Source organism: Paramisgurnus dabryanus, chromosome 24, assembly GCF_030506205.2.
Source record: "Paramisgurnus dabryanus chromosome 24, PD_genome_1.1, whole genome shotgun sequence".
In the NCBI taxonomy this organism is placed as follows: domain Eukaryota; kingdom Metazoa; phylum Chordata; class Actinopteri; order Cypriniformes; family Cobitidae; genus Paramisgurnus; species Paramisgurnus dabryanus.
Genome location: NC_133360.1, coordinates 10,707,485 through 10,851,663, shown reverse-complemented (window position 1 = coordinate 10,851,663; position 144,179 = coordinate 10,707,485). Strand labels below are relative to the sequence as shown.

The 144,179-nt window shown below is 36.7% G+C and overlaps 7 protein-coding genes across 13 annotated transcripts in view; 4 read left to right on the top strand and 3 right to left on the bottom strand.

Annotated features, from left to right (window-relative positions):
* Positions 1–5,772, top strand: part of safb (scaffold attachment factor B) — a 10,467-nt gene extending 4,695 nt beyond the window's left edge. Inside the window, exons 7-21 of the mRNA XM_065244808.2 lie at positions 388–823; positions 1,172–1,218; positions 1,291–1,388; positions 1,465–1,614; positions 1,908–2,005; positions 3,333–3,376; positions 3,583–3,662; positions 3,744–3,889; positions 4,101–4,397; positions 4,479–4,595; positions 4,750–4,777; positions 4,856–4,956; positions 5,046–5,104; positions 5,185–5,236; positions 5,316–5,772. Coding sequence (XP_065100880.1) covers positions 388–823; positions 1,172–1,218; positions 1,291–1,388; positions 1,465–1,614; positions 1,908–2,005; positions 3,333–3,376; positions 3,583–3,662; positions 3,744–3,889; positions 4,101–4,397; positions 4,479–4,595; positions 4,750–4,777; positions 4,856–4,956; positions 5,046–5,104; positions 5,185–5,236; positions 5,316–5,436 — 1,874 coding nt within the window. The 3' untranslated portion in view covers positions 5,437–5,772. The remainder of the gene's footprint in view (positions 1–387; positions 824–1,171; positions 1,219–1,290; positions 1,389–1,464; positions 1,615–1,907; positions 2,006–3,332; positions 3,377–3,582; positions 3,663–3,743; positions 3,890–4,100; positions 4,398–4,478; positions 4,596–4,749; positions 4,778–4,855; positions 4,957–5,045; positions 5,105–5,184; positions 5,237–5,315) is intronic.
* A 476-nt stretch (positions 5,773–6,248) lies between these two features.
* LOC135727089 (disintegrin and metalloproteinase domain-containing protein 10) lies at positions 6,249–33,627 on the top strand. Of its 3 annotated transcripts, none has more exons than XM_065244796.1 (16): positions 6,249–6,317; positions 8,298–8,398; positions 8,614–8,761; positions 8,969–9,087; positions 10,443–10,598; positions 15,716–15,795; positions 16,183–16,302; positions 18,476–18,568; positions 18,771–18,939; positions 25,721–25,869; positions 27,867–28,038; positions 28,224–28,368; positions 30,524–30,707; positions 31,365–31,464; positions 31,655–31,875; positions 32,311–33,627. In XM_065244796.1, the coding sequence occupies exons 2-16, from the start codon at positions 8,326–8,328 to the stop codon at positions 32,440–32,442; spliced, it is 2,061 nt and encodes a 686-aa protein (XP_065100868.1). In that variant the 5' UTR covers positions 6,249–6,317; positions 8,298–8,325; the 3' UTR covers positions 32,443–33,627. The 3 variants fall into 3 exon arrangements, with proteins under 3 accessions (XP_065100868.1, XP_065100850.1, XP_065100860.1); XM_065244778.1 differs by having other exon boundaries at positions 16,180–16,302; XM_065244788.2 differs by lacking the exon at positions 6,249–6,317 and adding an exon at positions 8,195–8,213 and having other exon boundaries at positions 16,180–16,302.
* Positions 33,628–34,985: 1,358 nt separating this feature from the next.
* Positions 34,986–40,375, bottom strand: LOC135727088 (lipoprotein lipase). Of its 2 annotated transcripts, none has more exons than XM_065244762.2 (10): positions 39,985–40,372; positions 39,171–39,346; positions 38,909–39,088; positions 38,612–38,723; positions 38,290–38,523; positions 37,632–37,874; positions 37,429–37,549; positions 36,563–36,778; positions 36,368–36,463; positions 34,986–36,298 (listed from the first exon to the last, which is right to left on the bottom strand). In XM_065244762.2, the coding sequence occupies exons 1-10, from the start codon at positions 40,085–40,087 to the stop codon at positions 36,277–36,279; spliced, it is 1,503 nt and encodes a 500-aa protein (XP_065100834.1). In that variant the 5' UTR covers positions 40,088–40,372; the 3' UTR covers positions 34,986–36,276. The 2 variants fall into 2 exon arrangements, with proteins under 2 accessions (XP_065100834.1, XP_065100823.1); XM_065244751.2 differs by having other exon boundaries at positions 34,987–35,918; positions 39,985–40,375.
* Positions 40,376–43,602: 3,227 nt separating this feature from the next.
* On the bottom strand, positions 43,603–50,826 carry lpla (lipoprotein lipase a). The gene is made up of 10 exons (XM_065244735.2): positions 50,553–50,826; positions 49,548–49,735; positions 49,206–49,385; positions 48,969–49,080; positions 48,649–48,882; positions 48,284–48,526; positions 46,886–47,006; positions 46,594–46,773; positions 45,832–45,939; positions 43,603–45,720 (listed from the first exon to the last, which is right to left on the bottom strand). The coding sequence occupies exons 1-10, from the start codon at positions 50,671–50,673 to the stop codon at positions 45,669–45,671; spliced, it is 1,539 nt and encodes a 512-aa protein (XP_065100807.1). The 5' UTR covers positions 50,674–50,826; the 3' UTR covers positions 43,603–45,668.
* Positions 50,827–72,030: 21,204 nt separating this feature from the next.
* Positions 72,031–87,103, top strand: tpm4a (tropomyosin 4a). Of its 4 annotated transcripts, none has more exons than XM_065244715.2 (9): positions 72,031–72,338; positions 73,524–73,649; positions 82,981–83,114; positions 83,334–83,451; positions 83,535–83,605; positions 83,712–83,787; positions 83,942–84,004; positions 84,092–84,161; positions 84,856–85,153. In XM_065244715.2, exons 1-9 carry the CDS (start codon positions 72,225–72,227, stop codon positions 84,936–84,938), a joined length of 855 nt encoding a protein of 284 aa, XP_065100787.1. In that variant the 5' UTR covers positions 72,031–72,224; the 3' UTR covers positions 84,939–85,153. The 4 variants fall into 4 exon arrangements, with proteins under 4 accessions (XP_065100787.1, XP_065100773.1, XP_065100796.1 ...); XM_065244701.2 differs by lacking the exon at positions 84,856–85,153 and adding an exon at positions 86,824–87,103 and having other exon boundaries at positions 72,039–72,338; XM_065244724.2 differs by lacking the exons at positions 72,031–72,338; positions 73,524–73,649 and adding an exon at positions 75,814–76,234 and having other exon boundaries at positions 84,856–85,134.
* Positions 87,104–88,924: 1,821 nt separating this feature from the next.
* On the top strand, positions 88,925–94,737 carry hsh2d (hematopoietic SH2 domain containing). The gene is made up of 6 exons (XM_065244689.2): positions 88,925–89,112; positions 90,637–90,784; positions 90,958–91,047; positions 91,174–91,339; positions 93,611–93,847; positions 93,972–94,737. The coding sequence occupies exons 2-6, from the start codon at positions 90,660–90,662 to the stop codon at positions 94,470–94,472; spliced, it is 1,119 nt and encodes a 372-aa protein (XP_065100761.1). The 5' UTR covers positions 88,925–89,112; positions 90,637–90,659; the 3' UTR covers positions 94,473–94,737.
* An 8,267-nt stretch (positions 94,738–103,004) lies between these two features.
* Positions 103,005–141,341, bottom strand: gpc1a (glypican 1a). The gene is made up of 9 exons (XM_065244681.2): positions 140,787–141,341; positions 116,882–117,040; positions 113,472–113,869; positions 109,755–109,920; positions 109,493–109,623; positions 107,588–107,725; positions 107,375–107,496; positions 107,124–107,299; positions 103,005–105,858 (listed from the first exon to the last, which is right to left on the bottom strand). Exons 1-9 carry the CDS (start codon positions 140,941–140,943, stop codon positions 105,650–105,652), a joined length of 1,656 nt encoding a protein of 551 aa, XP_065100753.1. The 5' UTR covers positions 140,944–141,341; the 3' UTR covers positions 103,005–105,649.
* Between the last annotated feature and the right edge of the window lie 2,838 nt (positions 141,342–144,179).

The following is a 144,179-nucleotide window of genomic DNA, read 5'->3' as shown; positions in this document are numbered from 1 at the left end:
CGAAGCCAAATCACTGTAGGACTCAAAGTTTATTAATTGGAGATTTCACTAATGGACCATTTGCTATGATTCAAAAGAAACCATTTCCAGTAAAGCCAGCACGAACGGCTTCTCCCATATCATGGACGCTTCAAGTTTTGAACAAGCCAACGATGGACGCTGGGATTCGGTCAATTTTGCTTTGTGGGAAGGTGAAGTGTTGTCTGGAAGCTAGTTGCTTGTTCTCGCTTTGGTTTTTCCAGTCTCTTTATACGCTAGCTTGCCTTTCTTTGTGTATGAGAAGCAGAGGGTCACCTCCTAGTCCAGCCTTGCCAGTTCCACGATAACCATTGCAATGTCTCAGAAGTGATTAAACTCTGTGCCATTCTATTCCTGTTACATCCGTAGAAAGTGAGAAAGTAGCGGAGTCTTGTATATCAGAGCCGCTTAAGGAAGACTCCACTGAAGAGCCAACTGAAGACGAGAAATCTTCAGTCTGCGATATTCACAAAGAGGAAGACATTGTGCTTGCCAACGCCGAGGAGGCCGGCAAATCGGAAGCGGAACCAACGGCCTGCGAAGCGGACGTTGACGCGCCGAAACAAAGTGAAGATGAATCCTCGAGCAAAGACATTAAAAACATTGAGGACAATTTGGTGGACAATTTGGTGGACACTGAGAGCACTTCCGCTCAGGTCGCTAATGCTAGCGAAACAAGTTCGCGCGATATTGAAAGCGCGGTCGAAACGGAAAAGGCGGCAAACGAAGAGGTCGAGGAATGCACGAAGACTGAACCGGCTGAAGTGAAAGAGTCCTCTGTTCAGGGTGATGATCAGAAAATGAGGTTTGTTGCTTTCTGTCTACTAGAACAATGGCTTTCTCTGTTTCATTGGCTCCTTTGTTAACAAGTGTGGGTGCACTTGGGAGGTGTAATCGACTGCGCATTTTGTCTACCATTGTGTCATTTTCCCTCGTGTCATTTTTCAAAAAGTAACGTACCAAAAAATTTCAAAGTGTGAGGTTTTATTTTAACGTAATGTGACTTCCAAGTCGTAATTTTTAAACAAAGTAAGATTTTGTTCACCGTTTAAGGTTGTGTGTCCTCGCTAGGTGGGTATTTGTAATCAACACTGGTGTTCCCGTTCAAACCGCCCATTCAGTGTCTTATAATGTTGTTGTTTCTTTTCTCTAGTGGTGATGAGGATAAAGCGAGCAAATCTGAATCGAAAGACGATAAAGGTTGGTCTTCTACAATTAAAATGATGCGTCTTTAAAATTACTTCCTGCCTAACTTAACTTGTAACCCAATAGGTGGCGCTGCTGCTGGTGGACGAAACCTTTGGGTCAGTGGACTCTCTTCAACCACCAGAGCGACAGATCTGAAAAACCTGTTTAGCAAATATGGCAAGGTATTTTTGCTGACCACAGATTGAGACGTAGTTGTCATCCATCCTTATGTTGGACTAATTTGTAATGATCTTGCAGGTGGTTGGCGCTAAAGTCGTAACAAACGCCCGAAGCCCTGGAGCTCGCTGCTATGGATTTGTCACAATGTGTTCAACTGAAGAAGCCACCAAATGCATCAACCATCTGCACAGAACCGAACTGCACGGCAGAATGATTTCTGTTGAACGAGTGAGTCTTTTTTTAAACCAATGTTTAACATGCCCACATGCTACTGGGACTGGGCAATCTAAATTTATGATATCTCGATATCTTGCTGAATTTGCCTATGGTAGTTTTCATATTAATCTTAATTTTAAACTATATTCAATATTCTGAAATGAATATCTTAAGCAAAATTATCTCAATAATATCTTGTATTCAATATACCGTCCATGCTATAGTATGCAAAATTTGGAAAACTTGCAATACACACAACTATTGTGCCTATTAACTGATTCACATATATGTATATCTGCGTTAAGGCCAAAAATGAACCAGCTGGAAAGAAGCCCGCTGACAAAAGTGACACCAAGAAGTCTGGCAGTGACAGAAGACACTCCTCGGACTCTAAAACTGAGAAGTAAGTTATATTTTAACTTTGGTGTTGGTATATGAAGAGCTCGGATGCGAAAACCCACTACGTGTATCTGGCATGATTTAAATAAGCATTTTTATCAGACTCTTTTGGGATTAAAGGGATACTCCAGCCAAATATCAAAATTACCCCATTATTTACTCGCCCTACAGCAATCTGAGATACACATGTTCATCATCTTTCAGACGAGCATGTTTGGAGTTATTTTAGTAAATGTCCTTGCTTTCCAAAGCTTATAATTGTAGAAAACAAAGATCAGGATAACTGATAAAGATCAGGAGTTTTAGCGTAATGAGCATTTGTTGACATGGGTACGTTGCGCAGTGTGACTCCAAGATGATGTCATTATCAGAAGCTAGTAATTATAGTTAAATGAGTTTAAAATATGGGTTTTTTAAAATATGGATCTTATTTAAATATGGAATATTTTTTTAAAATAAGGATCTTTTTAAATATGTTTTTTTTTAAATAAGGATCTTTTTAAATATGGATCTTTTTTAAATATGGATCTTTTTTTAAAAAAAGGATCTTTTTTAAATATGGATCTTTTTTAAATGTGGATCTTTTTTTAAAATAAGGATCTTTTTTTAATATGGATCTTTTTATGGATCTTTTTTTTTAAATAAGGATCTTTTTTTAATATGGATCTTTTTTTAAATATAGATCTTTTTAAAATATGGATCTTTTTTAAATATGGATATGTATTTTTTAAAATATGGCTTTTTTAAACATGGATTTTTTTTTAAAAAGGATTTTTTTTTATATAGATTTTATAAACATGGCTAATATTTCTTTAATATGGATATATATATATTTTAAAAATATGGATATATTTTTAAAAAAATATGGATATTATTTTTAAATATGGATTTAATTTTTTAACATGGATATTTTTTTAACATGGATATTTTTTTTAAATATTGATATTTTTTAATATGAATCTTTTTTAAATATAGATTTTTTTAAATATGGATTTTTTAAAAATGTTTTTTAAATATGGATAATATTGTTAAATATGGATATTATTATTAAAATATGGATTGTTTTTTTTTTTAAATATGGATTATTTTCTAAATATGGATCTTTTTAAAACATGGATATATATATATATATTTTTTTAATATGGATATTTCAAACCAAATGGATATAATTGTAATTTTTTTTTATAAATTTAGATAGCAGATTTGACGCAAAAGTATTTGGTGAACGTATAATATGTGTCGAGAGCATTCAAATCAATTGAATCATTTTCTCATTTTTGACAGAGGTGGCGTGATTTGAACGGTCTCATTATATAGTTATGTTCTTACAGGTCAGAGAACAAAGATGAAAAGGCTGAAGGCTCTGATGGCAAAGGTAAAAAGATTTTTCTGCATCCGCTACTGGATTGTGCACTTATAATTGACATGAAATAAAAATGTGATTCTTTTTTTTAAATGGTACTTTTAACAATCCAGCGCCAGATTTTGTTGAATATTTTGTTTCCCTTTGAAAGTCACATTACGGAAATAAATATTTGCAAGTTATGTTGACATACACAAATCTTTATGATCGTCTTGCAGAAGGTGGAGAGAGGACCGTTGTCATGGACAAGTCAAAAGGAGAACCGGTCATCAGCGTGAAGACCAAAAGCAAAGAACGAGTACGTTTTGTGTCCTCGACAACAGTCTCGTGCTTTTAGTTAAGCACTGGTAAAATGACACCATTTTTGTTTTTGCCACAGAGCACCAAGAGTCGCGACCGTGCGTCCTCTAGCAAAGAAAGGAAGGACATTTTGTCTTTCGACCAGATCAAAGAGCAGAGAGAAAGAGAGCGGCAAAGGCAGAGGGAGCGAGAGATCAGAGAGGTGGAGAGACGCAGACACTCTGGGTAACTTTTTTTGTTAGTTTATTGTTGTACACTAGTAGCTGTGAAAAAATAGTTGATAAGTTTGTTACAAAAATGTGCTTTGATTACTAATTCACCTTTTAGTACAAATAGTTAACAAGATTTTATTTTGCATCTTTGTTTAATTAAATGGAAATATTCCAACACGATTGGTGCCATCTCAACCTATTGTTGTGCTATTCTAACCTCACAGTGACCGAGACCGCGACAGCCGTATGGAGCGCGAGCGCATCCGTATTTTCCGGGAACGGGAGGAGAAGGAAAGACTGCTGAGGAAGCGCAACTGGTTGGAAGTAGAAAAACAGCGGCTGGACGCCGACCGCATGGAGCGCGAGTTCCTGGAACGCGAGCGCCTCCGTGTGGAGTACGAGCGTCGGCGTGAGCAAGAGCGTATTCATCGCGAGAGGGAGGAGCTGCGACGACAGCAGGAACAGCTGCGCTTTGAACAGGACAGACGTCCCCTTAAGAGGCCTTACGATATGGATGGCAGGTGTGTAGAGATTGGGAATTTCTTAACTTTACGAGACAATATGTTTGGGTTTGTCATATTTTTATTTTTTTAAACCTGCAGAAAGGATGACTGGCAGGGGAAGAGAATGTCCATGGATGATCGCTTTGGACGGCAAGATCGCTATCAGGACTTTGATCACAGGGATCGCAGCCGCTATCAGGATGACATATTGGACAGGTAGTTTGAATTTCTTATCTCAACAACAATTGTTAGTTCTGCTTCCTTAAATTCAAATGAGATATTTATGAAATGAAGTTGGCATTTTCTCGCTAACTATTTTTGGTTTTGCGCTAATATGTACCATTATTGATTTTTGTCCTCTAACAAACAGGAGAGACAACAGGGGAGGAGACAACCAGGTAAAAAAGATTCGCACTGTATTTAAGTTTGATGCGCTGGTATCGGACAGCGTCTGATCTCTCTCTCTCGATCCACAGCACTTCTCAGATCGCGACAGACACGGCAGAGACAATCGTGATAACTGGGGTGGCGGATTCGACAAACGTGGAATAAATCCTACGAGGCCTGTATCTGGCAGGTAATTTGTTTCCCGGCTTGCAACCTTTTACGTCTGCTCACATTTACATCTTAAAACATAAATAAATGTTTACTGTTACACGTTTACAGTCGTGACAGCAGAGACTGGGACCCTGGGCGTAAGATGGACGGAGACCGAAACTGGCAAGGTTTGTCTGACAGATTAAAGCAAGTTTTATATCACATCACACATCATGCTTTCGTCTAACTCACTCGTTTACCTGGTTAGGTGGCGATCGAGGAACAGGACAGGGCCACATGGGACGGGGAGGAATAGCAAGGTATTGTATTCATTACTCTTTCTTCATCACTGTTTATTTTGAAAGATTTGGATTGCTTTAATATTTGTTTGCTCCTCAGTCGTGGTGGATACATCCCGGCAGGAACGTCCCAGTCGCTGTCCGGACCCTTAAACAGACCAAATCAGATGATGCAGGGGAGTGGATTGCAAGGGGGCGGGGCTTTCGGTCGACGCTACTAACTTATAACCTCATCAATTATGTCTGTCATCCGTGCGCGTTTACGTTGCAGCTTGTACATTGCCGATCAAGCTTTGTAATTGTATTTTTAAAGTCTGCCTTTTTTCATAGTGTAAAGACGAAGGGAAAATTAATTGCATTGTGTAAAGATTGAGATTTTATTTTGAACTTTTCCTCCCCTCCCTCTTTATTCCACAAGATTTTAGTCTCTCTTTCTTTTTGGTATTACACTCTGTTAATGCTCAGGAATGTGCAGCTAAAACGAAACCTTGCTGTTAAAACCAGACTTGATGTTCAGTTCTTTTCGATGTGTTTCAATAAAATTATTGTGGAGTTTTCTTTATGTAAAAGAGTACTCACTTTATACATCTCATATGTTGGTTTATTCTGTGAATAGAAATGAATTTTTTTAGCACTGTGTTGCCCCTAGATGGCTCACTTTAGTTAACAATACGCTACACATCTTAAAACAGTGGGTGTGTTCGGCTTAATGCTCACTGCAAGAAAAAATGGGAGAAAATAACCAAAATAACACAGCCACGTATTATGTAACTAGTATTAGTCAAATATTTCTATCAATGTTGTTCATTTTCAAACTCAAGAAATTAGTAAAAAACATGATTCATACTTACAGGCGGGAAAATAAACCTAGGTTTATACTGAGGGCGGAAAATGAGTGTTTTTTTTTTTACTTCATTCGCCGCAAGAACCGACAAATGATGACGTCAAAGTACCGCGAGAGCAATTCGAAGGATTCCCTGTATCTCCTCGAATCACTCTCGCGGTACTTCGACGTCATCACTTGTCGGTTGAAGCATGAAGTCAAACAAAACAAACACTTCTTTGCCGCCCTCAGTATAAACCTAGGTTTATTTTCCCGCCTGTAAGTATGAATCATATGTTTTGTTTTTTACTAATTTCTTGAGTTTGAAAATGAACAACATTGACAGAAATATTTGACTAATGCTAGTTAAAGAATACGTGGCTGTGTTGTCATGGTTATTTTCTAACTCCTTTAAAAAGTGACATTTGATGTATTATATGTTAAATTTAGCACACAAATGGTTTAGATTACTTCAGAATTGCTTAATATGCCTACATCTCGATTACTCGGTGTGTAGGAGGACTGACTTTTGTTCTTATAAACCGTTATAAAAAGATGAACTTTTGATTTCAAACGTCACATTTTAAAGATCAAATATTACTTTGCAAGTATTACCACAGGGTTATTAGATCACTAACATCTAATAATAACAACCACCAGTTTTCCATTTCATAAAATCTTTTCCATGAGATGAATAAAAAACTTTACTGAATGTTTCCTGTCATGACGCCTTTACGGAAATTAACCATGTTTTTGTGGTAAAAGTGTAGTAACCATCTTTTTTTGTTGTATTGATTGATTACTATTAGCAAAACCATGCATGGTTTTACTTCAGTAACCGTGTTTTTTTTGTTTGTTTTTTGTAGTAAAACCATGGTTAATTTTTGTAGAGGTATAAAATGTTGACGTGAATGCATAAATGTAGTAATGAAAAATAAATATATTATTTTTATGAAAAGTAAATAATTTCCATAAGCTTATTTCCATAGTTTCCATAAGCTTTTATTTGTATAATTTATGTATATTTGCATTTATTTCTGTATTTAACTACGTTTATTCCTACACTTATTATTTCTACAGTTAGGGGGCGCCATTAGCCTCTTTCACAGTCATTTACAAGACTCTGTATGTTATGTTTCAACTTCTGCATTTGTTTCTGTTATCATTTGTGTCACAGTCTAGAAAACAGCTACAGACATTTTTTGTGATTTACAGTTTTTTACATAAAACCATCCTACACAATATAAAAAATATTTTGTGAAAATTTAACCTTGATATCTGTATTACTGACCGATAAGGTCATGTCAAACGTAGTAATCTAAACTCAGAAAAAGTTAATGAGACTTTCACAGACATGGTCACATTTAGTTATTATGATGAGCTGTACAATATATATTGGGCGATAATTTATGGATATTTCATTACTTTTAACCAATGTGAACCAAATACTTTACATTCGTAAGAGTAAGCATAAAACACATTCAAGGTTTGAAAGTGGAAGTGCAAAAAAAAAAAATATTGATCTGAATATTGGTTTATATTGGACATGTTTATCAATAAAGATTCCTATATCAATGGATTCACTGTAAGAGTTGTTAAAGGATGAATACTTGCAGGGAGGGTGAAGCTGGTGTCTAATTTCAGTCTAGTAATGTCCTAAAGTAACCTCTGTCTTTAATGATGTCACAGACTTCAAGATCAGGTCGTGCATCACCGGCCAATCACATCCAGCCAGTAGATCTTGGAGGCGGGGTCAATCTCAGATCCACATGCCTAGAAAACCCCAGAGGCCATAAAAGTATTTTACCAAAAATACCAAAACGTCCCAAGCTTCCATCAGTTCATGCACTCTACAATTCAATCCAAACCAACTGGTGCTTCACTTTCACCGTCCATTGTTTCAGGTCCAAACATCATCTGGTTGTTTGAATTAGCACACATATACCTCTGCAAAAAATATACATGCATACATGGACCAAGCCATGGTGCAAATTCGAGAAAAGTCATGAAAATGTCTGGCCATCATCTATACAATGAGACTTTTAGGAGTTTCCCAAATAAAAAGTCACTTTCTGTCCGAACAATGTCATTGTACTCAACACACTGTCAATGCTCATCAGAAGTCTGTTCAAAACGTTTCTCCTATTACAGTTTTAAATTGTGACCCTCCTTCAAGTAGGTCTTTCCATATTAACAAGTCTGTATATGACTAGTAAGAACATGTAAATCTAAAGCATTCCTGTCTTTGTTGTCTCAAAGCACTTGTTGAAATAAGAAAGAGAGAGACATGCCAGTCACACTTTTGAGTCCTTCCAAGGTTTGCTTCCTGATTTACCTTTTATCTTCAGCACATTTTTCAGGTAAGACATTGACATTTTGACTTCTAATGGTGGAATTTTGTAGATGTATTCTGTGGAAGTAGTTTGCTTGCACATGGCTCAACTCACCCCATGTAAAATGTGGTTTTATGAATGCAGAAAGACCGATAAGAGTTGCTTGTTAAAGTTATACTTAACCCAAGCTACATTTTTCTTATGTATAAATAGCATTCTTTTTGTTGTTTTAAATATTTCAGAAGCTTTACAAGACATTAGCAAATACATAAAGCATTACGAAGGCCTTTCTTATGATCGAGAACTCGTACGGCAACAACACCAACGTATCAAACGGGAAACTCATCAAAGTGACCGAGAGCTTCATCTAGACTTCAAAGCCTTTCAAAGGTATGACATCTCAAGTCTTCAGATGTGTCCACCATGTGTGAGATTTGGAGCATCAAAGTTTGATTTTACTTTAATTGACATGACCTTACTCAATATTAAAGATATCAAGATGTTCTTTACATTATGTAAGATTATTTAATATAAATTTGTAAATTACTTTAGCTATGAGTTTTCACATATATTTGATTATGCACTGATTTATTGTAGGGTTTTCCGTTTGCGTCTAAAGCGAAATGTAAATGGTTTCACCGAAGACTTCAGTATCCGATCAGAAGATGAAATTCAGATTGGGGATCTCTCTCATGTATACTCAGGAACATTGCAAGGTAGGATTTCAATTGAAAGATAATTTTAGGGAATTTTCATAACAATACAGTGTTTCAATATAATCACATGTTCACAACAACCATGATTTCACCAGGTAGGATGTGTTTATCTCTTGTGGGTGGTTCAAATTCATTACCATTTCAGGTTGTTCGTGTACAAAAACGGCTGTAAAAATGTATCTGATTTTTTTTTTGCATAAATCTGTAAATCACCCTCAGTACTGATCAAACCTACAGAACTTTACAAAGATTTTAGCTCTTTAATTGCCAAGTTCATAGTAATGCCACTGATTTGGGAAAAACACACAAAATGACAGATTTTCAATATAAAAAGTGATTGTGGACTGGATTTCTTTAACCCTTCTCAACAGTCTTGGGCATGTCAAAGATTAGTAAAAACATTGGCTTTGATGCATTTTTAGTTTTTGTGCAGCATCAGATTTTATTTGTTTCTCCCTCATTTCTGTTCGTGGCTCTTTTTAGCCCATTGACTTACATTATAACGACATTTTTTGATTGCAAAGCCATGACATCAAATAATCATGCGTTTTTGATTGTTGACGGTTTTTCCTTTTGCTAAGAGGTAAAATTTGTCATTTTTACTGTTGATCACTATGTGACACCATTAACCCTTTAGTAGCCCTGTGCAACAAACAGCTTAATTTCTGGCTTGTACATTGAGTTATATGAAGCATAACAGAATATTAGAGAGAGAGAGCGAGAGAGAGCGAGTGTGTGTTAAAGCGTTAAAATCATGAACATTTTGTAAACATTTGGTAGTTTTGATCAGTACTGAGGTTGATTAACAGATTCATGGAAAAAAATGGGATTTTTTTTTATTTGATACATTTTTCCAGCCGTTTATTTAAGTGGCTTTTTTGTACACGAACAACCCGAAAGGGTAGTAAATTTGCCCACGGTATATTGTTGAGTTTTTGAAAAATTTATAAATATAAAATTTGTCACCATAAATCATTCCATTTGCTGAAACACAAAGAAAGTTGTGGCCAAATTAAGACAAAAAAAGGCCTCAATAAACCATAAGGTTTAAACATACTTGTCGGAACCGCATTTTTGTCAGCCTATCAGGTTGTAGAGTTTATCTAAGGGGTGTGTCTTATGAGATTAAGTTTGATTTCACATTGATTTCAATCTTTGCATGACCTTACTCAGCCATAATTAAAGATATCAAGGTTATATTTTCCACAAAATGTGTTTATATTATAGGATGAGAAAACAGTAAATCACAAAAAAATTTAGTTTTCACAAGCAAGGTCATTAAATATCACAGTACAGTACAATGCAACTCTGCTGTTCCTCTACTCTTGGAAATGTTTTTCGATTTGTCTTCCAAGATGAGAGTGATGGTTCCTGTCAAGGTTCGGTTCTTGACGGTCAATTTGAAGGCACCATCACAACAGCTAATGGCACGTTCTACGTGGAACCCATTGACAGATACAACACCAGCAAATCAGAACATCATTCCATCATTTATCACGAAAATGATGTGGGTAAGCAATGCATATCCTTATCAGATGTGTGAAATATGCACATTTGTGACCCGGTCTGTGAAATCCAGGTTAAGGTCTTTTAATCTAGTGATTATCAAAGTTTCAATCTTTTACATGATCGTACTCAGCCAATATTAAAGATATCAAGGTTATATTTTCACAAAATGTTCTTTACATCATCTTGGATGAGTTTTTGTAGAAAACAATTACTTTAGCTTGGTTTATACAGGCATGGTCACATATCTTGATGGCTTTTATTTACTTTACACACATTTATTCCTTTGATATGTGCATGAATGTTGTTGCAAGCAGCTTGAAAAGGAAACATCTGGTAAGAACATAAATGTTAGGAATATGTAAACATGCTCACAGTGAAACAGGATATATGAGAAAAGGTAGTAAAAACAGGATATACATGTATAGGTATAGAAAATGTGGGAAACAGGACACGTAAGATAAACTGCATAATGGGACTTGATTTTATGATTGGATTGGGAACAGTGGTCTCTACAGGTGGTACAGGTGCTTGGCGGGACTCTTGAGTGGTTGAAAAAGAGGACTTGGGGAGATCAGACGAAAAAACATTTCACATAGAATAGAGTTCAAGGAGCAAGAACATGAATGTAAATACAGTATACAGTATAAATTAAATGAGGTAAATTTTTATTGTAATTTTTATTAACCAAAATTAACTATTTTCTTTGAATTATCTTTTTTAGTTTTTAGTTAAACCATGTTTATACAGCTATTATAGTCAACCACTGGTTCAATAAGTAGAATATCTAAAAACTATCTCAGTATAGATCTATTTTTACCTACCTGCCATTGTGCATGCAAAATAAATAAATGGAGGTTATTAATAACGGTAAGTTATATCAAAGTCTCAAAAGTAAGTTATCTTAGGTACACTGAAAAAAATAATATGCTGGTTTTACTAAAAAAATATAGTGCATCATTTTTGCATCCACTTTTTTAAGTAAGTTTTACATGGAATTTTAATTTAAGAAATTGCTAATTTTTAAGTAAGTTATTCATGAACTTTTAAGCAATTTAAGCTTATTTTTTTAAAAGCAATTGCTTAAAATTCCATGTAAAACTTACTAAAAAAGGGATGCAAAAATGATGCACTATTTTTTTAAGTAAATCCAATTATTTTTAACAGTATACAAGTCCACTGCCTAGTTAGTAAAATAATTCAAGTAGTTTCAACACAAAAATATTAACTTAATTAAATTTTACATGATAAAATTTAGTTGAATTTACTTAATAATGTGTTCATTTAGAATTACTCACATTTTTTTGTGTTAAAATAGAATTTAAATAGACTTACTCATTTTATTTAGTTAAATTTACTACACCACGAAATCATTTTTACAGTGTAGCACGTCTGGAGAGCATAATGAGGATTACTGATACCTTACATTGTAAAAAATATATTTGTTGGTTCGACTTGACACAAAAAGGTTGATTTGAAAGAAAATTGTGTGTCAACTAATATTTTTAAGTTTAATTAATAAAAATTTTAAGGCAGCTAACAGACTTTTTTAAGTTGAACCAACTTTTTTACATCTCAGTTTTAAGAAACGTGCCTGTTTCATCTCATGTTTAGATTTGGTCTGTGTTTAGTCTGTGTTTACTGTGTTCTTTTTACCCTGGATTGATACAGAAAACCAAAAAGTGACCTTGTGTCTATGTAGCAGAAAGGTAAACATTAGCAGCGAGACGTGTGTCTGTATATTATGTGGATGTTGGTGGTCATGTGACCTTGTGGTTGAACTAACACCATATCATGAGACTCCAAGGTTACTCTACAGCATTTCCCATGATTTCAAAGGCCATGCTAGTTAGTCATCTACACTTAAAGCTTATGATACGGATGTGTTTTGTGAAGTTCACCGTGTTTCCTTTTATAGGTGATGCTTTTTATAGACCATACTAGTGTCCTGTGAACTTTACCTATACAATATGTCTGCAAACAGCATGGTCCTAAAGTTTAAGGGAATGTTAAAAAACAGGACTTTTGCAGGTTAACGCGAAAATTATTCAGTGGTTTCAATAAATGAAGAATATAGAAAGAGAGCATAACATAAAAAGATACTTATTTCCAGGTCACGGTATGTAAATGAGTCAATGACGTGACATTAATTATTTTTTTCCGTATGGTTCACGTGGTGTTAAAGTTTTTAATATCAATTTATTATGAATTTAAGCTGCTTTTGTGGTAACTGCCAAACAAATAAATATAATGCACTTTAATAAATTACAGACCATTTATATTTTTTAACTATGTGGCCTTTTCCCCAGATTTATCACGCAGTATTTGATTCCACAAGCTTGTTCCTGTATAAACATTCACTTTAATTTCCTTATTCCCCCGGTTTCCCGATCAATTCGGCCATAACAGTTTCTTGGATCTTTCTTATTCAGTCTCTGCGGGCGCAAGTACTTGAAAGAGAGGCACGCAGAATGGAGCCGATGTCTGGAAGTAATTCTGTCAATGGGTCAATGGCCGACATTTACCTTTTCCTTCTCACATGCTCCATCTGTCTACACACAGTTACAGATCCAGGAACAACTCTACTAGCCGTTGTGTTCATAGAAACCGATATGGTCATCATTCAAAGTGTGACCTGAGAACAGCTGTGGGCTCAGCTAGTTTGGCCGCCAGCTCATTTACATAGTACTCTTATTGGTTGATTCTTGCACACCACAATGGTGTGATCCAATCATGTTGCCCCCACAAACCCCCCAAGATATTTTACTGTGGGAGTAAAACTTATCCAAGTTGTTGTAAGCTGACTGTGCATGACATTTTTGTTATATTTTTTGGGGGACTGTACTGGTAGTTAAATACAAATGTATGATGTGCTCCAGTTGTTCAGTTGGTAGAGAATTGCGTTAGCCACACAAAGATTATGGGTTTAATCCCAGGAAACACGCTTACTTGAAAAAAAGTATAGACTGAAAGTCACTTTGCATTAAAGTTTTTCACTGCTTTCTTTGAGTCACCTTGAGCTTTAAGATCATACAATCTATATTATGTCTACAACAACGTCTTGATATTACTGTAGTATCTCATGAGAAAGTATTTGTTCAAATCAGTTAAAAGAGACGATTCAAATGATTCTTTCGCGATTTGGACGATCATGATTTTAAAAGAGTTGTATTCTGGAAACATTACGCAAATAGGTAATAGTGATGTCATTGCTTTGTACTACTGTATAGCTCAGTGGTAGAGCATTACGTTAGCAATGCAAAAGATCATGGGTTTGAACCCAGAGAACACAAATTGATAAAAATGTATATATTGTAATGCATTGTAAGTTGCTTTGGATAAAAGCATCTGTCAAATGCTTAAATGTTTGTCCAATTTAATTTGGCTTTTTAATGAAATAAACACTAGTAAGAGGACATGCTAAAATGTCCCACAAGACACTTTTCACATTTTCTAAAAAGAGATTACAGTAATGTTTTACATGAAGCAGAGGATTTGGTTTCTGCCTAAGGTTTCCAACAAAATCTCTCTTACAGTCTCAGCCTTGGCTAAACTGTAACATTTAATGTTACAATGAGGTTTTTCAACAGAGGTCAGAAAGATGAAATCCCTCAAGGAGCACTTGAGCAAGACCTTGGTTTTGCAATGAAGTACCAATTTTGAGATGGCATAAGAAAATTCAAGATATTTGCAATGTTTCTTTGTCAGATTTGACCGTGCGTTCATTTGTCATCTAGCTACACAGCACACTGAATAAAAAGCATTGGGTACGAATTAACTGAATAAATTACTTCTATAGCTTTTCCTGCAGCTGAAATGGTAGAGCATTTCTTAAACAGCTCTAAGGTTGTGGTTTTGATTCACAGGGAACACAAAAACTGATAAATAAATAGCTTGAATGTTCTTTAAGTTGCTAAATAAAAGCATCTATCAATTGCATGAATGTAAGTGAAAGACCTTAAGTTGTGTAACTCACTGACATATTTTCCACCGAATATCCATCTTCTGGCTCGTCTGGTTCTGCACTTTCCGACCTTGTGGATAATAGCGGAAATATGGATTGCCGGAAAAACTCGTCGTTGGCAGGAAAGCGTTTTTTCTTAATTGACGATCAGTCATGAAAATCAGTTAACTCGTCAATGGCGGGTAAAGAGTTAATTATGTTTAAATTGTTCTAAAATACCACTAGATAATATTGTAAGCCGTAAAATAATTTTATTTTGGATTTTTGTTTGCATCCGATGTAATTTCTGAGTCGCTAGTTACCAAATATTAGTGCATTGTGTAACATATTTCTTGCCGAATATCCAGCTTTTAACTCGTCTGCGGCTGCTTCTTCACTTTTCGACTCTTGAAACATCATCACAGTCTCAGCTGCATTGTTGTTCTCATCCGAAGATGTGCAACTGCTAATTTTACCTGACAAAACTTACCTTCGACATCAGTGTTATTCACACTCAGTCGGCACAAAAAAACTGTATAATTTGGGTAGTGTTTGTGTCGCGACTAACTTTTCCACCCTTTCTTTCCTCTTCACTTTTATGTTTGTTTTGTCAATTGTCTTATATTGTTAGCTAACCACTAATGTCTCGTCACACACAGTTTTTTTTATTTGGCGTGGCGCAGCGTTTGTATGTAATGCAGCATCATTTAAAATGATGATGGACGGTGCATAGTTTTACGGCAGTCACAGGGAGCAAAAATAACAAATGCACATAGTAAATGACAAAGAAATTACGGATAAACAACAATTTACTGCTCATGACATGCATACAAAAAAAATATTTATTGTACTCACAAATTAAAAATTAATTCCCTTAGTCCCGTGGGTGGGCCACCCATCACCCTGGGCCCATTTGCAACAATTATTGCATTTAATTCCATTAAATGGTTTATATGAGAATGATTAACACAGATTGATGTATATTTATTTACATTTATTTTTATATTAAAGTCTGCAAAATGTCATTTTTCTGAAAAAGTTTGTCATGCCCGTATTGCTATTTGACAAAACTCAATAACCAAAAACAATCTGTAACCCTCCCATTTCCTTACTTCCGCATTTTTATCCCTTGTGTATACTTTAATCTCATGCTGTAAACCTTCATGTACATTTTTCCAGACAACACTCCCTTGAGAGACAGCCATGTTGGATTCTGTGGTGCCGACCATCTGCAACGTCTCGTCCAGAACCTTCCTGAGGTCAGACATTACATCACATCTCCAACATCCTGTACTGTGTGTCCTCATATACCAAAATAATTTATTACAAGTCTGTAAATAATCCTAAAATCAGATGTCCTGGGCTTCCTAGAAGATCGTCCACGTTATTTATAGTTATATGCTTTTCTTTGGATTGTTTTCTTTAAACACCGTCTATAGTCTGCTAATTACAACCTATTCACAATCTTCTATTGTTTTAGAGTCAGGATCAACCTGGTCTGTTTACATCAGATAACATGTTGTGCTGTATTTTAAGCTACACATCATTCCCTTGTGTTCGGTTGGCGAAATTGAATTAACAGATGTGAAGCTGTTCATTTATCACTTTCTCAAGGTTGTAAGAATGTGTCTTGTGAATTACAGCAGATACCAACGTCTATGGCACAGCAAACGGTCGACCAGACCAAAACCAGCTGTCTCTTACATCTCTATGCCGACTATCGCTTTTACAAACGTTTCGGGAGTATTGAAGCAGTTGTTGCTCAGGTAAGTCTGACGTTTTAAAAGGATCATTCAACCCGATCAATCCTCATGACTGATGATGTAATGCTTGCCGGATGATTATCGTAATATTTTTCCAATCTGGGATGCACAGCATGTTCTTTCTTTGATCCCACTGGGAATTCTGGGAAATCGGGGGGTTTGTGTGTCAATCCTGGGCCGTTGCCAAACAACAAATTGCTTGCATGCAAACCATAGTATTATGTAAGAAATGTATGTTGAAGATTAAAGGCAATGTTTTCCGCCCATTAGGTAAATGTTTTGTGTTGTTTGATGAGTTTTCCAGCTGCTTTCCTGTGTCTGAGGTCACTGTACTATTACTTCGGAGGTAGTTCCTATTTTCTGGGTATTAGTTTTATAATAGTTGTGCAACTTTAATTCTTTTTCACAGATGGTGAATTGTTATTGTTTTACAAAATCACTTCCATGTAAAAGTTGTTTGTCTCTGCCACAAGAGTAGCCTTAATGAAAAACATCTTTTATTGCATCTTTTTTGTTGTTTACATGATCTTTAGCTGGAGAAAAAATCTGCTTGTGTTTTTCTTCCCTGTTTTGGTTATTAAGAATAACTAGTGTATGGGGCATAACACTAATAAACTAAAAGCTGCAATCTGTAACTTTTTTTTTAATAAACAAAAATCAGTTTATGTATTAAATACAGAAACAATCGGGGTCTCCTTATAATAATAATTTATGAATGGAGCTGTCTGGACAGAGTCAGCAGAAAATGTAATTACTTATTGTAATTATTTAATGCAGAGATGGCGATAGAGAGGCAAAAAGTTATGTATTGCAGCTTTAAAGGGACATGAAAATATGCTAATTTTCCATCTCCTCTAGAGTTAAACATTTGGTTCTTACCGTTTTGGAATCCATTCAGCGGATCTCCGGGTCTGGCGCTAGCACTTTTAGCATAGCTTAGCATAATCCATTGAATCTAATTAGACCATTAGCATCGCGTGGAGTGTCCCTTTAAAGAGCACCTATTGTCTGATTCATGTTTTTACATTTCCTTTGGTGTGTAAGTGTGTGTTAGTACATGTTAACGATATGCAAAAGGAACAAACCCCAAAGTAAACAATGACGCGAGTTATTGTCTCCAACGTAAATCTCTTTTCTTGACCTACAACAAACACACGGATTTTAGGCAATAGTTTACTTCCTAGGATTGGTGATGTAAACAAGACCGACATTATTATAATTTCTCCCGCTTTGGACTCACAACCTGTAAGTTAACTCTTGTTAGCAACCGAAACTTTCAAACATGGTAAGGAGCGTCACATTTCCTGCTGACGTCAAAGATATTCAGGCCAATCACAACGTACAGATTAGCTGGCCAATCAGGGACACAGAGCTTTTCAAATCTGTGCGTTTCAGGAAGAGAATGAAATCTGGAGCTACAAAAATGTACGATATGTGGAAAATAATGTGTTTTTAACCATAAACTACGCAAACACATTGTATTATACCAAATACACAAAATAACGTTGTTTTTAACAATGGAATAGGTGCTCTTTAATTATGTTTAAATTGTGCTAAAATACCACTAAATAGTATTGTAAGCCGTAAAATTATTTTATTTTGGAATTTTGTTTTCGCTAGTTACCGAATGTTAGCGCATAAAGAAGGATTTACAATAATCTAAATAGCTTTATTTTTTTGTCACTGCATTTAACGCTAAAATAAGTAGAATTGATTTTATCCCTAAAATGACACACTTTACACAACATTTCAGCGAAACGGGACTACGTACTCTTGCCATTCTTCATTACTCTGCCGCATTACATTAATCCTCCAGTATTCATACTGTAGCTGCCAGTCGCTATGTGCTAAGATGTTGGTTTTGGCAGGCTCATTGTACGGGACAGTGGCCAGATAGCCACTCTATTGCCTATCTACTGTGTTCAGCTGGTCCAAGAGTGGTTGCAGTCTCGCATTTGGGCTGTAGATGCAAATGTGCCACATTCCTTTGACCGTGACCGGTGCAAGAGACTCTCTGGACAATTGAGACCCACATGAGACTCTGTTGCAACTGATGCAAGATTTATTTAATAATCTGAAGATTGCTGAGACATGACCACTATCTATCAGCCTTTAAAAGTGTGTCCAAAAAGTGATTTTGCAGTTAATAATAACCTAAATGCATAATTTTTTACAGATCGCCTCTTACATGAAAGCAGTCAACGACATTTATGACCAAGCCGTCTTCGATGGCATACAGCTTATCAACTTCAAAGTCAAATATCTTACTGTAAGCCATCTGTTTATCGTTGTTTCTTACACTGTAAAAGTTTAAACAACTTAATAATAATAATTTCAATTTAACCTACTTTTTCAAGTTTTGACTTCTGATAAGTTGACATGACTTAAAAAAACAAGTTAAAATTGATTAACTTAATTTGTTTTGTAAACGTAACATAAAATATATGTTGATAAGATTATTCTGAATACAGGTGATGAAGGAGGAAGACCCCAGAAGTCCTTTAGACAAGCCTTACATCGGGCCCGAAAAGCTTTTGAGTCTCTTTTCTGAAAAAAATTGGAACGACTACTGCCTGTCTTACCTCCTGACAAACAGAGACTTCAGCGGGGTGCTTGGCTTGGCTTGGAGTGGTAAAATAGGTAACATTACAACCCCTTCACTCATGAGCCGCCTCATTGACGCCCACAACAAATATCACATCGAGCCTGCTGGTGGATTATTGTTATACGTGACGACGACCGACTGAGCTTTGTATTACATTAAGGGTTTTGGTATGTGACCCCTGTCCACGGTGGTCCTGAACTCGATTGAAGTGAAGCCTTCTGATAACATCGCTACAGTCCCAGACAACCTATTGAAAAATTTGTATTGGGTGGTCTTAGGGAAACTAAATGTAAAATCCAGAGAAACTGGCTTCCGGGAAGTGTTGTACTGTTTGAATAGGTTATTAGTCGCACATGCGGACAAAAATAAACTTTCAGGTTCATTGTTTGTTTACAATGACTGTAACTGTACAGTTAGTCAAGCGGTATTCCTGATAAAATGCAAGGACGCAGATAATTCTGAAGTATTTAGAAACCATTTACAGTTATGCAAATGGCAGACGCTTTTATCCAAAGCGACTTACAGTGCATTACACACTATACAATTTATCAGCACGTATGTTACCTTAAATATTCTGGGATCGCTTCCGTAAAGCAGACCTATTGTAAGGAATCGGATGAGAACCCGAGTGCAGACGATTAAGGGTTAAACAAAAGAGTTTTACAAACACAAGACAAAACAATAGCTCACGAGGGGACAAAACACATCAACAAGATATATACACAAAGAGAGACTAAACAAACTTGACTGACAGCTTGGCAGACTAGACTTCTAGACTGGAAAACACATGACAGTACAAAATGATCCTGCACAGAACTAAGGACATAATGACATTAAATAAGAAAATCTAAACAAGGTAACAATGGGAAAACAGGTGAAGGGAATGAACTAATGATTAACAATAAGCAGAACAATAGAACGAGCGGGCGGGAACAAGAGACGAGACACTGAAGGCACATCACCCGATACGCAAGGTCATGAACCTCCACAGAACATGAGGCTTTCAGAACCCAGACATGAAACAAGACTTTTGGCAGGATCCTGACACCTATACTGTTTTCACACAGAGATGCATCCGGGATTTGTCCGGGATCATTTGATTTTTTGTTCATTCACACTGCCAATGATTTTCCGTAATCTGCATGCTTTCACACACATACCGTAAAATCTCCTAAAGACACTTGACATATTTAAAGTCCTGCACTTGGTAGGTTTTTTCCACAGCGTCTAAAGTTTTCTAATTATCCCTGATTTCTCTTTCGAGATACCATGTGTGTGCATGTTTGTTTATGACAAGATCGTAAGGAGCACGCCATGCGCTGTTCTGTCATGCTGATGTATGATCTCAGCTTCAGTGTGGATAGTGAGATTTCCGTAATATACACGGGAAGCATTTTATGTGAACAAGCGTCAGAAATAATGCCATAAGGGGCGTGCCGTAGTGAGTCATCAGAAGTTATGATTCAGTTATGATTCAGAATCAGCTCTTTGACACAAGGATTTAAACGCAGATCAACATTCATGACGAGAAATGCCGGCAAACAGGACTAAAGCAGAGATCAGGGAGCTCGTCACTATCCGCGCTGAAGCTGAGATCATTCACCAGTTTGACAGAACAGTGCATCTCTACGGTATGTTTGTGAATGCATGTACAGATTCCAGAAAATCAATGGCAGTGTGAATGAACCAAAAATCAAACGATCCCGGACATATCCCCAACTCATTTTCTGTGTTTTTTCCGTAATCTCTATGTGAAAAGGGCTTATGAAAGTCTACTTCTTGGTGTGACATCTTGACCCCCCATGACCTAAAGATCTTTCAGGGGATAGTGCTTTGGAAATCTCTGCACTGGGTTGCTGGGTTGTTTCAAGCCATGGCTGGGTAAAATATGAACAAACCCAATGGTCGGGTGTGATAAATTAACCCATGCTGGGTTGTTTTAACCCATGGTTGGGTAAAATATGAACATTTTCTAAATTAATTTAACACAACAGTTGGGTTTGTCCCTATTTCACCCAAAAAGCATTGTTATAGAATGTGCTGACCTTATGTCAATGCTAGACCTCACAGACGGTTAACTCAACCAAGCAGTCATTGTTTTTTTGGTATTATTGTTGTATAATGAGAACCAGGCCACCAGCTGAGATCTTTGAATGTTGAAGTAACATTGACCACAACGTCGGCTGTGATTGGTTGAGAATGGGGGTGTGAGTCCACTGAAATGCTGACATGTGACTACAAAGCTATGTACCCCCCAATCCCTATCCATCACAAAAGTGGGACAACCGCATTCCTTTTTGAGGATTTGCCGCCATGGTGAAGAACTCACGTGAGGAGATTTTATTACACACATGCATTCCTGTATGCCAGTTAACAATCAAACATTAATGCAACATCAGGTGGATTTAGATGTGACTGGCAATGTGGAATTTTTATAATTTAGCCACTTAATTGTGTTGTTGACTTTCTAGTGCTCAAACATGTGATCACTCCTGGAATACACATACAGTACTTGTGATATTTTGAGGAATGCTGGTACAGTAGATGTTGTCACACATGGGTAGTTTGCACTCATTGGCCCCCAAGATGATATAACCAAGATGTCTTCTAGTTAAATAGCAGCTCCAAGTGTTTTGGCACTATTTTGACTCATGGGTCACTCATTTTAAGGGCGCTCTGGATTTTGCTGAGGGGGTTGGGCTTTGGTGTCAATCATGGTTATTTAGCAAAGACACAGTGCCTGCTATTCAGTCATGGAAAGAAGAGAAGTGAATGTTCATAATAGATCAGCAAGATATACCGAAACCAATGGGAATATTGCAAATTTGCATATCGCAATGGTTTGCAATTATTATAAAAAAAAATTAAGTATGTTGTATGTTGGTAATAAGCATTTATTTTATGATGTACACTGAAAAAAAATATTAATTCAATTTAAGCAACATTTAAACAACAAAAAAATTAGAAAAACAAAACAAAAATCTTTTGTTTAAATGTAGCTTAAATAAATTGATTGCGACCACTTACCTTAAAAAAATTGCGAAAATTGGATGAATAATTTTTTTCAGTATTTTATTCGAAGTTAAATTGATTTTATAAACATAAACATTATTATCGCTTCGCATGTCGTATATCCCATTGTTTAGTAAGTTATCGCAAACCGCTCTTCGATGTCCTGCAGCCCTTGTTTGTAAGAAAGGTGTGGTTTTAATGCATCATCAATTGGACCATACCTACCTTAATGTGGCCTGTTTCTATAACAATGTAATCTACTTCCTTGTATTGAGTTAGGCTTGCAAAAGGTCATGGGGTTTGTTCCCTGGGAACACACATATTGGTTAAATGTATACTTTATAATGGACTGTTATGGGTGTTCACGTGGTATGCGGCAACCGCGAGTGTCTAGTTCATTTGCAATAGGAGACGTGCAGAAATCGTCAAAACAGGGGCGGTTACACAGGTTAAGGGGAGTCGGAGTCATGCACCCAAAATCCTGCCCCTTCTGCAGACATGGCTTTTCAGGGCAGGTGCCCTTATAGTTGAACATTTTGCACTAAATGCTGCACAAATGCTTCAACAACATGAGAAAAGCTGTAGCCGCATAGCGATTTCGCCGCTCGCCGCATAGGCTACCGTGTGAAATGCCCGAAAATTTAAAAAAACAAAAAGCAAAAAACGAAACTCATGAAAACTTTATTCCAAAAATATTCCAAGAGTCCTGAGGTATCAACACGTTATGTTTATTTTTCCATGTTTCAAACAATGCGTTTTTATACTTTGGTGACTGCTATTGTTGTCAGTCTGGAATTTTCACCCAAATTTTAACCCTTTTGAAGTTATGTTATGCTTATGTGAATGTGTTACAGTGCCATTCAGAGTATGGTATGACAACTCACGTCCTAAACACCTCGTGTCAAAAACGGCCCATGCGTGACCAGTGGAAAAAGTGCCTGATATAGACCTGTGAACGTCTGTTGCCTCAGCGAAGGTGATATCAACCACCCAGAACCTCCCCAAAGATCCATCCTGGTCACCTTGCATGTTGATATATAAGCTTAACGTCCTGTAACGTTTTCCCTTGGTAAAATAATCTGAACCAGCCAAATGTCATGGCTTTTATTAATTAAGTCTTATATTATTTCTTCAAAGTTTTATACTCTTATATTCCACGTTGTTATAGAAGATATAATAAATGCATGACTCTGCATTTTCAAAAACTGATGAGAGCTGTAAATGAGAGTCAGATGAAGGTCATATACCCTTAGGAAACCCACGGTGCACACATGTTTTACGTAAGCCAGCTTGTCCAACATCGATGTATAGTTCTTGTAAATTTCCCCCGACAGATGCTGAAAAATGCTAATGAACTCGTCCCAGCGTTTTTGTGCGACTCTTATGCACAAATCACGCTACATCTGAGGAGCGGTAAGCTTGACCTTGTTTTTTTTTAGATGGAGAAAAACAATGCTTTGGATTTTGATGGACAAGCTGATCTCAACGTCCAACTCCCAAGTCAAGTAAAATTATGTAATTGCTTAGCGCTGTGTGAAAAGGACCAGCTGTTTGTGATCATTAGTACATTTCTCTGTTGGCATTATAGATTGAGGAGCTCATGAAAGAAAAGTGCTAGGGATTTCTGCTTGTGCTGTATGCAGATGGTGACAGATGTTATTTTATCCTAAGCCCTGTAGATGTTTTCATTTCTAGGAGATTGAAGGCCTTTACCCTGAACTTAGTCAAGGGAGCTAACTCCAGCTGTTTAACCCATTCCAGTATTAGTTGAACAATAAGCTGTTAAACTGCTACGCAACAATGTTTGATAGTAACTAAACATAAGTTTACTTTTGTAGTGTGATAGCTTAGGTGTTAAAAAAATAATTTAATAAATAGTTTTGAGTGTTGTATAACAAAAACCTGCATTGCTGTTTTGTATAACTTCACAAATGTTTACGTAAAAAAAAGTTCGGATTCATTTTACAACTTTTGCAAATTTTGTATAAATTTTTTTTTATTGTAATTATTACATTTAATTGAAAATTGAGTTTTAAAAAGATTAATCATTTCATTTTTATCCCTGCTCAATGTCCCTCCTTACAATCAGAGTATAAATTCTGCAATAAATAACATGTTGTCAACTAAGTTATCTAAACTAAGTTATTTTCTTTGGTTTTCTATATTTGTTTGCTGTTTCTCTAATTAAATTTTCGTTACAGCAAAATTAAAACATAGCATACATACATCCTAATGCTGGTTTCAGACCAGCCACGGTAGAAGAGTCAAGCGCAAGTGATTTCAATGTTAAGTCAATGTGAAGACACGTTGACGTGCGTCCGGAGGTCTCGTGGCGCGAATGAGGCGTTTAGCGTGGTGCGGTAGACGCGATTCTGATTCATTGGGACAAATTGAGCATTGCCGAGGGAAACACGCGAGGTGAAAATGTTGAACTTCGGCGGAAAAACGCGTTGCAGAAGCCCTGACCGTGGGTTCACACCAGCCGCGTTTGAGACATCAAAATTGCGTCTACCGTGCCTAGTTTGCCGCTTGAACAGGTTGAGTTTACTTGCATCATTCACATGAAATTCTAGTCATTGAGACATTCACTTGCACGTGGTCTTCTGCGAGTCCGCTCGCTTTCTGTAATCACTTCACTACTAGAGCAAGCTCCTGATTGGTTAATGCGGCGCGTTTTCCTGCCAAAGTTCAAATTTTTCAACTCGCGCGTTTGCTGCGATAAGGCTCAATTCGCGCCATTTGAGTGAACTAGACGCGCGAATGATGCGGAGTCGCGTCTACCACGCCGCACTAAATGCCTCATTCGCGGCGCGAGGCCTCCAGACGCACGTCAACTAGGGCTGGGTATAGGCAATGGCCTCACGATACTATACATATCACGATACATGGCCCGTTATGCAATGCATCGCGATACGATACGGTGCACTGTGTTGCCTGTTGCGATACATTGCAAGTCTTTTTTTTAATCAAAAATGTAATAGAAAAGTTTACTTTTTTTTCTTTTTTTTTAAAGCCATAAGAAAGGTTCTTATTTTAATGATCTAGTCTTGCGAAAGTGCACTTAAGGCATGTCCGAATCCACTTTTGCTAAAGGTACAAAGTGATCAATAAATCCGTTGGCTAGCTAAACAAATCTAAATAAATGCAATATTAGCACTTTTTAAAAGCAAAAAATAAATAAAAATCTGCTTACCAGGCTACAGGTAAGACAGCTATTCTGCAAGCTGATCTCAGCTTCACGCCTTTTAAAATCCTGTAATCTGTCCTCATTTATGTCAAATACATTTAATAATAATCTTTTAGATTTTAGTCCTTTAATTTTTATATTTAAAAACATTTGTGTGCTGTCTATGTGTGTAATAAGCAAACGCACATACTCGTCCCGTTTATAGGCACATATTACTAACACGCTTTTTTAATAAGAAAGACAAACATTGCGCCATTGACTTTAGTCCAGGTTGTAGTTGGTTGTCAATGGCGTTGTCTATTTTATCTGCCTCAAAATAGCAACGCACCAACAATGTACCTAAACACACCTTGTTTTTAAGCCAGCATGGGCGCACAAATGTGCGCAAATGCATTTGCTATTTAAACAATGCTGGACGTGAAAATGATAACTGCGCCGGGCTGGGTGTATGATAGCGCTGCATTGGGCTGGCTGTATTATTGGGCCCAAAAAAGCTTAATTGTGGGCGCTTATGTTTTCCTTGTAATTTCTACTGTAGATACTTTTCCTTCTCTTCCCCGATTTTTTTAATTTTGAATCTTTCTGATTTTCCATTTTTGTTCTCTGTCACTGTTTAGATGATAAGGGGGGAATCTGCTCTCAGATGGTCAGTAATTTGAGCCATAACACAGGCCTGATCACCCTGCAAACGTTCGGCTACTATCTCTCCCCCAGACACGTGCAGCTAACATTCGCCCATGAGCTTGGCCACAGTCTCGGAGCCCCGGTGAGTTTTATCCCGTTTGTCCTAGTTCAGTTGATATTACAGACCATCTTTAATTGTTATTTAAAATTAACTTTGTGTATGTCTTGTGTAAACAGCCAATCTGCCAATTACACATGCTCAGATGTTTTGCGTACTTCAAATATGTCCTGATGACGTCACTTGGTTTTACAATGCATGCTAAAAAGTAGCATGTGGCATGTCACATCAGTTATTGTCAATTCATTTCGTAGTCAGTTTACTACTTATCATAGTCTTTAATGAGTATTGATCTCGCATAAACCTTCTGTATGTCTTTCACCTATAGCTGTCATGTTTAGCATGTCTTCTTCCGTAAATAAGGTCAGCTTTGCTCTAGCAGTCTACGTCCTCTTTACGTTTTCGGTTGTAGACAGCTGACAAGCAGTTTTCAGACTGGGGCTATATCCAAAATCGCTACTGTGAAAGTAGGTACTGAATTAGATGAAGTACCCACTCATCAATCGTTTGAACAGTAGGTACTATATATTATGAATATGGATAGTATGAATGAATTCGGACATACTACACTCCCCATGTTGATACATCACGTGACAAACGTCATTATAACAAGCTTGTCGTTAACTGGAATGATTTTAAACTAGTGCAATAGGACAACCACAAGGGACATCTGTTAATATATATTTGCATTTGTATAGAGCTGCGTTACCGCTTTTAGACATTTTAGAATAAAACAACGCCCCTCCGTCTTTTTCTTTGTTGGATAACTTATATCCAAGGGGCTCACGGGAGAGTAAAAAGGGTCTCCATCGAATGAACACTTTGGGATCATGCCGGAAGTAGTAGGTCATCCGGGTACTTTTTGCCGTTTTTTGAATACTATGAATTGGGACATACTACTCGCCTTGCCTACTTCTTTTTTTGCCTACTATATATAGTATGGAAAGAGGCGGTTTGTGGACACAGCCTTTGGGATCTTGCCGGAAGTAGTAGGTCATCCGGGTATTTTTCACCTACTGTTTTTCGAATACTATGAATTGGGACATACTACTCGCCTCGCCTACTGCTTTTCGCTTACTATATAGTATGGAAGTAGGTGGTTTCTGACACAGCCTTTGGGATCTTGCCAGAAGTAGTAGGTCATCTGGGTACTTTTCGCCTTCTGTTTTTTCGAATACTATGAATTGGGACATACTACTCGCCTCGCTTACTGCTTTTGCCTACTATATAGTATGGAAGTAGGCGGATTTGGATGCAGCCTTCGGGATCTTGCCGGAAGTAGTAGATCATCTGGGTACTTTTCGCCTACTGTTTTTGAGTTCTATGAATTGGGACATACTACTCGTCTCGTCTACTGCTTTTTGCCGACTATATAGTATGGAAAAAGGCATTTTCTGACGCAGACTTCATGATCTTGCCGGAAGTAGTAGGTTATCCGGGTACTTTTCGCCTAGTATGGAAGCAGGTGGTTTCAGACGCAGCCTGAGTTTTAGATACAGGGCAGATAAGAGGATTTTCTTCACCTCGAGTTACAGGGAGGCCTGGGAAAGGAGCTGCTGGCCTTTGACACAGTTATCTCATTTCACTTCTGGCCCTCCATGTATTTCACAGCATTTATGAATGAAAAACAATCCAACGCTATATTGTTTACGTCATGTTTGGTCTATTTAAAGCTACTGTTTAAGTAAAGAGCAAGTGGTGACAGATCATTGATGCATTAAATGTTCATGCATGCATTCAGTTATCCATAATCCAATCGTCTAGAGTTATCCCTATAATAAATCTCTTTATAATGTACTTATCAAAATATTTTGCTGAATTTTTGTCCCTAAATGGCTCAAGTATTGATTAAGTATATTTATTTAGCAACAGTAATAGTGTACTGTGGCGGAGTGATACTCCAAAGTGCCAAACAAACCTGGCACTACTTTGTAAGCCAAAATATAATTCTGAATTGTTCTCAATTAAAAAATTTTTACTTTTCGCTGTATTTCGTTTAATTTAACTTTTGTCTGCGTTAGCACGATGAAGGCAATAACTGTGGAGACCTGAAGATAACCCAAGGCAAAGGATGGTTTTTGATGTACCCGCAAGCCGCCTCCAAGGTTGAGGAGAACACAGACAAGTTCTCCAGCTGTAGCCTGGAGGACATCAGTATAATTTTGAGAAGCAAAAAGGACAAATGCTTTGTAGGTAAGAAGCTAAATACATTTACATGGGCATGAACTCTTAAGGTGCATGTGAATTCATTTGTGAGACCGGATGGGATACAAAGCTCTTTACTGTCTTTTCATACAAAGGTGCCGCTTATCTTAGCGGCTGATCAGAGGTGAGGTTAAGCCAGCTGACTACAGATTGTGCCTGTTTTGTCTTGTCAGTTAGCGATCAGCCCATCTGTGGAAACCGCATTGTTGAAGACGGAGAGGAATGCGATGTTGGGAATGACGACGATGATCCATGCTGCTACAGCTCGAAAAAGCCTGCAGGGGTGGAGTGCCGAATGAAGCCTGACAAACAGTGCAGGTTCACATTGATCTATTAAAAAATTATGACTATCCTTAACCCTTTATTTCTTCAAAATCCACGTAATAACAATGGGTCTCATTCACTAAACTGCAAAAAATGACTTTCTTACTTAGTATTTTTGTCTTGTTTTCAGTAAAAATATCTAAAAATTCTTAAATCAAGATGTATTTTCTTGATGAGCAAATGACCTAAAAAAAATAAGTCTAGTTTTACGACAAAACTTATCAAATTTAAGTGAATTTGTGCTTAAAACAAGCAATAAAATCTGCCAATGGTTTAAATTCATTTATTTTTTTTCCAAGTAAATTCATTTTTTCCTGAATTTACTTACTGATTTTTTTTTGCTTATTTTTTTGCAGTGTAAGCATGCGTATGCACAAATTTGTTCGTAAAATGTGCGTAAGGGCGTTTTAAATTACAAATCATCATTCAACAAAAACTTTGAAATATAAAATAATCATGAACAAGGAAAAACGACTCTATAATATATATCTGTGTTATATATTTTATATATTTTTTCCTTGTTCATGATTATTGCGTACATGTGGTCTAAGTTGTTCTTTTTTTTGTATACATTTAAAATAAAATTTAGTTAAAGTTAAAATGTCCGTACGCACATTTTACGAACAAATTTGTGCGTACGCATGCTTAGTGAATGAGACCCATTGACTGTTCACTGTAAAATCTTAGCAAAAAATAATGCACTCTAAAATAATGCTTGTGATTGGGTTTCAATTCGTTGTTGGGTTAAATGGGTCAATGACGTGACGTTAATTATTTTGTGTCCGTATGGATAAATTAAATGTAAAAGGGTTAAAATTTCTAAATATATTTGCAGATTACTTGCATACATTCTCATTTTTGAGGACCAAGTCTAAAATTTCTGGTTTTATTTCATTTTGAAAGAATATTTGGGGGATAATTGCAAAAAATGTCAATGTGGTGTAACCGGTCTGTGTCAATTGATGTAACTAGTATTTTTTTAAATGAAAATATAAATATATTCATAAAAAAATGTGGAATCAAATATAATCATCTAGTTTAGTGTAATATGATTTTTTTTACATAAATTTTTACATAATTTGGCAAAGATTATTTAGAAGACAGCTGTTTTCTACCGAGCCCCTAAGGTGACATTGGAGGAAAAATCGAAAGTTTAGTTTCATGTGCTCACGTGAAACTTTCGCGTGCTCACTTAAAACTTTTGCGTGCTCACTTGAAACTTTCGCTTGCTCATGTGAAACTTTCGCGTGCTTACGTGAAACTTTTGCGTGCTTATGTCAAACTTTCGCTTCCTCACGTGAAACTTTCGCGTCCTCACGTGAAACTTTTGCTTGCTCACGCGAAACCTTCATGTGCAGACTTTTAAAAAAAGTTTAGCGATAGTTTCACGTGCGCGCGGAACACTTTCACGTGCGCGCGATAGTTTCACATGCATTCGCGAAACTGAACGCAATAGTTTCACATGCGCACGCGAAACTAAACGCAATAGATTCACGTGTGCATGTGATAGTTTCATCGTGCGCATGCAAAACTAAATTTTATTAAATTTTTTCTCCATGTCCCTTAGGGGCTCAATAGTTTTCAGCATATATCAGGACAAATATTACAAAAACGCATAAAAATTTACATTTATAAATAACTAATAAAATGATATTTTAAAATTATTTTTTTGACGATTACGCTTACATCCCATCAAGGTTGATAAAATATTTAATATTTCTCATTCTTTGGCACAATTGCCGGTTACACCATTTAACATTTTCAGGTCCATTCAGTCTTAACTTTCATAAAAATGGTGCAAATGTAATTTTTTATTGCATAAAATTTACATAAATACATTGTGCATTGAAATAAACCTGATGCGAGCTTTTAAAAAAAGTAAAAAAAAAAAAAATTTCTCATATTGCCACTGACCCAAATATGGACAAGACGTTGCGTTTAAAATAATACATGCTGGGTTGTTTCAAACCTTTATCTATATTTTGCCCATATTTTACCCAACCATGGGTTAAAAACAACCCAGTATTGGATCACTAATAGACAAATGTGATGCCCCATTACAGGGATATTTAATTTCCAAAATGTGTAGTCTAAAAATGTCTTTTGAGCAATGTGTATTAAAACATAATCTTTGTTGACTGTGTTTCAGTCCCAGTCAGGGTCTGTGCTGCAGTTCTCAGTGTGTCTTCAAGAACACCACACAGATATGCGGCCAACCCACCGAATGTCGGAAGCAGAGCATTTGCAACGGTTCCTCCGCTGTGTGCCCCGAACCTCCCGCCAAGCCAGACATGACATTGTGCAACAACGACACACGCGTCTGTTTCGCAGGGGTGCGTCTGGGTTTTCTTAAAGGGACGGTGCACTTAAATGACAAAAATGTCATCGTTTTCTCACTCCCATATGATTCCAAATTGTACACTTGGTAGAGCATCGAATAGGCAGCGCAAAATATCTTGGGTTCGATCCCCTGATAGAAAGTATGCATTGTTATGCACTGTAAATAACTTTGGATGTAAACAATGTGCAATGTAATGCAAACTGTATGACTTAATTTCATCTGTAAAACAGGAGTATTTTTAATTGGTCGATGGGGCTCTTGCTTTCTATACAATGGAAGTGAATGGGGACTTTTGGCTTATTGTAAAACCTTTTGTAAAGTTTTACTTCCTTTGTGTTCCTTGACAGTCATATGGGTTTCGGAACAACATATGAGTCAGTTAACGATGACAGGATTGTTTATTTTTAGATGAATTGCGTTAAACCCATTAACATGTGATGCCAATGTGTGCTTCCATAGACAGTCCTTTTTTCTCGAGCCAAATGTCATATAAAACATCATGCTGTCGTAAATATCCGCATGCATGAAGAGAAAGAGTTATGTGCAGGATATCTCTAGTTTTATGTACACCGTATTAAATCTTTTGTGCTAATACATTTGTAATTTTTATGGTGTCCTATTTCACAATGTGACGGCCTTGTTGGCACAGGACTGCAGCCTTTCTCTTTGTGCGTTGTACAACATGGTGCAATGTGACTGCCCCGGCGAGAATCGGACCGAAAAGTGCTACATGTGCTGCCAGCAGAGAGGTAACCTCAATTTTCCCTCGGAGGAAAACTTGTTTACTGTTTCACTGCTTGTTTTAAAGGACATTTACTGTGACATAACTACTCTATAAAGTCCTAAATGAAGCACATGTGTGTTTTCTTCGGAGCAGCTTTGTAGAAGCGAAATGTTACGAATATTGTACTTAAACTATATCGTTTGCTTTCTCTTTAGATAAACCTCACACTTGTGCAAGCACCACATCGTCCGTGCTTTCCGAGCACTTTAATGGCAAGCGTGTGGCGTTGATTCCCGGCTCCCCTTGCTCTGGAAACCAGGGATACTGCGACAGGTTCAGACTGTGCCGAATCCTGGATGCCGACGGTCCTATTGCCAGGCTTAAAAATTACTTCCTGAAATTGAATGAGTTCGAGGACTTGGGTGACTGGATAAAGGTTTGTTTTAATTCAAAAAGATCTCATACAAAATTGACTCTAAAGACATTTACGTGCTTTTCTATTGCATTGTGCTTTTTTATTTATTTTTAAAGTGCATTGCATTAGGTCATAAGTTTGATCCCCAGGGAACACACATACTCATAAAAATGTGTAGATTCAAGTCAAATTTGGATAAAAGTGTCTAGAAAGTGTGTAAATCTGATATTTCGATGCTTTATTATGACACTTCATACATATTTTACTATTCGTATTCATTCGTACCCCCATATTCGTACATTTTTCTACAATTTCTTGTGCCCTCATGACGGCAGGTTTTTTATGATAAACGTATGTATTCGTACAATACACTTTGTGAAATCAGGCTTGATATTTATGGTTAAGTATGTGAATCATATCTCTAACCACTCATAACTTCTCTATTCTTCTTTACAGTCTTATTGGTGGGCAATACTTCTAGCTATTCTCGCCATTTCAGCGATAATGGCTGCGACTATCTGGATTTTTGGACAGCCTTTGGAGATTGATGAAAGCCAGGAAACATCTGGCCGCTTGGAGCTTCGCTGACATCATTTCGAGACAGTTTATCAATGTAAAAACGTTCTGATTAAACATCGAAGGTTGTGCAGATGCTCAGCTGGGAGGGATCTAGAGTTGTGTTGCACCTGTCCAAACATGATTTAAAGGGATAGTTCACCCAAAAATTATGTTATCATTTAATCAACCTCAAGTTGTTCAATACCTGTATAAATTTCTTTGTTCTGCTGAACACAAATGAGATATTTTAAAAAGTGTTTGTAACCAAGCAGATCTGGGGCACCATTGGCTTCTATAGTAAGATAAAATAAATGGAAGTGAATGGTGCCCCAATTTAATTATTAACATTTCTCAAAAAAGCGTTATTTTTGTTCAGCAGAACAAATACGTTTATACAGGTTTGAAACAACATCATTTTCATTTTTCACTAAACTATCCCTTTAATTTTACTTTCACTTTTATTCATTTTTATTTTCAAGGTTATTTTAACTCGATTACTCATTTGTGGTTTGATTGTTCAGCAATGAGTCATTTTTCTCGATTACATCATAGGCAATGCCGCCTACAGTTTTTTTTTTTTTTCGAGAAAATTTGGCATTTAAATATTGAGAAATCAGTGCTTAGGTAATAAATAGGATTTGTTTAAACAACAGATGACTGTAATTTAAAACAATGGATAGGTTAAGTTTACACACACTACAGGTTTTTGGAGAAATTTTGTAGTATGTTTGACCACCAGTAGTGCAATTTACTCATTTAAGAAAGTATAAATGATAAATACTGAATGTATGTCTTGAATGCACTGTAAGTCACTTTGGATTAAAGTGTCTGCCAAATACATAAATGTAAATAAAAAAGGGAAAATTTGTAAAACCAAACACATTATTAATTTTTGAGGCCGGGAAGTAGCCACAGATATCAGTAAGGTCAAAATTTAGACCTTTTGTCTCCAATACTGACACCAGTTTGTTTGAACTGTTAGATTTGCTTTCACAATCTATTCATGTTGTCCTTGTTCGGGTTACCATGATAAGCACCGAGAACTAAGTGACATTTCAAATTGATCTCAGATGCGGTAAAAAAGGTTAAAAAGTAACTATAGGTAAAGAGGAATTAAGACTGATGCAATAGTATGATGTTGATGTAACTAATAGATTGTAAATGTATTATCACAAGAAAAATTATTATCACAAAATAAATGTCTAAAAAAAATGAGTTTTTGTTCAAAGATACATTTCATGCAAAGGTTTAAAGGTTTTCCCGGACAGGTTTAGATTAATCCAGGACTAGGCCTTACTTATTTTAGGCCCTTTAGGTAGTTTTACCAACATACCTTACATGGCACTAAGGTAAATATAATTATGTCAGGGAAAGATGTTTTAAAATTAAAGCAGCTCAAACATGCATTTTAGTCTGCACTGCAAAAAATTATTTTCAAGAAAAAATGTCTTAATTTTTTTGGTCTTGATATTTTTACTGAAAAAAAGAGACAAAAATACTAAGTGATTTTGTGCATAAAACAAGCAAAAAAATCTGCCAATGGGGAAGCAAAAAATCTTGAAAATTTTTCTTAAACACTAAATTCAAGAATAATTTGCTTACCCCATTGGCAGATTTTTTTGCTTGTTTTATGCACAAAATCACTTAAATTTTTTTATTTTGGTCTAAAACTAGTCTTATTTTTGGGTTGTTTTGCTCATCAAGAAAAAGCATCTTAATTTTGGATTTTTTTTATATTTTTACTGAAAACAAAACAAAAATACTAAGAAAATGTTATTTTGAAAATAATTTTTTTTGCAGTGTGGGTCTAGGATAAGACCTGTATGGGAAACCACCCCTTAAAGTTCATCCAAAAATGAAAATTCTGTGATAAAGAAAAGTGTTTTCAAACTTGTATAAATTTATTTCTTCTGCAGATCATGAATATATTTTAAACGTTTGTAACCAAGCAAATCTGGGGCACCATTAACCTCCATATTAGAAAAAAAAAATTATGGAAGTCAATGGTGCCCCAGCACTGTTTGGTTACAAACATGTTTTGCAATATCTTCCTATGCAGAACAAATACATTTTTATAGTTTTAAAACAACTTGAGACGGTGAGTAAAGACAGAATTTTCATTTTTGGTTCAACTATCGCTTAAAGGAAAACACCACCGTTTTTCAATATATTACTATGTTCTTACCTCAACATAGATGAATTAATACATACCTATCTTTTTTCAATCTGTGCACTTTTAATCTTTGTACAGCGTTTTGTGAATGTGTTCGCATTTAGCCTAGCCCCATTCATTCCTTAGGATCCAAACAAAAGTTTTGTTTTGTGCCACCATACTTACTCGTGTAACTACTCATGTAACAGTCTTTAAATAGGGAAAACATGGAAGTCTTTGGTGGCTTCTAAATTCATCTGTTTGGAGCCATAGGAATGACATTCATGACGCGCTGTACAAAGATTAAAAGTGCATGCATTAAAAAAGATAGGTATGTATTAATTCATCTAAGTTGAGGTAAGAACATAGTAAAATATTCAAAAATGGTGGTGTTTTCCTTTAAAGGTTTGATGCGTATTATTAAAGAAGAAAAGATGACATCCATTTAGCTCAAAGTTAAAGATAAATTTTATTGTATCTTTACAAATATACAGTTATGCACAGATTCAGTCTTCATTGTTGTATCACGTTATTATTTTAGTATTAACAGGTGTAGCCAAATGTACACTTATAAGGCCATAAATGGGATAAAGGACAATATGTTGATACAATATCTACTTAAAGTGACATTGTGACTTTAGTACCAATATTAAACACATTCAGCATACAGTAAATGTTTATATAAGACTGTGTTCCTGTAAAGCTCATTGGTAGGACACTATGGAAGCAGCGCAAAAGTTCATGGGGTTAAACCCAGAGAACTCACATACTGATAAAATGTATAACTTGTAATGCACTGTAAATCGCTTTGGATACAAGCGTTGGCCAAATATGTAGATGACAACACAAATGTATTAACAGGAATTGTTATATTAGTACACTATCAGAAAAATTGGCAAAATATGTACCCAGCTGTCACCATTGCATCTGAAGAGTTTATATTAGTTCCTTTAGGTACCTCAGATGCATATAAGTACTTATATTGGTACCAAATCTGTACCTAATGATAGTGCCCCAGTGACAGCCAGGGTACATATTTTGACTTTAGATTGATGTATTTGATGTAGAAATGTATTTGGACTTTAATAGTCTTTGAAAGGAACCATCCGTCTTGGTCTTCCTGGCTGCACAGCATGCTAAAATATGCACATGGACATGATTGATGATTTTATTACTGTAATCTCCCAGCGAAGAATTCCTGTCCAGAGGGGATTTGGTCAAAAGTAAATCAACGAACTTTGATTTAAAAGCAGTCTCTAACATTTCGGCTCATAAAATAACCAATAAAAGTGCCGGAGCCATTTGAACTCCTCAGGATTGTGGGCTTGTAGCTATCCCACCATACTGTACCCTACTGTAAATTAAATCACATCAAAGGAAGAACCGATTATTCATGTAAGAAAGTGTTTTTATAAACAGTTTAAGGAGATCTTGAAATATAGCAGTTTGCAGCCAAAAACATCAGTATTAGATTATATAACAGTACCACACCAACTATGTACCCAATGCAACTAAAATACATTGTTTAAAGGCTTTTAAGCCAATGCCAGTTTGCAACAACAATGGTAGTGCTTGAATTATGAATTACATTCATACCAATACATTTCATATACAGTCAGTGCATTTTTAATAAATAACAGCTGTATAAATATTATTTAAGTGCTTTTCTATATAAATTGAGATTCCCAATATATCACTTGTTGTAATTCATTTCACTGGTTCTTCAATTTGTGCCTGGGAAAAAAATGTAGTTATTAAAAATAGTTTTAATTATAAACAGCAAACTATTTTGAGTGACATCACCTTTTAGATGAAGATCGCCATGCCTCCTTGCATTTCACAAATATTACATCCCGAGCTGCACTTGCATTTTGGGCATCTTTTAAACAAAACACATTCCTATAAAACATAAATTTGATATCAAGGTTATATTTTCACACATTTGGGTGAGTTTATGAGTTTATTACATTAAATTTCACAGACAGGGAATGAACGTACTTCTTTTGTGTTTCTCCAGCTCTGACCCGGATTTTGTGGACCTGTACTCCTGAACTTCCCGAATCTCCATACCACCATGTGGACAGCTTATTGAGTAAGGAGGAAGACTGGCTTTTGATATCTTCCCATTTGAACTTCAGCATTAGGAGATCACCGATGTCCTTCTCGGTTACCAGAAGAAAGGACTGCGTCTTATTGGTGGTAATCTTCTCCTGTCTGTTAAGACAGAATGGGCTATGAAATCTATATTATTGTCTTTAGTAGATATATTTACATGTATGCTTTTCTCCAAAGTGATTTACAGTGCATTCAAAAGCTATACATTTACTTGGGATCGAACCTATCAGTGGCGGCTGGTGACTGCTCTTCCGAAGGGCGCAAATTCAAAATATGTGTTCGGAGTGTTATGTGTGTTGCTCGTGTTTTCAAAATATGTGTTCGTTGCGTCACGTAAACCATGTGCATTACGTGTTTTGTTGAAATAAGTGCATGCTGCACACGCGTCAAAACCGCGTCAAAAGAGACGCTCACGTTCACAAAATACACGCAAGACACTCCCTTAACAGTAAACTCTGATTACGCATGAGATCTGCCAAACGCGAGCGTCTGTTTTATCATAAACGGTTTTGACGCGTCTGCAGCAGGCACTTATTTTGACAAGACACGTGATGCACAAAGGTTTACTCGACGTACATAACACTTATTTTGAAATTACGAACCACACACACGACGGGCTACAAACATGTTGTGACGAACTTCGCATCGGGCAACCTCAAAAAAAGACGTCACTGGCCGTCACTGTAACCTATGACCCTGTTTGTGCCATTATACCTATATACATACTGTATATGTGGTACATTACTCACACATTCAATTGAACATCTTCTGCTTCGCCGTCGGTTCCATAAAGTGAAACCACCAGGGCAGGATCCATCTCAGACTGATTCGTCTTTGCATGAAAGTTGATCTTCAGCTGATAGTGAAAAACTAAAAAAAAAAAAAAATTTGCAAGTTTCACTACAGTATGAAGCAATGGTAAAGAAGGCCTTCTCTAAAACTTAACACTGACCTCTGAAAGGCATGGATGCTCGCGTCTTGGTGAACATTTTGATGCTTCGCGCCTTGCGGGCTTTGCTGACGTCGTAGCCCACCGTGCTACATCGGTTTTTGCGACAGTGCAAGCACACGCCCCGGTCGAACATCTCCTTGCTTCCACAACTGTAAGCTCTGCTGGGATCTTCCTCATTCAGCAAGGAGTCGATAAACAGGTGGACGGACCGCTCGTGCTCGCATTTAATGGCCTCGTTTATGGCTAAAGGTTTTAAATGAAGAAATGTTACAGGTTTGTGAGACTCACAGTAATCTTTCAGTGACTTCATGTACAGTTTAAAGGGACACTCCACTTTTTTGGAATCCATTCAGCCGATCTCCGGGTCTGGCGGTACCACTTTTAGCATAGCTTAGCATAATCCATTGATTGGCCAATATGGGGAGGAACTATACTCTCATTGCGGCGTAATAATCAAGGAACTTTGCGGCCGTACCATGGGTGCAGGAGGCGCAATGATATTATACAGTGCCCAAAAATAGTCCCTAGCTAGGTAACTTTAAATGTAACTTAATGCCGGTCACTATTTTCAAAAAAGTGAGTTGTTCCTTTAATTAAATATAAACAGAAACCCTATACTGTTACTGTTGGTAGTCATATTTCAGATTAGGGTCCTTACCGAGTATTCCAAAACTGGCAATCTTCTCAAGGGATCCTCTTAAGTTGCATCCAGGCTGGAAACTTCCTCCATTCGGGTAAATATCCACGTGGCCAACTGGCTGCTGGATACCAATACTGTGTCCCAGGGAACCACGGGTGAAAGTGTGGAGGACGTCCACAAAATGGGCATCATCCGGGGACAGACGACTGTGGGCGTGAACCCCTTCAAAGTCCGGCCCAGCTGGGTCTAAACCTGCAAACACCCAAATCGTACTTTGTAATACAATGCATTTAAGAGCTGTTGTAATGTTTCATCTCCAAAATAAAATTGGGAAGCTTGCCTGTGATTCTTCCAATTTTGTTTGTGGTTTGACTTCCAGCAAAACCTGCGACGTGGGCACCGAGACTGTAGCCGATAAGATGCAACTTCTTCAAGGAAATATTTGTCATCTCCTGTAAAAATAAACATGAGGAACAATAAATACGCAAACTGTAATGTTTTGCAATGTTTACATTTATGGATTTTTTTGCAACTACCAGTGCATTCAAGCTATACATTTTATAATCAGTCTGGAATTCAAACCCATGACCTTTCTATTGCCATGCATTCCCAGTTTAATCTGATTTCTAACACAAACCTCTAACCAGTCAATGAAGAGTCCGATCTCTTTTCCCACCATCTTTGTATTTTGTGCTGCCACAACATAATGGTCCTGCGCTGTATCCAACCAGTCCACGACGATGACGTTGGAGTCTTTCTCCCTCTCGTACAGCGCGCCAACCAGTTTCTCAACCCAGCTCTCGAACAATCCAATTACCTAAGGGGGAAAATACTTAATTATAATAAGGATTTGGGATCATTTGAAAAAAAAAATGATGTATGTAAAGGTAAGCATTTACCGTCCACCCATGAATGACCAAAAAGGTTTTTGAAGTGCTGTTAAATTGGCAGCTACCGATAGTTTCTGGTTTGCCACGAACAATATAACAAACATCATCGTCTGGTTGGGATGGGTTTCTCAGGGAAAACTTCACATTTGCTCTGTTGACATTTCGTAAATCCTCCAGGAAATTATCTTTTCGAAGAAAAAAGGAAAAAATGGTTAAAACTTTTTGATTTGCTTTTTATATAGCTGAGCCCTCATGAAAAAACTATAGAAGACCTATACTTACTATAGTATCCTAAATTGTACTATATTATCTTCTATTATGTACACTATACTATTCTGTAGTATTAACTATACCGCATACATTAATGTTTACTATGGTATGGTTCAAAAACACCAGTATGCTTTATTCTACATCTTGCTACCATTTACTATGGTAAATAATAAAGTATTTTAATCTTGGACTTTTTATTATAGGCTACTGTAAAATGTTTATTATACTGTAAAGTGTACTACTGTATTACACTGTAGTTCACGAGGCACCTTTAACCCAGACAATACAAGATTGCATTGCATACTCTGCCAGACTCGAATGACGTCAATGGTCAACTTCACGCGCGCATTTACGGAATCACTTTTCAAAAGTGAGGCAGACGTCAGGTCTTTTGAAGACCCCTCAGACACAAGCTGGATGTTGACGTTTTCCCATAATAAACGCGGGAAACATGTAAAAATGTGATTGCCGCGCCACATACAGGTAAAATAATGTATACGGCTGCCTCGCGCACGCATTTCTCACGAAGGCATCAGTTATTTTATTCACTCACCAAATATTGCCTCCGACGATGTTCCTTCCTCAAGTGAAGCAGCAGAAAGTATAGTAAAGCTTGACACGAGCCAGAAAACGCATTGGATTGACAAAACGTTCATGTCTTTTTGCGCGAGTTTTGGACACTTTGGTGATCTTCACCAATTCCTCGGGCGGGCGGGCGTTCGCGCGCGAGGCTGCAATAATAATAAACTGAGGGAAAAACTCGTGGTGTTGCTTAAGTGTTACCAGGCTAATGAAATCTGAGCTTCAGACTTCTGTTTAGTTCTTAAATAGCACTTCTGAGAGCTATTGGTCTCAGCCCACAGGCGGGGAAATATGGTCACGAGCATTTGTTTGACTGAGACGCGGCTCTTGTAATTCATTGATGGTAGTTATGATGTCTCTCGAGGTTATTCATTGCAATTAATCAAAATAAACGTAGGTGACATTTTTTTATGGGTTAGTATTTTCAAAAATGACCAATTCATGTCCTTTCATACCCATTTGAGATGTTAAGAAGAATGTCATGCTGCTCTTATCCGTCCAACCAAAGCATCTTGCTCTTCACTGTAATTCCCAAATCTCATTTGTCCTTTTTAATTTTTTAGGAGTAACCAAGGCATTTACCATCAGTTTAAATGTCAAAACAGCATCTATATGTGCAAGAGCAGTCAGTCTGGAGTCTGGACGAACGTGAAGGTGAGGAAATGATGATAAAAACAATTAGGAAAAACTATTTCTCTTGCGTTTGTTCTTACATTCCTTCACTTTTTTGAGCCGAGTCTAATGTGCCGTTTAGTGTAATGACCTGTGTCTCAAAAACTGGCAGGACTAACACACAGGTCTCTTGGTTTTACCTAAAGCTTTTTGTTAAGTGTGTAAAAATATAAGAGAGGTTTTTGACAGCTTTATATTGACCTTTTATGGTCATATAAACCTGTTATGTTGTTGACTCAAATATGGCAAAATATTGAAGAGTTTTCTGTTTATATCACTTAAATGCTGGGTTATATCAACCCACCCAGACAGCAGCCGACTACGGGCCGGATCTGCGCTGAAATCTGCAGGATCCGGCCCGAACTCGTTTGCTGTCTGGGCAGCGTTGGGTCAAAATAGACAAACCCAACTCGTTGGGTGAAATATAAACATTTTCTGGGTTTTTTTTACCAACTGGCTGGGTTTGCGCCTTTTTATCCCAACTCAGCATTTTTTGTGTCGTTATATTAAAGGGAAATAGGCTGATCAATATGTTTAAAGGGGCCATAGCATGAAAATCTGACTTTTTCCATGTTTAAGTGCTATTATTGGGTCCATAGTGCTGCTATCAACCTAGAAAATATAAAAAAGATCAACCCAGTAACTTAGTTTTGGTAAACCATTATCTACAAGCACTTGAAAAAATAGGTCGTTGAAAATTGCCTCTTCTTATGATGTCATAAGGAGCTCTTATTATAATAAAACCACCCCTTAATCCAACCACAGCACTGCTATTTAGTGCAGAGAGAAAATAATTCAAAGAACAATTGAGTTTCAATTTTAACAAACCACCATCATTGTGATCATTGTTTGAATTTCATCCGCTCATGTGCATTTTAAAGGACACACCCAAAACGGCACATTTTTGCACACACCTACAAAGTGGCAATTTTAACATGCTATAATAAATTATTTATATGGTATTTTGAGCTAAAACTTCACATATGTGCTCTGGGGACACCAAAGATTTATTTGACATCTTAAAAAAGTCTTGTGACATGGCCCCTTTAAAGAGCACCTATTACGTTACTAAAGACATTGGCTGTTTCTCAATATGCGTTTTCTTTAGCAATCTTGCGTCCTTGTGTTCTCGCTCTACGTCATCATTAACTGTCGAAGTTCAATTCCAATTCTCAAGAAAACAAGTACAGGGAACGCATGAAAATACCCGGATATGTTCTTGATATCGAGGATGCATCGAGTGCAGACTTGGGGAGGTCAGGTGACCAACAGGAAGATCGCACACATCTCAATTCTCATAAGTGCGTTCTGTGTTCTCGCGACTTTTGAGTTCGCTCTTCCAAGGTCGCCTGGCAAGACCAGTCTTCACGAGAACGCAAGTCCGTTCTTTGTATTCTTGGAATTGAGAAACAGCCATTGTGTATTTGGTGTAATACAATGTGATTGCATGGTTTATGGTTAAAAACCACATTATTTTCCACATACTGTGCATTATTTTTCTGAAAAGCGCAGGATTGATCGGTCAACTTGGACAGCGCGGCTTGAGCAGGACATAACAGATTGGTAAGGTAAGGATACTAAAACATAAAAACCATGTCTGCATTTGTGATCGTAGAAATGACAAACAACAAGCGCTACTCTGCACTGCTCAAATCTTGCATTTGAGTCATGGTTTAGTAAGTAGTAAATTCTTTAAATATGAAAACATAGACTACTTACAGGCTGTGAGTAATGCGTGAGTATTTATGATAATGTCAGTCTTGTCCACGTTAACAGGCCGAGGATGTAAACCGTTGCCTACAATTCGTGTGTTTGTTGTAGTCCAAGAAAAGAGATTTATATTGAAAACGATAACTCGCATCATCGTTTACTTTGGGGTTTGTACCTTTTTCATATTGTTAACATGTTCCAATACACACTTAAACACCAAAGGAAACGTAAAATCGTGAATAATAGAATAATAGTTGGTCTTTATTTCACTGTGTGCTAATATCCAAAATATTTTAATGACATTGAATAATGTTTTTTTTTTTGTTCGCCTTGATTTTTGTTCTACCCAGATTGTTCGTATCGTGTCATAATTTGTCACATCATAACATTCAGGTCCCGCCAAAACTCTCCGATGTCATCTGTCCTTTGCTAAGCCATTGGTTCTGTTTGTAATAACACAAGTCATAGGGACACAGGGAGCAGGTGGATACAACAACAATAATCCAAAGTACTCGATGGGAACATTTGTTGTTGTAACACCAGTTAAAAACACAGGCTCTTTATCAGAAACAAAAACACGGCGATCCTCCAAGAAATGATTGTCCGTGACAAAAATGACTCACAGGACAAGCACAGTTGCCCTGAAAAATTGCACAGCGTTGCAAAATAAATCTCAATCCAATCTAACGTTTTAATTTCTGCATATTTTATTGCCAAAAAGTTGCTTCCAAGATTCAACAACAGAACTTTCACACAATTGTCCTCGACAGAGGAATTATGATTAGCTGGAATGTCATAGTTCCATTCCAAGAATCTTTCCTTTCATGAAAAGGGGAGGGCATTTGGAAAAACAGGCTCCCTCTGTTTTGATTCGAGACTATTACACGTGAGTCTCTTTTCTATTAAACAATGCAAAGTGAGTTAATCACGAGACCAGATGCTTGTTTTGAATGGATGTGAAGTCATAATCAAATTCTGAACAAAACAAACATAGGCGCCCCATTGAAGTTTTAAGGACTTGTTGTTTAATTGAATACATATTTATCATATATTGATAAACTTTTTTGTGTAGCTTTACACTTCGGAGATATGCACTTTTTGACTTTAGCCAATTTCATAAGTTTAAAGTAGCTTTAAGGAGTGAAAGCATTGCAAACATGAAATATCTAAAGTGTGTTGGCACGATTAAAGCAAGTTGAGCCAAATATTCAGTGCAAATTTATTCTGTCTACAGACTTTTAGTAACATCTTCCAAGAATACTCTAATAAAAGCTAATACAGACACGGCAATTGAAATGTATTATAAGGCCTACGTTTTTTTGAGATAAACAGATTTGTTTTACATAAAACTTCTGCTTGAAAATGAGTTCAATTAAAAACCATTTTCAAGCCCTGACATACTGTAACATGATGTTTATTAAAATGACATTATAACCATCAAATAAATGATCACAGTTGTTCACCAAAACACTGAATTTCCTTCAATCGTTCGAAAGTTGCTTGCTTATATAAAAATAGAGAGGCTAGAACTCAAAAGCGAGGAGCAAATCAGAAATATGGTATACATATATTATGTGCTTAATATACAAATATATACATTCAATAAATAGAAAAATTGACAGTTTTGTGACTTACTGTACTGCATGTATACTTTTGGCTATCATATGGGGCAGTCTACCCCATCACGCCTTTTAGAAAACGTCTGTCTACGCTTTATTCTTTAGATCAAATCAAATTTTTATTTCCTGGCTGGTCCGTGTAAATATAATTTTTACTTTCCCTAAATTTAATGCAGAAAAAACAATAAACTGTAAAGCTTGAGTTGCTATAAAAAGGGCAATGAGAGACAAAACAGTAATTGCATCGGGAGACAAAATTGTTTGATGTCTTTTGCTGGTTTATCCAAACAAAACTGAATCAAAGGGAGGCAAATCCTTTAAAGTGACCCGTGCCAGACACAATAACCCAAGAAACAAAAGAAAGGTAGACGTTTGAAGAGCTGTATATATATATATATATATGACAATTACACATATTTACAGTAATTTTGATTCAGTAGAGAGAGAATTTGGTCCGACTTTTATGAAAGCTGATGGTGTTCAGTTGTAATACTGTGAGCAAACTGAGAAAACATTTGCTAGACTGAACCGTTGCCTTCAATAAGAGGATTAGCATTGCTAGCGAAACAGCTTTGGTACAAAAACCAACTTCACAGTGAAACCAAAAATGAAACGGCTAAATAACCTAGCGGTTTAGTCTCAAAGTTCAAATTTAATACTGTTATCACAGAGCTAAACCAAATAATCCTTAACATGTTTCGAGTCGAGATGCACCGATATATCGGCCAATATCGGTATTGGACGATAAAAAGCTATTTTTAATACTATTGGCCGATAGTTTAAAAACAGCTTTTAGTCATGGCCGATATATCCTGCGTATAAAACATTTAGAGAAACATCACTAGGTTAATGTTCAATATTAATAGTCATTATGTGAATGAAAAAACTAAATTTAATCTTTCGAATTTAGTTAATGCAAGTTAATATAACCACCAAACGATCGATGTCGGCATCGGGCGATATAAGAATGAATAATCGGTGTCTGTGAAAATATAATATCTGTGCATCTCTTGTTTCGAGTAACATCTTTCTCCAAAAGGGAAAAACTACTACAACAACAAGCTTTGTTTCTTTGATGGACAACTGCACACTCAGAAATAAAGGTACAAGAACGTGCTAAAGTTGTCGCTGGGGCGGCACCTTTTCAAAAAGTACACTTTTGAACCAAAAGGTGCATATTGGTACCGTAGAGGTACATACTGGTTCCTCAAAGGTACATATTTGGACCCTTTTAAAAGGTACCTACCATCCCAGTGATAACTTTGTACCTTTTTTCTGAGAGTGTGGTGAACGTTACACCTGCTTTACTTTTGTTTAACCAATGCAGACAAACAGACAACAGTAGTATACTTGCATGTTTGTATTGCATAAAGTCATGTGATTATCATTTTATGTACTAAAGATTGTCCAGCAGACTTTTCATAGTGGGCCAAGATGCAAAATCATTTAGGCGAAATACTTAAAAATTAAAAGTCCCCAATGTGACATTTTGTTTCCAAACTGCACAGCAGTAACGTTTTCAAGATGTGGTTTCTTGCAGGACGTGTTTCAGGATTAAGGTCAGGATATATAGAAGATGTTGGTTTTCACCGGCGTTCCAGTTTTCGGCAAAGTCTGTGCAGGTTCCAGCAGAGTTGGATTTTGAAGTGCGTTTCTACTCCGTGTTTTGTTTATATGAACTTCCTTCCATCTTCCGCTTGTGCAATCTGTCGGTGTAAAGTGCAGAAGGTTTAGACAAATAAAAGCCTACACAACAAATAAAACAAGGACAGCATGTACGTGCTGCATGGGAAGATTACTTTGACGGTTAATTTTACCTCTCGTTTTTGCGGCTTGACTGGGCTTCTTTGTCTTTTACAAAGACGGCGGCGTCGCCTCCGCGAGTAAGGTAGGAAAATTCACCTTCTTTGGCAGTGAAGATTACTCTGTGACAACAAATTATAAACAATAAATTTTGAATTTAGGCTCAAGAATAATTTTTACTTTATTTATTTATTTATTGTATTGTGATTAAAGGGCACATATTATGCAAATCCACTTTTACAAGGTTTCTGGACACAAATGTGTGTTGGCACTTATTTTTTAATCCCCATTTTAGCAAACCTGTTATTGTCCAAGACATTCAGTTTTGATTTTCTTGTCAATGTGATGTCACATTGAAAAGCCCCGCCCACTGACTGACTGGTTTTGACCCAGAAGCTTTGTTTGTTAGGATGTTGTGGCTAAAAATACTATTGTCTCAGATTGTATTTATAGGAATCAGATCTATTTGTATTTGTTTATTGGTAAGGGCGTGAGGGCTGTAGCTCATTTGCATTTAAAGGTACACAGATAAATAAGGACATTTTGGACATGCTATAATAAATGAACTGTGGGGTATTTTGAGCTTAAACTTCACAGACACATTCTAGGCACACCTGAGACTGATATTACATCTTGTAAAAATGGGAATAATATGTGCCCTTTAAGTGGCCTGACATCAAAAGTGTAAGTTTGGTTACCTGTTTGACCAAATAATGACAGACAAGATTGTTCAAAGTAAAATGTAGCATTTTTCTTAATGAATTTAGCATGCTTACTTAGATTGTTTCTCTCCTGATTTCACCCGTAGCTTGCGGACATGAAAGGTGTCGGGATTCCACCATGGCCAGCTGATGAGCGTGTCTTTCTCCCAGAAAAGTTTTACCATCAGAAGATCTCCGATGTCCACATCTGTGGTCAACAGGAAAGACACGGTGGCGTTCGAGTTCAAAGTAGGCCTGTGGAATCGAACAAAAACATACATCATCTCAAGTCTCATTACCGATTTTCTAGATTTATATAGCGGTAAACACAACACTGCTTATACATCTTGTGCACTGTTAAACTTACATAACATAAGGGATGTTTTCCTTCTCACCGTCGATGCCATACAGTGAGACCTTCATGGGTTGGTCGGTGTAGCTCAATTTTGTCTTGCCGAAGAAATGGACCTTCACTTGGTAATGGAAAACTATGGAAAGATGGTTATATTTAGAAAGGCATTATAGCAATCTGATGCATGGAAACACCTCAGACTTCAATTCAAGCACATTCTTTGGATAATTTTAGAGGAAGGAAGCTATTATCATGCTCCTCATCCTGGAAAGCATTTATCTACCACAGCAGCGTATATCATTGTCCTATCACAAGTCTAAGGTCTCATAATCTCTAAGATTAGAAGAATAAAAGTTTGATTTTACTCATTGATTACAATCTTTGACATGACCTTACTCAGTGAATATTAATGTTTCTTACATTGATCACCAAAATATATATAGTATAGTATAGTTATATAGTATAGTTCAGTTTTTAAACGGACATAAGTGTCAGCGTACAATGCGTGTGACGCAAATGTCTGTATCAGAATAGTATACATAGTGCTATGTGCTAGATTTTCGTAATTGCGCGTACTTTGTTGACGTGGTGACGCATGCGCATTCAGGAGTATGTAGTCTGTAGGCCAGGTGAGGTATTGCAATTGCATCTGTGTACACGTACAAGTCAAATGAACTAGGCTGCGCATTCGACTGTGCGCGAACGTTGTTTTATCCGTACGGGACAGAAGCGTTAACGCTTGACAGAAGGCTTGTCTGAATCGTGGCCAACAGCCAATCGCAGTGGCCGCAACACATGCTCCGGTCTTCCATAATCATAATTGCACAAACGTTTCCGCTTAAAAAGTTAAGAAATGTTCAACTTCTGCCGCGAGCAACGTCAGTGACGCGGCGCCGAAGGATCCACAATTCAGTTTGGCAACGCATTAAAAGTAAATGGGAAGCGTTAACTCTTACGCCATGTGTGAATTACCTCGTCAATTAAGAGAAAACGCTTCCCTGCCAATGACGAGTTTTTACGGTAATCTACAATTCTGCTATTTTCCACTAGGTGGCACTCTTACCCAACTTATAAAAAACGGAAGCGTCAACTAATTCAACAACAAGAAACTCTGTGTATGTTTGATCATCATTCTGAATCTGATCTCTAACAAAAGTCTTGCAATTATTTCAGCTTTTTGCTCAAAATTTGGTAATAAAAAGAAAACAAATAAAGATAGGGTGAAAGTTTTTTTGTTTCTTTGTTTGTTTAAAAGCAGAGGGTCTGTTTTTTCATTTGATATATTGTATGTTTATATATCTATAGAAAAATTTCCTGGAATGCATTTTGTGAAACTTTTGTTGAAATCACAATGTATTCGCACAAGCAGTCACATCCAAAAATGTTCAGATTTAGTCTCTTACTAAAACTCACCTTTAAACGGCATCATATCTCTGGTTTTCATGTACATCTTGCTGCTCCTGCGAGTGCGGATTTTGTTGATGCCATAGCCCACCTTGTTGCAGCGGTTCTTGCGGCAGCTGAGGCACATGCCCTTATTGAAGCTTTCTCGGGAGCTACAGCGAAAAGCCACACTTTGCTGTTTCGTATTCACGAGCGAATCGATGAACAGATGAATCGAGCGCTCGTGGGAACACTTCACGATCTGATCCATGTCTGCGGAGAACCGAGAAACATTGTTGAAGGTAAAATTTTGTGGTTCCTGTAGCTCAGTTGGTAGAGATGCTTTAGATAAAAGTGTCTACCAAATACATAAATGTAATCCAATGGTTACTCACTCCTTAAACCAGTAGTGGCCACCATCAATACAGTGTTTTGAAGGTTACAGCCAGGTTGGAAGGTGCCACCGTTGGGGTATACATCTATGTGGCCAACTGGCCTCTGAATCCCGATGCTGCGGTCTGGAGATCCTCGAGTGTTGGTGTGAAGGACGTCCACAAAAAGAGCATCATCAGGGGAAAGAGTGCTTTGGGAGTCGGCGTACTCAAAGCTAGGACCAGCCGGATCCAAACCTGGTAAGACGAGAAAAGCTTTTTAATACAGTCTAACACAACATTTCTGGGTTCCAACCAATAAACACCTTAACACCTCCATTTACCTGTGATTCGGTTAACTTTATTTTTGGTAAGAAAACCAGTGATTCCTGCCACGTGTGCACCAAGGCTGTAGCCCAGCAGGTGTAGTTTCTCCCAAGGATAGTCAATCTCGGCCTGGTTTAAGGAACAATACATGTAAGATAAAGTACTATAAAGAGACCTACTATTGTTTATCCGATAATAAACAAGTTTATGGATAAACACGTGACACAAACTGTCACTGAGCGTGTTTAACATACCTGTAACCAGTTGACAAATTTGGCCACATCTCTGCCCACTAGTTTGGTGTACGCTGCCGATGTAGGGTAGTGCTGCTGTGCGCGTGTCAACCAGTCCACCACAATGACATTGGCCGATGGCTCTCGTTCATACAAAGCTGTTACCAGTTTAGGAACCCAACTTTCAAACATACCAGTGACCTGAAACGAAATCATTCGTGTCATGGTTTGTAATGTTTTATGCACACATCATTTTATTGAGTTTAGCTTTACATGAACAGCAATTCAACTAAGCTGGTGTGTAGTTAAACTTTGTTCTTTCGTTTGTTTACACAGACGTACTACAAACATAACAGCACTTACCGTCCATCCGTGAATAACTATGAAGGTGTTGTTTTCTGGATTGAAGTTACATTCTTTAATAGTTTCGGGTTGACCAGGAACAATATAACACAAATCGTCCTCGGGTTCCTCGCTGGTTCTGAAAGAAAACTTGGACTCGATGTCGCTTAAGTCCGCCATCGATTCGGTGTAATTGTCCATGATGTAACCTGTTTAAAAACAGGTCAATATTGAGATATGCACCCAGCAACTAACTTTATAAGCAGCTTATAAATATTTGAAATATAAGCTTAGCTTGCATGTGCATGCACATTTCATTTTTTTTGCATTTTATGTAGATTTTTATATACATTTTATGAATATAAATTTTAGGAATATAAAGAGATAGAATTTTTTTTCTTATGTCTTAGATTTCTTAGAATATACTGTTAAGTACATATGATTTTTTTTTTTAACAAATAGGCTACACCTAAGTAAACAAAATCATCGCAATCTTTTTATCTTATAATCTAAAAATAAACTTTTTGACCTTAAACAAAGCATTATTTTGCTTTAACATTAAATTCGCCTATTTTAATTTTTAGACAACGTTGAAAAACCATCGATTTTATGACGTAATCCATTGGACACATTGACAAAAGATGCTAAACAAATCTCTTAAAGACTTCTATCATAGCAATAATGAATTGACAAAGGAAATGCATGGATTTAAAGATGAATTTAGTTGCATAAAAATATCTAAAGACTTAAAAATGCATTAAAAATAAAATAATGACATTATTACGTTTTTTTTTTATTAAGTAATGCATTGCATGCAAAAGATAAATTGTTATGCACTTAAAGTGCAAGTAATTTCTTTGTCAATAAGACGCGTTCCGTTATTTATCAACACTTATAATTATTATAAGACAAATTATAGCATTTGCACATCGGAAACGCGAAATTTGTAATACTTTCAAAAGCGCTTTACAACAATAGCATTCTATGAAATTATAAAACAATAATCCTTGTAAAGTTTATACTCACTAAAAGTTGTAGACTCGCTCGTCGGCTCGATTGTTGGCTCGATTGTAGTTGCAAATCCCAATGAAATGTACGCAAGAAAGTATATCCACGTTATAAAACACAATTTGCTTACTTTCCCCATATTCAAAGAGTTTTAAAACTGAAGTAGACTGAATACAAAGTAAAAGCGATTGAGTTCCGGGTATTTACGGTATAACGGCAGGTTTATATTCCGGTTGTTGGTAGCAGATGTAGTTTTGGCGAGCTTGTCTCAAACTTTTAAATCTGTTACCGCTACACGCTTGTCTTTATTCTCAGTGCGGGACCTCATGCAAATCACTCGCATTCTATTGGTCGAGGGAGGCGGGGTAAGGCGTGGACTGACCAATAAGAAGCCAGGAACCCCCACACTGACTCATCACTCACTACAAGTATTGAAGCCACTGATCTATATAAATGACTGGATTGCGCATGACGTCACACTTGTGAAGCCACCGCGCCGCCATGTTGGTATACCCAAACGTTCTATTAAATCAATGGACGTTATCGGATTTTAATGATAAAACATCACTTTACTCGTCTTCGTTTTTATATGTGAAGTTACCCTGTACATTATAACAACACAAACGTCCAAAGCATGTAAATAGTTATTTACTGAAAGTTGTAAATTTTGCGTTTTAAACAGTTATTATACATTCATCTTTATTACAGTATCAGATCAGCAGACAGACCGCAGCATATTTAGTATTAATGACAATAAACGTGCTCATTCTGAAATCTAAATAAATAATCATGCTTTGTACCGTATGTGCATGCAATAATTTGCTAGTTTTGTAATTATGTTATCTAAACTTACAAGTTACCTAAACTTATTTAGAGATATAACGCTGACCGTCACAGTGTAGCTGAATGTCAAAAAAAACTTTATTTATACCCATGTCATTAACAAATGCAACAGACACACTCACATTAACGGTTTTTTATAAATCCATTATCCTGCCCGATTAAAACATAAACATTGCAAATAACACCAGAATTAACAAATAATTTACGTACACATATCCTAAAAATTAACCTTGTGTAACTGATACGCTGTAAAGGGGGTAAATTTTGATCATGATTTTGAATGGAAGTCAATGGCGCTCTCTGCCGGTTGGGTATACCAAGATGGCGGCTCGAACTCTGCGCTGGCTTCAAATCACGCAGTTACGTCAAGCGTTCTATGCGCAATCCAGTCATTTATATAGATCAGTGATTGAAGCCCCTGAGAATCCATGAATGCGAACATAGGTTTCTCAATGTTTTCTTTCTTTCTTTCTTTCTTTCTTTCTTTCTTTCTTTCTTTCTTTTTCTCTTATAAATCTTTTATTTAAACAGTAATACATATAAATCATTTAATGTTGTGTTTAATGCTTAAAATAGTTGTATGCTTTTCTTTAAATGATGATTGCATTTAAAATTTATTTTAGTTGAGCAGCTCATTAAAACATTTTTTCTTGATAATTACAGCTTAGTAAAAAATTACTACCGTAACCCAAAACAAATGAAAACCTACAGTACTATAAACATATCGACTGTGGGTCTATTTGGCAACACAAAAACACACAAAACAATGTGTTCACAATGCACAATGTACTTTTTGGCAGCATGTGGAAAAGGGGCCACGGATTGGCTATCAATGTGATCTCCATTCAGGGAGACGGTCAATGGGTGTGTTCGGCCACCCTCCCTCTCATTGGCCAGACAGTGGTGAGCAGAGAGAAAGCCAAGCCTTTTTAAACCTCTTTCAAGACAAAAAGCCATATTTAGTGAATATGACAGTCTACAGTCTACAAAATAGGAATTAATTTTTTGTGTATAACGCATGATAGTACACATAAAAGTCCCTTTTGTTCGTATGACAAATCTAACAAAATGCTACATTTGAAAATTACCATATAAAACTAAAGCAACCATTTAATAAAAACCCAATGTGATTATCAACACCATTTTAAGCATTTGGGATCAATAAGGAAAAGAAGGAAATGCAACAATAGTTGGGTAAAATAAAGGCACTCGACCATTTGCTGCATAGTTTCAATTTAAAATAATCTCTTGTTTCAACTCATGGTTAGGTAAAATACTGTCATCTTCAAGATTTATGTAAACCAGCGGTCGGGTTGGTCCATATTTTACCCATCCATGGTTTGAAACAACACATCATTTTTAGAGTAAAGAGAAAAAACGTGCACGTGCACACTTACAAAGCGTAAACATTTACTCTTTCTGATCGTGAATTTACTTTTTCAACACAAGTAAACTTACTCAGAAAAAAAACTAAACTGGTCTGGCTAAAGTAGAGTTTGATGCAGACCACATGGTTGAATACATAAGCGATCTTGACATTTCAACATGAATGATACTATGCACAGAAATGTAAAAAAGTTGCACTGGTATTTTAGTGTTCAACTGGTTTAATATTGATGTTTAATATAATAATGTCATATTTACAGTTCTTTGTCATCCAGCGTTGTTTTTGTAAATGTTATGTTTTTGTATGATTGTTTTTGTAACCTGTGGAACATAAAACATTTCGTAACCCCATATAAGAAATTGCCCGGCTACCTCAATGTAAATATTTAGCTTTTAAAAGAATTGACCTATTTCTGAAAAACCTGCCGGTTCCTACAGGATATACACGCTTAAAAATAAAGGTGCTTCAAAGGCTCTTCACAACAAAGCATTTTTGGTTCCTCAGAGCACCATTAAATCAAAGATGCTTAGAAAACCCATTATTTTCTTACATTTTTATCATCTAAATAACTTTTTTATGGCATTGTGAAGCACCTGCGTGCTGGTCATGTTGTTTTAATCAAAGACCAGAAAATATTGGTTTGAAATAAACACTTTTTACAATATAAAACCCAGTTTATCAGAACATCAAATATGTTTACCAATACAAACCTCCATATACATATTTAAAGGTCCACTGTGTAGATTTTTAGCGGCATCTAGTGGTGAGATTGTGAAAAGCTACGGTAGCGGCCAGAGGACAAACATGTCATCGTCTGAGACTACGAAGTGAAACAACGCGCTCTGTATAGCAGTTTGTCCGTTTAGGGCTACTGTAGAAACATGGCGGCGCGAAATGGCGACTTCCATGTAAGGAGATCTGCAGTCTATAGGTAAAAATAACTTATTCTAAAGGAACATACTATTCACATTATAAGCGATTTTGTTCTAGTGTGTTACTCGTCTCTTTCAACAAGGTCGTTTCTTAATCTGGTTGTCATAAACAAATAAATAACGTCCACTCCAGTAACTGACGAAAGACGGATGATGTAAACTACACTGCTTCGCCCTCATTGGTAGTCGCTCCAGAAAGTCGCTCATCATTTGCATAAAGTTAAACTTTTCTCGACTTTGTCGCGCGACTGGACACGCCCCATCCGGTTGCCACGGGCATTGTCGCTTGTGTCGCCGGATGTCGAACGAGATTGCATTGCTCTGCTACTGCTAGTTGCTTCTAGTCTGAATGCAGCTTAAGGTAATAAAAACAATACAGTTCATTTTGTAAGGTCACCACTGAAAATAGTTATGTATATTTTATTTCATTTCTGTGTCAAGAGATCGTTCTGAAAATTACACAATGCACCTTTAAATACAATATTTAAATCACTAAGTATTATTTGATGTGTTTCATGATAAGATTGTTACATTGATTGATTGAAGTTTTTATTTATAGTTATATGTACAAAAGTATTTGGATATGTAAGCCTGGCTTGATCTCAAGGGAATTCATACGCATTTTCTGAGTTCGCTAATTCGCATGAATTCATACGAAGTGAATCATACAAATGCGTACGATTTTAATAAAAAAACAATAATGAAACCTAACCCCACGCCTTTCCATCACAGGGGCGAAAGCAATTCGTACAAAAACGTAAAATGCATACACATTGCCATAATATTGCACTATTAAGCCACATTTGCTTTAAATAAGTAAGAAATTATTGATGACGGGCCGTTGAATTATACGAAAATAATGCACACCTAAGGTGGTAATGCGGTACGACGCGAAACGCTTATATCACGGTTACCAATGCTTTGATAGTTATTTTAGACATTTGACAGGGTAGGTGTGCGTTTTACAGAAAAATAATCAGCACTCATTTCTCAGCCAATCAGAATAAAGCATTCAACAGGCCTGTGGTATAACAAAATACAAACTATCTAAGTGCTTGTTTTTACATTCCCTTCAAATTCACACAGGCGTTTGTAACTTTTGATAATCTATAGCACTCGTTGCAAAACTACTTTTAAAACGATCACATGTTTTTTTTAAACATTTACAGTGCGAGTTCTGTGAATCGTGATTACTAAATTTAACCCAAAAGCAATTCTGACCATAAACGACTCTATATACAACGATATAACCATAACCAAGTCTATTTACACAGGTGTTTAGAGAAACACACAGACGGCGATTCCAAATGTTTGCGAGTGGACCAAATAAAATGCATCTGGCCGAATCTGCGACTCATTAAACTTCGGCTTTGATCTCTTTAGTCTGACACGGCACGATTTATCCATCGCTTTCATCTTGACATTAGCAAACGTTTTTGATTACATAAATAAGCCAAGTGCACAAGTGGTGTCTTGTGGTAGATGCAGATATAACATTCAACACAGTCCATGTTGAAACATTCGGATTGCAGAGTTGGGTCCCGGTGGATATAAATCAGATATCACTTTCAGCTGCGAATGTTGTAACAGTGTCTGCTTCCAAAGCCTCAGTTGCTTCAGTCGCTGTGTTTAAGTGTATACACCACAGTCTCCCTACGGGATAGAGAATCAGTCGTTCTGTGTGGCAACCAGGGGTTCATGTGTTACAGTGGTTAACTAAACAGACTCCATAGGGTATTCAAAAAATTAAGATAAAGTGACCCAGTTTGTAAAACATAACGTGATGGGTTTTTCTGGACCTCGGTCTCCACCGTTGCGTCTTGAAATACGTGAGCACTTTACTTTCAAAAGATTTGATTGGATGTCAATGGTTTATTGTTTATAAGTTAACTCGTTTATTTTGATAATTATCTTTATCATTACAGTTGTGGCGTGAACTATTTTTTAAAAATAGTTTTATAGCTATTGTTATCGTACAGTGTGAGCAGCCCAATATAGTTACATAAGGAGTTTATAAATTATTAGTCATAGGCCTACTTCTCAAAACCATTGCAGTGTTGAAAGGTTTCTTTTTATATTCCTAGTCGTATATAGACAGTTTAATTTAGTCAACGCTCGGAAGTGTTGAAATGATGTCAAACAGCAATTTTAAATGTCACGCCGGGTCAAAAAGTGAGTGACGTAACGTTACAGTGAATATTATTCATCGTTGTTCATGCGGCCAGAAATTGATTTGGCCGTTTAATTTGATTTGTACAATTCGATTTGCACAGCGTACTACACATCCAATACACCCAAAAGTCAATTATAAAGTATTTGGAGATTTTCGCAATGCAAACAGGCCTTCCAATAAAATTGAGTCTTAATACTTGGTGTTAGTACAATTTCAGTACACTTCGATCTTACAGAAATTATATTATACCAAATATTGTACCCCAAGTGAAGTTTAAAGTTTAAGGACTTGACTTAAAGTACATTATCATCATGTAAACACGAAAATCCAAGTATTTAGTGAGAGCCCTTCCGATAAGATCCAGTCAAGTGCTTCCTAAAGTTTTCTCAATTGTTTTGCTTACATTTTACTGAAGCCTGTAAAACAGCGATTGCTGAACCTCAACAAATGCGTTGGATTGGGAATGCTTTTGGGCTTGTTTAGGGGAATGCGTCCAAGCTGCAGGGTAATCGCCAGCAACAGCTGGATGACTTTGAGAGCGACTCGCTTACTTTCCGAATCTTTCCTAGACAGCTGGCCCCTGATGAGGAACACCCGTGTGATTTTCTTGGCAAACCATTTTTTTTGTATCATGGTAATTGAAAGCAGTGTTGTGGCAGAGACTGAATGAAGAAATGGTTGACTTTTAATCCTTTTAATCCTTTAGTGACGTCTTTCGACATTATGACATTATGACTTATAATACACCAGCTTGAATAATAGGTTATAATTATATATAGATTTGTGTCCTGTGATGCATCTGATTATCCATCTGTTGTCAATCAAGATGAATATATGTACGCAACCAGTCAAAAAGTTTTCATCTTTTCACACTTTACATGTTAACTTTAGTTAATGCATTAGCTAACATGAACTAACAATGAAAAATACTTCTACAGCATTTATTAATCTTAATTTATGTTAATTTCAGCATTTACTAATACATTTATAAAATCAAATATTGTTAATGCACAGTGAACTAACATGAACAATTGTATTGGCATTAACTTAAATAAACAAAAATGTATAATAGTCTACCGAATAACTGTATTGTTCATTGTTAGCTAATGCATGCATTTACTAATGTTAACAAATACAACCTTACCATTTCTATTTTACACATTTGTGACAGTGGACCCCAAAATTATTTATAAGAGTAAATGTTTGGAAATTAAGATTTATACATCATCTAAAAGTTGAATAAGCTTTCCATTGATGTGTGATGTAGGACGATATTTGACTTAGATACAACTATTTGAAAATCTGGTGCAAAATAAATTCAAATATTAAGAAAATTGCCTTTAAATTGTCCAAATGAAGTCCTTAGAAACACATATTACTAATGATAAATACATTTTTTATATATTTACAGTAGGAAATGTACAAAATATCTTCATGGAACATGATCTACTTAATATCCTAATGATTTTTGATATAAAAATAAATCATTTTGGCCAATACCACCTCGTGTGACTATATTTTTATATAATAGAATCAAAACATCAAAACTATGAAATAAGACAAATAAAGGTATAGAAATGACATAGAAACTTAAAATATATATTAAAAGAAAAGCAGCCATGTCCTGGGAATTAAACAAAACAATTGCTGCGTCCGAAACCGCCTACTTCATACTATATAGTACGCGAAAAGCAGTAGGCGAGGCGAGTAGTATGTCCGAATACATAGTATTCGAAAAACAGTATGCGAAAAGTAACCGGATAACCTACTACTTCCGTTTATATTTTGTAGTGTGCATACGATGGACACTTCACTATCCCATGATGCCCCGGGAGAGGAGTTATCCAACGAAGAAGATGAGGCATGCGGCTGTTTTCGCGCTAAAATGACATGACGTGATGACGACGTATGTCACGTTCGGAGTACATCCGAATCTCATTCATACTACCAGGATTCATCTTCATCTTATTCAGTTCCTACTGTACAGTATGCGGTTTCGGACGCACAAATGTGTTGAAAGGTTTCCAATGTACGCTCGACACTTTCTGACTTTTTATATGTTAAAAACAAATAAACAAATATAAATTTGTAAATAAAGATATTTAAAAAAAACTAAAATATTGTAAATAAAGACACTGGCTGCATCCGAAACCACCTACTTCCAAACAATATAGGACGCGAGGCGAGTAGTATCTCCGAATTGATAGTATTCCAAAAACAGCAACCGAAAAGTACCCAGATGACCTCCTACTTTCGGCAATATCCCAAAGTGTTCATTCGATGGACTCTTTACTATCTCGTGAGCCCCATGGAGATGAGTTATCCAACAAAGAAGAAGAAGGATAGGCGTTGTGTTATACAAAAATGTCCAAAAGCGGTAATGCGCCTCTATACAAATGCAAATACTTATATTAACAGTAACAGTGACGCTAGTTTAACGTCATTCTAGCTAATGATTAACTTGTTGTTATGACGACGAAGGTAGAAGGTAATTCTAAACCTTTATAGACGGTTTCAGCAGTAACAACATAAACAAGCGGCTTTCGTGGTCTGCACGTAACTTCCGGTAAGCACCGCTAAGAATAAATAACAACAAAGTACTTTAAACGTAGTTTATTTATATAACAAGCAAAATAAACAACACGTAGATTACCTAGGAAACCAAAACATTTTTATTTTCAACGAGGTATTTTAAATTGAGCAACTAGTCAGAGCAAAACTGGAAGTAAAGTTCGAACGAGACTCGTAACGCTTCATTGCTCGTGTGCGTCCGATGAAATCGTCTATACAAGTTCTGACATCAAATTGTTTTGAAGAACAAAAAAACAACAACAGAAACTGTAAATCCAGTTAAAGCGGCTGTTTTCCGTGATCCCATTTTTTTCAAACTTTAATTGGAGTGTAAGGTTGCTGTTAGAGCAAAAATAATGCTTGCAAAATTATAAAGCTCAAAGTTAAATGCCAAGCGATTTATTTAACAGAATTCGCTTTTCAAGGACTACAGAGAACGGCCGGTTTGGACTACAGACCTCTACTTCCCGGTTGAATGACAACAATATTAGAGTTTTTGACTAAACTCCGCCCACAGGAATACGTCAGTCGCCAGCTAAGCTCAAACGGCTCTGCCAAGCTAAGCTGCTTTTGAATCACAACACACTAAACAAACTACACAAACAGAACTCATTACTTATTTCTGAAGGAGGGAAATCAGGAAGACATTAGACCATTTTGGGTTTCCAAAAGGGGGACCATGCTTTGCCATATATGGGAGTCACACGGTGATGTATTGGACATGGGCGTGGTTTCCGGCATCACACTTGGATGTGGGCGGGGTTGGATGTCCACTGCAAGCTGCAGTGAGTCATACTTGCGTTTTTAAGACAGTGAAAACAGAGATGAGTTAATTGTGTGAAAAATACTGCGTTGTTTACACATGAAACACGATCATGTTATATTGCGCACCGTTAACACAATCAAGGCTTCGAAAACAGTTTTCCGTTTCAGACGAACATGTCCTATAATCTACATCAACAACACGTGTTTTGTTCACATGAGGTCACGGAGGGCATAATGAGGCATATGAGTGCTTCATATGAAATAACACGCTTGTCTGCAGGGGTCTTTGAGTTATGTTCTTTGTCAGCGATATCCTCGGCGTGCCTCCCCCTCCAATGAAAGACCTCTGGTCGACATGCCACATCTGTTATGCCACATGTTCATGGCGAAAGCACAGAGATGCTTATAAAGGTTTTTTTTTGCCATAATTCTCAGTGGACCCGAGAAGATGGGCTGTGGATGTTCAATATGTTTTTTCACTGCCTTTGTAGTTGTAACATAAATGCAAAGCTTGCATATGGGCGTAAGGTCCCATACAGTTCTGTTATTGGCACGCAATTCTGTTTTGATACTTTATGGTAGTTTGCGCACCATTAATATTTGGCATATGGGAAAATGTGGAACAGTTTTATATTTACATAATATTTGTGACCCTGGATCACAAAACCAGACATTCAGTGAACTCCTTTGCCTGTCTCTGCAAGTCTATTTGGGTGTGTGGATCGCATGAGCAAGCGTGTGACGTTTAAACTCTATGATGCATCTTTATGGACCATGATGCATAAAACGCACGCATGCCACAAAACGCATGTACTTGGCACACACAGAACTGCATAAAAGGGCCTTACTGCATAAAAAAAGTTTCACAAGTCTTCAACCCCTACCACTGTCGCATTATAAACCTTGACTCAACCTCATTCACTTTCACAATCTGATTACAGCCCGCCGAGTTCACGTCCACTTGATTTGTTTTTACTGGTTTGTTGCCCGTTTTAAAATTGGTTTCGAGGGTGGGAACTCTGATTTCTGTATTATTTGAATATTCTGAAGCTGTACGTCTCTTGGCGGTGAACAAATCTTGCTGAAACACAATAAGGATGTTTTCACAGCTTTGTGTATTTTCACAACATCGCGCCCCGAAGAGGGACTTAGAGAGGGGGGCCCTGGATAGGTTAGCTGCTCTCTGATGTCGCACAGTGTGGGCGCTCACCGTCCTCAAAATATAGGGGGGGTGTTGGCCATGATAGTCTGATTTTCATTAAGCGTCTGATCCTGTCCTACTGTGTTATATAGCTCACTGTCCTGTATATAGGGCTCGAGGCGTGTATGGGTTTAGAGAGCGCAAATTTTTAGAGCATTGCACATTGGGTTAGCAGCGCAAAGGTCATTGGTTCGAGTCTCAGGAGACACACATATTGATGAAAAATTGTACAGATTGAATGCACTGTAAATCGCTTTGGATGAAAGCATCTGCCAAATGCAAAAATGTAAATGGACTAGTTTTATATGATCGCTTTAGTATTCATATCACTTTTTTATTCATATATTTATTTGTGGTTAACACTAAGTACTTAATTACCCTTGTAAACATTTTGTAAGCCAGTGAAGCATGCTTTGTGAAATCTGAGACAAAAGTGCATCAACAGGATGCCTTACAATTGTTCCTTTGTAAATTTAGAGTCAGTACTCCCCCTGCTGGTTATTATGAGAATTACAATTACAGCCAATGAGTTTCTGGGACCCTAAATAAATAAAAAACTAACAAAAAAACTTTACTGGTGTCAAAATGGACCACTAAGAAAGTCGGTTGGTTTAAGTAATGTTTAAAGGTCTTTTTTTTACAAACACTGACCCCTGGTTTTGCACATGTTTGAGCCGAAAATAACTTGCACTGACGTATCTTAAAATATGCTAGTGCCTTTGATTTGTCTCAAGATACACACATTTGTCTCAGGTAATGCTTCTAAGGCTTCTAAGATTTCTAAGGCATGTTTGTAAAAGATGCACATCTTAATTTTACTAAGGTCCAGGCTTTAGCTAAGCCTTGTCTGTGAAACGTAAGACTGTAAGTCACTAACATTTTGCCTAAAACCTCCTTTTGTGTTCCACATGAAAGAAAGTCAGTCAATGACAGAAAGAAAGTCAAACGGGTTCAGACCAGGATGATGTTGAGCAAATGTTGACAGTATTTCACCCGGTTTCACAGACAAAGCTTAGATTAAGCCAAGATTAGGCCTTAAATTGTGACATTCAAGTAGCTTTTATAAATGCAGCTTAGACAAAAACCTGACTAGTGTGAATCGTAAAAACAAAACAATGGCACTTACACAATATTCTTGGTGAAAAATTTGTACTTAAAGGCGGGGTGCATGATTAAAAAAAAAAAACACTTTGGAAAAGGGAGTTGAGCGGGTACCAAAACACACTTGTAGCCAATCAGCAGTAAGGGGTGTGTCTACTAACCAACATCATTACCTGGGTTGAGTATGGGTGGGGTGGGTCTATCAAAAGAAGGACTAGATTCTATTGGGGTAGGGGCGTGTTTGTTTAGGTGATTTCAAATATCAACATTGGCTTTCAGAGATCACACACCCTGCCTTTAAAGTGTTCTATGTTTACACACTTAATATACTAAAAATTCTTAGTATCTTAAGATTATCTATAAAGTGCACTTATTTGTGCTATTTTGAGACACCATGAATATAAACTAAAATGTGCTTTTAACATACTATCTCTGTATTAACCCAACTTTCATACAAAGATGTGTACAAAGTGGTACCTAAAGGGGATCGCACACCGGCCGCGCAGTTCAGCGTCGTGCCGCGTCGAGTCGCGTCTAGGACAACACGGAGGTATTGTAAACCGGAAGTGCACATTAAATAGCGCGAGTTTCGTCAGATAGCGTCTACTTCAAAATGCAAAATATACGTTAGCAGCCAATGTTAATCGTTAATGATTTGGGACAAATATGATGTTATTTAATGTTAAACTATGTGAGTGGCGCTGTGTGGCGCGACAGGGATTTGAGCAACTTCCTGAGTCACAGCTGGGCGGCGCGAACAGGCGCCACCTGGCGGCGCTGGTGTGCGTATACTCATAGAAAACAATGTGTTAAATTTTTTTTAGGTGTGCGATCCCCTTTATAGTGCTGCCTCATGATTAGTCACTACTAATCATTTGCAAAATAAAAGTTTTTGTTTACGTAATATATGTGGGTGTACTGTGTATAATAATTGTTAATAAATAACACGCACAAACACACACACACACACACACACACACACACACACACACACACACACACACACACACACACACACACACACACACACACACACACACACACACACACACACACACACACACACGTATATAATTAAGAAACATTTGAATGTGTATATACATGTTTTATAATTTATATTATATTTATTTTAAATATAAATATTTATTATATAAATATATTTTTTCTTAAAATTATACATGTATGTGTATGTATTTATATATACATAATTATTATACACAGTAGACACACATATATTATGTAAACAAAAACTTTTATTCTGCAAACGATTAGTCGTGACTAATCGTGAGGCAGCACTAGTACCTAAATACATTTTTAAATACATTTTTCAAATTAGCACAGATAAGTACACTTAGATGTTCTTAAGGTTATCTTAAGAAGTACTAAAGAAGTTTTTTTTGTATATTAAGTACAAAATTAGTGTGCGAAAATAGAGCACAATAAGTACACTATGGAAGTGTACTTCTTTTTTCAGTTATTTTCAGTTAGCACAGCTCAAACAAGCATTTTAATCTCGGACTATAGGCCTTTACACACTTTTATTATGATTTATTATGATTTGTATTATAGAATAAGATTCATCCTATTTAATTTACTTGATCATGTCAGTCTTCTTTCTGCAACATCTCTCTATACACCACAAGGGGGCGTCGTAGTGTTTGTCAGTGAAACATAGTTAAAAAACATTTTTAAGTATTTAATAAATCTGTATCTGAATAAATGAATGTGTGTTTTGCTAATATAAACTTGCATACTGAGTGTTTCCGTCAGACTGAACCTTTTTTAGTTTAATACTTTTGTACAAGTTTAAAGGGGACATCATGAAAATATGACTTTTTTCATGTTTATAATTGGTCAGTGCTTCTGTCAACCTAGAAAATGTGAAAAAGATCAACCCAGTAACTTAGTTTTGGTTAACCATTCTCTGCAAGCATGTGAAAAATAGGTCACTGAAATTTGTCTCTCATTGTGATGTCAGAAGGGGATAATACCGCCCCTTAATCTGCATTTTGAGCTAAAACTTCACATATGTACTCTGGGGACACCAAAGATTTATTTGACATCTTAAAAACGTCTTGTAAAATGTCCCCTTTTAGTACCCATATGAAAATATACATATACTGTAGTATACTAGTATTTTCTATAGTAAACTGTAGTAAAATCCCTAGATACTAGTGTTTTTGAACCTTACCATTCCTACCACAGTATTTACTATAGTTCACTATAGTTAATGCTACAGAATACCTTTGTATACATTAACAAAGTGCAGTAATCACTGTTTTTCTATATATATTGTGTTTTCTATAGTTTCTTTTTCTTTTTAGTTTCTTGTAGTTTACTATAGCACACGAGTATGCTACGGTAATTTATCATGTGTGATTGATTGTTTCTCTTTTCTACTTTTAAAGTAAAAAGTAGTGAGTGTATTTTCTGCGCTTCTGTTTCTTTAAATCTAGTTATATCTCATAACCGTTATTCCCAGAGCAGCTGGGCAGCGGTTTGGGGAATTTTTACCATATAAGGTCATGCTGAGTGTAGCCACAGTTTCCTGTGGGCGGGGCCTGTGTTTCTCTCTCACTCTCTTATCTTCAGGCGCGAGCCTGCACTCTCCACAGTACAGATCATTCTGCACTTCATGAAAGTATGTAGGTTACTCACTGATACACAGTGAGGGGGAGTTCAGATGTTTGTGTTTTGTGTGTTTAGTGTATGTTGTGGAATGTAGGCTACTAACACAGCAAACTATATTGAAGCCTTGGTGGCAAGGCAATGTAAAAATATAATGACATTTAAAATCTAGTCAGACTGGTAATTTAATGATAAAAATGAATCTTTTGAATGATGAATCTTAGGTGAGGACTGGAAATTTAATGGCAAAAATGAATCTTTTGAATGAATGAATCTCGGGTGAGGATTGGAAATGTAATGGTTAAAATTAATCTTTTGAATGAATGAATCTCAGGTGAGGGCTGTAATTAAATACCAAAAGTAAATCTTTTGAATGAATGAACCTCAGGTGAGGACTGTAATTAAATACAAAAAGTAAATCTTTTGAATGAATGAATCTCAGTTAAGGACTGGTAATTAAGTACTGGTAATTAAATGCCAAAAATGAATCTTTTGAATGAATGAATCTCAGGTGAGGACTGATAATTAAATACCAAAAGTAAATCTTTTGAATGAATGAATCTCAGGTGAGGACTGTAATTAAATACCAAAAATGAATCTTTTGAATGAATGAATCTCAGGTCAGGACTGATAGTTAAATACCAAAAGTGAATCTTTTGAACGAATAAATCTTAGGTGAGGACTGGTAATTTATTAGCAAAAATTAAACCTTTGAATAAATGAAACTTAGGTGAGGACTGTTAATTAAATACCAAACGTGAATCTTTTGAATAACTGAATCTCAGTTATAGACTGGTAATTTTATGCCAAAAATGAATCTTTTGAATGAATGAATCACAGGTGAGGACTGTAATTAAATACCAAAAGTAAATCTTTTGAATGAATGAACCTCAGGTGAGGACTGTAATTAAATACAAAAAGTAAATCTTTTGAATGAATGAATCTCAGTTAAGGATTGGTAATTAAATACCAAAGTGAATCTTTTGAATGAATGAACTTCAGGTGAGGACTGTAATTAAATACAAAAGTAAATCTTTTGAATTAATGAATCTCAGTTAAGGACTGGTAATTAAGTACCAAAGTGAATCTTTTGAAAAACTGAATCTCAGGTGAGGACTGATAATTAAATACAAAAAGTAAATCTTTTGAATTAATAAATCTCAGTTAAGGACTGGAAATGATGGTAAACATGATTCTTTTAAATGAATGAATCTCAGGTGAGAACTGATAATTAAATACCAAAAATGAATCTTTTGAATGAATGAATCTCAGTTAAGGACCGGAAACTCAATGGTAAAAATAAATATTTTGAATAAATGAATCTCTGGTGAGGACTGGTAATTTAATGGCAAAAATGAATCATCTGAATGAAATAATCTTAAAAAAATGAATCTTTTTGAATGAATGAATCTCGGGTTGGAACTGGTAATTTAAAGGCGGAGTCCATGATGTTTGAAAGCCAATGTTGATATTTGAAATCACCTAAACAAACACGCCCCTACCCCAATAGAATCTGGACCTTCTGTTGACAGACCCGCCCCACACATACGCAACCCGGCATTTGATTTGATTTGATTGGCTATAAGTGTGTTTTGGTAGTCGGCCCGTCTCCTTTTCCAAACCGTTTTTCAAACATCGTGGACTCCGCCTTTAATATAAAAAATGAATCTTTTGCATGAATAAATCTTAGAGAAGGACTGGAAATATAATGGTAAAAATTTATCTTTTGAAAAAATTAATCTCAGGTGAGGACTGGTAATTTAATGGCAAAATGAATCCTCTGAATGAAATAATCTTAAAAAAATGAATCTTTTGAATGAATGAAACTCGGGTTGGGACTGGTAATTTAATATCAAAAATGAATCTTTTGCATGAATAAATCTTTAGGACTGGAAATATAATGGTAAAAATTTATCTTTTGAAAAAATGAATCTCAGGAGAGGACTGGTAATTTAATAGCAAAAATGAATCTTCTAAATAAAAAAATCTTTAAAAAATGATTTTTTTGAATGAATGGATCTCAGGTAAAAAAATGGTAATTTAATAGCAAAATTAATCTTGAATAAATGTCTCTTAGGAAAGGACTGGTAATCAAACACCAAAAGTGAATCTTTTGAATGAATGAATGAATCTCAGGTAAGGATTGGAATTTTAATACCAAAATGAATCGTTTGCATGAATGAATCTCAGGTAAGGACTGATAATTTAATGGCAAAAATGAATCTTTTAAATGAACGAATCTCATGAAAGGACTGGTAATCAAATACCAAATGTGAATCTTTTGCATGAATGAATCTCAGGTAAGGACTGGAAATGAATGGTAAACGTGATTCTTTTAAATGAATGAATCTCAGGTGAGAACTGATAATTAAATACCAAAAATGAATCTTTTAAATGAATGAATCTCAGTTAAGGACTGGAAACTCAATGGTAAAAATAAATATTTTGAATAAATGAATCTCTGGTGAGGACTGGTAATTTAATGGCAAAAATGAATCCTCTGAATGAAATAATCTTAAAAAAATTAATCTTTTGAATGAATGAAACTCGGGTTGGGACTGGTAATTTAATATCAAAAATGAATCTTTTGCATGAATAAATCTTTAGGACTGGAAATATAATGGTAAAAATTTATCTTTTGAAAAAATGAATCTCAGGTGAGGACTGGTAATTTAATAGCAAAAATGAATCTTCTAAATAAAAAAATCTTTAAAAAATTATTTTTGTGAATGAATGGATCTCAGGTAAAAAATGGTAATTTAATAGCAAAAATTAATCTTGAATGAATATCTCTTAGGAAAGGACTGGTAATTAAACACCAAAAGTGAATCTTTTGAATGAATGAATGAATGAATCTCAGGTAAGGACTGGAATTTTAATACCAAAAATGAATAGTTTCCATGAATGAATCTCAGGTAAGGACTGGTAATCAATACCAAAAGTGAATATTTTGCATGAATGAATCTCAGGTAAGGATTGGAATTTTTATACCAAAAATGAATCTTTTGCCTGAATAAATCTCAGGTAAGGACTGGTAATTAAATGACAAATATTAATCTTTTAAATGAGTAAATATTGGGTAACAACTGGCAGTTTAATGACAACAAAAACTTGGTACATTTCCACCCAAAATGTTATTACTGAGCTGAAAAAAAATATTTACCAGAAATTACACAAAAATATTATCAGTCCTTACATGAGGAATTTCAAAAAGTCATTGTAACAGTCCTGATAGCTTTATGACAAATAATGCAAAGTGTGTGTGCAACATAATGGTTGCCACTTTATTTAAAAACAATTATGAACTAATGTCACATTACTGAATAATGTAGTTAAACTATTAGCTTTTACTAATTACTAACTGCTTACTCAACACAACTCATGTACTTACAAAACCAGACTCTTCTTGGGATGGTCATAATATTTCTCCTTTGTTTAGTTTGGTTGACTCCCTCTAGCATGTGTTTTGTCACCATGCTTTAGACCATCCTAGACCCTAACAAAATCAGATCTCATACATACAGTACATTCCATAAACAACAGCTTGGTTAGCTGAAAGGAATGTACTGGGTTCAAGGCACATTAAGCTTTACCAATAGCATCTGTGGCATGCTGTTTCGAAAATCATTGTCTTTTTGTTAATAAAAACAAACCTTAAATCAAAAGTAGACTACAGTTAAAATCTTACTATAGTACAGTAGTCTATATAGCATTGCTCCTGTATAAATGTTTAAATATGCAGATGTTTAAAAGTATAGCCAGAAAAGCTTAAAAAGCAAGTTTTTCCCATCAAGTTTTTCCAGTGGTCAGATGTACAAAGTACACATTGTGCTAAGTTTGCACGTTAAACTTCCATTACGGGACGTTGCCAAATAACATGACACACATTCATACTTCCTCTAGTCCCAAAAGCTATAAGCAGTCACAAGTAGTCTTGAACGACAGCCAAAGTGCATTACGTCTTTTCCTACAACCAGTGCCCGGGGGTAAACAGCAGAGGGGGAGTGTTTGATTGGGCTCGCAGGTGCCAAACATCTGTGTATGGCTGGAGGGTGTGGTGTGATGTCATCACCAGACGGTTGCTTGTCTGGAGCACAGGTGTTTTTATACACTGTTGTCAGAATGTTCGTCCAGCTGTTTTGAAGAGTGTGTCATCCATTTGACAGATTTGACAGCGAGAGCTGCACACTAAGCATGTCTCATAGTTTTGGCACCTTGGTGTCGAACTTAAAGTTCCAATAGTTGTCTTAGGATTTCAAGCAACTGTGTTCATAAAAACTGCGTAAAACGAGCCTTTGTGAAAGAATAAGGACTGAATTCTGACAATTCAAGTTTACTATGAATAGTTTGTTGTAGATCACCAAAAATATGGACACTTCCCATGAGGGCTTGGTTGTGTCCAGAAGCAGTTAGCAGAGCCAGTCGAAACATAGTGTTACATTCTGCATAGTTCTTCTAGCTGTCTGGGCCAAAACCCCCGGATGTGTCCAACGGTTTGTCTATTAGCAGTTAGGGTCCTTACATCTCTAAATTCTGCATGTGCAATTGCTTCACATTAGTTTTAAACAGAATTTTTCAGTGAATTGAATAAAAAGCAACAGTGTTTGCTTTTAAATATAGGCAGCATTATTACCTTTTAAAAAGCTTAAATTGTTACTTATGGTTATCAGCGAGAGTTATATATTTTTTGAAGAAAGTGGTGTTTGATTCTGCAAAATTTAGTATCACAATGCTAGGGGGTTGCTAGGGTGTTGCTATGCATTCCAGGTGGTTGATAAGTGGTTCTTTACAAAGAACTTATCAAGCTTTTAATTTGCTGGCTTTTACAGTAAGGTCCCTCCAGTATTTTACATTTTTTAAAGAATTTTAAATAATAATAATATTTAATGTCCTTTAAAGGCGCTCTAAGCGAATTGACGCGTTTTAGACCATAAAACATTTTTTGTTACATACAGCAAACATCTCCTCACTATCTGCTTGCTGCCTGTCCGCTGATCAAACTGTAAAAAAACGCGATCTCTGTAGACAGCCCAGGCTTCACAAACGGCAATAACAACATAGTGGCCAAACCTAGCATCAAAAAACAAAACAATGTGTTCCAGCCAATAAACGACAAAAAGGATTTTGGGGTGGGGGTTGGGCGCGTTCATGAAAGCACAGAAGGGAGGGGGAGGGGGAGGAGTTAGCTACGCCCTGTCTGTTTGAAAACAATTCAAACGTCAACAAAAACTAACGTCTCGCAGATTCGCTTAGAACGCCTTTAAGTAAGAAATAATTGATGACGGGCCAGGCCGTTGAATTATTAGAAAAATAATGCACACCTGAGGGGTGATGCGGCCTCTGTGCGTCTCTTAACAGCACTGTTATTGTCTCGGAAAATCGTCTGTCATGTTGTTTTTGTTAGTCTGTTAATACAGTTAACTATGCAAAGTGATATGGAACTGTAATGCGGTCAAGAGAGCTGCCTGGAACTACGTTCGCCATGCGTTTCCCAGAAAATAATTGCACACCTCAGAACGTTCATCACCCAATCAGATTCAAGCATTCAACGGACACGTAGTATAAATAATAATAATAATAATAATAATAATTATAATACATTTAATTTGATGTAACTTTATTTCAAAATATTAAAAGACCAATTGTTTTATTAATAATAATAATAATTTATTGATAATAATAAAATAAAAACTATTATTATTATTATTATTATTATTAATATAATAATAATAATAATAATACATTTTGATTTGTTAATTACATAGCCTACTAAAAGTGCTACAGCGTATTGCAAACATTTAAAATAAGTAAATGTTATACAACGACACCTTGGTAAATGACAACGATCAAAGCAACAATACCAATGATAAAGTCTTAATAAAGATTTATGAAGTGTTCACTGTTCAGATGCAAAACCCTCTAAGGGGCGGATCACACAGAATGTGTTTCTGGCAGTGGCAGGCGCCTTATTTTAATTGTTTTGTTTTTTGTATGGGCAGTGAGCGTTTCGTGCTGTTTATGCCCGCCGACTGTCTCATGTTTTTGCAGGAGTGCTCTGTGTGTCTGAAGTAAAAAAGTCAACTCTAAGCGGAAAAGCGCCCGATGTCATTAGCTTTTTTCCATTGCCCAATCGAATCAAATGCGGGGAGAGGCGGGCCTTCCGTTGTGGTGACAGAAGTTTACAGTGTCTTGGAATAACTGGAGACTGCACTCACTGGCTGCTTCCGAAACCGCATACTGTATAGTAGGTACTGAATTAGATGAAGTACCTACTTACTTGGCGTTAAAACAGTAGGTACTGTATAGTATGAATCCGGATAGTATGAATGAGATTCGGACGTACTACATCCGCCATGTTGCTACATCACGTGACATACGTCGTCATCACGTCATGTCATTTCAGCGCGAAAACAGCCGCGTGCCTCTTCTTCTTCATTGGATAACTCCTCGTCCGGGGCATCATGGGATAGTGAAGCGTCCATCGTATGCACACTGCAAAATCTAACCGGAAGTAGTAGGTCATCCGGGGTGCTTTTTGCATACTGTTTTTTGAATACAATGTATTCGGTCATACTACTCGCCTCGCCTACTGCTTTTCGCGTACTATATAGTACGTAGTAGGCGGTTTCGGACGCAGCAACTGTCTCCTGCGTGTTTGTGCACCTCTCACCCTCGATCAAGTGCCCTCTTTTTAAAGGGGACAGAGAATAAAAAAACATTTTTACCTTGTCTTTGTTGAATAATGGTAGTCTACCCACATTCACAAACATACAAAAAGTGCTAAACATGCTAAACATCTCAGTCTCATAGAAATTCCTCTTTTAGAAATGTCAGCCAGAAAACAACCCAATCTGAAAAACTGATGCTTATGACATCACAGGCATCTAACTGACCCTCCACTTTAAAATAATTGGCTACTTTTTTGAGTGGCAGCAAAGTCAGCCAATCAGTAATGAGATTGCAAGTTAAGCCGGTAGGGGGAGCCAAATAGGTGCAAAACCACTTGTTTAAAATCCCCCACCCTAATAGAGCTATCTGAGAGAGGTTTTTAGGAAGCTTCTAAGGCATTACAGACCCAAATAAAACATTTTTTTTCTACATGTCACATCACAGAACAAGGATAAATACCCCGTTCAATCATTCTATGTCACCTTTAAAGTTTCTGCTAATATGACAGTTAACAGCAAACCAAAGTTTCAAGAGCGCTCATGCTTTAATAATTTATTGACAGGACAGCTGCTTTAGCGGTAGCCTAGCAATACAAAAGAAAAAACCGCCTCGGTTACAGCGGGTTCTGTGTGATCGGCCCCTAACTGTGTCTGACATGTTTTCTCTTAAGTCTCTTATGTTTAGGTTCAGTAATTTCACTTTATATAAATGAAAAGGTTAAAAGTCAGTAATTAAAATGCCTTATTTTCACAAATGTCATTTCATTGGTTTTTGGTAGCAAAACCCTCTAAGTGCATGCAGGCTTTTTTGGTAAACAATGGCACTAAGATTACTACTTAGGGATTAAATATTATCCAAAGTAATAGCAATCACTAAAAATGACTTTGAATCATATTCATCTTTAGATGATTTTTAAGAACATAAGGAGCAGTAACAGTTCTTGATACATTCAAAGAAAAGAAGTTGTTTGAAACATCAATCAAACCATCATTAGTTGTTCCTAGAAATCAGTAAACCATACTCTTATGCTCAGTTATGGGGTTAAGAACCGTCTGTTCACCTCTTCATTCATTCTTTTTTAAACAAAACACACCACACCAAATAAGGAGAAGTGCTTCAGACTGAATTTGGACCAGGCCGTGCATTCTCACAAGTGGTTAGATATGAAGACGGGTGGGGGAGTGAAAGGGAATGTGTGTGTTTTGGGGAGGGAGTGACTTTGGTCGGGTTATGTAGAGCGGTCCAACATCGCTGGCAGCTATTGGTTTCAGGCAACATCAGCTTCATTGTTCTGCTCTCCTACATCTCCAGCTTCGCCTCCCATCCATCCATCCCTCTCACTCTGCTTTCAGCCCAAGGACCGAGAACCTAGTTTGTTTGTAGTCTCCTTAAATTTCAGATTTGACCTAGACCTGCAAACATGGAGGCCATCAAGAAGAAGATGCAGATGCTGAAGCTGGACAAGGAGAACGCCATCGACCGGGCGGAGCACGCCGAGACGGAGCAGAAAGCGGCGGAGGAAAAATGCAAGCAGGTTGGTGCCAAATCAGATTAAAATTCACATTTTAAAAACTTTCATGGGTACTTCCCTTTTAAAAAAGTATTCCCTATGCATCTAAAGAGTTTGTATTGGTACCGCATTGGTACCAAATATCTGGTAAACATATCTGTACCTAAATGGTACTAGGACTTTTTTAAAGGACATCTTGGGACCATTTTTCTGACAATGTAATCCATCAAGGATTCCAATAATGTTAACAGATTACCATAATTGATCTACTAATCTCTGTGTAAACATAAAGTAATGATTCTGCCATTATTTTAAAATCATTTCCCCCCTGTAATTTGGCTCCAAATGTGGTGAAAATTGACATTTTGACCCTATTTTCAAATGAGTGGATTATTTAGTATATATTTTTCTGTTGTATTTAATATTTTGGCTTTTTCGTCATTTAAGTATGACAGGGATGTTTCCAAATATCAAATACATTTTGGGGTCCTGTATACAACCCAAAGATTATTTTATGTCCAGATGACAATCATATAAATTCCTCATCGGGAAAAAAATGTGTGTGTTGCATTTACCTACGCCAGACAGCAGACGACTCCAGGCCGGATCTGCACCGAAGTCAGCAGCTCCGGTGCGGATCTGGCCCGGAGTCGCCTGCCGTCTGGGTCTAAAGAGAATCATAGAAAGTCAGTCTGGAAAACATTGAGCTGTTAGACTTAATGTTTGCTAACTGCCCACATACCTCAGTAAGTGAATATCACGACAAGTGAATCCATTAATATTTGTCCCACCATTTAAAAGGCACCAAAGGTTATAAATGGAAAAGATAAGTGGAGGTATCTGGAATACCAGCAGATAAACCCAGACCCCTTCTTGAAAATGAGAGCACAGCCAAACTGATAGCAACAGATTAGCAAAGTGTTTGTAAAGTCAACAGTCACCACCAACTAAAATTAAACCTACTTATCTCATGTACACATTAGAGAGTACGAAATAATACAACATTATAGCTATGCAATAAATCTGAATTTGATCAATATATTACGCTATAAGAAATATCAGTCACAATGCTAAAGTATAATGGGGGACATAAAGTACATCTTTGTACCTAAAGAAAGCATATTAGTACCTCAAAGGTATAACAAACGTATACATATCTATACCTATATGGTACACATCTTAAATGTAAGCATTCATTCTCTCACACAGCTGGAGGATGAGCTGATGAGCCTTCAGAAGAAACTCAAACAGACCGAAGATGAACTGGACAAATACTCCGAGGCCCTGAAAGACGCTCAGGAGAAACTGGAAATGTCTGAGAAAAAAGCCGCTGACGTAAGTGACGCATTCCTATAGTCTAGAGTTCAATAAAAGGGTCATCAGACCGAACCATGACAGATTCCTCTAGCCCAGGGTCCGAGGCCTTTGTTATGACGCTTGCACTTCCAACCGCTTCCTGTTGGTCTCACAGGCATTTAGGGCCCCACCCCAATGTTAGGACTCCCACCATAACGTTTGGAAATGAGTCGATTACCTCCCACCACCCTTCTTTTATGTACACATATTCTTCTTTTATGTGTATATGTGACCCTGTCTGTGAAATCCAGACTAAAGTCTCAAAGTCTCAGTCTTTGACGTGACCTTACACATTTGAATGTTTTATGTAGAAACATGCAGGCAGGATCACATATAATGTGTATACACATGCATATATTTATATACATATGCATGCTGGCCCCATACCAGGTTTATGACATCATTTTAAGTGTTGCGATGGGATTTATCTGGCAATAAATACATCAATAAAACATGTCAAGCCATAAATCAAACTTCATGACCTTTTTTTAAATTCTACAGTTCGGTTTTAAGGTGTACAATTGCAAATGACATCATTTTAAGCTGATATAAATCAAAGTCATCAGGTAGACTTAATGGCCACCACCTGTCGGAACGTGTTCGGCCTGGAGAATCTGTACTTCCGGATGTGAATTTGCTGTGATCACACCTGCACGGGTCTGAACTGGTACATCCTGTCCATCGCATTGATAAGCTCGGGTTTCTCCTATTGTGACCTCAAAGGAAATGAGCGCATAGTTCGAGAAGGAAGCTAAGGAGGGGCGAATAGGTTGTATGTAAATCCCAAATGATTCCAGATCCACTCGGGAAGGGTAAGGTTCCCTCTGATATTGCGAAACATAGTTTTGCGTCATGTTCGTTTAAGGATTTTCAATCATCCTTCTTTGTCATCCACTATAACAATGGTCAAATTGTGTACACCAGCTGTCTACCCTTTCGAAAAGTACAACTTTACAAAGTTCATATTAGTACCACAAATTGGTACCAAATGTATACATATCTTTACTTAATGGTTCTTATTAGGACCTTTTAAAAGGGAACTTCCTCAGTGAGGGGTACATGTTTTGAATACAAAACTTAATGTCACATCAGATCATATCCACAAACACAATTCTTCTGTATTTAAATAAATACTTGTAAAATGATTCAGTTTTCTCTGTGCTAAACTGAGAGGCATGAAACCGGGATCCAACTAGTTTGGGTTACTTGGAGCCTTTCCCTAAAAACTTTGCTTCGGACGAACCATATGTTATGCATTAGTGACTGTAAGCGAATTATTGATCTCAATTCAAAAAGAAGGGAAATAAATGGTGCACTTCAATGCGCGCGAGACTTTAAGATGAACGAGGGATTTCGAACGTCTGTTACTGATCAGTTGGAAGAACGGCAGGGGAGACCGGGGCTTCGGTTGCCATGTAGCAGCCCAGGAATTTCAAGAATGTAGGAAAAGAAAACAGAGAGGGCCATACTCCTGTGACTAATGAAATCAATGCTTCTAGATTCCTGCCTCGACAAAAGCAAACTTTGACGGAAATAAGCACATCAGAATTATTGTGCAACGTCAGGACTATTTAAATGTGGGGCTTGTACGTCACGGCGTCTCGCTAATAGAAATAAAAAAGCTGTAAAACTGAAATTTGGTCTAATTAGTTTGATTACTGACTATCTATGCTATTAAAAAATTAATGACAAAATAGAAAAAACAGCAAAAAAAAAAAAAACCGGTAATCTGTAATGTTAATACTTTACAGTAAGGTTGTATTAACATTAATAAATGCATCAGCTAATATGACCGCTAATGCTAATGTTAGTTATTGCCAATACAATTTTTCATGTTAGTTCATTGTGCATGAACTACTATTAACAACTTTAATAAAAAAATAATAATAATTTGTAAATGCTGAAATTAACATGTACTAAGATTAATAAATGCTGTAGAAGTATTGTTTATTGTTAGTTCATGCTAGCTAATGCTAATCTTATTAGTTTGATATATGGTAATAAATTAATATGGTCTTCAGACACGAAATGGATTTAGGACAAAAGGGGCCAAAAATGAAGAGGATTCCGGCGCGCCCCGCCCACTGTGACGTCACACTGAGCTCCTTTTTCCACGCTATTGGACGGTTGAGAGCGTAACTTTTCCTGCCTCCTTAAACTCTATCACACATCACATTCCAGATGACTCCGTTAGGCAGGAAAAACCTCCTGTGAAGACTTTTTAGGGACCAAACCTATTTAGTATTTATCCGAAACTCAAGTAAACAGAATCTGAAAGGTCTCGTTTAGTTTCTTTATTTTGCACTGGCCGTCCAGTTTTCGTTTTATTATATCGTATTTAACTTATTCTTGAAACTTTTTGCACAACTTTTTTGACTGAAGTCGCGGATTCTTGTTTGAAGTATTAAATAATATATAAAGTAGGTAACAAAATGACAGGTGTGACTTCTTTGGACGCGGTTAAGAGAAAAATCCAGACTTTGCAGCAGCAGGCGGATGACGCGGAGGACCGAGCCGTTGCTTTACAGCGCGAGCTGGACAATGAACGGGGACTCCGGGAGAAAGTAAGGAAAAAAAACTTGACTTCCTCTTGTAATTTATGTCTTCTGACTTCATTCGCGTCTGTTTCGCAAGCTCGTCTCTCCCATCCTGATCCTTCTGAGCAGACAAGCGTCTATAAAAAGCTGTCATGCTTCTTTGAAGAAGATAATTGTATGTTTAGGTGAACAGTTAGACCTGGATGTGAACGTGAGGATGTGGAAAGAAAGGCGTTGGTCCACAGATCTGATTGGTCCAACAACCGTTTTTACACACACACGTTTGACCTGCCAATAGCCCAAATGTTTGCCCAGAGCTGGTTTTACAGCCTTTTCTCAGATTATTTCGTTTCATAAACCGTTTAAAATGTTATAAATATTTTTAACTACTAAGCAAATGTTGTCTGTAAAGTAAAAAACGTTACTAGCAATAACTAGCCACAATAGAGTTGCATCCTGTCCGTCTGTATCATGTGTTTTTATCTATCTATCTGTCTGTCTGTCTATCTAGCATGTATGTGTCGGTCTGTCTTCCTATCTATCTATCTATCTATCTATCTATCTATCTATCTATCTATCTATCTATCTATCTATCTATCTATCTATCTATCTATCTATCTATCATGTATGTGACGTCTTATCTGTCTGTCTGTTTATCTATAATCTGTCTGTCTGTCTGTCTGTCTGTCTGTCTGTCTGTCTGTCTGTCTGTCTGTCTATCTATCTATCTATCTATCTATCTATCTATCTATCTATCTATCTGTTTATCTATCATGTATGTGTCCTGTCTATCTGTCTGTCTGTCTGATGTATGTGTTGTCTTGTCTGTCTATCTGTCTGTCTGTCTTGTATGTGTCCTGTCTGTCTATCTTTCTAACATGTATGTGTCATCTTGTCTGTCTGTCTGTCTATCTATCTATCTATAATCTGTCTGTCTGTTTATCTATCTATCTATCTATCTATCTATCTATCTATCTATCTATCTATCTATCTAGTATGTGTCGTCTTGTCTGTCTGTTTATCTATAATCTGTCTGTCTGTCTGTCTGTCTGTCTGTCTGTCTGTCTATCTATCTATCTATCTATCTATCTATCTATCTATCTATCTATCTATCTATCTATCTATCTATCTATCTATCTATCTGTTTATCTATCATGCCTGTCTGTCTGTCTGTCTATCTATCTATCTTCTATCTATCTATCATGTATGTGTCGTCTTGTCTGTTTGTTTATCTATAATCTGTCTGTCTGTCTGTCTATCTTTCTATCTATCTATCTATCTATCTATCTATCTATCTATCTATCTATCTATCTATCTATCTATCTATCTATCTATCTATCTATCTATCTATCATGTATGTGTCGTCTTTTCTGTCTGTTTATCTATAATCTGTCTGTCTGTATGTCTGTCTGTCTGTCTATCTATCTATCTATCTATATGTCAATCATGTATGTGTCGTCTTGTCTGTCTGTCTGTTTATCTTTTATCTGTCTGTCTGTCTATCTATCTATCATGTATGTGTCGTCTTGTCTGTCTGTCTGTTTATCTATAATCTGTCTGTCTATCATGTATGTGTCCTGTCTGTCTATCTATCTATCTATCTATCATGTATGTGTCCTGTCTGTCTGTCTGTCTTTTTCTTGTATGTGTCGTCTTGTCTGTCTGTCTGTCTGTCTATCTATCTATCTATCTATCTATCTATCTATCTATCTATCTATCTATCTATCTATCTATCTATCTATCTATCTATCATGTATTTTTCGTCTTGTCTGTCTGTCTGTTTATCTATAATCTGTCTGTCTGTCATGTATGTGTCCTGTCTGTCTATCTATCTATCTATCATGTATGTGTCGTCTTGTCTGTCTGTCTGTTTATCTGTATGTCTGTCTGTCTATCATGTATGTGTCGACTCCTGTCTGTCTGTCTGTCTTTTTCTTGTATGTGTCATCTTATCTGTCTACTTGTATGTGTCATGTCTGTCTGTCTGTCTATCATGTATGTGTAGTTGTCTGTCTGTCTGTCTGTCTATCTATCTATCATGTATGTTTCGTCTTGTCTGTCTGTCTGTTTATCTATCTATTATCTGTCTGTCTATCATGTATGTGTTTTTCTGTCTGTCTGTCTATCTATCTATCTATCATGTGTATCTTGTCTATCTGTCTGTGTGTAATTCTATCTATAATGTGTCTTTTCTGTCTGTCTATCTATCATGAATGTGTCTTGTCTATCTGTCTATCTATTTTGTCTGTCTGTCTATCTGTTTCTCTATCTGGGTTCCAACATACAACTTTTGTGTCATCTGAGACACATCATAAAACATCTAAAAAGTCTAGGAGCTTTTTAAATCTCATAAATTGCTTTTATTCCTATAATTAGTTGTCAATCTAATCATGATATTGATCCAACTACAGACTACTGAAGTCTTTCTTTGATGTCAAGATCAATTTGTAAGGATATTTTGTGATAGTCTCTCATTTAAAAAAACATGTTGGCATGGTTGAACTATAGAAAGATGCTCTCAATGATGATTTTACATCATGGTGCCACACAACTGTTTTATTTAGTCATCAGTGTTTCATACAGTAGTTTTAGAGTTCATCTTTTACATAGGAGACATAAAGGATATCACATCAGCCCCATCCCGAGCTCCCAGAGGAACTGGGTCAGGATGTTGGCTCTTGTTTCACATTTAAGTTTCCTGTGGACCCCCTTCTCATACTCAGATGACCACGCAGATATGCAGGAATCTGGCATTGCTAAAAAGCTGCTTTTCAGAAGGTGCCCCTCAAACCTTTAAAGATCAAAATCGTGTGATTTCAAATTTCAATAGTTTTTTATTACATTGCATTAAGTCAGTGGCCTCCATATATGTTACATTTTGAATACTTGGTCTTTCACAGTGACAGGACACTGTCTGACTTGCTTATGACAGGGCCAGACATGACCTTTGACCCTTCACAGTGGTGCTCGAAAACATGACACCATATGTAAAGAGTTTTGAATGTATGACTATGGAAGTCATTGTTTTGGTTACATACATTCCTCAAAATAGTGATTAAATTATGATAGAATTTGCATTTTTGGGTAAACTACACTTTTAAGGGCATCTTTACTACATTTGCTCTTTTTGCTTTTGTTTGATAAACCTTATTTTCACATGAGTCCATACAAAGGTCAATATATTGATAGTGTTTGCTGCCAAGTACTGCCAATCACAGGACATCAAGGCACCAAAAATTGGGCGATTCCACCAAATTTGAACACTAAATGGATAATTGGATGTCATTGTGGTTACAAATCTGTTCAGCGTTGATTTCTTTTGGGTTGGTCATTTGTCATCTCTGGTGGGAATTCGTTGTGTGGCGTGAATATAGCCGGCGTTTGGGTTTGTCACGTACGTGAGAAGCTGTCCAAGGCTGAAATCAGGCCCTGCATGTGACTATGTTTCTTAATAACATATGGCTTCATTTGCCTTTCAGTGATTTTAAATGTTTTTAGCATTTCATCACTAACATTCTCCTGGTCTTATTTGCCCTTATATGGCTTGCGTCTAAAGCAGCCGGAGAATGCAGTGACTGAGGAAAGGGCACGACGCATGGGGGAGTTTCCTGACCCCCGAACTGAATGAGTTTGTAGGGAGGGAAGAGGAAGTGGAGTGTGTCCATTTCCTCTGGATTTTCTTGCTCCTGGCCTCTCATTGTGGCTTTCCTTTTTTTAGAAAGGGTTAATACTACCTGACCTTTTGATATGTGACAAGTTAACAGCATTCTTCCTTTGAAATGCTGATTATATATGTGAATAAATGACCCCATTTTAATGTCAGTCAGACTGTCTGACTCAGTCATGAATCGCATATTCAAATGCTTTGTTGAATGATGTGTTGCGCTCTACAATTGAGTAATACATCATCTGTTTGTTCAGGCAGTTTTCAGTCACTGTATGACTGTCAGTACATAAAACTACTAGGCTGTGCATTATAGTGAGTTTTGTAGTACGTGGCCTGCATGCTTCGATTTACGATTTTGATTTATGTGTTTAATAAAGCTTAGACCGATTTATGCCATTCAGTATTAAACCAGATGTAAAAACGCCAGAATAAATATGTAGTATATTAAAGCCACAATATGTAAGATTTTTGTAAACCACTTGCACAGTGTGATATATTTAATGCAGTTGTGTACTTACATTATCCCAAAAGTTCCCAAGGATTTGTTAATCTAGAGAAATTTCTGTTTTAAATAATGGCACCCTTGTAATTGTCATCCTTTTAGTGACTTAAAGGGACAGTAAGTAGGGTTTTAAGTGTTTTATTAATCAAAATCAATGTCTTTATTCATAAATGTTCTCATTGGTGTCAAATGACCTCTGCCAGTGATCTGACTTTTCTTTGTAAGCTTAGAATTTCTTCTCTTTACTAACATTGAACGGGTAAGTCCAAGGAGGCTTCCATGTCGTTCAGCCGTATTGATAAACTGTAATAGCAGAGAGGGACAAAAAGCACTAGCCTACCAACGCGTTTCCACAAGCATTTTCATTCAGAACACGTGAAACAGCTGAAACGGACGAGGAGATCAGCGATTACATAAAGGCTACCGTAGTTGAAACACGCATTTGGAAAAGCGAGGCGCTAGAGAGCACTGTTCGTTTGAATGCAAAATACAATTTCACCACTCACCCTGCGTTCCAGTTCGTTTTTTTATGAACTTCCCTCGCTAACTTCCCTCAGTCTCGTTCACTCGGATGTACGTCATTGCTTACGTTGTACGAGTGCCCACTACTGCTGAAACACTTGAAGTGGGTTCAAATGGATCGCCCTAAGCCCTTAATCACATGGAAAGTGGAGACCACCCCCTCCATGAGCAAAGCGCGAGTTGCTGAAGTGACATCACAATCGTGTTGCATTGTGGGATATGAAGCTGCATGAAGTGTACATATGAAGCAGACTCGCTCCCTCGGTCAAAATCGAGGGAGCGAGGGTCTGTCCATACAAACTTCCCTCGTCTACTTGACGAAGTGGAACGCACTTCAAAATGGCGACAGGGATTCCCCCGAGGGGAAGTGCTTAGGGAAGTTCGCGAGTGTGTGTCTAAAACTGGAGTGGAACGCACCCTAGATGGGGGTAAATCCTACTTACTGTCACTTTAAAGTCGCAATGAAATTGAAATGAAAAATGGAATTTTGTTTTTTTTACAAATTACTTATCTGTGAGCTTCATTATTGAATATATCGATACGATCTCTCATTACTTCCGGTCATATGGTATGACAGATGGGCGGGGTCCGGGAAAGGATTGCAGCGATTAGCAAATAGCAACATGACCCAACCTTTTTACTTTCAGAAGCCATTATACATCACAACGGGGAAAATAAGATAATCGCTACTTACGTTTCATGCCAACTTTAATATCCGCGCTATCCTCCCTTTCCTGTTTTAGGAACTATGGCGACGAACGTGGACAAACGCGGAAGGTGCGATTATATAGCATCTAACACGTAGCTAATTCATTACGATAGCGCGTGAAATTCTAGTCATCGAGACATTCACACGGAAATTCACGTCATGGGAGGGGCTTCTGCGACTCCGCTAGCTTCCTGTAGTCATGTCACTACTAGAGCAAGCTCCTGATTGGTTAACACGGGGTGAACTAGGTGCGTGAATGAGGCAGAATCGCGTCTAAACACGTCGTTCGCACCGTGAGACCTCCAGCGCATCTTTACATTGACTTAACATTGAAATCACTCGCGCTTGACAGCTCTACAGCGGCTGATCTGAACACAGCATTAAACTTCCCATTTGTTATTGTGTAATAGCCACCTCTAGTGGTAAAAATCTACACATTGTGGCTTTAATACTACTTAGGGCTGGGTATTGTAACCAATGTAATTCTTATTAATATGGTTCTGATTCGATACCGCTAAGTTCTCAACCATGATCATCTGTCTTGTTTTGTTTCGAATGGAACAACTTAAAAGATGGCGACATCTTCAGGACGAGAGGTGAAGTTCAGATAATATCCACACATAAACAATCGATTAAGAGATTTTGGTTATCAAAATATCAAAAGCTCAGAGGTCTCTTTTTTCTTCCTAGAAACTCTAAGGGGCGGTTTCCCGGACAGGGATTAGCTTAAAACAGGACTAGGCCTTAGTTTAATTAGGACATATAACTAGTTTTAACAAACATGCCTTACTAAAAACATTTCTTGTGTGCATTTGGAGGAAAAACAAAGATTACTGATGTATTTAAGATATGTCAATGCATGTTATTTTCAGTTTGGACAGCTTTAAAAAAAAATGTGTAGTCTAGGACTAGTCTAATCCCTGTCCAGGGAAACCGCCCCTTAAAGTTTGAGAGTTTTTGGCTGCCAGATTTTCCAACTATTCTGACAGAATTGCATGCTTGCTCAATCCACACTGTTAGGAGCCGTGTTGATATTTGTCATAATTATACTGCAATTATCAATGCGGTAAGTGGGTAGTCGGGTCACAGAGTAAGTGCTACAGAGGCACCATTGTGCTAAATCTGAGGCCAGTCTTTGTTGGGTGGCGGTCGTAAAGGGTGAAAAAATGTTTTGCTTGAGCCTGATTGTACAAACAATGTTCAAGTTGTAGTATAACGACATCATAATTCCCACACCATTTAAAAATGTTTTAACATTATTTTATACCCCAAAGGCATACAGTGTTAACCTTATTTTAAAAGTCTATATATAATTGGTCCCAAAACATTAAGAAAATAGGTTGTATTAACCTTGGACCTTTCCTGGTCATTAGGCTGAGGGTGATGTGGCGGCCCTGAACCGCAGGATTCAGCTGGTGGAGGAGGAACTGGACCGGGCACAGGAGAGGCTGGGTACCGCACTTCAGAAACTGGAAGAGGCAGAGAAAGCAGCCGATGAGAGCGAGAGGTCAGTTGAAGTCTTATGCTTATGTCAATTCATTCATAAAATATTAGTGGAAGCAATAAACGGCCTTAAACGTTTTTGCATCATTAAAACCATATCTACAAGTGCTTCTAAAGTGAAGCATTGTATATAAAGTTTTACCACAACAACGTTTTAAGAGTTCTCCCGAGTGAAGACTTCACAATTGAATACACTCCATTGATTTAACCATTTCACATCCAGAGGTATAAAGGTCATTGAGAACCGTGCCATGAAGGACGAGGAGAGGATGGAGATCCAGGAGATGCAGCTAAAAGAAGCCAAGCACATTGCAGAGGAGGCTGACCGCAAATACGAAGAGGTGAGTCACAAACATCTGGAATAACTCCCAACGCTTGCAGATGTTCGAAGCCCATTATCTAAACGTATCCGTATCTTCTACAGGTCGCCCGTAAACTGGTGATCCTGGAGGGCGAGCTGGAACGAACCGAGGAGAGAGCCGAAGTCGCAGAAATGTATAAACGGCTTATTCTTGTACTTTATACATTTACAAATACACTAACGTGTTTGTTTGTGATTGGCTGGTTAAAACATTGTGTTTTTTCACTTGTGTGCTTTCAGCAAAGCTAGCGATTTGGAAGAGGAGTTAAAAAATGTTACCAACAACCTTAAATCTCTTGAGGCTCAGGCGGAAAAAGTAAGCAAACGGCTACTTAGCATCGGAGCTTGGTCACAAAAATGGCAATTTCGGAGTATTTTACTTTAAGTGGCTTAAAAATTGGGGGACATTACTTGCATTTGACTTGCTTGTGTGAAGCGGTTCGCTTGTAACATTGTTGTGTATGATTCAGTACTCAGAAAAAGAAGACAAATACGAAGAGGAAATCAAGGTTCTTAGTGATAAGCTGAAGGAGGTAAAGCCAGACAAAACTAAAAGTTACAGATAAGCAGCCCATCATTATCCTGAATTTCTCCTTAAACTTCCTCATTGTGTTTATCAGGCCGAGACCCGTGCAGAGTTTGCGGAAAGATCAGTGACCAAACTGGAAAAATCCATCGACGACCTGGAAGGTACGAACGCGTTAACTAGCTTGTTTAAAAGCAGTCTGGGTTCTTTTTAAACAAGTACTGTGGGAAACAACTAGTAGATTTGTTTTATCCAGTTGGTTTTAGTAAGATTCATTTCTCAGTAGGGTTCACAAACATCCCTGCACATCACTTTGCTTTGGTTTTAATTATTTCATTTAATACTTAAGATATACACGGTTTCATCGGATGCACGTGTGGTGACGCGATATGCGTCTGGTCCGAACTTTACTTCCGGTTTCAGGTTTTTTTTAATGGTCTGACTAGTTACTAAACTTAACTCTTGAACAAATACCTCGTCCAAAATAAAAAAAATTGGTTTCCTATGTAATCTACGTGTTGTTAAAATAAGTTTAAAGGATTTTGTTGTTATTTATTCTTACCGGAGTTTACCGGAAGTTACGTGTTGACCACGAAAGCCGCTTGTTTATTTTGTTAATGCTGAAACCGTCTATATCTTTGCCTTAATGTCCTCATTTGTTGCTCTCAAGTCTCATGATTTGGTTAAATTTTTACTGCCAATTAGCCGGTAAACCACAAGCCTGTATGCTTCATTGCTTATTTTCATGAGCTCTTTCTTGTCTATTAACTTTCTCGTTTCTTTGTTCTTCTCCACGTTGGTTTCTGTCCATTGCTGCTTCTCATCCTTTGCTTTCCCGCATCTCCTGCCTACCTTCAGATGAACTCTATGCTCAGAAGCTGAAGTACAAAGCCATCTCTGAGGAGCTGGACCATGCTCTCAATGATATGACCTCGTTGTAGATGCATCTCTGTCCTGTTCTTGCTTTCTTAAATTTCATGCCACCTATCTGCCTTCATTCCGTGTGCCTTGCTTATGTCTCAATAAAGCACTCTCATTGTCTCATTTCAGACTCTCAGTCTTCTGTTCTCTGAATCTAGGTTCTTAAATAAAGATATAATACTGGAACCCCTAAGCAACAACTCTCAACGTAACCTGTATTGGTTTATTTTAAATGTCAAATAGTTTAAAATTGAATGCCATGGAGTACCAGTGTAGATTAGTTTTTAAAGCCTTTGTCATGTGGTATTCAGAGATCCACAAAGGTGAGGTTACAATATGTTTTAATCATGATTTGGTTTAACTGTGTATATGTAATGTCTTTAATCATCACTGTTTTACTAACTGAAATGTTAACCAATGAAAGAGGTCATTTTTTGTGTTTTCTTTTCTAACACAGTTATGTGCTAATGAAAATTACCATAGTTTTACAACAGTAACCAAATTTTAACTGTGGTATTGTATTTGGTAAAACCCTTGCAAACACAAGACTGTCAACTCTGTTACTGTCAAACTCTATTACCAAGGTAGATTAACATTGTTGACAGTGATGTCGCACTGCAAAAACTGATTTTACTGTCTACACAACAACAATCAGCGTTTCTTAAAATCCTCACCCCGGCAGGGGTTTTCAAAAATTTTCGGTTTCAGTGCCCTGATACTGCGTTTTTTAGTGGACGAACGGCTGAACTGCGTAAAAAGTCACGGTTATAAAAATACCCATGTCCGTGTGGACTAGTTCGTATGCACAGCCTTGCAAAGCATAGGTCTTTTGTACTGTATGGTGTCATGTGCACTGTACACGGACCCTTGCATACACGTAAAAAATAGACAATACTTCAGGTTTTACTCTACGTAAGGAATAATTGACGACAGCCATTGAATTATAAGAAAATAATGCACACCCAAGGTGCAATGCGGCACGAAGCGAAGTGCCGTTACACCGCGGGTGTGCATTATTTTCAAATAATTCAAAGGACCGGAGTCAATTATTCCTCTTATACCACGGTTACCACAAACATTGCTCTGGTGCCTATTTTTAAGACATTTGAAGAGTTAGGTGTGCGTTTATAAGAAATTAATGCATACCCACGGAACATTTCTCAGCCAATCAGAATACAGCATTCAACATACCCGTGGTATAACTTGGTATTAGAGTTTGACAATAACAAAATTAACACTGACTAATGCTGCATACTCACCAAAGGCAAAGCATCGCGTTCCTCGCTCTAGATTACTCATGGGATTTACCTTCGTGTCATGCAAATCTTTCACTTGAGTTGAATATTTTCAACTTACGCAAAGATCCGTTGGAGGTAAATAGCGTGTTTTTGCAGCAATTTTTTGTATTTGCGTCTTTGCATTGACTTTGTATGTAATCTACTCGCACAAATCGTTGAATTCGTGTTTGGTGTTTACGACACATAATATTTTGACAACAGGAAATCATAATTTTCAGCTACAGAAAACATTGTTATTGGCTGTAACATCGTGTGATCCATGACAATGAGTACCAAATTATTAAAATAATTTAAAATAAAACCATTAGAAAAAAAAGGAAGAAAGACAACAATGACTATGGACACCAAATATATCTGCAAGTATATAATCACCGACTAATTCACCATCGTGTTTCCATAGTAACCATAGTTTTGCCATCACATTTGCTGTAAAACTATGGTAATACAAACGGTATAAACATGATTACTACTACACTTTTTAATTTTTCTAAGTGAAGAAATAGAGCACCACCCCATGGCACTTAACAACAATTTTATAATTGTTTGTAAATGTTTATTTAAAAAAAAATCAAACAAACTAATAACTTTACTTTCTTTTAATGTTTAGAAAAATTATCTACAGCTAAAGAAGAAAACCTCGGAATGCATCAGGTGCTGGACCAAACGCTTCAAGAGCTCAACAGCTTGTGAGATGTGAGAGAAACAACGTCCATTTTACACAAAAGCCTACTTACCCAAGTCCCTTTTCGAGCAGTCAAGTCCTGTTTCCTCACAGAATAATAATTTTGTTTTTGTTCCCGAGTTTTTGTTTTGATTTTACAATATTTTATCCTATCAAGTGTGACTTCGTTTGCATACGAAGCTGAGGTAACGCGTTACCAAAAATAGTTAAAGCAACACTATGTAGTTTCCATGTAAAAATGACTTACGGCTCCCCCATGTGGTTGAAAAGTGCAACAGTGCCTGGTATGAGACACTCTTTTGCAGGCAGGGGGAGGGGCGGGGCTGTGTGCTCTACCCTCCACCTCGACTTTCAGAGTGTGCTTGTAGCAGCTAGGAGGCTGCTCAGGTTGCAGCAGCAGTAGAATTTGTCTAGTTAAGAGTTGTTCTATCACTGAAATAATTTTAGAGTCATTATTTAAAGGTTGAAAAACTACATAGTGTTGCTTTAACAAACCGAGCCGTTACTTCCTCATACACATTTCCAATTCCCTCAAAAACAAAACTATAGGTATCTTAATAAGTGCTATACCTAATGGAATATGTGGTCGTGAATTAAAGCAAAATAAATACTAGTTAAATACAATCCTTTCCCGGTTAAATGAAGACGTGTGTCATTTCTCCACAGTCCCCGTCCATTCTGTTATGTGTGTTTATCATCCCACCTACTGGAAACATTGTGAACTGCAGTACATTGACATTTTGCTCTGATTGATGTTGAATTACTATTTGAAACTTTTGCATTACCTTTATTTGTTTTTATTTGAAGTATTTTATTTGAATAATACCTTTGTGTTCTGATGCCATGTTTTTTGCATCATGGTGTACCTCGGAGTACCATGCAAATATGCGTTTTGGTAACATCTTTATTAAACATATGTCTATACATTACTAGGCCTTAACAGTTAATGTACATTCAGATAAAAGATTGTTATTCATGTTTTTTTTTTTTTACATTATTTTGTTTTTGAATGTACATGAACTGTTAACAAAAAATTAAAGTTGAAAGCCACCACAAAATGGGGACCAAAATAAAGACCAAACGTTTGAGTTTTACAGATTTTGTTGTGAATGCAGTTGCTTTTTCTGTCAATTGAGTGTTTTAAAATGCCTCAGAAATGTCATTTTTCACTTTCTTTAATAAATTTGTATAAAACTTAATGTGTATGTGATTGATATTTTGTGAGAAGCTGTGACCTGGGACCACAAAAAAATTTAATATTGAGAAATTTGCATTTAAAGTTGTCCAAATGAAGTCCTTATAACTGCATCACTCACAAAAAAATAACGTTTCCTATATTTGCCATAGGACATTTATAAAATATCTTCTTGGAACGTGATGTTTACTTAATATCCTAACGATTTATTGAAAATCGATAACTTTAACCCATAGCCTACAATGTATTGCTGGAATTGCTACAGATATTCCCACGCTACTCTTGAATGGTTTTGTGGTCTAGCCTAGGGTCACATTTAGTAAATTCTTTTTTTAATGTCAAAGTCATACATTATATGAAAATCATAATTTTTGTTATATATTTATGTTATCTATCTTATTCTGTTCATTTAAAAGCAACACATAACCACTTAATATGAAACGAAAGTGAAACATTTTATGTTCTGCAAGCAAAGTTACGAATCCCACCACTGAACAGGCTTACCTCATGAATATTAATTAGATACGTGACCAAAAAGGAAGTGCGCTGCAAGAACCGACAGCCGGATGACATCAAAGTACCGCGAGAACGATTCGAGAAATCATACGAAGTGTAATTTCGTCTCGCTCTCGCGGAGCATTGACGTCATCCGACCTGACAGTTCTAGCTAGCGGTGCCGCATGAAGTCGAATGATTTGTATTATGAATATTAATAGACACACGCGAGTGGACGATTCACAAACATAAATATCAACGTCATCATGATATCATTATAAACCAAAATCATCGTACGAATACGATTTGGCGTTCAACTCTTTCAGTATTTGAATCATCATTATATTTGTTTATTATTGTGAAATACTTGACTAATGTTTGACTTCTAACAACAACAAGTCGTCTGTCTGTACTGTACTGTAGGTGTTTATGGTGAGATGTTTATCTTGTTTAAACCACACCCCTGAGTTTTTAACCGGTGAGCTCACGTCGCCCGCGCTCACTGACACGGTGTGCCTCGACAGGTAAGCGCTTGCTAACGATATTCACTAACTTTATTACAATGCAGACATTTAGAGATTAATAATAATGCAGGGTATTTGTAATAAACCAGCTATGTTTAAGCTCATACTTTTATTGCAATGCTAATGAGACTTTCATTATATGGAAATTAACCTACACGTGTACGTTTTTATAATAATGTACTGTGCATATGTATGATCTTATTTATTTAGTGTTTTATACAATTTTGTATTTATTCCAAATAAGTAAATGTCTTGTTATTTTAACTTACATAAAAATGCTGTAGTATATATTTTTTTAAACCTTACTATAGTAATACTACAGTATTCACTACAATTTTAATATTTATCATAGTTAAAAATACAGAATATTATAGTATATATTTACAAAGTGTACCAATTACTATAATATACTGAAGTATAAGACAGTATTTTTTCATCTGGGAAGGGATGGTAATTGTTGAGTCATTTAGGTATTTATAGTCGAATCATACAATCTGTAAATTGTTAACCAAGTCTGTTAACCCTGCTGGAAATACCAGCAAGACCAGCATGTGTTTTGGTGCTGGTTTTCTGGTGACCATCAGCTGAACCAGAAGCCAACCAGCATGGGAATTATGCTGGTCTATGCTGTTTTTTAAAAGGGTCAGTACTGCTTTTACTGTTAAATAATCTTACATATCTATCGCCTGATAGATTTGTTCAAAACTTACCAAATATTCATGTTTTAATTTCTTATTCATTATTATCTCATGAATATTAATTATTGAAATTAACAAGTGATTGAAATAATTCATTATTAAATTATTAAAATAAGCTATTATTATTAGTAGTAGTAGTAGTATTAGTATTATTAATAAAATAATAATAATTATAATAATAATTATTATTATTATATGGCTAGTGATGGATACCCAGAACTCTTTCTGAACTGTTCCTGTTATCCAATACCATTACAAAACCTGCCAGGCCATAGAGCTTTGTGTGAAGGCATGAATAATTTGCATACTTTCCATGTGTTTTTCATAGATTTGATGACTCAAAAATTCCGAAAATAGAATAAAGAGTAGATATGTAAATATGTCCCAACTCGTACAGGAAAAACAGATAATACTAAAAATGTTTACCTTGCTTTGGACAGGCGTGTCTGCTAAAAAGGTAAATGTAAATACATACACGTGTTGTTAAAGGTATAGTTCACCCAAAAATGAAAATGATGTCATCATGTCCTCACTCTCATGTTGTTACAAACCTGTATAAATGTCTTTGTTCTGATGAACACAAAGGAAGATATTTTGAGAAATGATTATAACCAAACCAATCATGAGCACCCTTCACTTTCATAATAAGACGAATACTATGGAAGTGAATGGGGCTCATGAACGAAACAATCTTCAAAATATCTCCCTTTGTGTTTATCTGAACAAAGACATTTATACAGGTTTGTAACAACATGATTCATTTTAATTTGGTAAACTATGCCTTTAAAAATATACCTTATTTATCAGATTATATATTTTACTATAGGACACACACACTGACTGGATGTCATGGCTTTGGCCTCACCTCAAGACAATGGCAGTCCAGCATTCAGCTGGGTTGCAGACTTCCAGCGTAGCTGCGTTTTAAGGAACGGAATCGTTCCGGAATGGTTCCACGGCACTATTTCCAGAAAGTAAGGGTCATACTTACATAAACAAAGTGTGGAACAAGTACATATTTGCTCATAGAGTATGTTTGTTCTTTAATTATCGTAGACATGATGATGATGTCAGAAAGCAGAAAATCAGGTTGAACGTAACATGCACATACCAGACAGGTAATGTTTTTATCTCTAATCTGCTGCAGGGCCGCGGAGGAAATATTGATGTGCAAACCACCCGGCTACTTCCTCATTCGAATAAGCGAGAGCAGGGTGGGATACACGCTATCACATCGGTAAGTTAGTTTGAATGTGCTCGGTTATCTTCTCTGTGTTGTGAAGATATGACGTTGTTTACATAACCCAGATGAATCAAACAAAGTGTCTGTATGTTTATCTTCTACCGAATGATTTACCTCTAGAGATGAAGACCGTTGTAGACACTTCATGATTGACATGTTGCCGGATAACCAATACGTAATAGTGGGCGAAAACAACAAACATCGTTCTCTTCACGACCTTGTGGCCTTTCATCGTGGGACCCCCATCCCACCCTCCAGCCAACTGCTGACCGTGGCCTGCGAACAGGTGACATTTACAAAAACCAACAATATGGGTTTCAATGAACGTATGTTGCTTTGTGTGATAGTCAAAGTTGCTTTGAACTTTGATCTGGAAATTTTAAGGAACTAAATCTTCAGCTTTATAGATAAACAAATTTGCTTACACAACAGAGAACAGGAACAGTTTTCCACTATTACATTAGTCATTGTGTTCATGTAGCTTAGAATTGCATTAGCAGCACGAAAGGTTGTGGTTCGATCTCAGGAAACACAATGTATTGGTGCAATGCATCACTATAAGTTAGTTTGGGTGCATAAATGTGACCCTGGACCATAAAACCAGTCATAAATCTGTTGAAATTGAGATTTATGCATCATGAATAAATAAGCTTTCAATTGATGTATGTTTTTTTAGGATAGGACAATTTATGGCCGATAAACAATGATTATGAAAATCGATTTTTAAATAAAATATTAAGAGAATCACCTGTTAAAGTTGTCCAAATGAAGTCCTTAGCAACACATATTACTAATGATAAATACATTTTCGATATATTTACGATAAATAATGTACAAAATATCTTTATGAAACATGATCTTTACTTAATATCCTAATGATTTTTGGCATATAACATTGATCATTTTGACCCATACTACAGGGCTAGTCAACTGGCGGCCCGCGGGCCAAATGCGGCCCTCCAATCATCTTTATCCGGTCCGCCGGTCATCTTTGTTGGACTTATGCTGCATTTACACTAACCGCGTTTCATGCGTCAAAATCGCATCTACCGCGCCTAGTTTGCCGCTTGAACAGTTTGAATGCATTCGCGCGTGTAGAAAGTAGTAGACGCGCGGAAAAACCAAGCATTTGACGCGTGTCATAGGCAAACTCCCCTTCTTGTGGGAGGGGCAAGTGCTATGCGGTTGTCTGTTTGCAAGATGGCTGATGTTGATTGTGCATTTATCGAGAGAGTTACCGGTTTGTATTTGGTAACCTTATTATAGGGGGGAAAAAAACGGGGCGGGTCGATAAACGTTACGTGACTCAAAAGTTAAATGTGTATTACAACTTACCAAGTTGCCCGATGTCCTCACTGACACTTTTCCAAGCGAGGTCCTTTTTATTCCTGTCTCTATAGAAAAAAGAACTTGTGTCATATAGCTCCGGTTGATTGCTTACGGACAATATCAAGCGTTCCTTCAAGTTGAATGAGTGACTCCGGGCGGGGCTGCCGCCACAGCAGAAAGCAGGCTTCTGATTGGTTAACGCGGCGCGAAATTCCGCCAAAGTTCAAATTTGTCAACTCGGGCGTCAGCCAGCAATTCGCGTCAAACGCAAAATGCACAAAAAACAACATTTGTGAACTAGACGCGCGAATTTCCGCGCCGCACTAAATACCTCATCTGCGCAGCGAGACCTCCAGACGCGCATCAACGCATCTTCACATTGACTTAACATTGAAATCACTCACACTTCACGCCTCTACCGTGGATGGTGTAAACGCAGCATTTAAGGAACAGTATGTAGGATTGTGGCCAAAACTGGTACTGCAATCACAAAACTTGTGGCTAAAACTGGTACTGCAATCACACAACTGGTGGCCAATAACAAAATGACAACATAAACATCAGTTGAGGGCTGCAACTCCACTTTCTAAATGACAATATCCTGGCCAGACCACTGTTGTCAGTGATATAAGTGTTTATAATGAAAATGATTTCTTAATGTCTAGTGACATATCAGGGCCATTTTATGATTAATTTATATACATTTCTTATATACTGTTCCTTTAAAATCAGCATATTACTGTACATGACAAATGACAGCGAATAAACAATTTTTGTGCAATGTTCATAGTTGAACTATTAACATTGGCTCTTGGATTGTTAAACTACAATTGTTTTTAAAATATAAAAAAATAGTTTTCAGTAATTAAAAGGCAAAATGCTGGATACAAGATGTGTGCATCTTTTTGAAAACGCATGTTTTTTAATATATGACCTGACCTGTAACAAAAACAACATAAGTTATAACATATAATAATAATAATATAAAATAGGTAAAAGTAAATTTTTTTTTGTAAAAATAGGGTAAAAATTTGGCCCGCTTCATATTTACAATTTTTAAATTGGGCCCTCAAAGAAGAGCAACTGAAGATCCCTGCCATACTAGGTATTGTTTCCTATTGCTACAAATATACCCGTGCGACTTATGACAGTTTTTGTGGTCCAGGGTCACAAATGTGAAAATAAATAGCTCTTGTTAAAGTAAACGTGACTCTCATTTTTTTCACAGGGTGACAAAACTAGCTATTCAGAATTGCTTTTTCCCCAAAGGAGAAACATTAACCCTGTGCGAATTGCACGGACGAATTCTTTACCACAAGAATGTGCAGCACCTCTCTCGAATATCTCCGGGCCCAAACCGACCTCGCCCGTCCAAAACGAATCACCGACACTATGCACAAGCCCCAGCACAGGACTTTATCCTTGCTTGCAGACAGAACTGACCCCCCTTAATCTACAAAGCATGGTAACGTACAAATAATACAAATTAAATCGTACTTTTGTTCGCTTGAGGTTTAAAAAAAATAATTGAAGATGGTTATAATCACATATCTGTGACCCTTTGTGAGAGTTGTTTTTGTCTATTTCAGGAACCGCCCGTTCCCAAACCCAGAACAATATGCATCTCCACATCACTAACTCAAGACACACCACCACAGTTACCACCTAGAGATTGCCTGCCAAGTCATCCGCACGCTACCACAGAAGTAGATAGATCGCTGATGAAAGTATGTCCTGAAAAACATCAGATCCCGCCCAACACACCCTCTGAAGATAAAGGAACCAACCGTAACCAACAAAAACACCAACAGCAGTCAAAACCCGCCATCATGAGCTTGGCTCAGATCAAGAGGAAGCTTAAAAAGAAACAAAGCCAGTCTGAGGAACACGCGTATGAAGAAATTCCTAAAGACATTTCTAACTCTTCAGGTATTGAGAACCTTCGACAACCTTCGGAAAATGACTATTTTAGGCTGCTTGAAAACTGTCCGTTTTCGAGCTATCAAAAATCTGATGGTATCCCCAACATGGCTGATAGGAAAATACAAGTAGAGTACCAAAATCCACCTCCATTCGCGCCTGGTTACTAGATAAAGAGAAACATAAATACGGGTGGTTTCCCTAAAGCATTTTATTGATCGAAAACACCGTTGTCAAAACATCCTTCTCATTGTTTTATCATTGTTATCATGTCCTGTGCTAGTCGCTAAGCTGTCATTTCAATTTCTTTGACTATGAAGTTCTGGATGAACCTGTTGGACGTGGTAAAACCATATTATGTGTTGATGTGTTTTGTGCCTGTGGGCATACATTTGCATTTACTTCTGGATTTTAATAAATGCTTCCTAAATGTGGTATGTGACATTTTTAGAAGTTCAAAAAAACTAGCGCAACTATGGCGTGACATTTAATTGCACACTACGCTGAATGGAAACAATGGGTTTCAAAAAGATATGAAAAACAATGAATAAACTATTTTTAGACATGTATAGCATGTTTGTTTGTTTTTTGGTAATCATGCAGTACCATACATGGGGATCTCAAAAGTATCATGTTGTTATCATCTTCTGTTTTTGTAATAGCATCTATTAATATTTAAATTCTTGTAATAATAGTAATAAGTTATATATAGTAAAAAGTTTTCTTTGTAATTATTTAACACGAATGGTTTAATGATATGTCTAAGTGTTCATTAAATGAACTTTTAATCTAGACGGAATGCAGTGAGGTGACTCGACACCTTATATGGGTCAACAAAAAACATCTTGAAATTCTTAAAAGAGATCTCATTTGTGTGTACATGGGGACCGTGCAAATAATACCAGTCATTTTTTGGCCTTGTGTATCAAACAAATTTGTTTTGAAAATCTTAAATAGCAGAAAGTTTGTACTATGATACCGTAAAGCTGATTTCTTGTCATTGCTTTTTTATGTATGTGGGCAATATTGTAACTAAACATAATCATGCTTATAGACCATTTATAAACAACACTGATCCAGAAGCACTTACTGTTTTAGTTTTTTAACACTGAACAAAATATTAATATTAATTAATATCAAAATAAATCCAACAGAAAAACTTGAACTGAATAAAAATGTTAAATAAATGTGAACTAAAAAACAACAGAAAGTGCTTCTGGACCTGTGTTGTTTACATCTTTCAAAATGGTCCATAATACTTTAAATGAGAGAGAGAGAGAAAGAGAGAGAGAGAGAGAACAACAAAGAAAGAGACAGTGAGAAAGAGAGACCCATTGAAAGAGGGAGAGAGAAAGCTCTTGATACTCTGTCTATCTATCTGTCTATAATGGGTCTGTCTGTCTGTGTAACTACCACACGTTCGTCCATCATCCATACATCTGTCTGTCTATCTCATGTGTCTGTCTATATCTGCCATGTATATGTCCCTCTATCTATTTTTCTATCAGGTATCTGTCTGTCTATCTATCTGTCATGTGTCTGTCTATCTATCTATCTATCTATCTATCTATCTATCTATCTATCTATCTATCTATCTATCTATCTTATGTGTCTGTCCATTTATCTATCTATCTGTCATGTGTATATCTGTCTGTCTATCTGCCACGCACGTGTCTATCTATGTGTCTCTGTCTATCCATCCATTATCCATCCATCCATCTATCATGCGTCTGTCTATCTATCTGCCACATATGTGTCTGTCTATCTGTCATGTGTCTATCTATCTATCTATCTATCTATTTATCTACCTATCTGTCATGTGTATGTCTATCTATCTATCTATCTATCTATCTATCTATCTATCTATCTATCTATCTATCTATCTATCTATCCATTTATCTATCTATCTGTCATGTGTATGTCTGTCTGTCTATCTATCTATCTGCCACGTATGTGTCCGTCTATCTGTCATGTGTCTATCTATCTATCTGCCACGTATGTGTCCGTCTATCTGTCATGTGTCTATCTATCTATCTATCTATCTATCTATCTATCTATCTATCTATCTATCTATCTATCTATCTATCTATCTATCTATCCATCCATCCATCCATCTATCATGCGTCTGTCTATCTATCTGCCACATATGTGTCTGTCTATCTGTCATGTGTCTATCTATCTATCTATCTATCTATCTATCTATCTATCTATCTATCTATCTATCTATCTATCTATCTATCTATCTATCTGTCCATTTATCTATCTATCTGTCATGTGTATGTCTGTCTGTCTATCTATCTATCTATCTGCCACGCATGTGTCTGTCTGTCTATCTGTCTATCTATCTTATGTGTCTGTCCATTTATCTATCTATCTGCCATGTGTATGTCTGTCTGTCTGTCTATCTATCTATCTATCTGTCCATTTATCTATCTATCTGTCATGTGTATGTCTGTCTGTCTATCTATCTATCTATCTGTCCATTTATCTATCTATCTGTCATGTGTATGTCTGTCTGTCTATCTATCTATCTATCTGCCACGCATGCGTCTGTCTATCTGTCTATCTATCTTATGTGTCTGTCCATTTATCTATCTATCTGCCATGTGTATGTCTGTCTGTCTGTCTGTCTATCTAACTGCCACACATGTGTCGGTCTATCTGTCATGTGTCTATCTATCTATCTGTCTGTCCATTTATCTATCTATCTGTCATTTGTATGTCTGTCTGTCTATCTATCGGCCACGCATGTGTCTGTCTATCTGTCATGTGTCTATCTATCTATCTTATGTGTCTGTCCATTTATCTATCTATCTATCTATCATGTGTCTGTCTGTCTGTCTATCTATCTATCTATCTATCTATCTATCTATCTATCCATTTATCTATCTATCTGTCATGTGTATGTCTGTCTGTCTATCTATCTATCTGCCACGTATGTGTCCGTCTATCTGTCATGTGTCTATCTATCTATCTGCCACGTATGTGTCCGTCTATCTGTCATGTGTCTATCTATCTATCTATCTATCTATCTATCTATCTATCTATCTATCTATCTATCTATCTATCTATCTATCTATCTATCTATCTATCCATCCATCCATCCATCTATCATGCGTCTGTCTATCTATCTGCCACATATGTGTCTGTCTATCTGTCATGTGTCTATCTATCTATCTATCTATCTATCTATCTATCTATCTATCTATCTATCTATCTATCTATCTATCTATCTATCTATCTATCTATCTATCTATCTATCTATCTATCTATCTGTCCATTTATCTATCTATCTGTCATGTGTATGTCTGTCTGTCTATCTATCTATCTATCTGCCACGCATGTGTCTGTCTGTCTATCTGTCTATCTATCTTATGTGTCTGTCCATTTATCTATCTATCTGCCATGTGTATGTCTGTCTGTCTGTCTATCTATCTATCTATCTGTCCATTTATCTATCTATCTGTCATGTGTATGTCTGTCTGTCTATCTATCTATCTATCTGTCCATTTATCTATCTATCTGTCATGTGTATGTCTGTCTGTCTATCTATCTATCTATCTGCCACGCATGCGTCTGTCTATCTGTCTATCTATCTTATGTGTCTGTCCATTTATCTATCTATCTGCCATGTGTATGTCTGTCTGTCTGTCTGTCTATCTAACTGCCACACATGTGTCGGTCTATCTGTCATGTGTCTATCTATCTATCTGTCTGTCCATTTATCTATCTATCTGTCATTTGTATGTCTGTCTGTCTATCTATCGGCCACGCATGTGTCTGTCTATCTGTCATGTGTCTATCTATCTATCTTATGTGTCTGTCCATTTATCTATCTATCTATCTATCATGTGTCTGTCTGTCTGTCTATCTATCTATCTATCTGCCACGCATGTGTCTGTCTATCTGTCATGTGTCTATCTATCTATGTGTCTCTGTCTATCCATTCATCCATCCATCCATCTATCATGCGTCTGTCTATCTACTTGTCATGTGTTTGTCTATATATCTATCTTATGTATGTGTCTATTTATCTATCTATCTATCTGTCATGTGTATGTCTGTCTGTCTATCCATCCATCCATCTATCAAGTATCTTTCTGTTTATCTATCATGCGTCTGTCTATCTATCTGCCATGTATGTGTCTATCTATTTGTCATGTGTTTGTCTGTCTGTCTGTCTGTCTGTCCGTCTATCTATCTATCTATCTATCTATCTAGTCTCTGTATATGTCTGTCTGTTTGTCTATCCATCCATTAATCTGTCTGTTTTTTTGAGATAGATGCTTTCAACTGTAATGTTGCTGCAGTCTTGACTATGAACATGGCTCATCTTGGTCCCAAAGGCCCTCTTGAGCTGTATTCATAGAAATTGATCAAGAAGGCTTCTTGGTGAATGCAGCAATGCTTACCAAATTCTCAATGACAGAAAGGTTTATCCTGATGTTAGTGATGCACTGGGGCAAACAGCTCTCATCATCACGGCCACGGTATAAATCAGAATCTAATGTAGAAAATAGTCTGGGGTCGCTTGTTGTTTTGAATGTGTCGGTGAATAAAAACTGAAGTTAAATAAATGTGCCCCTGCCTATGAAAACCAAACTAAAGTCATTTTAGTGATCTACGTAAAATCCTCCTACATAATGCAACGAACATTCTGTGAAAATATAACCTTGATATCTAAAAATCATGTCAAAGATTGAAATCAATGAGTGAAATTCAACTTTGAAGCTCAGATTATGAGACTTTAGCCTGGATTTTAGAGGCAGGGTTACATATAATATTTAATTTAAATTAACTGTATTGACTGTAATTACTTTTGTATAATGTTATTTTGTAATGCAATGCACAGCATTTTTAAACAAATTGTTTTTATTACATTATGTTTTAGACATAACTGCTTCTCTATTTTACATTGTTAATTGTAAACAATGTTTACCAGTAGAGGGCAGCATTGCTATATAGTTGGTGTCTCCAACCCTGTTCCTGGTGAGCTACAGTCCTGCAGACTTCAGTTCCAACTCAGCTCCAACACACCTGTCTGTTATTAGCAAGCAACCCTGAACACCTTGATTAGCAGCTTCAGCTGTGTTTAATTGGGGTTGGAGCTAAAATCTGCAGGACGGTAGCTAACCAGGAGCAGGGTTGGACACCCCTGCTATAGCTTTGATAGTATACAGTATGTCTGTCTGACTACAGTGCATTGTGAGTATTATAGACAAAACATATTTTTTCAGATGGTCAGAATTTGTATATTTTTATTTCTTGTTCTTTCCTTTCTTCACTCCATTACACTAAAGATCAAGAACCAAACGCCTCCAGAATGCATCTCGGGTGAATGCTCTTCAGATCCAGTAACAAGAACATCCAAAGATGAAAGAAATGAAGAAACATTTGAGACACCAAAACACCTTAATCAGACTGACCGAAGTGTTGAACCTAAGAAGCCTGAAGCTCCAGAGGAAACCAAAGACAGCATAAGTGAAAATTAGATTCTTGCTCAGAAAGACCAATCAGAAGGCCTCAAGAGCTCTCAGGAACTTGAAGGAGCTATCGACCTCAGGCTGAACATGAAGAGAGTGAAATATATTCAACACCAAACCCAGCAGGCATATGACCGACCTTCAACGTTTAAATAATGGCAGTTCTTGTTTTAACGTTGATACAACAGTTAATGCTAAACGGTTGCAAAGGGTTAATAAAAGGCTTAAAAATCAGTGTTGAAATTAGGTTGAAATAATGTCAGTTGCTTGTTCAACAAAGAAACATGCATACTGCTTGTTTTAAAGCTAGCTTTCATAACATCACCACCGCAGACTCAGAGAACCGTCAAAAGTGCTGAGATCTTGTCCCAGATGAGAATTAGACCCCCAAAAGAAAGAGTTTGTGCACAATTTTAGATACTATAGCATTTTTCCTGCATAGATTAAAACAGAATTTTTACTGCCATGTCTCTGATTATCGCTAACGATCTCATACACCCATGTCAAACACACATGTAACCATATATTATAATGTTCTGTATGTAGCGATATATATTTGTATTTAAATTAATTGCTGATAAGGGTATGATTTATGTTGATGTGTCTAACACTGTTTTCTGTTATTTAAGGCTGTTGAACTGCTCGCCGCAGCCTGAGGCTGATCCTAATCTCCCGCTCAATTGTCACGTTGGCGGCAATCTGATTCTGTACCCTCGCCAACGACCGCGGGCTAAAACCACACAACGAAGTCAACTAAGTTAGTTATCCTGTTTGACTGATTTACATTTGGATCGCATTCAAAAGCAATTTCATACCTGAGGACACGTGCCAATGAAGGTCATACAAAGAAATAAAATATAGCACGCATACGCTGTTTTTCCTAATCATTGCACTCTGGTGCTGACATCCTTATTATGCCCGTTTTGGTGGGCGAGGAACACAGGTGCGCCGTGGTGGGAACGGTTGTGGATTAGGATCGCCACGCATTCCAGCAGGTGCGCTTTTCATCGCCAGTTCATCCCGTGTTCCACATCACCCGAAATCTCATTAAGCACCGCAACTTCTGATCCCCTCAGCTGGTTCTGTCTTACCATCAGGATGCGCTTGGCCTCCAACAAGCGTGAGAGAAAAGCTCATAACACCCGCCGACAGTTGCTAAGCCTCATGGGAAATCTTCAGGGACAGGCGACCATCAGGATGGAAAGACTTCGGAGGAGGCATACAAAGTAAGACGGGCCAAATGTGCAACAGTTTAATTGTATCCACGGTAGGCGGATATGTTTTTTTTAAACAACAACACTGCCTCCGGTTTAGATGGTTAGTTACTGATTTGTGTTATTTAAAGAAGGCGGTGAGTCGGCTAAACTCGAGTCAAAGGCCGTTTCTCAATCGGAAGGCTGCAGCCTCCGGAGGTCGCATATGTAGGCTGCATACGTCATCAAGTCTGGTTTATTTAAGTTAACTGAGCTTTACATTAGCAAGTCATAAGCATATTACAACAATTTACGATTGACTAAGAATAATTAACAGTCAACTTTTAAATTGTTAATATTCTGAAATAAGACCTCTTTGATGACGTATCCCAGATAGCACATAGTAATATAGTGAAAAACGGTGGTGTTTTCCTTTATTATATGAAAGATAAAACTAAAAATATATTTAATTAAGCTTTACTTTCTTCTACATATTTTTTATTTTATTTTTTTGCCGTATGGGTGGTCACAAAATGTAATTTTCTTGGTTGTTTTTGTCTTAGTAAGTGCACTAGCCGAAGATTTCTAACTTTAAAAATCAGACACGAATGTAGTTTAGGAGCAGAAGACCGTGCTTTTAAACAGAGAGAAGATTTTAGGAGTTTCGAGTAAGAAATGACCCTCTTCTCCAAAGGTCCACTCTTATTGCAGTTCCCAGTAGCAACAGTGTTATTTAGTGAGACATTTGTGAGATAAAGGCCACTCTACTAGAACAAATAAAGGTCCATCAGAGACACCAGAGAATCAGGCCACGGATACGGCAGGGGAACTTGGCAGAACCTAATTGGTGTATATTTCAAATGTTCACAATGTACTTTTCTCTGGAGGATTCGTTCATGCTTTGTCTTCACTTCAGTGCTTTGCTTGGGCAAGATGTTAAATCGACCAAAGCAACATCAGCTTGGCAAAATAAATACTACACTTCCAGAAATAATGGTACACAAAAAGTACACATAAAGAGTGCATATTGGTACCCCAAAGGTACACACATGTACCTAAATCCTACATATTATGACCTAAGGTTACGGTCACAGTGACGTTTATTTATGACAGTCTGACAGTGTACAAAACACCATCAATGATTTTCTTTTGAAAATAAAAGGGGAGAGAGACAACTAAAATAAGTTTTTTTTTTTTGTATCTATTTATAACAACATTCCTATAACAAGATCCTAAGATAAATCAAACCCTACCCCTAATCTACCCTTCAAAACAAAGGGTTCAATGGTTTACAAGCCTCTAACCCAGTCTTAAACCTATTATTGGCTCTAAACTTTATCCTACAATCTGATTGGATGATAGAAATGTTATTCCAGGACCAACAATGATGTTAAAACATGAGCATGTGGTACTTGGTGAAATTATGACACGTAAAACTGACATGTAGAGAGCAGGATGACCAATGCATGCATACTGCAGATATCTACATAATACAGTCTAATGAGACTTACACAAAGACAGTTCTCAGGTCTGACAGCTGGGATACTAAAATTTGTGTTAATTGCCCAAGTGGGCATAATTGTCATTCATTGCAACAAAATGACTCCTATATTTGTCACTAAGATGACCTAATGCACCTGTTGGTTTTATTTTTATTCACAGTGGCGAGTGGAAAAAGCAGAAGTAAATGCACTCCCATTGAACGGCGTCCACCTCTGTCAGCCAAAGATGTTAAAGTGAAGACCTGGCACCTGAATGCGACCTCAAAAATCCAAGGGTATGACCTTAAAGAAAATTACAGTTTTATGTAAAAACCGACACAAAGGATTGTCGGAGAAAACGTTTAAATGGTATCAGGTATGTAAATGTAAGGTTGTGACCTCACATTCAATTGTCCGAAAAGAGTTCGAACTTTAGTGAAAGTAATTTTTAAGTTTTTAAAATCCAAGCTTTTTAAACCACTTTTTAAATAACAATATACTACATGCATAAACAAAATATTTTGATTAACCACGCCCACTTTGTTTGAACAACTGTGCATGTTTATTTACGTAAAACAGACAAAATGTACAAATCCAAACAAACTCAAAGTACTAGTGCTGAAATATAACAAATAAAAATTTTCAATACACACATCTCGGCATCATTCGAAAACGTGCTCAAATGAGTACGTTTTCAATCTTCCAATGACATACACTGTATGAAACGCATTAAAGTTGCGCTTTTGCCTTTCAAATGTCCGTTCGACGATTCATGCGTTCAACTAAGACTATACAATGTGCTTTAATTGATTTATACTGGACAACCGATTACAAAAACCAGCCCTCCTGTGATAGAATCCACTGTATCGTACATTCTTCACTGGGTTTACATTCCACAACGTTTGACATTTTTGTTTCACATATCGTACCTGTATGACAAAACCAGGCCCTTATGTATTCAACTGCAGCTGTGCATCAAGAAAAATGTAAAAAACAAGCATCAGACGAAACGTAAACGTATTTAACATGTTTCAATACAACTGTTAGGGACTTAAGGCCGAAGTATGGTCCATTTTTACGCATACACGATGGTCGCAAATTTTGTCATCAGAAAAGTATGCGTGCAATGTGCGCACTGCCGGATTTTTGAAACCATACATAATTTGTATGCCAAGGTCGCAATTTTTATCATCAGAATAGTACGCACGCATTGTACGCGCAGTGCTACATTTTTGTAACCGCACATACAGTACTTTTTGTACGTGTGGCTCGCGCATGCGCCTACAGGAGAATCTAGTCTGTAGCCCAGGAGATGCAATTGCATTTTGTCGCAATACGCATGCGTCGAGCGTCTATGTACACGTACTAGTCAAATAAACTATGCTTTGCCAGGCTGTGAATAGAACGTATAGAAACGGACTATACTCTGGGCTTTAGATGCCAATACTAAAACATTTTTCATGGTTTAAGCTGAGTTGAATTTCAGAAAATACTCACAAATAGTCAATAATCATTCAGCTTACGAATCGATTTCTTGAAATGGTCTTATGTTGCGTTCAGACCAGCAGCAGTAGAGGCGTCAGGCGCGAGTGATTTCAATGTTAAGTCAATATAAAGACGCGTTGACACGCGTCTGGAGGTCTCGCGGCGCGAATTAGGCGTTTAGTGTGGTAGACTCGATTTCGCCTCATTCGCCCATCTAATTCGCGCGAATGGCACGATTTGAGCAAACGTGCGAGTTGAAAAATTTGAACTGTGGTAGAAAAACGCGCCGCGTTAACCAATCAGGAGCTTGCTCTGGTAGTGACGTGATTACAGAAAGCGAGCAGAGTCGCAGAAGCCCCTCCCATGACTCGAATTTCCCCGTAAATGTCTCGATGACTAGAATTTCGTGCGCGGCTTTCATGCGCGAATGAAGTGAGTAAACTCAAAATGTTCAAGCGGCAAACTAGACGCGGTAGACGCGAATTTGACGCCTCAAACAGGCTGGTGTGAACCCACGGTTAAAGTGTCAATGCCACATGTGATATTGCTGTGAAATCAAAATCGTGAAGTTGTCGCAGTGCCCTACGCACTTTCATTAAAAGTGACTGATGTTTGCAAAAGATGTTTATTAAATGTACATTCTGTAAACAGCTCTCATTGGGCTTTGGCTAATAAAGAAGTTGCATTCAAGGCAAATCAAATGATTTAAGAAGATTGACACATGCTTCTGTGTAAGTACAGTACAGTATGCCAACGGTGACATTCTCATATATTTTGTGCCGTTATGAGCAATAACACAGCCAACAGTTTCATAAAGTTAACGTTTTGTACATTTTTGTACAGAAACATATTTTTTGTCATTTTTTTACAATTTCAGAAATTAGGGCTGCACGATAAATCGCATTTGATTGTCATGCGCATCTCATCAATCCGGCCAAATTTGACATGAATTATCGCAGACGCATCGCCTGCGTATGGCCCAGCTTGTCAGTAAACTATGGGTTTGTGTAGTAAATGGCACTCCATCTGAAAGCAGGTGATGGCGATTTACTACTAATTAAGGAACGGGCTTTACTGCCGACTATCGCATGCGATTTATCGTGCAGCCCTATCAGAGATGATCTCAAAGCAGAATGAAAGAATTATACCCAAATATAAAAAATTAGATTAGGCTTTTCTTTTTTATGACCTAATCCTTTAGTGTTTTGTAATGCGCACATTCAAGGTAAAACAGACTTTTGTGCAAAGATGAATTTATGTAACAAATGCAAGGTGAAATGAAACTTGACTGGTGAAAGTGTGGTTGTTGACTGGGTGACTTGAACAATGAATTGTGTATAAATTGCTTCAGTGGCTGAGAACCTCATACTGTAAATCTAAACCGCCATTCTTCCTATCTAGTTCATTTTTTTACATTCAAAGGTAAAAAACTGAAATGTCAATCAGCAATTATGTCTGACATATTACAAAACATAAAAAACAAAACAAAAAATTGTTTCACGGTTGCCTCTGCATTCAAGAGGAAATAAAATGTTCATTTACTCGCAAGGTTCCTTTTCTTTTGGCAATTTTAACAGCTCACCATTTCTCATTTTTCCTATTCATTTTTTTCCTCATATTTTAACATTCCGTGTTCATCCCCATCCTATCCAAAAATTCCTGACCAGATCCCAAAGTTTGAATCAGCTGCACTGAAATACTTGCATTACCGTCTGAGAAACAGACATGCGAGTAACAGAAGCAGTAAGATGATGGATGGCTGGATTGGGTTCGCAGAGCCTTTAACTCTTTTGTTTTCAGGTTGGGAAGCGAAGAGTCTGGGTTTGTCTGTTTTCGGCCCGAAGACCGGCGGCCTGCCCCGGACGCACATGTGATCCGCACACATGCCACTTCCAGATCCACTGAAATCATCACCTGCATTATGGAAAAAGATGATTTGATTAAGTGCAATTTATATTACAGACAATATATTGCAATACATCTGGCCTACTTATTTCTGTATGCCCATGTGCAAAATATGCACACTGTATGCTCATCCTCACATACGTGTAAAAAGTAACGCAAATTCTTTTGCAATGTTTTAGTGCAAACAGACATAAAAATGTTTTCCTACTCATTATTTTTAAATATAGATTTTTTTTAAATAATTTTGATATGAATATGTTTATAAAAGATTAATTGCGATTAATCGCATACAAATTAAGTGTTTTTTTTTTGCATAATTTATGTGTGTGCACTGTGTGTAATTATTGTATGTATATAAATACACACACATTAATGTTTGTATTTAAGAAACAGTTACATGTATATTTATATATATTAGAGCTAAGCATAGATTAATCTAGATTAATCTCATACAAAATCAAAGTAATTTTTTGCATAACATATGAGTTTGTGCTTTGTGTAATTATTATGTATATATAAATACACACACATTCATGTTTGAATTGAAGAAACATTTACATGTGTATATATTTATTTATATTTTTATATATTCTAAATTATATATGAATAAAAAACGATATCTAAATAAAACATTTCTTAAATGTATGTGTGTGTGATTAAATATTTACACACATCACAAACTCATATGTTATGCAAAAAATTACTTTTATTTTGTATGAGATTAATCTATGCCCAGCTCTAATATATATATATATATATATATATATATATATATATATTTTAATATTTTATATTATAAAAATATAATAAAAGTATACCTAAATAACTTAAAATATACACACAGTACACACACATATTATGCAAACACAAACTTTTATTTTGTATGTGATTAATCTCGATTAATCTTTTGACAGCCCTAAATTAAATCATACTGAAATCTACTTAAAATGCTATGAATAAAAATATATTTTATAATATTTTATTTTATATTTTATAAAAATATATTAATAATGTTTATTTTTACCCGGTTGGCATGTTTTGTTTTCTTAACGAAAGAAAAGAATGATTAAATATGCAGGCGTTAAGCTGTTATGCTTTCAATTTTGTAAGTAAATTTATCCTGATAAAAATATTATTTATATTAATTGATATTTTTATTTATTATTCAACACAGAAAGACTAAAGAATATTCGCGATTATCATGCTTATTTAATATTTCCGAAACATCCTTTTGTTATTTCACACACACTGCTATACATTATTCAACTGCTTACTGGTGTCTTGAAAGTCGATGTCGTTTCCATTAAGAGCATTTCTCAGGCGATTAGACATGATCTTCAGCAGCATGATCTGTTGACGGATGGTCCTGTCTGGCTTGGTGATGTCAATGTCCACCTCTGGGTTATTAATCTGATTGGCCAGCCCGTCCCCCATGACCTCAGGGAGATAACTGCATAGAAAGCAATTCTCTGTAAGCCACTCGTGCTTTATCAACGCTTATACTAGAAAAAGTTTCATTTATTACCTGGCTTTGGTCATTCCATTCCAACATTTGTCACCGCTGGATGTTTTACCGCTGCAGAGAGCCGAAGGCAACTGAACCCAATAAAACTGCATTTCCTTGAGTTTACTGGAAACGTCTGTGACCTGGGAATTGCGCGCACAAATAATATTACATAAAACTTGTGAGTTGAAGTTGAAATCGTGGTTAAGTGTCCCTTAAAAGAGTCACACACACCTGGACCTCCAGTCGCGCTGCTGCTTTGGGACTGGGTTTGTATTCCAGGGCCGTCACCGTACTTCCTCTCTTTTTTGGCTCCTCGGATATTGAGCTCGGTGTGCCTTCCTCTCCGCGGTCCCCACAGGCCTTGAAAACCTAAAACACAGAAAAACAGTGAAAAACTATTTGACAAATACCTTGATGGAAGTAAAAGCGGTGTTTCAGGTACGGAGGCAGACAACAATATTGTATTTTGTTCAAATCATACAAGAAAAATCTACGTGTGCCAATTTTAATATTACGATTTCTTCCATCTTTAAAAACAAACCATGTTTGCTTTAATGTCTCTCGTTCCACATTTGTTTGACAAGCCTGACATAAAACTGTAACTGAGTTTACTGCAAAAAAATACTTTCTTACTTAGTATTTTTGTCTTGTTTTCAGTACAAATATCTAAAAATTCTTAAATTAAGATGCAATTCTAACAAAACTAACATTTTGATGAGCAAAATGACCTAAGAAAATAAGTCTAGTTTTTAGACAAAAAATATAAAATTTAAGTGATTTTAAACTTAAAATAAGCAAAAAAATCTGCCAATGGGGTAAGGAAAAAACTTAACACTTAATTAAAGAAAATTTTTCTTAAACACTTAACTCAAGAAAAATTTAAGAACATTTTTTGTTACATTTTTTTGTTGTTGTTAAAATTCCATCTAAATTTAAGAAAAATTTTCTTACCCCAAAAGAATATACAATTGATGTGAATTTGTGCTTAATATAAGCAGAAAACAAAAAAAATAATAATTCTGCCAATAGGGTAAACAAATTGTTCTTGAATTTAGTGTTTAAGAAAAATTTTTTTCTTGTTTTATGCACAAAATCACTTAAATTTGATATGTTTGGTCTAAAAACTAGACTGTTTTGCTCATCAAGAAAAAGCATCTTAATTTAGGAATTTTTAGATATTTTTACTGAAAACAAGACAAAAATACTAGAATTTTTTTTTCTTGAAAATAAATTTTTGCAGTGTAACACAAGAAAAATGTAAAAAAAAAAAATTCTTACCCCATTGGCAGATTTTTTGCTTGTTTTAAGCACAAATTAACTTTCTTATTACACAAAAAATATACAATTTATGTGAATTTGTGCTTAATACAAGCAAAAAACTAAAATATAATAATTCTGCCAATGGGGTAAGAAAATTTTTCTTCAACATTTTACTTCAACAATAAACACAAGAAAAATGTTCTTACCCCATTGGCAGATTTTTTTTGCTTTTTTTACATCAAATTTAAGTGATTTTGTGCATGAAACAATCCAACAAATCTGCCAATGGGGAAAGCTAAATTTTCTTGAATTTGTCTTGAATTTAGTGTTTAAGAAAAATGTTTAAGATTTTTTTGCTTACCCATTGGCAGATTCTTTTGCTTGTTTTATGCACAAAATCACTTAAATTTGATATTTTTGGTCTAAAATCTAGACTTATTTTCTTGGGTCGTTTTGCTCATCAAGAAAAAGCATCTTAATTGAAGAATTTTTAAATATTTTTACTGAAAACAAGGCAAAAATACTACGATTTTTTTTCTTGAAAATCATTTTTTGCAGTATAAGGGCCAACGCTTACTGTTTGTCCAATGTAAGCCTACCCAAAATGCACCCAAACAGCAGACGACTCCGGGCCGGATCCTTTAACTTCGGCCCGGATAACAAGGTGACAAATTTCACTAAGGTTATAAGGGGTGTCATGAGACCACAATCTAGTAAATGTAATGTTTTAACAACAGAACACAATGTGCCAGATACAAACACAGAAATGTGGATGTGTATCAATAAAGATCAATAAAGTTTTAAACCGATACTTTATGTGAAATCAAATCTGGCCCACACACAGTTTAAAAAGTTGCTCGGTTTTATTGTTCTGACCTTGCTGGTATAGATCTCCATGTTCTCTTGCAAAGCGAGAACGGCTTCTGAGATTCTCACAGGAATTGAATAGATCACAGTGTCCATGCTGGGCTCGGCACCAAAACTGGAGGCCACCTGTAGCATGGTTTCTGATCCAGAAAAACAAGATTAAAACCAACACCGTAAGCAAGATGTTAAAATATGTGTCTGTCAAAGTAACAATGTTTAATGTATAGTTTCCAGACCAATGAGATTTTAGCATGAGTGGAGCAACTCTCACCTATAAGACTTTGCCACTCGGTGTCTAAGTCAGCCTGATTGGCCAGGCAGCCCTTCATGACGTTTTTACAGTAGTTGGCACAAGGTTTGACTGATCCAAGACCTCTGCAATGAGGGCAGTACACCAGTTTCATAATGGCACGATTGCACTCCACACTTAGAGGAACCTGCGGGAAAGATGTTCATTAGTAGATGCTCATCTACATGTACTGACTATATATATATATATCAAAGTTCTTTACGTTATGTAGGATGATGAAAAAAAACTTCAGCCGGATTTTCACAGACAGTGTTACATATACAAAGCTGCAAAAGGGTGACCAGGGAGTGAATTTCAAGAGGATTATCCACATAATAGCCTCCAAACATTATGCAAATGCACCTGTGATTTAAAAATATAAAATATGTCCCCAACTAAACTCCCACCAGAGAATCTCGACCATTTCCACCACTGCAAATATACATTCATATATTTAAATAATGTTGAGCAAGCACTGTTGTGCCCTTGAGCAAGGCATTTAAAGAGCTTATGAAATCAAAATAGTTTTTTAAAAGCCTCTTCAGTGGCCTTCAGGGCACATTAGCTTTGATAAAAAAATTGTGTTAGCATATAAAAGCATTTTAAAATGTAACATTGGTCACTTAAATTCACCTGACGAAATGCTAATCCAAATGATTTTAATAAGAAAAGACAGCCTGGCACAACGTTCTATTGTGAAAAGAAATGAAAGAAATGACAAAAATGAAAAAAAAATATGTGCAATACAGTGCTAGCTGTAAGCCTTATTTTAATAGCTAATATCCTATAGCTAACCCTAGCTACTTTTTTATAGGGTGACCATACGTGCAATTCTTCCCGGACGCGTTCTGGCAAGGATTTCGGTGCGTCTTCCGGAAGTCGTATTTGTTGACCGCATACGCCATTCAGTTAAAAACATGAGACATACAATCGTAGTTTCATTTTTACCTTAAAATGTAACGGTTGCTTTTCTGTAATAATAATAATAATCCTCTATGATGTATGCGGTCGACAAATACGACTTCTGGAAGACGAACCCGTAATCCAGGAAGAATGGCATGTATGCTCACCCTATTTTTATCATTTTATATAAACATTGGTGAACATAAGTATACTAGCCATTAGACTGATTTTAATAGCTAATATCCTTTATAGCTAACCTTAACTAATATGTTAATAAAAAAATACATAAGGAAACATTAAGTATGTTAGCTGTTAGCCTGATTTTAATAGCTAATATCCTTTATAGCTAACCTTAGCTAATATCCTTTATAGGTAACCTTAGCTAATATGTTAGCATTTTTATAAACATTAGTAAATATACTGTAAGTATATTAGCTTGATTTTATTTGCGAATAGGGTGGCCATTCGTACCAGTTCCGCCAGACACGTCCCGAACATGTTTTTTGGTACGTTCTCCGGAAGTCGCGTTGCTCGACCGCATACGTCATCGAGGTTCTCACGTTTCAGTTAAAATAGATTAGAAAATTAAGATTTTTTTTTTAAGACATACAATCATTGTAGTTTCATTCTTACCTTGAAATGTAATGGTTGCTTTTCTGAAATTAAACCCGAAATATTAAACTTTGATGACGGTCGACCAACGTGACTTCCGGAAACATGTTCGGGACGTGTTCGGCGGAACTGGCACGAATGGCCACCCTATTTGCTAATACCTTTAAAAGCTAACTTCAGCTAATTTGTTAGCATTTTATATAAACATTAGTAAATAGTATGTTAGCAATTAGCCTGATTTTATTTGTTAACATCTTTAAAAGCTAACTTTAGCTAATTTGTTAGCATTTTGTATAAACATTAGTAAACGTTAAGTATGTTAGCTGTTAGCACGATTTTAACAGTTATCCTTTATAGCTAACCTTAGCTAATATGTTAACATTTTGATCAACATTAGTAGATATACTGTATGTTAGCTGTAAGCCTGATTATATTTGCTAACATCTTTAAAAGTTACCTTTAGCTATTTGTTAGAATTTTGTATAAACATTAGTAAACTGTAACATTAGTATACTGCATGTTAGCTGTTAGCCTGATTTTAATAGCTAATATTCTTTATAGCTAACTTTAGCTAATTTGTTAGCATTTTGTATAAACACTAGTAAACATAAGTATAGGTGCACGATTTTCCAAATATTTAGCTAAGCAAATTAATATTCAGCTTTAAAAACTGATATAAACAGAAATAAAGAAAAAATATATAAGAATAAATATATATATATATATAAGGGGTTTATGCTATATATTAAGTTTAATTTAATGTAATCGTCTTACTCTGAATTAAACCTATTTCGTGGTTTAAAGCAAATCTATTTATGTCTTAAAACAAATTTATTTATGTTTAATATAGTGCACATGTCCCATGCAGTTGATTTATGATTATATAAAGCAAGTTCGAGCTTTTACCCGCATCCATACATATTTCACTTGTACTATGTCTGAGAAACGCAATAATCGGGTTCATATATTCCCAACATCAGCAGGAATTTAGGACTTCTTGGCAGGGATCTCCCGAGGTTTGGTCACCAGGAGACTAAAACCAATTCAGTAAGAAACGGCTGTAGTATGGCGATGTACCACTGTGCCCTACATATGCTTGTCAAAGTGCCGTGTAGCTTCAGGGAAGAGTATGATAACCACTAAGGACTTGAACTAAATTTCTTTAGGGGCAAACATCAGCGGGAATGTCGCGGTTTAGCCATTTGTCTTGATGTCAGGGACTTTTAGTTCAATAGTTGCATTATAGTAGATTTAATACTGATGAATTTGTAAAAGTTGAATGACTGGCACTTAAAGGTATCAACCCATTTTAGCCAAACAAGATTACCTAAAGACTATTCAGAAAGTACCGTCTGATTTAGCCAAGCTGTTTTCCTCATGCTTGGCTTCATAAATTTAAAGTTGTTTCAATTCAATATGATCTGCGATGCCTATAAAACCATCGGCTGTCCTTGATCTTCCTTTATTTCAGTTTTACAACGTTTAACAATCCTGCAAGGCTTTTTCCTACTGCCAACACCTCTGTAATGTCTTATACACCCATGCCTGGCACTTGACGTTTTTAAAACCTCGGTCAGGTCAAAGATGTAAGAAACTAAATATTAAGCACACCTTAAACGTCTATCATTAAAACCAAAACTCCAAATATTATAGTAACATTACAAAATACAGTTCTGCATTGAATGATGAAACTGCGCTTGGATCAGCCATTGCAAAGCACATATCATAAATCTGGCTCGTGTGGAAGGGTGAAAGAAGGACGCTTTTGTTAACACTTGTTTGCTGGTATTTGCCCAAAAGGCATGTGGGAGACTCATTGATCTTTAGAAGAATCTATGGTTTGATGGCCAAATGAACTTGTAGGCTTTGATGCAAAGCGCTAACTTATCCCCGGGAAGTTACACTGGAAAACTAATTAGGAGAGAAAAGGAAGTATGGATTTAAACACAGAAAGAGTGTTGAATGAAATATGCTGTCATCCACAAGATCATTGAGTACTGAAGAGCAACATGATAAAGGCACACTGGTGAGGCATAAAACCTAAACAAGCTAGTTTTAGTGTTTTTGGCTTCATTAAAACTCAAAATTTGTGTTCCCAATTAGTCCCAGAATCAAGAAAAATCACATTTTATTATTAACTACGAGTCAAATTTTCAACAATTGAAGACAAAAAACACGTCACACCTGCGACACTTTCCTTACGATCTCTCCAGCCGCATTAAGGCCCTGAACGAAAGCGCGAGCAGCGATGAAGGCCCGAACAAGCTTGGCTTTCAGTTCGCGCGGGGCGTCGCCGAAAGGACGCAGGGTCTCGGTTTGCTTGGAGGCGCACTCCAGGAAGTCATCGGAGAGGAGGGAGGCGGTCTCGGGGTCTGATGCCTTCAAAAGACGCTCCAGAAGCCTCATCCAGAACTCGTCCAAGATCTCCTCGAGGTTCAGAGATGCACCGCTGTAGTAGCGTCGCAGGTCGGCGTACAGGTCACGGAAAACACCCGCGTTAGGTCGGTAGAGATCCCCCAGGGCTGCCACGAAAGCCTCTTCCAACCATCGCTCAGAACCGTTGAGAAGTTCAAGGAAGTATGCTGGAAGATAATAAAAAGTAACGTCTCAAAGAGTGACGCTAACAAGGAAATCACCTACACTGTTAAAAAGAGCAGCAATGCCAAAGAAAAATTCCTATCAAGGTCCAAAAATAAAAAATGACTGAGGGCTGTGGGCCGAAAGTAAATGTTGCTGTGTTATAATAAAATTAAAGTTGCCCTGATTCTCCTAATTTATAATTTTCTAATATTTAAAAATAAATAATCAAACATTACTTTGTTTATACATAACTAATGCAGTTTGTTTTGTAAAGGTAAAAAAGAAATAATTTTGACAGTCATTCTTAAAATCTGTGTGCCACTGCCCCGACCTCTCCATTATTAGTCAACATATTACTCAAGTTCAAGTATGCATGTGCATTTAAAAATAGGGATGCACCGATACTGGTATCGGGTATCGGCCTCGATACCACATTTTCTAAAGTACTCGTACTCGTTAAAAGTGCCCCGATACCAGGGATCGATACCACGGTCTGAGAAATGTCTATGTTTGAGCGGCGTGTAAGGGGTTAATGCCTCTTGTGTTGTCCAAAGAGGCAGAGTTTACAACAAACTGGAAAACTAGTCCCTTGTTTTTTTGTTAAATTATATGACTAAAGCTGTTACCTGTAAATTTAAATCATGTTTTTTATTAAGTACTCGGTATCGGCAAGTACTGAAATGCAAGTACTCGTACTCATACTCATATTCCAAAAAAAGGGTATCGGTGCATCCCTATTTAAAAAAAAGATTGACTTTAATTCCTTACATTTAAATTCTATTTATATTTTTGTAATGTAGCCTACAAATAAAACAAAAAAGATGGAAATGTTTAAAGGTGCAGTGTGTAAATTTTAGCGGCATCTAGTTGTGATGTTGTGAATTGCAACCAAAGGCTCAGTCCACTGCTCACCTATTGCTTTTGAAACACATAGAGAAGCTACGGTAGCCGCCACAAGACAAACATGTCAACGGCAGAGACAACTTAGTAAAAAAGTTTGTCCGTTAAGAGCTTCTGTTAAAACATGGCGGCACAAAATGGCGTCTTCCATGTAAGGGGACCCTTGGTGTATGTAGATAAAAACGTTTCATTCTAAGGTAATAAACACATAACGGTTCAATATGAAAAGTCTTTATACACCCCTGATAATTAGTTTTGTATATTATTTGCATTTCTGTCAAGAGATCCTTCTAAAAATTACACATTGCACCTTTAAATAGAAATATGAACATCAATGATGTTTATCCTTTTTCCTTATCTCATGTGGCATGACGGCCAAATTAAAGGTCATTGTGGGCCAACTTTGGCCATAAAAGAACCATTTTTGGAACCTTGTAAGTCAAAAACCCATAGTTTTATCCTACTATAGTTTTTTATTGAAAGTTTTATAGTTTCAATATTTGAGGAGTTCAGATGCAAATGCCAATAAACATCACCTCTGTCAAAAACGAGGTAATTATATTAACCGAATGCTCTTGGCACGTATTATTATACATGTATTTAATACTTTGGCTTCAAATACCATTCAGAAATACAGGTTTGTTTGCACAATCCATTAAGAATCCAGCCTGATCTCACGAGAAATCGTACATATTTTACAGTTGGCTAATTTGTATGAATTTATACGAAGTTAATCGTGCAAAAACGTACGATGAAAAAAACAATAAGGAAACCCCGCCCCTAAACGCAACGTCACAGGGGTCAAGGCAAATCATACAAAAATCTACGAATGTGGTCGTATGAAGTAATTCAAATTAGCCAACTCGTAAAATATATAAACGAATTCTCGTGAGATAACGTTGAAGAATCCTATGAAAATGCTAATTTACAAGAAAACATGCCGGATGCACAGGGTTTTGCATCTGGGCTCTTAGTACAATTTTCATCCCAAGCCAATGTTAATATTATAAAAAACAAATGTATCTTATCAGTTTGTGATGTAATTAGGTTTATTTATGTGCATATTCCTATTTTTAGAGAAATTACATCAATAAAGGCTTTTATTTAATAATCTTTCCTCTGGGGAGAATATGTGCTTCTAGTTAATGAATCATAGCAGTATAACATTTTTAAAATAGATGAAAGGGAAGCCTTATTATTTTATCCAGTACGATTTTCCTGTTAGGGGAAGATTTATTTTATTATTGTGTATTATCTATCCAACATTTCCTATAATCAATTCTATAGGATGCATGAAAGATTTATTATTAACAAACGTACTGATCTAGAAATAATTGAATTGATTTAGCCATTGTAAGAAACATAAAGAACAAAGCAAAAGCATCACAGAAATGAAAAAAAAATACATATATAAAATATGTATACTGCAGACTCATACATACATTATAGCCGTTTCAGCCAGAAGGAAGAATCTAATCTTATCATTGTACTAAAGTATGGTATCATTACTGGCCATTGCTACAGTTTATCACGCTCAAATAGGGCATTGCAGTAAAAAGCCGTAAAAAACCAACTGTAATTGCCCCGTTAAGACCGCTCGGTGTGAAAGCATATGAGCTTCCGAGTTTTCCTTTAATCTACATTCACAATGACAAAAACCAGGAGAGAGTTTGATCTTCAAAGTTCTGCAGCTCCTTAACCCTTCACATTCATTAACCCCCGGTGCCTTTAAAGGCGCGGTGCGATAAAAGTAACTTTAATGCAAAGCAGATGATAAACTGTAAGACAGTAAGAGGTCGGTGGACAAATTTAAACCTTATTTCCTTTTCAAGTTGCTTCTGTTGGTTCTCTGCTTTTCTTCAACTTTATGACAAAAATGACAACTTAGGAAAATGACTTGAAAATGGCTGACTGTCTAACATTGTCGCCCACATGTTAACAGACATGTTATAACATGACAAACAACAATATCATAACACAGTATATATAGAGCAATCTATATATTATGTAGACTTTTTGGAGGTATGCGACCCAGCTACATATTCAGCATATAACAAAAATTCAGTGAAAATTTAACCTTGATATCTTTAATATGGCCTAAAATATAAACTTACTATCAAAAGTTCTGTACTGGGCATTAAGTGAGGCCTGTATGGAGCGTCCCGCCTCTCTGACCAGCCCCTCAAACTCTCTGCGGCTCAGGTTCGACAGCGTCTCCTCCATAGCGCTGGTGCAGCACGTGTAGCCCTGTGGACAGATGCGCAGATGTTCCCCTGCAGACAGAATTGAAAAGATAACACGATTTGAGCATTTTTTTTTAAATGGTTACATTTTTATCATATTATATGTTTATTCTTACACTGTCAGAAAAAAACTACAAAACTATAATTTCATGCTGGGGTGGTACACTTAACGTTGTTATTTTTGTACATTTATGTGTCACGACACGGTACATGGGGGAAGACAGGAAAACCCAAACGCAGACTTAAATAAACAATACTTTAATAAACAGGAACAAACGGAACAAAAACACCCACGAGGGGGTAAAACATGACAATGACAGACACGAGAACTAACTAAGTAACATTAACACTGGGAAACACTAACTACATAAACTTACACAAGAGACTAGGAACAGAGAGTAAACACCGGGATCTGGAAAGGGAACAGAGAATAATACCAACGCACGGAGGACAGGACAGAAGGGAATTAAATAGGGATTACTAAACAACAAACACCTGAAGCTAATCAAACATAAGGGAGCGGGAAACAATTCACGAACCCTGAGAGAAACGTGGACCGCGGAAGGGCCTGTCACACAACTCTCTCAGGGCAGACATGTACTGTCACAACCTAATCTCTCAAACTCGGATAAGACAAGAAATGGAGAGACCAGGTCGTGACATTATGGGTATACAATAGCCTGGGAAAACCTAGACAATTTCCGGCAAATTTAGATTTGGTCTGCAAGTAGTCTGGCAAAGAGGCCATTCAAGCCCATTTCTAATCCGTCTAAATCGCGGCAACAATCAGAAACGTTGGGGCGGGTTTTACACGATGATGACAGCGCAGTGACAGGGAAGCAGATTTTGTATATCAAAAAAGATGGATGCCGCCGTGAAACATCACTCATTCGAATCAGCTATCGCGTCTGTTTTAAGCGATTTAAACTTTTCCTTTTCGTTAAAACCCGAGCAAAGAACAACACTCGAAGCCTTCATATCTAAAAAAAAAATGTATCGCTGTCTTATAGGGCTGTGAATCTTTGGGTAGACAGCGAATCGATTCCATTCACGATTCAAAGGTTTCTGATTCGATTCAAAAAACGATTTTTGCTAACCAGAACGTAGGGCTGCACGATTAATCGTTTTTTAACCGAAATCGCGATGTGAATGGATGCGATTTTCGAATCGCAAGAGCTGCGATTTTTTCGATTCAAAACTATCAAATATAACAATCATCTAGTACGCAGTTTTTGACAGTTCGCTTCATGCGCATTTTACGTTTGATGCAGTTTAAACCAATAGAGTGCATTAACACTGAGGTGCTGACTACACGTCAGATAACACCATTAGGAAAACATGAGCGAGCAGCAGTTCAACTCCTCAACAAAGTGTACGGCCATATGATTTCCGCGATGCGGAAAACACCAACAGAATCGCGAAATGCATACTAATGGAATTAACTGCACAACGCGGAATGTCATGAAGTTGGCAGGTTTTGGATTCAGTCATTTTAAAAACCCATTATAACTCATTAACCGGCAAATGAAAGGACAGAAATGCGTGAAAACATTTCCCTTTTGTGTAATGTTGGACTTAAAGAAAGGTATATACGTCCGATTCTCGTAATGCATCGCAAACAATGACAAGCGCCTCATCAGACTATAAGCAGGTTTATAGCCCGGAACACAGCAGACGAAAGAGGTACATTATACTTTCTTGCACCCGCACATCTGCACCACTTTGAATATTTACAGGCACGAGGGTTCATGAAGCGCGCACACAGAGAGCAGTCAGCACACGCGTGATCACTAAACTTAAGTTTTCTTTCTCGTCTAAGTGAACATAAACAGCTGGATGTTTATCAGTATATTGAAGCAGAGCAGTTTTAAAGCTGTCTTGTGTCTTAAAGTGACAGACAGTAACCTGGTGCTTTCTGTGTCAGAAATGTTTATTACACACCAAAAATTAAAATCACTCCTTAATCTTAACTGTACAAGCTTCTGCAGCTCCACATTTAAAATCGTACAATGAGGACTGTGCAGTGTTTTATTTGTATTTTTTGCTTATGTTAAATCATAGATTCTAATAACTAATATATTTACATTTATTACAGATGCCTGAAAAGTAAAACAAGATGAGTATAGTCTTATGATTAAAAGAAAAAACTAAACATTTGCTTGTCAGAAGCATTGTTGTAGTGACAGCCAAAATACATTGGCCTATATGTTATTTTAAATAAAACTTTCAATAAATTTTTGTTAAATTGTATTTTAATGTTCTTAGATAAAAAAAAAGTTTGTCTGCAGAAGAGCAAAGTCCTGCAGACAACTTGGTACAATGTTTAAGAGGTTTTAAATAAACAGTAGCACAGCATCTTTCTTTGGTGCTATTAAAACCACCACAACAAGCCTGGATGTAGCTCTTTTATTATATACTAATGAATCGCACTTTAAATCGCGAATCGCAATTTTTATCAGAAAAATCGCAATTTGATTTTTTCTCTGAATCGTGCAGCCCTACCAGAACGATTCAATTCGATTCGATTAACAATAAAATTTGATTTGATTCGAATATTAACGATTCTGTTCTATACATTTTATAATACATCTGCATCTGAGCAAATAAAATAATTATTTGGGAAATTCATGACCATTTAATAGATTTTCAATAAGATTCAGGACTTTAGTTTAATAGCTTAACTTCTTAGGACTCAAAATACATTAAAGCAAGTACACCAAGAAAAATAATACTACTTCTACATATTCAATGCACCATAAGCTTTTATTGTAAACATTGCATACATTTCCTGAACATTTAGGAAATACAGCAAAGTGTGTAAATACAGCAAAGTGTGTAAAGGAGTAGCACTTCTCGTCTGACTCTAAAATACTAGCTGCTTTAAGTGCAGGTATGTCTATCTTAACGGCATGGCATCTGCGGAGATTCGTTGTATTTCCAGTGTATTTTAACTCAGATTTACAAAGCTGCAAACTGCAATGGACTTCGGACAATCTTTCAATTTACGTCGTGAAAACTGAAGTAATCCCAAACCTTTGATCTCATGTTGGCTGGTGCGTTGTTCTCCTTTGTGTCCCTCCATTTGTGCACTGTCTGCTGCGTTTATTCAAATGTCAGCGAACAGGCAAATTGAAGAGTAGTGACGTAATCAGGGCCGGCCCTGGCCAATTTGCTGCCCTAGGCAAGATTTCACCTGGTGCCCTTTAGAATCACAATTGTGCTCCAATCATTTTGTTCATAAACTTACACAGAAACAAACTGCACAGATTTGTCTTGTTTTTCTTTATTTTGAAAATATTTTGGAAACACACACAAACACACGCACACGAACACATACACACAATACCCTGTTACTCAGGCATTTGATCTTGACATTGTTAAAATCTTTTTTTTTTACATGTTTTAACACTGTAGGCCTACGTTTAACTTAAAATATTTAATTTTGTACAACAAAACAGCTGTTATCAATGAATTATTAGTAGCATGTTGTAGTGTCTCGGGAGATTGTGCTCATTGTTAAATAGCTTTGTGGATGTTTAAAATGTAAACCCAGAATTCAGCGAACGTCAAGAACAAGAAAAAAAACAATAAGGCCAAGACGCGGGTGGTTACGTTACACGGACCATGTATAAATTTCAATGTTTCTGGACAGAAATACCAACTTTGTCTGGTATTAAAAAGCTGCACATTGGAGTGCTGGCTGCTCCCCGCGGTGCTGAAGACGCGTGATGGCACATAATACACAGATATCTACGTGCAATCTATTGGAAAGCGGAGAAGTCATTAGTTGGGTTAGTAAAATAACGAAATTACAGCTTTTAAATAGAAGAAAAAAGTTTTTTTGTAAAGAGATATATATTTTTAGTTTAAAAGTGCAGAACTCTTCTCAAGGGGAAGAAAGCTATACTTTTGCCCTTACGTGCAACCTATCGGAAAGCGCAGATGAGTTAGTTGGGTTAGTAAAATAATGAAATTATAGATTTAAGTACAAAATAGTATTTATATAAAGAGAAATATTGAAATAAAAAGTGCAAAACTCTTCTTAAGTGGAAGTAATAAAGTAAAATAACGAATAATAATGATATAATAACGAATAATAGTTTCCAATAGGTTGCACGTAAATATCTGTGCTGCCACCAGTACTCTGTCTGAGCGCGTCTTCAGCACCGCGGCCAGCACTCCAATGCGCAGCTTATTAATACCAAACAAAGTGAACAAGTTGGTATTTCTGTGCAGAAACATTGAAATTTAAACATGGCCTATGTAACATTATGTAAATTCCGCGTCTCTGTCTGATTGTTGTTTCCGTTTTTTTTGTTCTTGACGTTCGCTGAATTCTGGGTTTATATTTTAAACTGCCGTTTCAGTGCAGTATAGCCACAGAGCTATTTAACAAGCACGATCTTCCGAGATACTATGCTACTAATAATTTATTAATAACTGCTGTTTTCTTGTGCAAAATATTTATATTATAAAATATATAAATATTTATAGTTACATGTTTATATACATATATTTAAAAAAAATTGGGGCGCACGGACGCCCCAAGGGGTCGGAGGCGCCCTTAGCATTTGCCTATTCCGCCTATGCCCAGGGCCGGCCCTGGACGTAATCCACTGCTCATTTTACGTCGCAGATGTAACTAATTTAAAATTTATTAATATATTTTTTATTATCCATCGTATTCGTTATATATCACGATTCATTCGATTATTAAATATAAAATCGAAACAAACGATTCACGATTCAAAAATCCAGGTTTCAAGATCGATGCATATGCATCGGCAGGATTTGTAATCGATGCATCGAGAAAACGAATGAATCGTTACACCCCTACTGTCTTACCAACTGGATTCGGCAAAAATCTGATATAGCTCTGCATATGTCATCTCCTTCGTCGCTTTGATTGGTTTAGAAATGTCGTACTTTATAGGGTACAATATTATACCCTAAGGACCTATTGTGTACATTCTTAAGGAACAATTTTGTACCAGTTACATTTTAGGGGTATAAAACAGTTAACTGTACCTACCTTACCAATAGATCCTTAAGGTACAGTAATGCACCCAAAAAGGTACACTGCAAAAAATGATTTTCAAGAAAACATTTTCTTAGTATTTGTGTCTTGTTTTCAGTAAAAAATATAAAAAAATTCTTAAATTAAGATGCTTTTTCTTGATGAGCAAAACAACCCAAGAAAATAAGTCTAATGTTTAGACCAACAATATAAAATGTTGTGCATAAAACAAGCAAAAAAAAAATCTCCCAATGGGGTAAGCAATTTTTTCTTGAATTTAGTGTTTAAGAAAAATGTTCAAGATTTTTTTGTTTGTTTTATGCACAAAATCACTTAAATTTGACATTTTTGGTCTAAAAACAAGACTTATTTTCTTAGATCGTTTTGCTCATCAAGAAAAAGCATCTTAATGTAAGAATTTTTAGATATTTTTACTGAAAACAAGACAAAAATACTAAACAAATGTTTTCTTGAAAATTATTTTTTGCATTGTACAACATTTTATTATGTTTATTATATCTGTAACGGTACCAAACTGAACGATAGGGTACCACCCCAGTGACAGAAAAGGTAGTTTTGCACCTTTTTCTGAGGAAAGGTTGACCGTGATATCATACTACACTGCAAAAAATGACTTTCTTACTTAGTATTTTTGTATTGGTTTTTTTAGTACAAATATTTAAAAATTCTTAAATCAAGATGCATTTTCTTGATGAGCAAATAAGAAATTAAGTCTAGTTTCATCAAAATTTTAAAATAAAAAGATCAAATTTCAATGAATTTTTTCTTTAAAAAAAATCTATAAATGGGCTTAAAAATTTAATTGTTTAGAAAAAAAGTTACGATTTTTTTTCTTACCCCTCATTGCCAGATTTTTTTGCTTGTTTAATGCACAAATTTACTTACATTTGATGTTTTTGTCTAAAAACTGGATTTATATTCTTAGATCATTTTGCTCATCAAGAAAATACATCTTGATTTAAGAATTTTTAGATACCTGTACTTTAAACGAGACTAAAATGCTAAGTAAGAAAGTAATTTTTTACAATGATGAGAAAGCTAAATCTCATACACTGCAAAAATGACTGACTTACTTAGTATTTTTGTAATGTTTTCAGTAGAAATATCTAACATTTTTTTAATTAAGATGCTTTTTCTTGGTGAGCAAAAAGACCTTTAAAAAGGCTAAGTCTAAAATTAAAAAATTAAGTGAATGTGTGCTTAAAACAAGCAAAAATATCTGGCAATGGGGTGAGAAAAAAAATCTTGAAATATGATTTCTTTTTTCTTAAACACTAAATTCAAGCAAAAAAATTCACCCCATTGACAGATTTTTTTGCTTGTTTTAAGCAGACATTAACTTAAATTGTATGTTTTTTTATCTAAAAACTAGACTTATCATTTTGCTCATCAAGAAAATACATCTTGATTTAAGAATTTTTAGATATTTCTACTGAAAACTGAAAATACTAAATAAGAAAGTCATTTTTTGCAGTGTACAGGTAATGTATCACTGACCCATACTTCATTTAGCCTTTATATAGTGCTTTATGGGATGTGGACTTGCGCACGTATTGTATAGCCACATTAATTTACATAAAAACGATTAACAAGCTAAATGGGTCAAATCTTTACAGAGCACCTACTGTACAGTAGGGCACGTTTAATTGTGCATTGTGATATCTGAATCATTTTGGTGAATCAAATTGTATCATACAAATAATTCACTGATTCATTCATGTTTCTGAGCATTTAAAAAATAACCAGTACACTGTGTTTTGATTGCTCTACAATACTTTCAAATTTAAATAGCTTGTGACCTGAGTTTCAAAGCAGTTTGCCAGCGGGTCAGGAAGGTTCTCCCGAGAGCAAGGGCTTTTTGGACCCGTTGACATTTAGCAAACAACTTCCCGCCTAAGCCCGTCTTGGGTCACGGCTTCGAGAACTGGAGGGAGAGATGCTATTGCTATCATGCATTTTTTATGCCGCCTGACTGCAGCGGGAGCAGAAAATCAAAGAGAAGCACGATATTATATATTCACCGTGGTAACACTTTAGCAGAGGAGGCCGAACGCTCACGTTGGCCGTTTTATGGTCAACCCGAGAGCCGTCCAATCAGATCTCCTGCATATCAGCAGTTTTGTGTCGAGAAATGTTGCGCGTGTGTGTGTACTAATGCAGTTTAGTCTAGACTGCACTATCCAGAGAGCACCTATTTTGTCTGTCCGTCCATCCATCCATCATGTGGCTCCCTCTCTCTTGTCTGATGTCTCAAAGGGCGAGGTTTCAAACACGCTCTACGGCATTAAATCACACGAGCACGAGCACGTGTCGCAAGGCCATTTGAAACACCTTCATAAACATCTTGAGATGCCTGATGATGTCCTGCGATGTTAAAGAGACTTGAGTCTCATTACGCAGCGTGTCCTGTACTCATTGCAGCCCGTGAGAAGCGCAGGAGTGTGGCCTGCATATCAATGCGGGTTGGCGAGGGACCGAGAGACACAAGACAGATTAAGCATTTCATTCAGTTCTGCCGCACAAAGGACGAACCGGCTCTGGCACCCCCATTCACAAACCTATATGGACTTACATTCGCAAAACATTATAGGTGGGAAAGGGAGAACGCCATTGATGAAGAGAGAGATCTTGTGCATGCATTTGCAGAAATGTCCCTTTATTTTAGGCAGATTTTGACTTTGTAGGTCGCCATGGTGATACTGAATAAGCTACAAAATAAAATAAATATAGATGGGATGTAAATCGACAAGCCGCCATCAGAGCGAGACTCTAAGTCAAAGACTGACAGATAACCGCTTCACATCTGTCGTGAAAAATCAAGGGTTTCGCCAGACAGCCCAATTGTCAGTGATGGACAGCCTGAAAGAGAGCCAAGCAGGACGACGAACAGGCCTGGAGGCAGATGGGGGCAAATCCTTGTGTTGTCAGATGAAACCGTAAAGGCCGTCATGTTAAACTGTTAGCAGGTAGCTTTCAACTTTGAACCCACTCGGCTCGATCCCTGCAGGGCGGGTGATTGTTAAATCAAATAAATGCAGTGTAGTGAAACTGTTAATTCAAAGCATCTTTGATTTTCGTTTATGCATAGGTAAACATTTGACACGACGTTTTAACTGACGCACCCTCGTACCTCCTGAATTGGCTTGTGAAAATTGTCTTGGACCGACATCAGATGTAAAAGGCGAAGCCTCATTTTAAGAGCGAACATGCGAACGGTAAGAGGAAATTCTTTTGTGGGACTGTCTCCAAGTTTACCTTCAAAGCCCCGACATACCAAAGTGAATAGTGCTTTTATGCTCCCATCTCTGTACTTTCCTTTCCTGGGAGAGGATTTGAGTGGACTCCTTTAAGATGAGAGCAAAGGCCGCCTCAGGCACTGGTTTACCAGCAGCAGGTGCGCGAGGCTCTACAGGTGAGCCTGGTCGGGGTTTTAAATCCCTGCGCCGGGTAAAAACATGCTTGCGTCTTCTGTGCCTGATTAGCAGGCTGTCTCCAAGGAATGGGAATTTGTTTGGTAAGCTTGGTTCGCTACCAAAGCCTTGTAAACACCACACCACTGACGTTACCACATTGCACAGGGTTTAAAAATCAGCTCAGCAACAGGAAAGCATTTATTAAACAGAGATGTTTATTTCAAGTGGAACAAAAGTGGAACAACTGGATCTTAAGTTCTTAAGCTAACATACTGACATACAGTTATTCACTCTTACAGGGGTGATTGATGAATGAACTTACAGTTTTCATTGGGGAATAATAAAACAAACAGAAAAATCCCATAAACCTATCAAAAGATCTGAATATCACAAAGACTTGAGGATCGGCTCTTTTGACTTGGACCATCCAGAACACCCTAGAAATCAAAACACACAGAAACATGCTAACAACCATTTAGATAATGTTACTGTAGCAACTGCATAGTTATGCCAACCACTCAGCAAAGCATAACAGCATGTTACAACCACTCAGATCACCAATTAGTGACTGCATTGGAATGTCATAGCAACCACTCAGGACACCTTAACACAACACACAGCTACATGTAACAACCACACAGATGACCAATTAGTGACTGCATTGGAATGCCATAGCAACCACTCAGGTCACATTAGCAACACACAACAACATGTTACAACCACTCAGGTCACCAATTAGTGACGGCATTGGAATGTCATAGCAACCACTCAGGACACCTTAGCAACACACAGCACCATGTTACAACCACACAGATGACCAATTAGTGACTGCATTGGAATGCCATAGCAACCACTCAGGTCACATTAGCAACACACAACAACATGTTACAACCACTCAGATCACTAATTAGTGACGGCATTGGAATGTCATAGCAACCACTCAGGACACCTTAACAACACACAGCTACATGTAACAACCACACATATGACCAATTAGTGACTGCATTGGAATGCCATAGCAACCACTCAGGTCACATTAGCAACACAACAACATGTTACAACCACTCAGATCACTAATTAGTGACGGCATTGGAATGTCATAGCAACCACTCAGGACACCTTAGCAACACACAACATGTTACAACCACACAGATGACCAATTAGTGACTGCACTGGAATGTCATAGCAACCACTCAGGACACCTTAGCAACACAGCATCATGTTACAACCACACAGATGACCAATTAGTGACTGCATTGGAATGTCATAGCAACCACTCAGGACACCTTAGCAACACAGCATCATGTTACAACCACACAGATGACCAATTAGTGACTGCATTGGAATGTCATAGCAACCACTCAGGACACCTTAGCAACACACAGTAACATGTTACAACCACACAGATGACCAATTAGTGACTGCATTGGAATGCCATAGCAACCACTCAGGTCACCTTAGCAACACATAACATTATGTTACAACCACTCAGATCAGCATGATGGCAGCAATTTTGCATGTGTAGACACTTTGTCTTTAAAAATGTCGCTAAAAATAAAACATATAGCTTTGTGGATGTACTACACTGTACAGTAAAATATTCTGGTTAAACTCTTAAATGTTTTTTGTGGGGCATTGCATGAAGAGATTATAGGGTCTTCTTCAGTCCATCTGAATGTAGTTTGTAGGCGTGACAAATGTTGTTAAAACTGTACAGAATCCTCTAAGCGAGCCACCATTCACAAACTAATCTCTATATCCTTCATTTAAAATACACAGGGTCATGGGCGGCATGGCGCTTTGCCCAACGCTGGTCTCAATAAAGAGGATAAGCTTCCGTTAATGAACAGAATGCAATATCTTCATAATCCCCAGCTGACCAGTGTCATCTGAGGACATGTGGGAAATACACACAGAAAAAATTCAGAATGAGGTAAGCAAGCCATAGAGAGACAGGGGAGGTATGTAAACCACAGCGAATTTATATGTCAACACAAAAGTGTGTCAAACTACTCCATATTTATGCCAGCAACACAGCAGGATCGGCCTGTTGGCCGGGTGCCCAGGGCTCCACACCTGCAAGGGGACTCGATGAACCGCAAAGTAGGGGTGTAAAAATACTTCGATATGAATCGATGCATCGATTAAATTTCTAACGATAAGATGCATCGATGCCACACATAAAACATTGACATGGGTACTTAATTTTGACACTCATTTCTCTACATAACGTCCATCTATGTATTTCCGCCGAAGAACACATTTTTTTAACAGTTTATTTTCTTGTCTCAGTGTTAGCAAGTAAGCAAAGGTTATTTTTTTTCTACAACTACCTCAGTGATTGTCACTATTTACTATAAGACTGACTGTTGCCATTATTAGCTTAATTTTGTGTGACATTTTTTCCTCATTATTTATTTTTCTTTATTTAAAAAAGTTATTTTTCGTTAGTTTGGTTTTGTAAATGTTCTAATTGGGACAGAGATTTCAAAGAGTTAAATTATTAAATGTTCATGTTATATATTTTGTTTGCATTTTTAAGTTATTAAAAATGTAACTCCAGGCACGTAATATAAAAATATAGATAAATCAATTGAATCGAACCATAACTGTGTGAAGTGGTCGATTTATCTGCAAATACTGCATTGCTGGTGGAGAAAAGGCGATATTGTATCATATCGTAATGAACTGTCCCGATTTACGACCCTACTGCAAAGACAATGAATATTTAAAAAAAAAAAACTTAAGTGGCGGTTAATATTTCGCATCTAGTATAAATATAATCCAAAGCTACTAATATCTGCCTCGCTCTTCTCTTCCGCCGTACAACCTTTTTCCTTCCTGCGCCTATTAGGACTCATTACCGCCCCTCCTACCATGTTTCTCGCACTCGTTTAAACATCTGCTCGCTGTAATTCTTATCTGCTACCCTGCTGGGTCGTACGGCTGCTCAAAGCGACCAGAGCGTCCCTGGCGCCTCGCCGTCTTGCGCTAAGAACGTGTGACCCTTGAACCGGGCCTTGCACGAAGCAGCAATAAAGACGATTGACGGCCACCCCGCTAAAAAAGACGACTGCAGAGCAAAGCCCGGCATGCCTTATAAAACACTGAAAAACAGTCGTTAATTGATTTCCTAGGTAACTCGTACACGCCTGCCCTTCCGTCTTCGGTCGAGCTCCACGCCTGGGGTTCGTATGCGGTTTGGCCGTTATCCACGGTGAAAATAGCCCAGGCCTGACTGTGATTTAGTTTGCACATGGTCTGGCCTCATGCGTCTGTTTACGAGTTTATGACCCAGGGGAATAGAGGAAGCAAGAGGGGGTGTGAAATATAAAGGCCATAACAGGTTGGTCTAATGAGCTGCCATGATCCCATAACATGCAGTATATTGGAAGGTTCAAAAGGAAAAGAGGACCTTGTTGAATTTATATTTATAACCTGATATACCGAAGCCATTTAGGAAGCTTATAAAGCCGAAGTACAGTGTAGTGTTACAAAGCGATGGCCACAATGTATATTTACATTTTATTGGTCTTACTACTATATGCACAGGTTATCCACTAATCCCAAGGGAAAAATACTTATCTTCATAATCCTCTGCACCTAAAATGATTTTTACTTACCAATTGCATAAATGATTACTTCATTAATTCATATATTTAGAGTGCACTTCATACCACAACACTTCAAGTCACATTTAAACAGCGAATAAACCTAATTTGCCGGCAGCAGCATTTGAGACAGTAGATGAGTTTCTCCCCGACTTCTCAAGCATTTGTTGAGATCGTAACCGACGTGCAGCATGCATTATAGATACGCTCTAAAACGTACTTCTCACTTTGCTAATGGCAGAAGATGGCAGAGCGGACAGCCCGGCTCTTTGATTTGGACATTTCTAGGTTTCCATAAATCTAAAAATAACCACAGCTAAGACTCTGCCCCGTCTGGCAGACAAGCACGTACGTGCTACTGAGTACGTGTGTGTGTGCAAACAAGGCTTGTAATTGTGCGTACGGTATTACAACGTTTGCCAAATCTTGTTAAAACGCACTTCTTGTTCTTTTATAAATAGGTTTGGGATACAGATTTTGGTGCCTCGTTTCGGTCTCAAAATATGACAGGAAGGACAAAGAGTTGACAAGACCTGGATTTCTGAGATATTCAGCTTTAGTCGTAAATATACAGATACTGTTACTAGGTGAAACATGCAGTAAACACAGGGAAATTTGCAATAAGAAAGCGTATAATTAAAGGTTGTGGTATGAAGTTGTGGTTGAGGCTCACTAGACGACAGACGAGCAAGCGAATATGCTTGCTCAGTCATCTATAAAAACAAGAAGCGACGACGTCCTAACACTCTGTACGATGCATTAATTTTATATTCTCTCGAGTTTTATCGACCACGGTGGCTGTCGTTTCGCAGGCGAGGATACGTGCCAAGACTGAAACGGCAGGCTATTATGCACGATAAGTTCTTCATAATTGCTTGCACTCAAACTGCAGAACCGTAACGACATGAATGTCACAATAAATAAATCTTATCATCTTAATGGACCGTTGTCTTGGTTGACGCGACCAAAACAAACATGCAAAACGTACCAAAAAAGAGATATAATTGATGATTTCAAGGGCTTTCATGATTTTAAATCTTTTCTTAGTAACAGGGTCAATGAGATAAACTCAGATTGGCATGCTTGATACTAAAACGATGTGGATTACGAGCCTATGGATTACTGGTGGGGCATTTGTGTCTTAAAGAAATCCTAATCCCGATCTGTCACGCAGAAAAAAATCCTTATAAACAAACGCTACAATTTCAGTCCTAAAAATCCATTGTGGTTGGCACGAACTGTGCTTATGACGTAGACAAGATACCATAACCCTGCAATTCCGATATCCCAAACTTCACCATCGTCAAAACAAACCAAAAGTCTGATCTCAAGGCAACTCTTGCAAACCTTTCACTTCTAATAGATTCTGACAGCCGTTCCTTTCCATTAGATCCTGTTACATGGAGACTCTTAATGAATAAGTGGCAACTAACAGATAATTTACTCAACCCCAAGCTCGTAAAGAGTTTACACGACTAAGACATTTAAGGATGAAGGATGACTTTTAATATCCAGACCCTAGCACGAGATGACCCTGTGGTTAGGACACAGGATTTAAACAAGACGCCGTCTACAAAGCTGAAGTGAAGCTTTATCCTGATAATAAAATACCTCCTTTTAAAACCTGATATGGAGCAAAATCTGAGTAAGCTATTTGTACGCTGACTCGACTGAAATGTTATTTGAATACCAAAACATTGCTCTGTTCGATAATAAACGTCTTGAGTGGCCCAACATAACATCACAGACTCAGCCAATGGCATAAATTTGTCCAGTATCATGGCAATTCGTAACTATTTTACGAATTAAATAATAATATCTCATACTATGTTTTAGTACGATTTGCTTTTGCCACGGTGACTTTATGTTTAGGGGTGGAGCTTCATTCTTGCCTCCAAACGTACTATAAAATCGTACGTTTGGGACGTTTCACATCGTAGAAAATTGGCAACCCGCGAAATAGTTACGTTTTCCCATGAGATAAGTTTGGAAGGTCTGACCAATGATGTTTTGCTAATGTAGCAGAAATGACAGATTTCCATCCTGTTATGTAAACAACCAGTGGTGGCCGGCCGGTGACGTCTTTTTTCGAGGGTGCTCGATGCGACGTTCGTCACAACATGTATGTAGCCCGTCATGTGTGTGGTTCGTCATTTCAAAATGTGTTCTGCGCGTCAAGTGAACCTGTGTCCATCACGTGTCTTGTCAAAATAAGTGCCTGCTGCAGATGCGTCTAAAGCGTTTATGATAAAAGAGACGCTCGCGTTTGCCAGATACTCGCATAATCTCATGTGTAATCAGAGTTTACTGTTAAGTGAGTGTCTTGCGTGTATTTTGTGAATGTGAGCGTCTCTTTTATCATAAACAGTTTTGACGCGTGTGCAGCAGGCACTTATTTTGACAAAACACGTGATGCACATGGTTCACAAGACGCAACAAACACATATTTTGAAAACACAAACAACACACGAAACTACGAACACATATTTTGAATTTGCGCCCCTTGGATGAGCGGTTACGAGCCGCCACTGTAAATAACAAGAAATAAAATAAAGCGTAAATTGTTTTATCCATCAGAAATTTACCGGATAGTGGTCTAGGTAGATTTTAAAATATATCCTAAAATGAACATAAAGTGTAATGCAGGACATCAAAAGTGTCCAATCAGAATCTATTGTATTTAACTAAATTCATTTAATATGGCTAATATTAAACAATAGGCTATTTAATTTATTAAATTAATAAATACTGCAAAATTTTTTTGAATAGTTGAATGTTGTTCATAGTAATATTAACAAATTAAAATTATAATGTTTAATTTAAAGGGAACATATCATGACTTTTTCCATATTAAAGTGCTATGATTGGCCCCCAGTGCTTCTATCAACCTAAAAAATTTGAAAAAAAAACAACAACAACCCAGTAACTTAGTTTTGGTAAACCATTCTCTGCAAGCATGTAAAAATAGGTAATTGAAAAGTGGCTCCCCTTGTGATGTCAGAAGGGGATCTTATTATAATAATCTGCATTATCCAACCGCGGCACTGACATTTAGTGCAGACATCAGCTGGACATCAGCTCAGGACACAACCAAAAACAGCACATTTTTGTTCACACCTAGTGGCAATTTTAACATGCGAGAATAAATTATCTATATGGTATTTTGAGCTAGAACTTCACATACATACTCTGGGGACACCAAAGATTTATTTGACACCTTAAAAAAGTCTTCTTTAAACTAAATTTTATTTCCTTTTGTACAATAAACCGTTTGCCTGCTCTGCGGGGCTGCCACTCGATTTTGAAAGTAAAATCTCAGTCCTGATTCAAAACCAGAAGCTCTCGCATTACACCTAATAATCTACTTTGAAAATGCAATACCAAAACGAGACACACAGATTTATCGACACACAGGCATGGGTAATATTTACGATCTCACAGTCTTGTTCAAACATCGAGACGACAGTCATTTCACAATGCTTCTTGACTCTCAAACAGTTGACGTTCCTTGAAGCCCGAAGGACGGGAGAAACCGTCGTGGCAACTGAGATAATAATCATCCCTCCGTCTTCATCAATCACTTTTCTTTTTCTACATAAACTGACAACAAATTGGCTAATGCAAAAACACACAATTAATATTGACAGTGCAAAGTGGCTGGATTAAAGCCCGGCGCTTCTGTGAATTATTTACAACACTGCTGTTACTGAACATTTGTTGATGACTGCAAAAGGCTAACCACAAATGAGTCTTTTCTTTAATTAAAGATTGTTATGTTAAGTATTTTTTATTTGTAAATGCATATACAATACAATATATACTGTAGGGGACTGGATCCATATACTACTTTCAACTGGTAGGTCATGATTCACAACTAAGTTGTCTTTACTTATAATATAACTAACAAAATAAGCGTGCAAATGAGGTTGAAGATAAGAGTTTCTGTATGTTTTGTTGCTGACATCAAAGACTGGGCGTTCAATCAAATCTCTACCGCATTTTGACCCAGATTCACCTGTTGCTTATTAGAAGCTGTAGATGACCGCATGGAAAAAATGAGTAACATGCCCTCAAAAACATTAAATATACATAAATTTGCGAATAAATGTATAATTGTGACCTATTATTATTTATACTGTACGTACAGTATATGTATATATTTGTACACTGTCTATGTTTATTTAATTAGTCCTCATCATGCATGAAACACAAAAAACAATGAATTCCTGTGTTAATCATATGGTTACATATTTTCAAGTGCGTATTTTATATATTTACAAAGAACTTACAAAGAAATTCATTCATCTTGTGTTTCAAATGCATTGATATGAAGAAATGCCCTTTTCTCTTTTCCAAAGATAAATGTCTCCGCCCAGACTTTTCAAACCATACCAATGCACCTGAACAAAAGGGGCTTGTCGGTGGTTCCAGGTGCAGTACGTGTACCTTCACTGCCAGGTGTGCTTTTATTTGTGGTTAGTGGTGAGGCAAATGTGTGAAGGTTCGAGCGTCTCTCTACGAGCCAACAGGGCCCTGATCGGATCTGCACGAATATCACGGCTCGCTGCAGGCTTCCTGCTGAGCCTCACAGGAGAGCAACCCCACGCATCAAAAGAACAATCAGCACCCACAGGAAGAGAAATGTGAGGGGGAGAGTGTAATTACACTGAAATAATCGCGAGTCGACAATCCATCAGTTGAAACATGCACTGTTTGCGCAAGCGGTTTTGTATTGTGTGTGAGTACACAACCTGGAGCTATTAAAACTTTAATATTGAAAGTGTTGCACTGTAGAATATAAAAAAGTAGTTATGGTCAACTTGAATTCGAAATTGACCTTATTTACGATTATAATATTCACACCTAAACTCACAGGAAAATGTAACGTTTTTACGCGGTGGGATTTTCGTATTAATTCAAACAATTTAAGTCGTACGCAAAAAAACTAAACAATTATCTGATAAAGAAACCTCACCCCTATACCCATATCACTTCAGTAAAGGAGATCGTACTTACAGTAAATGTACAAAATGAGATCGTACGAGTTCGTACAAGTTGTAAAATACATACATACGTATTGCCATTGGATCATGTTGAATATGCATTTCTGGATTTATTGTGCACGATTTATTGGCACACGCTAAGGACGAATGAAAGTGTACGAGTTGGTGAAAGCAGATCGTACTTACTGTAAATGTACAAATTCGTAAAAATTAGTCGCCTTGCAAAATACATACGTAGTGACATTATGTTGAATGTGTGTTTCTGGACTTATTGTGCTTAATTTATTGGTACATGCTAATGTACGAATGAGATTGTACAAATTGGTGAAAGCAGATCGTACTTACTGGTAATGTACGAATGAAATTGTACCAATTTGTACAAATTTGCCGCCTTGTAAAATACGTATTGCCATGGATCATGTTGAAAATGTATTTCTGGACTTAATGTGCATGATTTATTGGTACGAATGAGATTGTACGAATTGGTGAAAGAAGATCGTACTTACTATTAATGTACGAACAAGATTGTACGAATTTGTACAAATTGGCCGCTTTGTAAAATACGTATTGCCATGGATCATGTTGAATATGTATTTCTGGACTTATTGTGCATGATTTATTGGTACATGCTAATGTATGAATGAGATTGTACGAATTGGTGAAAGAAGATCGTAATGACAGTTAATGTAGGAATGAAATTGTACGAATTTGTACAAATTAGCCGCTTGTAAAATACAGTACATACATATTGCCATTGGATCATGTTAAATGTGTGTTTCTGTACTTATTGTGCACAATTTATTGGTACATGCTAATGTACGAATGAGATTGTACGAATTGATGAAAGCAGATCGTACTTACTATTAATGTACAAACAAGATTGTACAAATTTGTACAAATTGGCCGCTTTGTAAAATACGTATTGCCATGGATCATGTTGAATATGTATTTCTGGACTTATTGTGCACAATTTATTTGTACATGCTAATGTACGAATGAGATTGTACGAATTGGTGAAAGAAGATCGTACTGACAGTTAATGTACGAATGAAATTGTACGAATTTGTACAAATTAGCCGCTTGTAAAATACAGTACATACATATTGCCATTGGATCATGTTAAATGTGTGTTTCTGTACTTATTGTGCACGATTTATTGGTACATGCTAATGTACGAATGAGATTGTACGAATTGGTGAAAGCAGATCGTACTTACTATTAATGTACGAACAAGATTGTACGAATTTGTACAAATTGGCCGCTTTGTAAAATACGTATTGCCATGGATCATGTTGAATATGTATTTCTGGACTTATTGTGCACGATTTATTGGTACATGCTAATGTATGAATGAGATTGTACGAATTGGTGAAAGAAGATCGTAATGACAGTTAATGTAGGAATGAAATTGTACGAATTTGTACAAATTAGCCGCTTGTAAACTACAGTACATACATATTGCCATTGGATCATGTTAAATGTGTGTTTCTGTACTTATTGTGCACAATTTATTGGTACATCCTAATGTACGAATGAGATTGTACGAATTGGTGAAAGAAGATCGTAATGACAGTTAATGTAGGAATGAAATTGTACGAATTTGTACAAATAAGCCGCTTGTAAAATACAGTACATACATATTGCCATTGGATCATGTTAAATGTGTGTTTCTGTACTTATTGTGCACAATTTATTGGTACATGCTAATGTACGAATGAGATTGTATGAATTGGTGAAAGCAGATCGTACTTACTATTAATGTACAAACAAGATTGTACGAATTTGTACAAATTGGCCGCTTTGTAAAATACGTATTGCCATGGATCATGTTAAATATGTATTTCTGGACTTATTGTGCACGATTTATTTGTACATGCTAATGTACGAATGAGATTGTACGAATTGGTGAAAGAAGATCGTACTGACAGTTAATGTACGAATGAAATTGTACGAATTTGTACAAATTAGCCGCTTGTAAAATACAGTACATACATATTGCCATTAGATCATGTTAAATGTGTGTTTCTGTACTTATTGTGCACGATTTATTGGTACATGCTAATGTACGAATGAGATTGTACGAATTGGTGAAAGCAGATCGTACTTACTATTAATGTACGAACAAGATTGTACAAATTGGCCGCTTTGTAAAATACGTATTGCCATGGATCATGTTGAATATGTATTTCTGGACTTATTGTGCACGATTTATTTGTACATGCTAATGTACGAATGAGATTGTACGAATTGGTGAAAGCAGATCGTACTTACTATTAATGTACGAACAAGATTGTACGAATTTGTACAAATTGGCCGCTTTGTAAAATACGTATTGCCATGGATCATGTTGAATATGTATTTCTGGACTTATTGTGCACGATTTATTGGTACATGCTAATGTACGAATGAGATTTTACGAATTGGTGAAAGCAGATCGTACTTACTATTAATGTACGAACAAGATTGTACAAATTGGCCGCTTTGTAAAATACGTATTGCCATGGATCATGTTGAATATGTATTTCTGGACTTATTGTGCACGATTTATTTGTACATGCTAATGTACGAATGAGATTGTACGAATTGGTGAAAGCAGATCGTACTTACTATTAATGTACGAACAAGATTGTACGAATTTGTACAAATTGGCCGCTTTGTAAAATACGTATTGCCATGGATCATGTTGAATATGTATTTCTGGACTTATTGTGCACGATTTATTGGTACATGCTAATGTACGAATGAGATTGTACGAATTGGTGAAAGCAGATCGTACTTACTGTAAATGTACAAATTCGTAGAAATTAGTCGCCTTGCAAAATACATATGTAGTGCCATCATGTTGATTGTAGAAATTGGTGATAGCAGATCGTACTTACTGTTAATGTACAAATAAAATTGTACGAATTCGTACAAATTAGCCTCCTTGTATAATACGTATTCCCATGGATCATGTTGAATATGTATGTCTGGACTTATTGTGGGCGATTTATTGGTACATGCTAATGTACGAATGAGATTGTATGAATTCGTAAAATAATTCTTGTAAAATACGTATTATTTGTTTTTTTTTTAATAGGGACAGATACAAAAAACATAGATTATTACATCAAGAACAATCCGGTGCTTGTATCATGTTGAATATGTATTTCTGGACTTATTGTGCATTATTTATTGATACATGCTAATGTACAAATTAGCTACCTTATAAAATAGGTACGTACAGTATAACCGTGAGATTGTGTTGAAAATGTATTTCTGTACTTTTAATAATATATGATTTATTTAAACTTTTCTCAAACTTGCTCTTTAACAAAATCCCTTTCGAGCCTTAGATAAAATACAATTAACTGAACATCTTTAACTGTTACTATCACATTAAATGACCGCATTCCAACGAACAACGGCGATATCGAATCGTGTGCCCAAACAGATTCAATATACTCAAAGCTTAAACAAATCAAGCCTGTGTTTGCACAACATGCAGTGCTTTGAGGCTGTGGCAAATGTGATTGAAAACAAGGGTGTGCCTCTTTCATTTCAAACAGGACTCATGGGCGTGTGCCTCGCTGTATAGAGGAACCGCAAACATGAGCCGAAGCTGAGGTCTGAAACCATAAGATCCAAACCTCTCACCTTTCGTCAACACACCTGAGCATAGCACGCTTAGATCTCGCTTTCAACAAATATCTTAAAAATAACAAAGTTCTGATCACAAACGCACGCTCGGACACATATACGGCAGTCCCGTCTTCGTGGCCTACTTGAGCGAAACGTGAGATCGTCATTGTTCGTGAAGCACCGCGGGGCTCGAAGTGTCACGTTGTCCCCCGTTGAACAATACGCAGCCTCTGCGTTTTTAAAAATGATAGACACACTGGTTGCATTGGTAATTCTAGACCGCAGCTATTGAGCTCTGGTTCCTCTCTGACCTTTAGGTAATCCTTTATGACGGTTCTTTCTGAAACACGCTTAACATGCTAAAACAATAAGTGATAGTAACCTCAGATCCCCGAACCCTTAAAACGCACAATATGTGTGTCACGGACACACCCACAGAAGTGGCGTCAAAACAATGTCTATTGTTATCATTTAAACAGAGATAACTTTATCTCTATATCTGTGTCTCATGAAATATCTATAATCTGGTTGTCAGATGACATCACTGTTATTCGTTATACTTAAAGGGATAGTTCACCAAAAAATAAAAATTCTGTCATCATTTACTCACTTTCGTATTGTTTCAAACCTGTATACATTTCTTTCTTCTGATGAACACGAATGAAGATGTTTTGAGGAATGTTCGTACAGTTCGTGAGCTTTCACTTCCATATATATGTTTGTTTTGTAATATTAATGTGCTTAAATACAGTGACTCTGAAAAAAAGAATAATATTGTATTTCATTACAAAACATTACATTTTATTTGCCGTTTTATTATCTTACTTTTTAGTTCAGCTTAAAGGGACAGTACACAGAAAAATGAAAATTCTGTAACCCTAAATTTGATTAAAATGTAAATTATGAAAATTTTCATTTTTCGGTGAACTATCCCTTTAAGTGTTCAAAAACATTTAAATAGCACTGTATATACTGTATATACCCAATAGGCTGTTTTATGTATTTGTCAGTGAAAAATAATAATATTATATTGTAAAAATAATTAAATACATATACATAAATCTTATATTTATTTAAATATTTATCTATTTATATTACCAAACACAATTTGACTGCCAACCACAAGATATGCATTGTGAAAATGTTTCTTAAATGAGCGAGGACTTAAAAAAATAATACAGCTTAGGGATGTCATCTGAAAAGTAAAGTTATTTTAGGCTCTGAAGACTCTTTTTTTTAAAAACATAAAAACATTAATCACTCAATTTATATATAAAAAATCTAAATAAAGGTACATAAGCTGTAACTGGGGCGGCGCCCCTTTCAGAAAGTACCTAACTTTGTACCTAAAGGGTGCATATTAGTACCTCATCTGTAACTATAATAAATGGTACATATTAGGACCTTTTCAAAGGGTACCGTCCCAGTGACAGCTTTGTACCTTTATTTGATAGTGCACTAACATATAAAACTGACTTTTAAGCAACCTTAATGAATATTATGCTCATCAAGCTAACAAAAAAATTTGGGTGGTACCACTTAAAAGTGTTTAAAAGGAAAACATATCTCAGATTCTGTTCAAGATGAATAAACATAAAAATCTCAGATCTTAATTGAGCCACGGGAAGGCAGTCGCCACATGTTACACTCTCATTAGCTCGCCTATTGTGCCTTCTGTCATTGAGACCACAGGAGATGACCTTGAGAATTGGCCAATAGGAACTCTGTTTCTCCCAGTCTCTGATTTGCTGAGGTTGCCAATCCATAATGCCACAAATACACTTATTAGGGGATATGCAGAGCTGCGATTGTGCTCATTTGTGTTGAGCATGAATACAACTTCATGCAGCATAAATATATTCGTATCCTATACAAAATTGTGTTGTGATTGGCTTTAATGGCTAAGGCTTTATTTACAAATGTTTATATTTGGGAGTGTGGCGCATGTGCGAACATTTATCTCATTTAGCTTGTCGAGCACAAAGCACGATTAGACCCAAGCATCCCAGAGGAGTTCTTGTGAAAAAAAAACAAGAGTGCTTTTCGTGCGCAGACATCATTGCACAGAATAATGATGTTTGTGCAGATTGATTCATGACATTATTTGTGTGTGAGACACGTGATCTATTATCAACATTAGTGCGGCAATGTCGAAATGATTGATGATGGATTTCATGCGGGACAGGTTCACAACCTGCCAACAGTTTTTGGCCCTGCGATGGGAAACGACATTAAAAATTACCGACCCGCTTGCTGACTGCACGGATTTCATCAGCTGCTGTCTGGTACCTGAAAATGTCAGAGGAAATTATGGGACATGCTCATCAAATTATGCCATTTACCCAGTATACAATTTCCTGCCGCACCTCGAATGATGCCACAATAACCTCAAATTTTATAAGCACACTGGAAACAAATCCGATCTTACAAAAAGTGCAACCCTGGGGGAAATTCAAGGGGCCTGACCGTGTTCGTCTTGTAACATGACCTAAGGGGAGCACAAGCTCCACCACAGACACTTGCACAAACCACATGGTGATTCAGACATCAGGTGGGTGTCATCGCCAGCATGATGAACGATTTAAGTGAAAGGTCATCTATGATGCCCAACTTTGTAACGGTAGAGATGAAGCCAGGTGTAGCCCTGTTGAGCTGTTACAGTTTTGTCTATTGTTCTCAAGTAGAGCTTTTGTCTGGGACCTCCATCTGTTTGTGCGCCCTCCTGAACTTGACAATAAGGAACTAAAGAACTAAAGAATGTGTCAGGTGCAAAGCTGCTGCCAAATTTACCAAAGAGTCAGATTATAGAAAGATAGATAGATAGATAGATAGATAGATAGATAGATAGATAGATAGATAGATAGATAGATAGATAGATAGATACATAGGCTATATGTACATAGATAGCATGCATTAATAGTCAGATAGATAGATAGATAGATAGATAGATAGATAGATAGATAGATAGATAGATAGATAGATAGATAGATAGATAGATAGATAGATAGATAGATAGATAGATAGATAGATAGATAGAATAATACACGTGCAATATCTATACACAGTGGAGCCTGTTGTGGTAATTCATACCTGATATCTCGGACTGCGGGACTCCGTTTAACGTGAATCCCTTCCCGCTGTAAAACGTTCGTACTTCGGTGCAGCTCTTCGCTTTACCGCCGGCGTTATCCGCAGACAGAGACGCTGTGATGAGCGACACGAGCAGCGCGAGCGGTGTAAGATCCATTGTGTCCGTATCCAGAGACGCCGACTCGAACCCAATGAAGTCCACTAATGCCGATGCGCAATTCAAAACAGGTCCGGGACGGCGGATTCACGCGCATCCACTATTTCTGAATACGACAGAGTAGAAAATTGAAGAGAAATCCACTTGTTTGAGATGTAAATGCACTTTGGGGGGCGTCCAGGTAGACAGCTGGTGGTCCTGATGAGGAGGATGTTGGTTATTGATTAGTCCGGTGGTGGGGATCTGTTTTTGGTGTTCATGTCTTTACGCACTATTCATAATTTATGATTAATAATATCTGTATACGCGCTTTATATACAGTCCCATTAGAGATTACTGTAGCTGTGTATGAAATTATGCCGGCTCGCGGTGGTGCTGTGCGCGCTCGCGCTGTCTGCCTCTACTGTCCCGTTCTCATTGAACAAAGCGGTATTCGATTCGCAAGAGAGTCGGTTCTTTTAAACGTCTCGAGCGAATCGTTCAAACGGCGTTTTTAGGCACTCGACTCAGTAAACGCCATAATGATGATCGTTATGTTTATATAAACGTTATAAATAATGTATAGTGTCATGGAAAATTTTATCTTTACTTATTTTATCTTTACTTATTTCTACTGTTTTATGATTTGAGCATTTATTGATGTTTATTAAGAATTTTATGGTGCATAAGTTAACTAAGCTACTTTCTGTTTTGAGTTTAGTCAGCTACGTGACATCTAGTGATGGTTAAATTTGCCTACTATCTTACTGGTTAGACTTAATCTTTGGTTCAGAGTTAACAGACATGTGAATAAACAGGATGTGAAAATGTCTCGCAGCTAAGTATGAAAGTGTAAACGCATAGTTGAAGTTCGCCTTTTCTGAATTGTGCAGACGAAAGTGCCTCTTGCAAGATATTAAAATTATTTTAAACTGTATTGGGTTCTGACTTTAATTATTCATGTGTTCAACAAGGTAAAAAATCCACAACAATAGTTATCAAGTTATTTACACTAAGAGGAAGTAGAAGACTTATTAGCCTATTTTTTGTAAGAGAATAGTTTTTTAGTTGTTTTGAAACATAGACTAGGCCTTAATAAAATAATATAAATAAAAAAAATCTAATAAATACATAAATATAAATATTGTCCAAAAACGGACAAAAATATTTTAAATAAATATAAAATAAATCAATCTAATAAATAAATATAAATATTGTCCAAAAATGGACAAAAATATATTTTGAAATTTTTTTACCAATATATTTTTTGCCAATTTTAAAATATATTTTAAAGCATTTATATTTACTTCGCATTGGAAGAAAAAAATGTATATGTCACAAACCTGTAAACATAACAGGTCTTAAAAGGTTAAAATTAAATATATTTTCAACTGCAAAAATATACTTAATTTTATTAGGGCTGTCAAAAGATTAATCTCGATCTTGATATATAGATTCATATTTATATTATATTAGACATGTATATAAATTTATAAGTATATGTGTGTATTTATATATACAAAAAACTACACACAGTGCACACACACATATATTATGCAAAAACAAACTTTTATTTTGTATGCAGTTCATCGCGATTCATCTTTTGACAGCCCTACATTTTATACATTTATACACACTTTTATACTTTGGCCAGGAAAATACATTTTTGTTGTATGGGTTGTAAAAAAATATATTTTTCTTGCCCTTGAAATACATTTTAAAATATATGCTAATATAAAAAGGTTTAAACAAAATATATTCTCAATTTCAAAAATATATTTAATAAAGCTTTACTTTCTACAAAATGTATTTAGGATATATTTAAAACATATTTTTGAAAATATATATATATATTTTTTTTTGCCGTAAAATCTTGTGAGCTAGTTTTTATAAGCCTTCAAACAATCCGAAAACATAATTTTTACTTATCTATGGTATGTTTGAGTCAAGGCGGTGTATTTTCCACACCCTGTAAGAAATAAGGGTGAGATACCAATCATGGCTACAAAAGATAAACTTTATTTCCACATCTCTTATGTGTAGATGTTGTTGGCAACAAAAAATAACGTGCGAAATTGCGCGCGTGGACGTACCATTTGGGAACGCTTTGATGTGAATGAATCGAATCCTAAACAGTTGAACCGAGCGTTCCTGAACAACTTCAGTCCTGTGGATGAATCAAACTCGAGGGTGGGGGTAAAAACACCTGCAGGTAGTACAAGACGCCCCCTGCTGCCTTTCTTCATTACTGTAACACAATATATCCTGAATTGCAATTGATTTTGCGGCGAGATATTAAATGGATATCATTAAATCCTTTAAAAAACGAAGCTCGAGAGGCAATTGCGAAAACCTGTTATTTATCAGTCAAGACACGTCTAATAAAAACGTGAATTTGTGTTGAGTGCGTTTTAATACAATTATATGTTATTTTTTTCAATTATATTGTACTCTTGTAATGAAGAATAATTGTTTTACGTCTAGAATAAGTGTGAATGTTGTGCCATATGTTTGAGGTTAGCAATGCCAGTGAAAAATCAAAGCGAGTCATCACTACAGAATAAAAGAGCTGACCTTTAAGCTTAAAGCGGTTTTCAAAAGAAATTTTCCTTCATGCCTATATACACTCTAGCAGGGGTGGGCATTCCTGGTCCTGGAGGGCCACGGTCCTGCAAAGTTTAGCACCAACCCTATTCAAATACACCTGTATGTCATTTCCAAGCAATCCTGCAGCTTTTGATTAGATTTTTCAGGTGTGTTTGATTAAGTTGGAGCTAAACTTTTCAGGACATTGGCCCTCCAGGACAAAAAATGCCCACCCCTAAAGGAACCATTTTTGGTTCCCAAAAGAACCTTTGAGTCAGGTTCTTGACAGAAACATTTCTTTCTTATTTTTTTGTGGATGTCAAACGTTCTTTATGGAACCAGTCTGACAAAAACCCTTAAATGAGCCTATTTATTTTTAAGAGTTTATAGCGGTTGCCATGCATTTTGTTGGCACATAAGTTTACAGACTGCAAAAAACAAGGTTTTGCTATGGCAATAGACCAGGAAATATTGACAGCTTAATTTGCATCTAAATAACGAATGCATTTAGTCAAATAAATTCAAACACGTCTAGTGAATGACATGATTTAGGTTTGGGGTGTGGGTGTGACTGGTATAAGTTGTCAACATTGCTTATCAGACTAATGAACATGTCGCAAATGATTAATGTAATAAGAACAAAATAGTATCGGATTAGGCCTCAAACCTGA

Coding starts and splice junctions, on each gene's coding strand:
- LOC135727089 (XM_065244778.1), top strand. CDS start 8,326: ATGCCAGTCACACTTTTGAGTCCTTCCAAGGTTTGCTTCCTGATTTAC. Junction 28,369..30,523: donor AAGCCTGACAAACAGTGCAG/GTTCACATTGAT, acceptor ACTGTGTTTCAG/TCCCAGTCAGGGTCTGTGCT. Junction 31,876..32,310: donor ACTTGGGTGACTGGATAAAG/GTTTGTTTTAAT, acceptor TCTTCTTTACAG/TCTTATTGGTGGGCAATACT.
- gpc1a (XM_065244681.2), bottom strand. CDS start 140,943: ATGGATCTTACACCGCTCGCGCTGCTCGTGTCGCTCATCACAGCGTCT. Junction 109,624..109,754: donor CGAGTGGCAAAGTCTTATAG/GTGAGAGTTGCT, acceptor TTTCTGGATCAG/AAACCATGCTACAGGTGGCC. Junction 107,497..107,587: donor CAGCGCGACTGGAGGTCCAG/GTGTGTGTGACT, acceptor CGCAATTCCCAG/GTCACAGACGTTTCCAGTAA.
- lpla (XM_065244735.2), bottom strand. CDS start 50,673: ATGGGGAAAGTAAGCAAATTGTGTTTTATAACGTGGATATACTTTCTT. Junction 48,527..48,648: donor GGCCACTACTGGTTTAAGGA/GTGAGTAACCAT, acceptor GGTTCTCCGCAG/ACATGGATCAGATCGTGAAG. Junction 46,774..46,885: donor GAAAACATCCCTTATGTTAT/GTAAGTTTAACA, acceptor TCGATTCCACAG/GCCTACTTTGAACTCGAACG.
- hsh2d (XM_065244689.2), top strand. CDS start 90,660: ATGGCTTTGGCCTCACCTCAAGACAATGGCAGTCCAGCATTCAGCTGG. Junction 90,785..90,957: donor CACGGCACTATTTCCAGAAA/GTAAGGGTCATA, acceptor AATCTGCTGCAG/GGCCGCGGAGGAAATATTGA. Junction 91,048..91,173: donor GGATACACGCTATCACATCG/GTAAGTTAGTTT, acceptor ATTTACCTCTAG/AGATGAAGACCGTTGTAGAC.
- tpm4a (XM_065244701.2), top strand. CDS start 72,225: ATGGAGGCCATCAAGAAGAAGATGCAGATGCTGAAGCTGGACAAGGAG. Junction 73,650..82,980: donor CTGAGAAAAAAGCCGCTGAC/GTAAGTGACGCA, acceptor CCTGGTCATTAG/GCTGAGGGTGATGTGGCGGC. Junction 83,452..83,534: donor CTGACCGCAAATACGAAGAG/GTGAGTCACAAA, acceptor TATCTTCTACAG/GTCGCCCGTAAACTGGTGAT.
- LOC135727088 (XM_065244751.2), bottom strand. CDS start 40,087: ATGAACGTTTTGTCAATCCAATGCGTTTTCTGGCTCGTGTCAAGCTTT. Junction 38,524..38,611: donor CAAAATTGGAAGAATCACAG/GCAAGCTTCCCA, acceptor GGGTGTTTGCAG/GTTTAGACCCAGCTGGGCCG. Junction 37,875..38,289: donor TGCCAGTTTTGGAATACTCG/GTAAGGACCCTA, acceptor TAAAACCTTTAG/CCATAAACGAGGCCATTAAA.